This window comes from Sturnus vulgaris, chromosome 6 (genome assembly GCF_052056855.1).
Source record: "Sturnus vulgaris isolate bStuVul1 chromosome 6, bStuVul1.hap1, whole genome shotgun sequence".
Lineage (NCBI taxonomy): Eukaryota > Metazoa > Chordata > Aves > Passeriformes > Sturnidae > Sturnus > Sturnus vulgaris.
In genome coordinates this window covers 42,084,962-42,205,745 of record NC_142248.1, presented here as the reverse complement: position 1 = coordinate 42,205,745, position 120,784 = coordinate 42,084,962, and the positions used below count along the sequence as shown (strand labels likewise).

Genomic DNA, 120,784 nt, shown 5'->3' with positions numbered 1-120,784 from the left:
ACAAAGGGTCTCCAGCCCTACTGAACTGCAGCACAGGAGCCAAAGGGACCATCTCATAAAAAAAAAAAAAAATTCCCTGAGCAAAGTTGGCAGCTGTCAGTATCCCTGTGTGAAACAACTTTACAGCTCCGTGCTGGGCTTGAGCCACGAGGCTTTTTTCTCTTGTTGATATTTTTTCCCCCTTTAATACTTTTAAAAGATTTTTTTTTTTTTTTTTAGTGGGACACCAAGTTCTTGTCACATTAAGACGAACTCAGGATAGCAAAGTTGCTGGAGGCAGGATGCCAGAACATCACTTGCACACTGGGAACACCACCTAAATTGCCTGTCTTGTTAAAATATAATGGAAAATTTGTAAATACACCTTCAAAGTACTGCACTGTAGGAAAAGATGCTTCTAGCTCTCTGCTTCTGGTTTCTTTTTTTATGTGTATGCCAGTTCATCCTGCATAAATCTACGTGCTGGTGTGGTTTAGATACCCATAAATATACAGATTATATATATGCACATGCAGATACACAGTTTAAAGGTGAACATACAACATCAATGGGATCAGAATTTCTGCAGCTGCAAATTTTCCTTTGAGTCTTCTAATTTGCTCGCTCTTTCTAGTTCTTTCAAATCCAATTTTGCTTATTCATTTAATTAAATGTTGGGTTTTATCTCAGCACAAATAACAGGAATGGATTTGGGACAATTAAAGGAATTATTCCAGCTATAAAATACAGACCATGTACAGCCCTGAGCAATGTGGTAAACACACCTGTTGCCATAACAGTGAGTATTTATACAATATCTGTCTGAAAATATTAATGAGACAGAGAACAGGTAAAGCAATATTGCTTTTATTCAGTGCAACTCAACCTGAACTCTGTGTGAAGATGGATTTTTGTAAGTAATTATAGGGCATTTTTAAGACCAAACTAAAGTACTTAACCCTTAATATTAAAAGCCTCAAATTTGGAGATGATGTTTCCATCCTATTATTTTCAGAGTAATTCTGCCTCATAAAATGACCACAAAACTGCTTCACTGAACTCAACAATAATATATCTTACTCATCTAAGTCATCTACAGAAGCACTTTCCCTCTAATTCTCCATCCAGCAAATTCAGCACTTCTAGACAGAGTTTAGCAAACTTTTGTATCCAAAATTTTTCATCTGATGCTGACAGATTAGTTCTGATTAAATTTCTCTTCCCTGACATGTTTGAACTGAAACCAATGGAAAACCAAAAAGTTTCTCAAAAAGTTGAAATTATTCACCTCCAGGTTTTATAAAACTAAAAACTAAAAACTAAAAACTAAAAACATAGCAAAACACTTTTCCTCCAGTCATTTGATTTTAAATATTAGAAACCTGAACGATGGAAGAAAATCATATTTTGACATAAAAAGAGAGTCTTAACAGCTTAAAAAAAAAGTGGAACATTCATTATCTTCACACATACCCTCCGTTTCTATTGCAATGGAATATCTTCCACAAAACCAAGCCATGAGTTCCTAGCACACTGCTAGCAATAAGGGATAATCCAACCCCTTTTTGCCCAATTTATTAGCACCAGATTTCCATTTTATCAGCACATTTGTGCACAGGGCTGGTGTGAAGCCTGCTCCCCATTCCCACACTTGGGCAGAGCTCAGGGCTGGACCTCAGCCCCTCTCCCCTTTTGCTGGAATAATGCTGGTTTCGTCTAAAAAATTTCACACCGATGTTTTCAGACTTTCAAGGTGAATTAGCTTCACTGTACTTTGATTATTCACTTTGGGAACCTGTCCTTCACGGCAGTATTGATTTAGCTGTGGCAGATGCTGAGCTGTCACCGAGCCTGACAGCTTCTTCAGAGCCTCCTCTGTGGTTGTCTTGTCAAACACTCAGTAGCCAAGTGAAACCTAGCTGTGAAAACAAGCACGTTTCCCACTTTTATACTCTATCAAACCACATGCCCTGCTCCCTGCTGCATCCTTCTGGGAGGAGGAGAGGAGCTGGCCTCTCATTTTGGCACTCAGCATTATCAATTAACCCTTTGTGCATCCAAAGCACATCCACCCCCCTGCCTGGCACGACGGGACCGTGCCCATCACTGGTCTGGCAGTCACTCAGAGCTGCCACAAAAACACTTCTTACCAGGGCAGAAGGGTCTTTGGGGAAGGTGAATGTGCTTAGGAAAGGGTTGCATTCCCTAAACAATGCTGATTTGAGTTCCAGCATATCTGGGTAGTTTTTACAGGACTTCAGAGAACACCTGCAGTCCTATGAAGACACTTTGTGTTCACCTCTGCAAAGTGACACAAACCACCCCTGTGAAGGGCGAAATGGCAAGGCAACACCTCAGAAATGTTTATTGCATTGTTCAGCAGAGGATCACAAAGCCAGGTAGAAATATATATATTTTAATTATTGTTTATTTATTTATTTATATATTTATTTTTAAATGTATATGTAGGACTGGACATCAGCACTCCAAAGGCTATAAAAAGATCTGTTTTCAGGTGAAACAAGTTGTCCATATACTGTACCATTCACATTACCTCCACTTCTCTCCTCCAGTCCCACAGCTCTGCACCATCCCCTTTTCCATAATACCAAAAATTAAAAAAAAATCCTGGAAATATTGCTAGCCATCAATGTTGTCCTGGCAGAAGGCGTTTGAGAATATTCAAAAGAACAACAAAAGATTGCATGCACCAACAAACTAAGATCCACACCCCCCCCCCCCCAAAAAAAAAAAAAAGTAGCCTGGCTTTTCATTTTGGCCTCAGTGCATGTATTGCTGAACTCTCCATGACTATGTGAGACTGGAAAAGTATCTTTATTTCCTGGCAGCAGCTCCTGGAGCTCTTCTCCTCCCTGTCCAACTCCTTCTGATCAGCACTTGTTTCTATCTGATTACCTCTCTGTTTTCTTGCTCACTATTCCAGGAAGGAGATGCTGGAATTAGATTTGCTGCATTTCCATTCCTACATTAACACTAATTTCACTGAAGTCAATGAAATTACACTGATGTCTGGAGAGTGTCTGAGGAGAATAATTGAGTGTATTTTATCACTTTCCTTCCACTTTTTTAGTGACTGTTTCATTGCATTTTTAAATGTCCCATTTCACTAAAATGCACTTATTCTGCTCTTGGATGCTGCAGTGAAGTTGCTCTGTGGGACCACGGAGTTCTTGCTGCAAAGCTCCAGGCAGTGCCTGGAAGATGCCTGGGATGGGAACGCAGAGATAAATGTGTACAGTGATAAATGTGACATGCAGCACCACACTAATTGCTCACCCAGCAAAAATCCATCCCCTGACTGCAGCTCCCTCCAGATATTCATGAGAAGAGCTCAAGAAAGTGGGTGCAGAGTGCACTCCTGCCCTGGGCCACTCCTTTCAGATTTCCACAAACCCAGACAGCCCAGGGACTGCTTTCACACCATGTATTAGCCACCAACCATCTCCACCCAGAATATCTAATACCACTCCACAAATCCATTTCTGTGTTTTTTCCTCACCAAAACATTATTTTTTTCATGCTATTCTGCAAGCCTGGCTGCCCCAGCCTTTACACTGACCACCCCCAGCCACCCTTTCTAGAAAGTGAGTAATTTCTCCTCTCCATCTCCTTCACACCACTCTTGTTTTTTTAAACCATCGCCCACTGTGTTTTTCCAGTCGTCATCCCATGCCTCATTCCTGTCACCTTTCAGACACCCTTTTTAATCTTACAGCATCTTGCTGCAGAGCAGTGCAGCGTGGTGCAACAACATTAATTTCAATTGCCTGCCCAGGAATCCTATTTGCCTTTTGTTGACTGGTGCTGAATATTGCAGCGATATTTTCAAGGAACTCTCAGCAGTACGAGTCAGGTGTCATTCCTCAGTGGTAACTGCTAATTTAGAAAACATTACTGTGTAGGTATGGTTACCTATTCATTTGTATGCACTGACGCTGAATTTCATCAGTCCTTTTTACAACTATTTCTGTGGTAGGATTGCTGGATCAAACCAGAAACCCTAATTTCAGAATTCAGATTTGCAGCACAAGCTTCTCCTAAGTTGTCTCCAAAGATGCATTTAGATACAGCTATGAGTTAAAAATAAAAGTCTGTGCAAAATTTAATTGTTTTAAATTTTTTTTTAGGTTTATCCCAGTATCACAGCTTAGGTCACAATAATTGGAAGATTTTATCATATTTCTACTACAAGCAGACTATTTCCCAGAGCAGGACAAAGCTGTTCTTGGATGTTACCCAAGAGTGACTAAGCCAACTCTGAAAGTCCAGTGAAAATAAACAAGAGATTTGACAGAATAAAAATATCAAGATTTGACCCAACAGTTACAACAGTTATGGGATGGGATATCTTTCAAACATTAACTCTTTAGCAGCAGGAGAAAACATGAATTTCTAAAAGACATGTTCAACCCTCCAGTCTGGTAGCCCCTGTGTGCCATTAACACCAATATCTTGTTTTTATTCACACACCAGTCAGATCAGCCACAAATGCAAGAGGTAAATTTAAGTGGCCTTGTTGCCTTTGATATATCTGATCACATGTTAAGAGCTGAGGGAATGACTGCAGGCTCTCTCCCCCCACTTATTTTGCCATTCTCAGTTGTTTCTCAGCTGTTGCAAGGCACTCATAGTTGGTCACGTGTGCCAAAAATGTCCTTTTTTAGGGACAGTGACATCTGAAATGACACACAGGATAGGCATTGCACATGGAATGGGGAGTTTGACAGTATATTCACATTTTTTGCATGCTACTAAACGCCTGCAAGTATCACTCACTTCGAGTTGTCCCACCACCAGCTAATTCTGTGAGTAAGAAACTGCTGCAAGCCCTGCAGGATGGAGTCTTCAAACCCCAGGAAAATTATATTCAACAACCCATCTATTAGCACATCTCTTCAGGCCTTCCAGCCTGCTGCTCCCCAAGCCTCTGCAGTATGGTACATTAATTTTATACTGAACTATTAATTGCAGTTGACTTTGCAAAGCTCTTTTCTTTACATTTTTTATTCAGTTTCACAAACCCAATCCCAAAGGAGTTCATCTTATTCCCCACAGTTGTTTGATCAAATTGCAAATATTTCCTTTAATCTTTTCAGGCATTCAGATTTATTAACTATGGAGCAGAGCCTCTTCATCTCCTCTACTGATGGTCTGGGAGAAACAATCTTTCACGTATTTCTCATTTTATGCAAGTGCTTATTCCTGCAAGTACATATTAGTGAGCATAACATTAAAACACATTTACCTAACCTAAATAAAAACACTTTGAACCAAATTTGCAAGCTAGCCTGCTTTAGTTCTTAATGATATTAATCTGAAGTCATTTTTCCCAGAGGTTGTGGTCCATAATTCACTGAGGTCAATAAAAAGCAGCTGCTGATGTTAGCGAGTTTTAGGGTTGGCAATAAACAAGTATGAGTGTATTTTCCTTTGAGAAGCTGTATGAGAAATTTCCCAAAGGCAAGAGAAAAGGCCTTTGGGACACAATTTTAATTTTCTTCATTCCTATTCATAGTTAGAATTAGGAATAATAATAATAATCATCATCACTTCACAGTCACTTCACATTTCTCATTAATACCTACATTTTACAAAGAAAGGTAAATTATTCAATTTTGTTCCATACTTAAACATTTATGATTAAGCTCCACACTTAATCATTTATGTCAAGTGTCCCTGTTCTATTTTTTATTAGGAAATTCAGAATGAAATATTTTATAAAATTGAGATGTGCATTCATGGTTTTAAAAATTACTATTCCCCACTTTGTTATTTTGCTGCTTTTATTCTACAAAATAGTATAAACTTCAGCAAAAAAGTAAAAAGTAACCCCTTAACTTTAGTCTTCGTATGAATTTGTAACTGTAAAAGACCCTCTAAAGTGAAAGTAGAAGCCAAATGTCTTATTTTTAATATGTTCTACTTTTCTACCATCCAAGTGAAGCTTTTAAAATATAAAATAAGGTTTCCTCCCATTTTGAAAACTTTTCCAGCAGAAAACAAAGGGAAGGATTTTTCTTGTTTTGTTGTAGTCTGAAAAAGAAATCTGAAAAGCAGAATAAGAGAATGAGCAACAGAGAACTTTTCAGTTCTCCTGAAAACAGGGACATATTAGTTCAGATGTAAAAAAAAAAACCTTGTGTATATCAATTCTTTTCCTTGAAATATGTAATTTAGAATAAGAATAAATTTTCAACAGAATTAAGGATTTTCCCAAACTTTTCATTTTATCTGAGTAAGTTTCTATTACAAGTTTTTTCCCCTATCTCATTAACTCCCTTAATTTCTTCCTCCTTTCCACATCTCCCTTCAGCCCCTGCTGAAGTCTTCCAGAACAGATATAGCTTATTTTTTATTTTATTTAGTACCTTAGCTGCCTCACACCTGACATGATCCTAAGCTGGTTTTCTTCATTTTACTCAATGTTGTTCATAATTATTTAACCTAATTGATAGGATGCCTCCTCTGGGTAGAGCCAGTTGCCATGACACTGTAAGAAATTACTCCATATTTCTCCATTCCTGGGTCTTCCTGAAGAATTTATGCAGAACATCTTGCCTTCACCAGCTCCCTACCTTCACACACATCCATAAAAAATAATTAATGAGCTAATCCTTGCAAGCAGATTTCACTGGAATAATAGGGCTAAAATTTGGGGTGGTTTTTTGTTAAGCCTTCTTCTGCTGGTACTGACCAAGACTGCACAGCTTTATGCAATCACAGAATTGTTTTGGTTGGAGAAGACCTTTAAGATCAGCAAGTCCAGCTCTTCACCCAGCACTGCCAAGGCCACCATTAAATCATGTCCTCAAGTCCCATGTTCACACATATTTAAAATCCTGCAGGGACTCCACCACTGCCCTGGTGCCACTGCTGGACAATCCATTCCATGAAGAAATTGTTTCCAATACTCACTCTAAACCTCTCCTGGAGCAACATGACACCATTTCCTTTTCTCCCATCACTTTTGACCCAGGAGCAGAGCACGACCCCCACCTGGCTGCATCCTCCTGTCAGGGACTTGGGGACAGTGATGAGATCTCCCCTTGAACCTCCTTTTCTCCAGGCTGAGCCCCCCAGCTCCCTCAGCTGCTCCTCATCTGACTCCTTCTCCAGAGCCTTCCCCAGCTCTGTTCCCTTCTCTGCACACACTCCAGCCCCTCCAGGTCCATCTGTGTCCTGGACACAGGGTTTGAGGTGTGGCCTCACCTGTGCCCAGCACAGGGGGCAACCCCTGCCCTGCTCCTGCTGGCCACACTATTGCTGGTACGAGCCAGGATGTGAGGGCACAATAGGCTGTGCTTGATGTGACAAGCCAAGGGCACCCAGAGGAAGGAAACAAGCAGTGAGGTGGCACAGAGGTGGCACAGGCACAGCACCATCAGCATGAGGCAGCTCACGAGGATAGGGTTTAGGAGCCAAGCTGGGTCACAGCTGAGTGCTCTTGCAAAGCCCCCCACCATTGACACCAATAAAAGACATGGAGGAAAAAACAGTGCACGGGTGCCTAAGAAGGTGTAACCTCACCCTACAGGTTCAGGCAACCTTCCTGTAATCCCAGCAGTGGGATTTGAGACTGCATTTCAGAACAGACACGAATGGCTGAGATGCTTTTCAGGGCTCAGCAGCTCTTGAGGATCTTTACAGCTACAGAAGAAAGGGCCACCTTGAGAGGAGTTCCTGCAAAGAGCAGGGGCACAGCGAGGAGCTCCAGATTAATTTGACATCCTGCTTAGAAGAGTGGTCCTTGGTACAAGTTCCTCTCAACTTTGGCAACCCCAACCTCTCCTGCCTGGCCCCTAGATCACTCCAAACTTTAATCCCAATTTTCTCACAACCTCCTCTACCTCCTGACCCAGACCTTTCCAACCAGGATATTCATTTAAAAACATGAAATGAAGCCAAAGTATGTTAAGTACACACCAAGCAGCATTCACAGCTTGATCTCTACAATCATTTGATTGTGTCTTGATCTCATAGAATCATAAAAAATCCATTTTAGCCTGGCTTTGGACAGTGATTACACTCCTGATATTACAACCCTCTGGGCAATTATGAACAGTTTAGAGGACCACAGTTTGTACCTAAGGCAGTCTGAAATGCACAACATGGACATAGTGCATTTGTCCTTGTGAATGTTTCTAGCAAAACAGAATATTAACTATATTCATTATTTTTACTTACACACACCACTAGAGCTGTGATTCTGCTCTCCAAAACTATGCACTCAATACTGCAGAAATTATACAGATTGGGAATAGCCAAGCTTTTCATGGTAAGAAAAAATCCATTTGTTTTCATTTATACATTATTGAGAAACTTGCTGAGCAAAACTTGATTTTATTGTTGTTGATGAGGATTCATTCACAAGGCTAGGATAAAAAGCTAACGAAAACTTTAGGAAAAAGTAAAATAACAAGGCTGTATCTGAAGTTCTTGATGTTGTCTCCTTTTCACACTTCAGAGGCATAAGGCTATTATGAAATTTCATTTTCTTAATTATTATTTGGGGCAGATTCACACCAGATTCAAGAACTTATTTAAGATTATTAAATAAGATTTATTCAGCGAATATATTTATTTTCATTAGTGAAAGCCATTTCCAAGTGCTGCAACCAAAGTAACAGCAAATTAAAATTCTCAAAAGCTACAATTTACTGATTATAATTACTAAGAGCTTGTCCATCTCCCATCTCATTTACACAAAATGAATTTACAGTCCATTTCCAGGTTCCTCCCCTACAAGCAGTCAGCCAACAGCAAGTATTTCAAAGAACATAGGAATAGAGGGCCTGTGTGGAAGGTGAGAAATTATCCTTTTGACCCTGCACAGGGCCCACAGATAATTTAAGCAAACCTGTGCCTACCCCATAAATCTCCTGCCACACGCAGACACAGAGTCATTAATTGCTCCATAATTTGACAAGTAAAAGAAATTAATTATCACCAAGAGTCAGTGTGCAGCACACATGGCAAAGCATGTCCCCTCATGGTCTCCTAATTAACAGGTATCATCTATATTTGCCCTAGTCATTTCCCCCCAAAAAATGTAGAGATTGATACGGCTCAGATTTCCTTCTTCCCAGGAAGCTTTGATTTTGAGTCCAAAGGGAGAAGAAAGAATAATTTTTAGATTTAAAAACTGTGGGCAGATGGGGGTGGGTTATGGTGATAGGAATTAAAATTAAATCGGTTTTGCACTATTTTATATTCCACTAGGTAACATGAGACAATAAAAAACTCAAAGCTAATGATGCTGAATGACAAAATTGATAGGTCAGTTTGTCCCATATGGAATTTATCAGCCCCTAATGGAATGAAGGGGACACAGAGTGCTAACAAGTTTTTTAAAGATGTTTTGGCAAAATCAGTTAAATGCCTCCTTCTTTGACAAATTAGCTTCTTCCATTGAAATAATATCCTCCCTCAAAGATTTTAACTGGCTTTGCTAATCTCCCAATTTGTTTCCTAGGAAGGGATTTCTGGAATGCTCCAATGACATTTGCATTCAGGGCATTCAGACTCATAAGGGCCATGTTGAAAACCTTTGCATTGAAACTCAGGAGGCCAGTTATCACTGTGGCACAGTCCAGTAATAAATTACTATGAGCAATTTGAAAGCACTTCTTCATCCGGTATCTTGATTTTTCTTAATTACTGGAAGAGGAAAACTCTTCTCTTTTTGATCTCATGATCCTTACACAGGTTGAGATGACATTGGGAAAGGCTACTGAACACATTTACCATGACTGATCCCCACACGATATTTTTCACTTTCCTTCAGAGACAAATAAAAAATAGAACTTCTCAGTACCAACTTCTAAAAATACACAGCACAGTCTTTCAGAAGCGAGTCTATTTCTCACTATGTTTCACCTACTTTATTTCAAATAGAAACTGAATCATTAAAACTCCTCTTTGTTGAAATCATGACAGGGGCAGCACACCTGTCCACAGAAAAGCAGTGGCTTTGTCCTCTGCATGGATCTAAAAGATGACTTAATACTGTAGTGTCACTGATGAACTGGAGGCTCTGGAGGCTGTTCACCAGCTCTTTGTATCCAGCAGCTGGTCAGAGAAAAGAACATTACCCAGCACTTTCTCTTCCTGACTAAAAATAATTTTTAACAGGTTCTAAATTTATGGGCTTTACATTTAAATGACAAAAAGACAAGAAGAATCTGTATTAGGTGTAATATCTTCTTTTAGAGAAGAGTGACAATAGATGTTCAGGGGGAAAAAAGTTATATAAAACTGGAATCAGAAGAATCAAACTCCAGTGATTGCAGCAGTCCTTCCCCATGAGCTGACAGAACTCTGTTTCAACAATCCCTTGCTGTGAAGGGAAAGGAAGGGAATGGAAAAGAGTAGAAGATGAGGAAGGAGGACTGAGGTTAGACTGAAAATATATAATAATTTTTCCTGTTGCTGATAGCAATGGTTTTAGAATCTTTTTACCTTCATTGCTGAACTTTTCGTGATCCATTCAAAATCAATACAGAAAAGCTGCTGCCTATTTTGAGAACCCAAAAAGTGTCTGTATCCTGATGCTTTGACATTTATCTGCATTGTTGGAGGTGCTGAATTAACACCACTCTGACAACAAACCTCCAGAGTGACTCCTTTGCCCCAGGCAACTCCAGAGACGTATCTGGGAGTTGTGTATTGATTTTAGCACCAGCAGAACTAAAGAGGAGACGAAAGGGAAAAGGCAAAAGAATTTAGGTAGTGCTTTGCTTTGCTAGCCAAGCACTATTTTTGACTGGGAAAAGAAATGACAAACTGGGTGATCAAAGATTTTAGGAAGTCAGCTGCACTGGGATGGCAAACGCAGGTGCAATCTTCTCCTCTCTGCCTGTATCCCCAACAACCACCTGACCGTGGTTATTTTAAGCTGCCTGTTTTCAGCTTTTCTTCCCAAGAAATGTACTATAGCTGCTGCTTTTCCCACAAATAGCAGTAAACATGCCGTGAAAGGCATTTGACAAATAAAAGCCTATTACTTATGCAAAAAGTGTACCTTTTTAAAGACAAAAAATAATCTTCATTTTCTCCCCTCTTTGTAAGGAGTATAAAATGGCTATAGTGTTTTCAGATGTTTTTTCCATTGCTTGTTAATGTACTCAACTGTTTTTGCAAAAGTTGAAAAATAAAGCCTTCAAAAGTAGGAAGCATTTGCACCAAAATATCATCTTGATAATTTGATTTTTTTTTTTCAAGGAGCAGGCTTTTTTTCAAGTCTTTTAAAATACCAATTTTGGAAGAAGAATTCAATTTTTAAATTTACTTTTTCTACTAATGCAATTATGTAATTGTATTAAATGCTCTTAGTCACAGAATTGTTTTTAAAAAGAAGCCGGGGCAGGGTACTGCAGGTAAAACTGGTCTGTACACAGAGCTGTGCTGTGATGCCAGGGTATTTCAGCATAAACATTCAGGACACAGAATTTCAGTTGGATGAGTGCCTTGCAGAGTGAAAACTGAATCATTGTTAGGGTCTTTGGACAGCGTGGAACAGACCCAGAGAAAAAAAACAGAAGCAGAAAACAAGCTTTAAGAAAATTCTGATGCCTGCATCATTGTGTTGCAATAAGGGCTAACCCTGAAATTACTCAGAATCATCAGCTGCTTTTCTTTTTAATCTAAATATTCCCCAGTCACCTTCATTGCTGGTTTTCTGCAGAGACTGAGAGGGACAGGGAGGGACCAGGCAGAAGCACCTGCAATCAGTGGAGGTTGCTGGAAAATCAGGATGTGGGAAAGAGTTCACAGGAGTGGCCAGGCTTGGCCACAGATGAGTGAGCTCACCTGGGAGAGAACACCTGGGGAAGAATTGCAGGAACCCAGGGCAGGGTGCAGGAAGAGGGATAAATCAGAAAGACGGCCTGGAACCTCCAGAGGGTGAATGATGAGGGACTGAAATCCCTCAGAGCACGGATGGTTCCTCAGGGAGATTTTCCTAAGGAAAGACATGACCAGCTGGACACAGGGGAGGGCAGTGACTCTGCCATGGGGAATCACCCCTGGCTCCTTTCAAAGAGCAACTTCTGCCTCCAGCTGCCTTTGTGGAGCTGGGATTCAGGTGGGCAGAGGCTCCTGGAAGCCACCCTGCCTTACAACCTTCTGTTCATGGGAATCCCAACATTGAAATACGCACCCAACAAGAAATTTCAACAAGAAATCCACACTCAGCCTTGGCAAACTCATTTGGCCATTTCCAGTGTTCTGCCCCATGTTCCCATACAGGAAGCAGGGAAGAGGCACCTTTCCCTGGGCAGAATTTATAAGGTTTGTAGCTTCAGACAGTGCTTTGAAGATCTGTCATGGTGGGGCAACCTCTGGTGCTCATCCTGCAAAACAAATCCTTGGAGAAGATCCTATGGATCCAGTTCAGCTGTTCACATTTACTCACCCTTGAAAGAGGGTATTTATTTTTGTTTTCAGATAACACTCCAAAGCTAGTTTCCTTTCACTAACACATCTCTATTAAATTTCTCTGCTAATTAAAGAAGCCAAGGACATAGCTAAGGAATTGAAAAGTGATCTAATGGAATTTCTACTCTGAGGTGGCTTGAATGTCATCATTTCCTTCTCCAACATAGCAAAATCTTGACAATGACCTTAAAGACAAAGAGTGAGAAAAAATGCTGCTGGCTTTTTTGGGGGAAATATCATTATGGATATTAACACCTTCTGTGGTAACAGTAACACAGGCATTAAATATAGCAGCCTTAGTGACTGAAATGCCTATAAAGCATCTGCCACAAGATAAAGCATAAAGAAAACTCTGGGGTGAGAACCACCCTGGAAAACTGCAATTAAAAGATCTCCAGCATAATTAAGCAATGGCTTCCATCAGATTATAAACACAGCCCATTTCAATTATTCTTCATACTTAAGAAATTATCTAATCTACTTTAACATCAGGTTCTGCAGCATTTGTGGTTTTGTCATAATATCAAAGTTTCTTCTTACAGTAACATTCCTATAAAATAGGGATACAGTCTTTGCACTGTCTATCACATCATCTTAGGGAAGAGGTTAAATGATGCCTCAGCTTTACCCAGTGAACAAGGACATGGTTAAAGAGCCAAGCTGTCTAACATCAGGTCTCTTGTCTTTCACACCACTGCTGCTTCCACATTTAACAAATGAAACACAACTAAGACCAACACTAAAATGTAGGGCACACTGACATCCTTGTTTTTGGGGAGATTTTCCAAGGGTATCATCAGCAGTTTCAGTGAATCATCTTTGAAAGTCAATGTACTGTCAGGTATTTAATGTTTAAATTTCTGAGGCTGTTGAGTGGATACAGATCTGGCATTTAATTTTTGAAAAAGAGGAAGGAAACAAAAAAAGGAGAGGTGGAAGAAAATAAGACAAAATCTTCTCTTTCATTAAAAACAATGGTGATGATAACTTGCAATGATGAATTTTACTCCAAGTCAGGCAAGTTAGCTTCTAAGAAACAGTCATTGGGATGAAAAGGAAGGAGAGGATGTTGAGGAACAAATTTGACAATGCATTTCCTCCTCTTTTTTGTTTGATACCCTTGATGAACATCTTGTCAGCAGTTTTAATATGGAGCTCTAGAGATGATCAAAAACTGGGATTAGCAAACAGAGAAGTTGTAAAGCAATAATCTCTGGGTTTTCCAGCAAAGTGAGAGTAAAAATAAACCAGCATTTGAAAAATGTCTTCCTGCTGTCTGTAGGAGTAATTGCTTAGCAGTAGTTATCATCAAACCCCAAATTTACTCAGATTAACCTTTTCCCCCTATATCTTCTACAGAAGGTGGAACACAAACCAGATCATCACAGGGCCCAGAAAACAAATTACTGCAATGCTGAGCTCAAGGCTATCCTGACAACCAGCTCTGGGCCACATCTGCAAACAGCACATCCCTGCAAAGCTGCTGGTGTGGGTGCTGGGAGCCAGAACCATTCCCAGCCTCCTGCCCTCACTCTGCCCTTGGAAAATCAGCTCTGAATATCAACTGCACAGGGTGTCACAGAACCTCCAAGCCTCACTGTGCTTGCCAGCCACTGCACTCACCACAGACAAACACAGAGCAACTTCTGAATCAACATTCCAAATGCCATGATTGTTTCCACAGAGTGACAGACAGAAGGAAACAAAACAAAGAAAGGGATTGAGCACTCAAAGTGACAAAATGTAAACAGCAGATGGTTTTACATAACTGGCAAAGAGGGAAAAGTAAAGGGAAAAACCAAACCCTCATTAAAGGGGTTAAAATATTGTAGATTGAAGTCCCATTTTAAAAATTGATGCATACTGGGAAGCTGAATAGCTCGAAAGGAGAGAAGTTGTAGGATGCACAGGCTTTCATCTCTCTATCCTCAATCTCTGCTCAGTGCTGGCCAGTAAATCCATATTCCTGGCCAGGTTCAAATACAGGCAAAGTACACAGACTGAGCCTCAACATCTAACTCATCTGCAAATCTTCCTAACTCAAATCCTCCCAGAGGACACTGCTGCAGTAATATGATAATCACATTTACAAGACTCATCATAGCAGTAGTTTAATGTTCATCTATGCCAACAATACCCCTGGTAAGGTAACTTGCCACTGCTTGCCTACATTTTCTACTCTAAATGTTTCACAATAACTTCTGGGATCAGAAATAGCTGGTTGTCCCTTGGAACATATTTGGGTATGTGCATAAAAGCATTTTCTAATTCTCTTCCCACCATGTCAGCCTTTAATCAGAAACAAGATAAGGAGGCACTGTACTAGATTCAAAGATGTGCTTACACAAAACTCCTCTCAACCTGGAGCCCTGGAGAAGAATTAAAACCACAGGGTCAAGAAATAAAATTTCTGATGGAATTAGGATCACAAGGTAAAGGAATAAAGTTCTCAAGGAGGAGGAGAAAGTACCTTGAAATTGTCCTCCTGTATGCTCCAAGCAGAAGCTGCTGTACCTCTCTTTTCCTTTTCCCCACTGCATTGTTTCTTCAAGCCAATAAAAGAACTGACAGACTAAAAGCTCAGAACATTTCAATCTGGCTATGTTGGTTGTTTTAACTCTGGAACTTTTAGAATTGAAATGCACTTATTTTATTATAAATAAAATAATGCACTGTCCTGTCCATGAAGGCATTTCCACTGCAAACAAGCCCCTTGCACAGAAAAACCATCCCAGTTTCACCCTAGACTTTAACACAAACCCAGGTCACAACTGACACGCCAAAGTCTGGCCCCTTCTTCCCCCATGAGGTCTGGATGAGGAAAACCACACTTCTCTTTTTCCCCTTGGACCATCTCTGCCTGTAGTTTTGCTCATCCTTTGCTGAGGTGAAATTTCAGGAATCTGCATAAAACACACAGAAATGAGTTCTGCCAATGCAACCACTGGAAGGAAGAGGCAAACTGAATACTCCTCCTCTGAGAATTTAACCCAGCTATTTGGTACTTGTATTTCCTTAAAAGTGGGAGTCCTTTGCTTCTGAAATAAGTTTGCTGCACTCTCTACTAAGTGTTTGATTAATGGACAGCTCTGTAGGTACTGACTACAAAAAGGTGTGAGTCTGTCCCTGTGTGCAAAAAGTGTGCATCAGATTTTCCAGTGAAAAATGGGCAAGATTAAAGCCAAAGCAAACAGAATGACTGCTACGAAATGGGCCCAAAGTGCCTTTTTAACAGATGTTTAAAATGTCTCCAATATTCTGTACTTAAAGACTTTGACAACATAATTCTGTGAAAAGAGCTTATTTATCCTGCATGAAGAACACAGAGCACTCACCTCCCAAAGGAAAGAAAATACTCACGGCTGTTGCTGTGATAAGTGTTTCAGACAACAGCAGAATCTCTCTCCTCTACCAGCACAAAGGAGCAAGCCTCACATCCCAGTTCATTTACATAGTTAGGGTTGGAAAAGAGGAAGAAAAATTCCTGACCATAATTAATTTTAACCTTTTCCAATTTCATCATGAGTCATGTTCAAAAATATTTTCATTAACTAATCCATACAATACTGAGCTACATACTTAGCCTAATTAGATTACAGAAATGGCTTTAAATCAGGAAGGTTTAATTAGCAGCAATTATTTCCCATGCTATTTCCACTACATGATGGGATCACATGGATTATTTCATAAAGAAGCAAAAAAAAAGTATTTTTCTTGCAATTCCATATTCTACTATGATGCACAACACAGGCTTCATTCTCTGCCTATACAATACTATATACTATAGTATATAGGTACTCACTTTTACATCTCAACATCAGAAATACACCGTGAATAAAGCCAGAGAGAAGAGGAGAGGAGAGGAGAGGAGAGGAGAGGAGAGGAGAGGAGAGGAGAGGAGAGGAGAGGAGAGGAGAGGAGAGGAGAGGAGAGGAGAGGAGAGGAGAGGAGAGGAGAGAAGAGAAGAGGAGAGAAGAGAAGAGAAGAGAAGAGAAGAGAAGAGAAGAGAAGAGAAGAGAAGAGAAGAGAAGAGAAGAGAAGAGAAGAGAAGAGAAGAGAAGAGAAGAGAAGAGAAGAGAAGAGAAGAGAAGAGAAGAGAAGAGAAGAGAAGAGAAGAGAAGAGAAGAGAAGAGAAGAGAAGAGAAGAGAAGAGGATTAAGGATTGATGATTGAGGATTTCCTTGTTTTATAGAAAGGATGCCCTGTAAATCAGCCTCCAAGATAACACACTACATGCTCTACGTTGTCACAAAAAGTGAGCTGAAATTATTATCATGTTCCATAGCTGAGCCCATGGATCCTGTAGGTCTCCCCTCATAGGGGGAAATCAGGATTTTGCCCTGGGACAACACAGGTGGCCTGATCCCAGTTACAGGCAAACACAACTCCATAGCTGCATGCCTAGTTGTGCAACAACAGCAATTTAGTGGGGAAAGATTAGGAAAAAAATTAATTACCATCTTCACAGAAACCATTTCAAGAAAAACAGCATATAAGGATAGAAACTCAGAGGATAATAACAGAATAATTGACAAAACATCTCAATCTGACCTACGAGACACCCAGACTGCTTAAATGGAATTGAGTAATGTCCATTGATTAGTACTGGCTTCTGAAATGAACTAACAGTATCAAATCCTAAGAAATGGATTTGTCAAAAATTAAATTTGTCCTCATTTTGTGATACTCTCAACCAAATCTTCTGAGTAGGATATTAATTTTCTTGATATTTTTCTTTAGGTGTCTTGAATGTGGAACGACTGTGAAATGAAGGAAAGAGGATATTGCAAATATAAAGTTGATTGCCAAATTTCATTTGGGGCAGGAAATGGAAGTAAGGCAAGACTATGTTTCACAAAATCATATTCAGCATTGGGGGTTTTTTAAATTAAAAAGTAAGAAAGTTAAACTATCATCTGCAGTCTGAACACTGCATTCCCCAGCTGAGACAGTTTCACCTCCCACTCTAAACTTCCTTCCTTTCGTCAGACTAATTTGTTTTGGTCTGATATTTTTCAATGTCAAGGTGAATGTTCCCAGGAAATTTGAGGGAAAATTATTTTGGCTGGTTTTCATCTGTTGTAGCACTACATAAAATACAGACTTTTTCATTAATTTTTGGAAGTATGGCTAAGAGTAAGAGCAGCTATTGGCACACACCTCAAATTCAATGCAATTATTGATCACATTAGGAGAAAATGCACATTAAAACTTTGAAAATATCCTTCTAATATGAACAGCATTCTAAAACAACACTTGTTCATCTATAGAAGAACTGGATTTATTATGTGATTTTTAAAGCTTAATCCAAAATGTTTGAGACATAAACAGGTTGAAAGAACAAAAAAACCAAGAATATCTAACGCAGAAAGTGCAAGGCAATATAAAAACCAAAACCAGTGAGACTGTGAATTGGTTTCCTATTCTTTATAAAACTAAAAAAAAAGTGTCTATTATCAATTTATTCTTAAGACTTAGCACTCCAAGACCTCATGCTGAGAGGTCAGGGGCCTCTGAGTGGTAGCTTGATGGCTTATTTTAACCTTGCTATTATCTCACATTTCCTTTTCGTGACTAATATTTCTGTGTTGTTTTGGAGAGCAAAAGGAGAGTGAGGAGCAGATCCTAAACCAGTTTGAAATGTTCCATGTTGGTTGCAACAGGAAAGGCTTACAGAGAACAGGAACATGATGTTAAAGCCAAGATCTCTCTGACAGTGAACGGGACATAAAACTCCCCAAAGCTGTGTCAGTGTTTTCAATATTTGCATATTATCCTATACAACTCCCATTTCCAGTGTCTGTTAGGGGACTTTTGCACATTTATAGCATATAGATATCAGTTGTGGCTTTGCAATGTCAGCCAGGTATTTATTGCCATTCTACTAAATAATATTGGCTCTGCCTTAAACACGTTACTCTATCCATTTAAAAGATCAGGATGTATCAGATCATTGCCTTTATGCCTACATATGTTCATCACATTTGTCTGAGAAGCATGAGACAGGGACTAATTTCAGCACAAATCTGTACTGTTCCCATGTACCCTGGCTATATTAATCCTGAAACTATTTACCATGGAACACACTGCTCCTGGTAGAAAGAATTGCCTCCAGCCTTACTTGTTAGCTCCATCCACTGAAGCAAAACAATGTGTGTATTTTATTATTTTTTAAATTAGGATGAACCACAAAGTTCATCTTCATCTGATTTATTCCCACAAACGCTACAGCCCAGGCCCACGTGAACTCTTGGCTATCATGGAATATCCTGACTGCAGACAATTAAACCAGCCAGAGCAGTGCACAGCATCCTACACTCACCTCAGCTTTTAAGCTGTAGATTGGCAAAAATCAAATGTCTCCTGCAGTCTTTGAATTTAACCCAAGGTCTGAACCAGTTATGTGGAGCCAGCTACAGAAGTTGAGATTAATTCAGTGCAGTCAGACTTAACTTTTTGTTTTCTTCTTTTGATTCCTGGAATATTGTAATTTGTTTTTCTTTGTTCCCTGTTCTCGGAATATGGTGTGGTAGGCACTTTACAGAAACATGTGGAGTTCCTGCCCCCAACCATTTAACATTTAAACCAACAAATCAGGCATGGGTTTGGAGAAAAATAAAACACAACAATATTTATCAAAGTTCATGGTTCTACCAAACGTCAGATGTGGAAACGAAACCAAAAAGTTTCACTTTCCCAGATGAAAGCCTCAACCTTTAGACATCTCTACCCAAAAGCTCCTGCTTCTATATTAAACTCTGCCAATTAAAAGCAGCCACAGCTGAGTCCTTCTCCTTTTCAGGTACACATGAGAACACATCAGTAAAAAACCTCCATGTGCTGCCATCACACCTGACCATGCTTTGCTGCTGCAATTATAGCCTGACAATAAACTTATGAGAAAGTCTGATTAATTCTGACATTCCCATTGTAGTAACACAAAAACCATTGAAGATATCATGCCACTGCAGAGGTGTCAGTGTCATATTGACACAGTGATCTGCCTTTATCCACAGCAGAAATTTGGTTAGAAACAATAGAGCAGCACACAAAGGAAGAAAGGGATAAATGCCTTTTGTAGAGATAAAGAACAGAGGACTCTGCTCCCTTTGAATTTATAATATTTCAGCAAACATCCTTTTTGTTGCCTTCTCAGCTGGCTGAAAATGGATTAGAAGGTGAGGATGCATAACTTCTCTATGGCCCATTATTTCTTATTATCATCCAGATGGAGCATGGCTATTACAGCACCACTAAAAACCCTAATGAACTGCAGTGTTGTAGATTAGTAATTCTTCAACAGCATGTTGGTGTATCAATAACAGACTGTAAAAACAACAACAACCTGACTAATTAGGCTGGATCAAATCTGCTCAGCTCGGCTTCCTGTCCCTCCTGTTCTGGGTGTTCATGTGAGTGTTCAGCACTGGTGCAGCTTCCATTAAACTCCTTTCAGAGATTATAATCACCCCGTGTAATATTGCAAACATTTAGAAAAATTTGTTTAAATGCTTATAAGAAGCATTTAAACAAGAGCACACCCATGTTTAAACCATATGAATAATTTTTTTGCTATTTTTTCTGTAATGTAGGGGAGTTTAAATCTCAGTTGTTCCTAAAACAGGAAGAAGTGGGAGGGCCCCAACATTTATCATTAAGTCCTCTGTTTAGCAAAGCACTTAGGATTTAATTCATTAATACTGTCTGCTATTCCTGGGCTTGTTTGGGTTTTTAGCAGGGTAAACAGAAACTTGTTCTAAGCTTGTGCTTTCATTTGCTTTGCTCCCTCAGCAGTTTGTGGAAGATAAAAAAGAGCTGCAGTGCTGGGCCCCACTCAGAAGATTGGGAAAAATTATTTTCTTCAAAAACGTCCAAAGCAGCCTGTGGGATCTACAAAGTAAAATTGTAACCCTGCTCCAAAGCTCATCAGCACACACACAAATAGGATGCATCTGTTGTAACCCTTGAAAAATACTAAGGAAGTTCAGCCAATGAAGATTTATTATTTTGAAATGATGTTTCAGATAAACCTCTCCAATTCTGTCATTTTACATCTAACAGCCAGTGCCACCCCTTGACTTCCCAGAGGAGGCAGAAAGTGAAAGCTGTGATGGGGCTCAGCACAGCATCCCTGCCAGGGAATCACACACTCCCAGCCTGGCAGCTCCCTGGGCAGGGCTCTGATAAAATCCCTCCTGCACGGGGCAAGGGAGGGCTGTGGCTGTGCCACAGGTACCGTGGGGATCTCACACACCTGCCTTCCCCTTCTCCTTCATTCATCTTCGGACAAGATTTGATCACAGGATCCTTCTTGCATGACCAATCTTCACCCACACTTAATTATTTCAGACTCATAGCCATTAAATAGTTTCCAATACTGCACTAATGCTAGCAGCTTTATTCCAGACTTCTTTCTTACCTTATTAACCAGTCTTTTCTTTTTTTTTTTCCCCTTCCAAGTGCTAATGTAGAAAGATTGTGTTTGATTAACTAGAAAGTTACATTTCCTTTAGGTATGGTGGATTATCAATTTCAGCAGGAAATGCTTGCATTAATGAAGCTCAGTAGTAACTTTCCTTATGCCTCAAGCTCCTCAAAAATGAGGGAGTGGAAGCAGGCATCAGATTTTATGCTCTGAGATGTTCCTGGTAGAGGAGGAAGAAAGGCAAATGAAGCTTGTCCTTTCACCATATACATGATGGTTTGTTCCCATGTTTTTACCAATCAGGTGTCATTCAAATATATAATGTAAAAAAAAAAATTAATTTCCATACATGGAACCTCATTGAAATAGATGCTGAGGTTTTTACAATACACCTACATGGATTTTAGGCATGAGCCCTCATAACCTTCGAATGGGACTTACCCTCCTAATTCCATCTTGCCTGCATTTGGAAGATCCACCAATAAATTTGAAATGTCAGAAGTGTTTCCTTCATCATGGTTTGTGGCCAGAGAACACTTACAGGTAAATCTTCATTAAGCAACAATGAGGTCAGTGGGGCTATTCCAGTGCTAAAAAACACACCACAAGTTTAAAATTCCCAGTTCAGGAAGCATTGAGGGACTGGATAAAATGAATTTAAAAAATAGACAGGAATTAATCACACCTCGTTCTGCCCTCCTAGCCTTTAATTTAACATCATTTGATCACATATGAGGTAAGAGAGATGAGATCTAAGGGATGCAACACCCATTCCAAGGGTGACAATGTTTGCCTGTGTGACACTGACGCTGAGTTCAGCTTGTTCAGCCTTGCCAATACAATGCAAGAATCACAGTTTTTCTGTAGCTGCCACCATTACTGTTGCAATGTACGTGCAAAACCACAAATTTTGTAGGGCCATGGATATGACTGCTCCTCCCAGTGTTTCAACTTCAGGAAAAATCCAATTTAAGGGGCTTTTGCCTCAGAACTGACCATCTTCCACTGAGGAAAAGCTGACACAACTCTTCCAACGTGATGCCATTCCTAGAGATCTGGGCTTTTCCTGCAGAGGAACACAGCCTCCACTCCATCTCCCATTGTCACATCACCATGCAGAAATCAGCAGCAGATATTTATAAACCCCTTTCCATCAACTTCATCCTATTTCAGTTCTGATTACACTTCACAATGGAGCTTTGAAATGTACTTTAATTTTCATGAGACACTTTAGAAGAAATTAAATATTCTGCTCTATTAGAAAATCCTTCATGTTGTTATGCAACAAAAATACAAACAAAGTAAGGTAAAGGCTTACTCATCTTTCAACTTTTAAAAGATACTTTTTTCTATCTGCTGGTCTTCTTCCTTTTACCTGCTTGCTTAGCTTCTCCTGGAAAAAGAGATAAATGGCTGAAACTAAGAAAATTGCTCCCAGATTTCCCTGTTCTCTTATTTTTTTTTCAGTCGTTAAGGAAAATTTTACTTCCATCCTTCTACTATTCTTCCAGTATGTTATACCAAAAGATACAGCATTTAAAAAAAAAAAAAAAAAAAAAAAAAAAAACAACAAAAAAAAAAAAAAAAACAAATAACAAACTTTAAAGAAATAAGGACAAGGTTAAAAAAAAAGAGGAGAACCTTTAGCTCGGAACTATAGCTCGGTTACAAAAATTTGTAAAGCCAAAAAAAGTCAGAACTCCTGTACTGAAATTATTCACGGGATGTTTAGGGATGGTCAACCACCTAGAGAAAGTGAGCTTTGCTAGCTTGGCCTTGCTAAGACACAGCAGGGATCTGTAGCTGTACCTTACTGTCCCTCCAGCATCAGCAAGGGAGTGCAATCCCGAGGGAGGATCTCCCAAATCTAGGCTGGCTCTGCCCATGACCTGCAAAGTTTTACCCAAGCTGAAAAATTTTGGTGGACTGGTGTTGGAAATGCCTGTTTCCAGCATCAGTCTTTTTTTCCCTCCTAAGTGACCTGACTTCCCTCCAGGAAATGCAGAAGGTCAGTATTTTTTCCCCTTTCAAGCACACTCTTTCCATGGTAGAAGTCAATCTTTGTGTTCCCCTTAAGCTTCCATCAGCTTAAGCCAAAGTCAGTTCTTCCAACTGTTCCCTTGAGATCCTGCCTTGTAACACATTTTTATGATCTCCTTCCCTCCAGCTGGTCTACAGCTTCCTTAAAGTGCTGTATCTAAAAAAGAAAGGAAAAAGGTGACTACCCAGTGCTAGTCCCAGCAGAATAAATACCTTTTCAGCTTGTTTGTAGCACTGCTCCTGATACTGTCCAGAGCAAAATTTACAGGTTTTACTGCACTGCTGTGTTGTTACATTCAGTCTGCAGTCACCTTTCCCTTTCCTCCTCCAATATCCTCCAAAATCCTCTCCAGCCTCACAGCAGCAGATCCAGTTATTCCATGGACTGTGCTTATGCATTTGATTTGCCTTCTTTGCACGTGGTGCACAGCAATTCCCTCTCTTGACATTCACCTTGCTGGTATGGGGACGCCTTCCCAATTTATTGGGATCATTATGGATTCTGATGCTGTCATCTCAGCTGCTAGCAACCCTTCCCAGAACCCTCCCAAAGTGCTCTCTCTGTTCTGTCACTCATCTCTGCTAATGAAAGTGTTGAACAGAATCACAGGCAGGGCAAAAATCTCGCTGGCAATTCCCTCCAAGTTTGACAGCGAAGCCCTTGATTATATTTTGAGAGAGATTGTTCAATCAGTTATCACCAACTTTGTTATGACTGTGTTGAGATCATCTTTCACTCTTTGGCTGTGAGGCCACTAAGTAAAAAACTGTCAGAAGACTTCTAAAAAGTTCAGATATATTGTATACACTCAATTCCTTTTATTTTCTAGGCAGTTATTTTGTCAAAGAGAGAAATCAGATTAATTTGCCATGAACTCATCTTGACAAACCCACGCTGGCTGCTGGCCAGTGGAAGAAAACTAATCTTAATCATTCATGACCAAAATATTCCTACTGAAACGCAACTGGATTTGACTCAGCACTCACAGGGATGCACAGCAGGTACTCAGGGGAGAGATGCCAGTTTGGAAGCTCTCTTGTCCTTCCTCCAAAATGGAAGGGAAAGGGGTAAAGCTCCTCTTTAAGGAGGAACCTCCAGTCATACTCCCACACAGAGCATGCTTCCACCAGCTGGGAAAATTTCTCCCAGTTCTCCCAAAGTTCTTGCAGAAAAAGCCACAGGAAAGATGAAGGAGGATGAGAGACTCACAGGCTGAGTCCTCAGTGCTCTCAGAATGTTCAAGAGGAACATGACATTGTACTACCTCAGACTACAGAAAAGAAGCAATGACAAACCAAGAACTGGTATCTGTCATCTTTCATCCCATTACCTGATATCTCCACTGAACGTGTTACAGCACCACAGGCAGTACTGTGATAATGAAACCTCCCAGAGAACGGGGCTTTTCATGTATTTTACAAAAACAACACAAAACCCCCAGCTCCGTCAGCATCTCTGGATGTGCGAAAATGTCACACACGGGTTTTCAGTTCTGAAAGTCAACCTAACAAAATTTAAGCACGGAAATCTCTTGCTGGACATGAAAAATGGTATTTTAAGGCCTGATTCAGTGGTATGATTCAAATTTTCTACAACAGTACACTTGTTAATACAACTTGTCTCCTCGCTGAACTGCCCATCTTAACTTCCACTCCAGTTGATAAAACACAGCAGTTATCTGCAAGCAAAACTGGGCCAATATCAGTGAGATTTAATAAAAAACACCTGTTTTTCCCACTGAAAGCATCTCCACTGATATCAGGCAGGAGTTACCTGTTAACTGGCCTGACTTACTCGGGTAACTCTCCCCTTTACATGCCAAACACACAGAGGTATTACCTCCTGGATACACAAAATTAACAGATTCAGATCATTCCCTTGGCTCTCTGAAATTTCAGAACAGGCAAACACAAAGGATCTCCTGAGCCCCTTCCATTGAAGTGGTGTGATACCTTGGGGGTTATCTTTTATCTCAGATTTGTTTATCCCACTAGCACAATATGCTATAAAACTGATCTGTGTTGTGTTCTTAGCCAGTCCGATATATTTGCTGATCTAGCTGGGCTAATTAGAACTTTCTGCTTCCTCAAAGATACAGTTGTTGTGAGTAATCCAGGGCTAGATGATAATCCCTCTGGGACCATCTCAGGTGATTGCCTGCACTCTGTGTGTGAGCATAAATGTTCATTTTCAACATTTATGTATCATTTATTCAGTAACAATTTTCAGTTGCTTTAAATAATATAGCTCAACAGCATGAAATAATGTTTCCTTCTTCATTGTTACCTCTCCCACTCACTGTCCTATCTCTCTTGATACCATAATTTCCTTTAAACACATCAAGCCAATGACAATAAAAGTAAACCTTATATAAACACATGCTAGCTATAACCTTGACAAAAAAAATCCCATAAAGCTTCCCAAGGAGGCTGTTTTACAGTTTTAAAGCTCCTTATATAAAGACACATGTTTTTGCTATAAACTAGAACCTGAATATCTAAAAATCTCCTGCTCTGACAGAATTACAGCAGAACAAGGCACATATGGCCCCAATCTGGTGGATACCAGCAGGTGCTGGAGCATGTCCTGAGAAGGGAAATGGAGCTGGGCAAGGGTCTGGGGCACAAATCTGAGGAGGAGCAGCTGAGGGAGCTGGGGGTGTTTCACCTGGAGAAAAGAAGGCTGGGAGGGATCTCACTGCTCTCCACAGCTCCCTGAAAGGAGAGTGTAGCCAGAGAATGGTAGTATCTTCTCCCAGGTAGCAAGTGACAGGACAAAGGGAAACAGCCTCAAAGTGCACCAGGGAAGGTTTAGATGTGATATTAGGAACAATTTCTTCATAGAAAGGGTGTCAAGCACCAGAACAGGCTGCCCAGGGCAGTGGTGGAGTCACCATCCCTAGAGATATTTAAAAGATGTGTAGATGTGGTACCTGAGGCCATGGTTTGGTGGTGGGCTTGGCAGTGCTGGGGTAATGGTTTGGCTCAATGATGTTACAAGTCTTTTCCAACTTAAACGATGATTTTACGATCTCACTCTTACACTCAGCTTCCATTAAAAAGTGGATGATGCTACATCCCTGAGATGTAATTTGGTTTTTTTACTGTAGGCTACTCAGATGTGATTACACTCCTAAGGCTTTTCCATGCAGCTGCTCAGAGAATATTGAGATTGCCAAGTTTGACTGCTGCACTGACACCAATAACTGGCTCAAAATACTTCATGTGCCCCAGCTGTGAGACATAAGTAAGATTAGTAACAACTAAGAGACACCACAGAAAGATCCTGATATCCTTTCTTTGTAGAGCTAATAGCACTTGGGTTACGGTTCAGCAATCTAAAAGTGTCAAAATGCTTTTTCTATGGCACTCAAGAGGGGAAATTTTCACTTGCAAGGCAACTTCTTGTAACTTTCTGTGTCACTTTCCTCTTTTTGCACTAATGGGTAAATGTGAATAAATAGATTTACTCTCTCCTGATTTGGATGTTGAAGAACTTACCACCTTTCTCCTTGCTTGATTATATCTGTTTGTAGCAGAAGAGGTTGCAGAGTGAAATTGTGGATGTCCCATTCCTGGAAGTGTTCAAGGCCAAGGGGTGGGACCCTGAGCAACCTGGTAGAAGGTGTCCTTGCCCATGACAGGGGTTTGCAACCAAATGATCTTTAAGGTCCCTTCCAACCCAAATCATTTTATCATTTTGTGATTCTAAGAAACAATTAAGAGCTTGCTAGCAGGGCCATATGGTTGTTTGAAGAGACATCCCCCTTACTGGCCCCCATTTTAAGAAACTTTAAGAGCAGCACAAAAACTGGCACCAGTCCTCTACTGCTGAAGAGATCAAACAAACCCTTCTGCAGCTCCCTGATGCAGAGCCACATCTCTCCCACACCCCAGACCTCTGCAGGAAAAGAAACTGCCCTTGCACAGAACTGACTCTTGTAGGACACCCTTAGGGGCAGAGCTGGATTTCAACCACAGCTAAACACTCGAGCCTATGAATTCCTACAGATGGAAAACCTTCTCATATTAGTATCTGTTGCTAGGAAAAATACTATTTAATCTACGTTACTGGCAGTGATTTTTGCTGGAAGGTGCTATCTCACACACATACACTTTCCTCAGGATCAAAAATGAAATCCTATGGGCTCTTGGGATGGTTTGTCTGGGAGCCTGCCAGACAAGCTCTTTCCTACAACCATACACTGCTGTGTCAGAGCGTGGGCTCAGCCACTGCCTAACAAATTTGCTAGATAAACTTCCATGATTCATCCAAACAGCATTCAAGTGGCTAACTCCCCTATATTGGCAGGGAACTGACGAATGCTGCTGGAACAATGAAAGAAGCCACTTAAATAATGAATTAGTTTTAACAGATCAATGGAGGCTTGACTGACAGCCCCTGGCACCCCACTCACAACTCCCAAGGAGCTGAGCAGCAGCAAGGGGGGTGCCATGAGCAGTCAGCAGCCTCTCAGCTTTGTTTGCCAAATTTAGGGCCAGAGGTGGCTCAGATGAGACCATCTCACCTGTTTGAAAAAATAAAAGAGCAGGTCCTATTCTCTCTGTTTAATAAAATTAGAAGGAAGGCAGGACATCTATGTGTTTAGTATAGACAACTAAGACATCAATGATACTGATATTTATGTGTCCAGCAGACACCTTCTGGTGAAATATGTCCCAGCCCATGGCAGGGAGGTTGGTACTGGATGATCTTTAACCAACCCAAAACATTCTGTGATTCTGTGATATCAAGAGGAGCCCACCCACACTCTCCATCATCTCTCCTCTGAACAATAATAACTTGGGGTCAAAGTGACAGCAATTACATCTGTCTCCTTTTCAAAGCTGAAAATCCTGAACCTGGGTATTTTAAGAGGAAAAGAAGTTAGCATTTTGAGCCATCAAACTAGAAACTCTTGGAAGAAGGAGTCCAGAAATTACTCCCATTTTCCAGAGAAGCTATCCTGTACAATCACTACAACAAATTCTTCTGCTCACATGCAAAACCAATGTGAATTGCCAGGCCTGTTTTCACCATAATTTAAAACTAGTCACTGAAAAATACCATCTCTCCCACAATCATCTCCCCATAAAACTGGAGTAAATAGAAGCCAAAGTAATTATGTATATAGATAAAAGTATTTCCCTAAAGGAAGAACAACAAAGCACCCTCTGCTCAGCAGTTCTGGGGACCAATGAATAACTAAGAGATTCTTCTGAGCTTTTCACAGCCTGAGAAACAGTGAATTATTCAATGTTCATTGACAAGCCTGCCTTCAGTATCTCGTTCTGACCTTCCCTTGCTGCCCAGATCATCGGAGCATTTCAGTGACCAGTGGAATATACTGGATTTCTCCAATTGCCTGGATGTACATGTCAGCTCCACTCAGCTGGACAAATAAACTGCTGTAATTGCTGTATTTATGGGGCCAGACTGATGCTGCAATCTGCTCTGTGCCACACAGAGCCACTTCACTGTTGCACATGGACAGGGCAAACCCATAACTCCAGGTTATATCAGAAGCATGAAATGTGTCAGAGACCCTCTGAGCCCCAGGCTGGGTGTTGTGCTTTAACCCAGCAGGCTGCTAAAACTCCCCCAGCCAGCTGCTCCCTCCCTCTCCCCCACTGGAATAGGGAAAAGAATCAGAAAAAAAGGCAAAGCCTCGTGGGTTGAGATAAGCGCAGCTTCACAGGACAGAAAAGAAAGCGGAAAAAATAATGATATTGGTAAAAGAATACAAAAAAGAGTGATACACAATGCTATTGCTCACTACCTGCTGACCAGTCACCCCCAGCCCCCCCAGTTTTATCGAGGGGCTGAAAAGTCCTTGACTTCACGTGAGCACTGCTCAGCAACAGTTAAAACCTCCGTGTTTTATCAACATTCCAAATCCAACACACGGCACTGTACCAGCTACTGGGAAGAAAATTAACTCTATCCCTGCCTGAACAAGGACTTTGGGGAGCTGGCTGCTGTTCTAACAGTGAAAGTTCAGGAAGAAAGAAAGCATATGACTGTGCTCTTGTTGTTTAAACATTCACACTTGTTCCTTCAAAAAACCCATCTCTCCTGAATTCTTCAAGCTCTTTCACCCAACCACACTGCCACCTTCCCCAAAATGTTTCTTCCCTTTTATTTTCTGCTCACTAAAGGCCTGGCTGTGCTGAGTTGCAAGATAGTGAGACTGATGTGTGAACCAAAACTTTCTTTCTGTTCTCTTTCTTGATACATTTCTTTATTTTATTTTTATTTTTATTTTTTTGTGAAAGACACAAACCCCGTCAGTTTTACATCTGCACCTTTGGCTGTGCTGCAGGAGCCTTAGAGCTGCTTGTGGACAGAAGTGGAGCAACATGCAGCAGCACAGGCTGAGGTTTTGTTTGGAGGCTCTGAGCTGACAGAAGATAATGGGAGGTTTGCAACAAAGGTCCTTCCTGAATTATAAACGATTCCTGGTGGATCTGACAGACCTACCTATTTGTTCTGCCCTGCACAGAGAGGGGATGAAATGACCTAGATCAACACAAAAGGCGCTACAAAAATCAGATTTTCAATGCATATTCAGCAACTCTAGGCAGCAAACGCACAATAGGTATTTAAACAATAACCCTTGTAAAAACCTTGCTCCCTTGTCATAGGATGCTTTGTGTGCTATTTTTAGCTTTTCAAGTGTCAAGAAGCAACACAAAAAAATATTGCTGAACAGCACTGGACACCCAGATAAAACAAGTGAAGCAAAAAGAAATCTGAAGCAAGCTCCAGGAGATGAGGTTGAGTTATTCAAAGCTCTCTTTCCTGCAAGACAGGTGATGTATTTCAGCTTAAATATCCCACTCGATCTGTCCTCGGTGAACAAGCAAGTGACAAGCTGCCAATCCAAGTGAAAAGCTCCCCATCCATCAGGGCTTCCCCGCCCCTGCCCCACACCAAGCAATGCTTCATCAGCACCTACAGAATCTGAATCTGCCTATTTTTAACAAGAACACCATCCTGCAATCCTGCCCACCAGAAGGATTTGCAAATCTCTCCAAATACTCCTCCCAGGTTCTGATAACTTTGCCAGCATGAATAGGAAACTTGGGGCTTTCAGAACAAGCCACATCTCGCTGACAAAGCAGGGAAGATTTCCTTTCCTATCTGCAGTTTGCATGAGTAGGCAGCTGGGATTGTGATGAATTACTATTTCTGATTCCAGTACTAAGTTTAAAACATTTATTTGGCATAGTCTGTTAAAAAAACCAAAACACTGCCAATATCAGTTATTGGTATTAGCAAACTTCTTCAGGAGAAGTACCAAAGGTATTTCACAGCCTCTCTCTGCTTATAACAGGAGCGTGTTTGTGGACCAGACATATTTATTGACTGAACTGTAATTGAATTTTACTGAATGTTTATCTCAAAACACTATTTCAAAAGAGAAACTAAAACATCTTGGTTTGAAAATCACTCACTTCTTAGTTACACCTTTTCATGAGGCCAAATCCTTCTCCTGAGCTCTGAATTCCTGGGAAATTGTATTTTCCATCAACTATTTGTTGTGCCTTCCCGTTTCATTTTGGAGCTCAGAGTGCCAGGCTTTCAGCAGCCAGCTCTGCAAAGCATGTCTCTGCAATCCTGCAGGTCTGATTTTTCTGCACAAATATTGTAAATATTAAGCCCATGACCAGTGCCTGTTCCAAAGCTGTTTTATTTTCAAACTAGTGGGAAAAGATCAACTAAGGTTAGGATTTCAGTCAGGAGCACTCATCACACTGATGTGCATGGATTAGAAATCAAATCTGCACTGATGCAGTTGCAAAAGCTTCGCTATTTGATGATACTTGAGCATTTTTACTTGTAAATTTTGCTTGTAAATAAACCAAAAAGGTTTCTCCTGTCTGCAGCCTTCCTGCCTGCCACAGTGCTCTTCACCCCACTCACACGAGAAGGCACATTTATTTTGGTGATATTATTTTGATGCAATAAGCAACTCAGTAGTCCTTTTATCATACTTCCTAAATTTTAGATTCTCCTTTTGACTTTATCTAAAAGCCTTTAATCCTACATATAGTTTCCCAGCTGCTAAGCTCACAGTTGTCACTTATAAATTTGATGTGAACATTTAGTAATTTTGTAGGTAACACTGATGGAAATTATTTGCCAGTGCCACATACACAGGCTGTTGTCAGTGTCAACTTTGATCCTGCTACTTGTATTCCCCATCTTCAAGATGAGTTTCAGAGATGAAAAAGCAAGGAAACAACCCACCTAGAGCAGACACAAAGCAAGTTACAATCTCCCCTTCCTTTTCACCTGCTGAGGCCATGCATGTATTTTGTTGTTGTTATCGTTATAAATAGTAGTAGTGGCATTCATTATGTTTTTATGGTTCTCATCACACTCTAAGTCATTTACCACTTAGTTTTTTTCTGTCAAATCCCCCTCAACAGAAGTTCTCACAAAAAAAAAAATCCCAAAACAAAACAAGGGAAGCAAATATTAAAATGTATAAAAAATGTTCTATATCCACTTTTTTCTGCAAATCCCCATGTTCTGTAAATACCACAAATCAGTGTAACAAATAGCATATCAGCTCCTATGGGCTTTTGATGACCTATCTGCAATAGCTCACTAATGCTCTGGCTTGGGGATTTGCTTTTTATGGACTTGGAAATGTTTTAACACATCAACCCATCATGCAGAAATTTCATTGCACCACGCTGCAAGAGTCCTAAAATTGCAACCTCTCTTTTAAAATGCATTTTAAAATCTCCAAATAAATGTCTTTAATCTTCTAAAGCTCTAGAAAGACTGTGGCAAGAAAACTTCCTTTTTTATAGTTCAGTATTTCTCAGAGATGAGCTCGAAGTGTTAGCTGAGATAATTACCAGAGAGATTATGCAGATCTTATTATCAAAAGGTTTTGTTTGCTCTCTTGTTACATAATTGCTTAGTGTTTGCATGGTACTCAGAAAATAGGAAGCACTAGAGAAATACCAAGAGTTATTGATTTAACATAAAAATAATTCTCCCAAATGATATTAACATTTTAAGTTGTCTCCCCTATATTTTGAAGATTTCTGTTATCTGTAGAGGCCCTCAGTGATGTAACCTTGGCAGCACATGAAATGAGAGTTGTGCCTTTCCACTCCTGATTTTGGACTATTTCAGCAGAGCTGTGAAAGAGCAGGAAGAAAAAAAAAAAAAAAAAGGTGCAATATATTGTCTCATAATTTCCTTCACTTCTAGCTTTGCTGGTGACAAAGGCCACCACAGTCAGAAGAAAAAAAATCAGGATTTATCTCTCAAAGCAGTGCCATAAAGTAAACAATCAATTTATGGAATCACTAAATGTTTCAAGAATTGGATAAAACCACCTCAAACGATTCCAGGCTTGTGTAAACTTATAAGCAAAACTCAGACTACCTGAATTCAAATACATTTTGTAACTTTTAACCAAATCCTAGCAAAGACCTTACAAACATGATAAAAGCCACTTCTAAAGTGTAAAGATGAGGCCCCAAGTATAAACCTGCCATTGGGCACACTTACGTACCCAGACCACTTAGTCTTGCAAGCACTTTAAAAGGTACAGAAAGTGCATAATTTCAATGCCTGTTTTCAAGAATTCCAAGTTCATTTCATGAATATTTACAGCTACTGCAGTTTTGGGCTTTTTTAGGATGCCAAGAAAGCTTAAAACAAGCGCACTCTACAAGCATGGCCACAGAACTTCCCTTAAAGCCAAGAAAACTGGATTTTACTTACAGCCAACCATCATCATGGCCACTGAAAAAATCTTCTCCCCGTCAGTGGTGGGTGCTATGTTCCCAAATCCTATGGTTGTAAGGCTTGTCATGGTAAAGTAGAGAGAGGATATGTACAAGGAGTCTTTGCTGGGCCCTCCTTCCCACTGGCCCGAGCCCGTGGTGTTGTAGCGATATGGGGTCCCGATGCTCAGGGCCAGCTGGTAGAGCCAGCTGTCTGTTTTGATGGTGTTGGTCAGCTCATCTATCACTTCATAGTCCCCAATGCTGTACCAGATGCAGGCCAGCCAGTGGGCCACCAGCCCAAACACACACACCAGCAGCACCAGCACGGCAGCACCATATTCCAGGTAATGGTCCAGCTTCCTGGCCACCCGACCCAGCCGTAGAAGGCGAACCACTTTTAGGGAGCTGAAGAGGCTACTGATTCCCTGGAAAGGAATAAAAATCATTATTTGATCTGAAATATCCTGCTGGTTAGCACAGAAGGCTGAACAGTAATTCCTGCATCTGCATAAAATCTTTCTATGTAGTTTTTCAGGCCTCAGATAACAGAATACAAGATCAAACCCTCCTCCCCGTCCAGTGCTTTTGTCCCCATCATGCTAAATTGAGTTTGGCACTCACTGGGTGGATAAATTATTTTGTTCAAACTCAAGTCTTTCAAAGCAACAGAAGGGTTCTGTAGAGCCCAAAGTGGAAACAGCAAGTTTATTACAAAAAGGAGTGGTTTAATGCTTTGCCAGTTTGAAGTAAATTGGCGACTCTGCTTTGACCTCAAGAAGATCAAAGGAGGTGGAAGAGGAGTCACAGGTGGAACTACACCAACCCTGTGGAGTCCTCCTGAAGTTTCCCAGAGAGGAGCATTCTGTTAAATCCAAGCAGAAGATTGTTATTCTGGCCAAAAAGGGGGCACACCTACTCCAACAACCCTCAACATGAAGAGATGCTCGAGAGAAACATCAGAACATAATCCCAGTGGGAAACTCAGAGAAATCTGCCTATTGTTACACTCATCCACCAAACAGGAGCTGAGTAACTTCCTCTAGTACAACACTCTCCACCTCTTATTATCCTACAAACATAACTCTGAGTATTTGGTTCTTTACAAGAAGTCTCACTGACTGAACATGGAATTAAACAACTGTGAGCACATCACCTTCCTGAGCAAGGGAAATACAGACCACAGGGCACATGACTTTGCACACAGGGTTAATTTCCTTTCCAATCAACAGACATTGCAGCCATTTTCCTAAAGCAAGTGTTGGTGCAGTGTTGTTTTTTTTCCTGCCATGCAAGATAGATAACATACAAATAAATGGAAATACAAATATTTAGGGAATAAGAGCACAAGGACCATCAGAAAGTTAATAGAAACATCTGAGAGGCGATAAGAAATGTGTATGTCCTTCTCAATGCACAAATGGTTTGGGAATTTAGAAAGAGAACAAAAATATGCTCTTGATCTACTGCAATCCCATGATATACCTAACTTGTGCATTACATTAATTAGTGGCTCAAAATAGAAGGTTTGTAAAGGAAGGTTTCTAATATAAAACATTCAGAAGCTGAAGACATTTAATTTGAAGTAGAAATTAAGACATAGAAAGCAATGAGGCAAACATTCCTAGTTACTGTGCCAAGATTAAATTGCCCTTTTCTATGCATCATTATCAAATCAGTCTAGTCAAAACACTGGATAATTATATTATCAAACAGTAAAAGACTGGAGTTTCTGGAGTTTTCCATACCAGAAAAACATTTGTCTTTTGCACCTCTGTTTCTTCTTCTTTTGCACCTCCTTTCCCTTTTCCCAACATTTGAAGGGTAACATGCATCTGATATTTCTAGATGTAATCTGTTTGGCACAGTTGTTGTATGCTTTTCAAATCCTGTTGGAATGTGTTTCAGATCCCCAAATCCTTAATAAATTGAAGCTCTATATTTGCATTCAAGCTCTCATGATGACTAATACCACAGAGGGAAGTGGAATTTTCCCATTTTGATTTCTGCATTTTGCATTTACACAAGACAGAGATCTAGTTTATCATCCTTATTTCCATCTAAATGTATATCTACTTATTTGCTTTAGGATATATGGCTGGGAGACACTCTGAGCAGCCAATTTTTCCTATAAACTGGGAAGCCCCTTCCAATATTCCTGATGCAATGGACTGTGGCCAATGGACTGCTGAATGAGGGTCCCACCCCATAGAAAAAATACCTACATTTTAAAAAAAAGAGAACATCAGAGTAGTTTATAGTTATTCTCAGTATATTTCACTGAGTTAACCTTGTTTTGAAAACTTACAACTTTCAAAAGAGGGAGAAAGCAGCAGGGTGTTTTTCTTGTAGGACCAAATCCTGTCACATTGGTCAAACAGAGATGCATTATTTCTGTTTTAATTAAAGAGTCACCATTCATTAGCAGGATTAATGCTAGGGATGGAGTTAGAAACCTGGAATTCAAACTTGGGGGACCCTTTTTTATACCCAGTAGTTTAAGTTTGTCCCAGTGGCACAGCTTACACTGCACTTTTTACTACACAAACAACCCTTGAACAGGAGTTTACAGTGTGACCTCAATCCCCCCATCCACACTTCATCTTCTCTAAGTTTCATGGATAATTTAGCAGTTGTACAAATAATACAAAAATACAGCATTTATTTCAAAGTCTGGGAGAAAGTTTGTGCTGTTAGTTTGGTTTTTTTTCCCTAAGCACAGGTAACAATCACATCTCTTATGTATAAAAGAAAGAGAAATATTTCATTTTAGCTGACATTGAAATGTATTAATTCCAAAGAATAATTCTTTTAAGTAAGTTTCACTGTAAATCTTAAAGACTATTCAATCTGACCCCTTACTTAAGGCCAAAAAATTAACAGATATATTGAACATTCACATTTCATGTCTAATCTTCCAAAATAGAAAGACAATACTGGAAGCTTCAAAAGCCTCTTCCATAAAGCACTATATAGGAGAGAGCAAATAAACAAATGCTAAATGAATATGTGATATATTGCATATGGAGTATATAAGATAGATAGATAGATAGATAGATAGATAGATAGATAGATAGATAGATAGCATATAGAGTCTATCTCATACATATGTATGCATCAATCACATATGCACTAACTACTGGTTGGGTCAAGCTGGTACCTTCATACTTATAAAATTGCCAACAATTAATGCATAATTTTTAATATGCAAAGCTCTGCCTCAGAGTCAGCAACAATGTCTTTGGTAGAAGTTCTATGAAAGACTAACTGCCTTGAATTACATTTGGGCAATTAAGAAATTCAGTTTTCTAAACTCAATTGATTGCAGGCTGCCTTTAATTTCATTTTTCTTGTAACTGTATTTATGCTCAGTAATGAATGCTTTGGAAACTCTTCTACTCCAGGATGAGCATCTGCTCTGACAGAAGTAACTTCAGCACTTAAGGAACAGAGAGGTGATTAGAAATTGTGAATGGGGCGTGTAATCCAGTTTGGCACTGGCACTGTGTAAATAAAGCACATGTTGGATACTGGAGATCCAACCTTCTGGGAGGAGCATTTGTGACTCCATTGCCATTTCAGCTGGGCCAACTGTCTGTAACAGCTGCTGGGCTGTGTTCTCTAAGTGAGCAGGAGAATATCTCCTTATGCTATCAGCCATCCAGTCCAGCCCCTTGGGGTTTTGGCTAATGTATTTTATCACGTCCTAATCAGATGAACACACTCAGCGTGCTCATCATCAATCATCTCAGCTGCAGGAATCCTTCCACTGAAAAACCACCTACTCCAAAATTGCATTTTGGGTGCCAAGTTTGGAACCAAATTCCCATCTGACACACATCATCAATTTAACTAGCACAAATGTGTGTCACAGGAGTCCTTCCCAGGGACTTCTAAGGCCATTGGATCAGGAGAGGACAAGAGCTCTGAACCAGCCATTTTTTACCACCATTTCAATTTAGGAGACAGCTGAAGCTTTATAAAGGATGTAAACGCTGTCAAACCTATCCAGAAAGATATTTTTGAGGGATGGATGCTTAACTTTGGAATTAAATTAGACATTCATGATTAAACAAATCCCAAGTTGCCTGACAAAGCACCTTGCAAAGTCTGTGTTCTCAAATTCTCTTGACACACTAAGAAGGGAAATTAAATGTGATAGTGGAGGCACTACTGATAACAGCACTCAGACTTACACGTAGAGGGACCAATCATTCCTTTTAAAACTACCTGACTCCTGCCATTTCAGACCCTCGATGTTACCCTACTGCCAAACTGGCATCTTCCAGAATGAGAAAGTTGTCTGAGCTGTGTGTCTGCATCCAGCTGAACTTTTCCAGCCACAGGACTGAGACAGATGTTTCCCAAAATTGCCATGCACGCCGTGGGAACAGATCTCTGCACCTCCAGCAAGAACAGGGAGCAAAGTTCTCCTGCACTCAATGAATCCCTGATAAGCCAGGCAATAGGAAGGATGAAGCTGATAAAGTTGTGTTATACAGGGATCAAGAGCCAAACATGCAAGAGGATGAAGGGAACATTGTCACCCAAGGGAAATGAAGGTTAACAAGGGCAGGAAATCATCTGAGTCCACAATGACTCTACCTAAAACCTCCTAAACCAGGGAAGAGAGAGTGGAGTCTGTTCTACACTAAAGGAGCAGCAGAATAGCAGAGCTGCATGTTTGTAAAATCTGAAAAAGAATAGCTGGTTACTTCCTAATCTAATTAATCTTTTCTGAAGTTGGAAATTATTGCATAAATGTTTTTTTAAAAAGTGAAATAAAAACAAAAACAGCCATTAGTTTCAACCATCTAAATGTACAAAATTCTGCTTAAACCTCGAAATTAAATCCCAGTATGCTGAAATGGTAAATCATGCATATCTTTTTCTTTTTACTAGGGAACAATGTGTTTTTAACTCTAGGCACTTTTTCAATTAGATTTCACTCCATGATTTTTTATTTATTTGTTGTTAGCTGTGGGTACACACGCAACAACAGCAAACAGCAACAACAAAAATAAACTATATAAGCATTTTAAATGTGTTCTAAAACTGAAATACTCATGGCTTTGAAAATGGGGATGGGTACTGCATCCTTCAATAGAAAACACTGTCTCAGAAAAGGTCAGAGGAAAAAAACAATGAAAAACTTTTCACTCAGTTTTAATGTTCAGCACCACACTGTGGTTTTGAAGAATTTATGGGGTGGCCAAGAACCAGAGCTATGAAATGTTGGTAGGGCATGCTGCCACTGCAGTCAAAGGGCGATTGCACCATATACAGATGCTAAACTAAATTTAAACTAGTACCTTTCTGCTGGACACAAGCAATTACAGCAAAACTGCCATGAAAGTGATCAAATCCTTGGAGGAGTTTGCAGCCAAGGCTCAGCTCTGTGCAAGAGCAAAATGGTTTTGTGTTCTACAGCATGGACTGAGCTCCAGGCACCCTCCTGGATCCCACAGCAAGCTGATGGCCAAACCCCCTGTCCCTGTGAGCAGCCCTCCTTCCTCCCTGGAGATGAGGAGTGGGGCATGTCAGGGGAGTTATTCACCCCATCCATCTCCAGCAGCCAGGGAGGGGATGAATCTCCTCCCTCCCCTCCCCTGAGCACCCAGGAGCTGAGGGCTATGGCTTACACAGCTGCTGGGAGGAGAAATCAAACCCATCCCCAGAAACCCAGAGAGCTGGATCTGCACAGCAACCCAGTCTGTACTGTGTTAATAGAGAAACAGACACTACTGCCTCCCAATGTGAGACTGATCCTGCTCCAGATGAGCTTGGGGAATAAAAGCTATTAATAACAGGAGGCTGAGATGCAACAGAATGCCTATTTCTTCATTCAACAGCCAATTACTTCACATAATGTGATGCTACACTACCTTCAGCTCTTGCAGGGTTTTTCAGAAGTCCCCATTGGCTTGAAGAAGGAACTGAATCAGTTCATAAAAAAGTGAACAATCACAAAGTAAACTGGACTGGGGCTCTTGCTCTCAAAAGAGCAAGAGCTGGTAAATTATAAATATTGAACTAAAGATAGTAATAAGTGAAGACAGGTGGACTATGAGAGGTAGGAGAGTCAGACACCTGGAGGCAGAGGACACCTGGAATGTCCTCATGCCAAAAGGAATAAAAAGTTCTAACTCAAAGAAGGGGAAAAACCTGTAAAGCTGGGCATCAGTGATAAATGAGTAATCACTCAGAGGAAGAAAACAGAAACAGAGAACTGATAATATACAAGAAATAAAAAACTGATCAACAGAAATGCCTTAAAGAGGAAGTAGAGATAAAGTAAGAATTGCCAAATGCCAGGTTCAACTTTTCCTTGCAAAGAATACTAGAACAAATACTCAAAGATCCTTCACATTCAAAATTGGGGAAAAAAAAAAAAGAACAACTAAAGTGATTGAGCTGCAATGAAGTAAAAATAATCCATGCGTGGGCTAAAAATCTAATTAATCCTGAGCATTAGTTTCCAAAAATGATGTTGATGTTTCCCATAAAATCTAATGCATCAAGAAGGAAATAAACAGATAGATTACCTGAACAAATGTTAAGGGAAAGAGTAATTAGAAACTTTGAGATAAATCAAAATGCAATCAGTGGAGCAGTAGGTTAAAGATTAGGCTAGCTGGGATCTAGCCAAGGTTTCCTGATAGTTTTCTCTGATAACACAGCCCATTTTCTAAACAAAACAAATGCAGTATTTTAGTATCATAAGAGGTGAAATTATTGTGAAACACAGGGAAAACAGGGACCACTACTGGGACACCAGGGTAACTGAAGAACTTGTGGACAGGATGGGAAAATGGAGATCATAAAAAAGAACTCTAGGAGGGGTTACAAGTGGTGACTTTCAGTGATTTTGCTGGTTTCTTAGTGACATAAACAGAAATAGTATATGGTCACAGAATCTGGTAATGGCACCTTTGGAACACTGTCAGGTATAGAGAATAACAGTTTAGGAATAAAGGAAAATGTGATAAAGCCTGACAATGCTGAGTCCCAAGGCATCCATTACAGTGCAAATTAACAAAAATCTCTACAACTACAGAGATCTTTAACTGAAGATTACTGATAAAAAGAAATATTTGGGTATATGGGTTAATCCCACACACCCATCCCACATGACTCAGAGCAATCAGTGAGCTGCACTCACAGCAGAGGTTAATCCAGCTCCAGGACAGATCAGCTGAGTGTTTCCACCAGCAACAGCAAAAGCCAAACCCCAGCTGCAAAATGAAGATGCATTCTCCACCTGGAGTAATCTGTAAAGCTCTGCCCTAAAGAGATATATTTGAACTTCACTTCCTACAGAGGGAAGCAGTTGGATCAGCCACAAAAACGTTCATAAAATTTCATAAATGAGGTGTCTAGACAGGATCAGTTTGGTTAAACTAAGGAAAGGAAAATAGGCGTGTTTATGCAGGGGAGGGATGACTCTCTAAGCATATCGAGGAGATAAACATGAGGGAGGGAAAAGAAATATTTAACCAAGGAGGTTGGCACGGGGAGGAATGCACAGACTGCAAATTAAGAGAGATTTATTAAGACATCATGAGGAAAGGTGGATTTTGATCAGTTTAGAGGATGGGGGATACAATAAACCTGCTCACCAAAGCTGATGACTCACAGACTCAAAAGTACCCTGTGAGTTTTATACCTATTTTTTTCTGCTCTTGCTTTTATCCTTTGAAAAATCCAAGGGAGTTGGATACAGTTTCAAAGGGGGGTTCACTCCAGCCTAAACTAGACCACAGAGGAGTTTGCATCTGAGCTAGTCACACTGGTGTCACTACATTCAAGGGTGAGAAATAGAAGTTTTAGGGCAGAATGACTCCTCAGACCTACTCTGGAGGTGCATCTTAGAACATGGGGACCCATGCCCCAAATGTGCCTGTACCTCCTCGTGGACAATGCCTGGCCCCATGTTTGATCAGGTGAATGCCATGCTTAGCACATTTTGAAATACAGTCGAAATACTTTACTTAAAGACGTGAGGGCAAAATTTTCCTTACCTTTCACCAGAAGTAATTACAAAAACAAAACCAAAAACCACCCAAATCGATCACGTAGCTGATTCTGTGTAGTTTAGTATTGAAGCATTGAAAGAGGCAGGATTTTTGTAAACCCTGGGCAATCTCCACCAAACAGTTGTCCCACAATGGCACACAGTGTAAGAGAAAACAAAGTGCCTACAGATTTGGGCAATGGCTGAAATGGTGAGCCCTGCCAACATGAGCAGGTGAGCCTGCAGGCACACAACCAAAAAGTCCTGTTCTGTGCAGTGCAGGGGAGTATCCTGGAGGAGGTAAAGGCTCTTTGAAATGCAACCAGCAAATCATTCCTAAAAGAAATTTTCGAGCTTAGCTCCTTAAATAGAGCTTAGCTCTAAAATCCCTGGTTAGCTCCTTAATGCTGCTTTACTGGAGTTAACGTTAAAATAAATCTTCCAACATGTATCAGAAATCTTTATTTCTCAGTAAACAATTAATATAATAAAGTTGCATAGTTACAAATCAAAATGAGCGGATGACAAAAATAAAACAGCAACATTTCTGATTTATCACCACTTTAAGAGCAGAATTTAGAGTTGTATTCAACTATGTAGATACACATAGGAGTAAAGGGCTTTGCTTCTTCTGCACCAGCTATCTAGATCCCAGGTGCAGATACTTCATTAATACTTGACCCTGCACCACTGGAAGCAATGGGAGTAGTGACCTCAGTGAGCAAAAGTTTTACAGCAAAATGTAAGCAAGAAGGTTTATTCATGTATTTTCTCTAAGTATCCCTAAATTTATTGCTTGGGATTTATCTTCTGTTTTGTTTTTTTTAATCGGGGGATGGATAAACTTTCCTTTTTTCCTCTAACACAAATATCAATAAGCTGAAACATTATAAATAAACTTCCAGTGAACTGTTTATGGCACAACTATACAGTGCAGCACGTTTCAAACAGCAAATAACTGAGATTATAAAGAGAAGGGTGATTTCAAAATATTTTCTCTAGATGCAAAGATAAGGGGGATGTGACATCTTGCACTATTTATTTGTTAGTGCATCAGCGTGCCCAAAAAAAGTGAAAAAAGTATCATGAAATATGATAATTTTCACTCACATAGGGAAGGTGGGTGGAAGACAAAATGGAAATTTGTCCCATTTTGCTTCCCGATTTGCTACTCCCATCAGCATCACTTCAGTGAGCATCTGATCAGATTATTTCATTTCCTCATCTCCTTTGTAAGCCTTCCCTTCCTTTGTGAGCAAAAGGGATCACACAGGACTCCAAGCTTCCCTTGAAAGTGCTCCACAAACAATTTCCTCTGCTGGACTCTATCAGCTTATACAGCTCTGACTGAAGATTTGATTTAAATGGCTTTTTAGATGTACCCAACATCTGCTTCCCAGTAATATATACAAAAAGAAAAGAAAAAAGGAAAGCAATGAAAAGAGAAAAAAAAAACGAAAAGAAAAAAGAAAAAAGAAAAGAAAAGAAAAGAAAAGAAAAGAAAAGAAAAGAAAAGAAAAGAAAAGAAAAGAAAAGAAAAGAAAAGAAAAGAAAAGAAAAGAAAAGAAAAGAAAAGAAAAGAAAAGAAAAAGAAAAGAAAGGAAAAGACCACTGGGACATCTAATTACAGTTCAGGATGCCATAACCCACACCAGACAGGTGTGTGAGGCTCTCAGGTCACCCAGCACCCCCTGCACTGGCTCTGGCTCAGCTCCTTCCTTTCATGAGTTGTCCCTCACGTCATGGAGACCTTCAGGTGTCTCCACAGGGAAACCTGCAGATATATCCCAGACCTTGTACAGCATTATAAAGTAGCTGGTTAATTAATTAAGGAAAAAATGAAAAGCTGATTAATTAAACAGTGGCAGAACTTAATAAAACCTTAGAATAAGTGCCAAAGAGAAGAGGTGCAATTCTGCACGTCAGTGCAATGGGGTGATAGAGGTGAATAAGTGAAAGGGGTGAAAATGGTTGAAAATCTACAAAATACATGCCTGCAGTGGATACATTTATAACTTAATACCATACCCATGTCACTGCATTATTCTATTGTGGGTTTTCACACACTACAACAGAATGACAGCATTCTTCATATTTAATTGTCTTCTGAGTGTATAACAAGGGGGGAAATGCCAGGTCCCAGGGCTGGTGCTTCTGTTGTTACTTGCTAGGAACGTGCATCATACTTTAACACTTGGTTGCAGCCAGGATTTAGTTCTGGCAATTATTTCCTCCATTTTTCTGGATTTAAAAAAGGTAGCTAACCATAGACTGTACTTCAGAGCCAAAGTCACACCCTTAAAACACACCAATTTATCTTCACCTTGCATACTCCATTCAGCCTGGTGCCCAAAAGCCCTCCTTCAAATACCTCCCACAAAGGGAATGTTTGCAGTAAAGCACTGCAGGTGTGAACATGGCTACTCCAGTTTAATCAGCTTTTATTTGCTTTCAATTTACAGACATTGCAATTTTAGTTTCTGACAAAGAAGTTTCTGACAGTGCTGAGATACGTCAATAATAGTAATTAAAAGAAAATTACAATTGCAAAGAGTCCATGCTTTAATACGCCCTGCATAGATCACTAAATTTTAAAGGCCACTGGGTCATGTAGTCCTACATTATTAAACAACAAGCACAGAACTTTGGTTTAGGTCATTTAAATTTCTCTGCTTTCACTTCCAGCCACTGGCTTGCAAAAATCAATTTCTGCAGAAAGGATGATGTTTGTTCAACTCATCTGAAAAACATCTGGATACCACCCTGACTTCATGTCCCTTTCTTCAGAGCATGTGACATATCATTTCAGGACCACGTTTCTGGCAGAGAGGAGATCCAATTTCTAGGTTTTATGTCATGACAAACTCAGAAATTCATGAATCTCACTTAAAATTCCAGGAAAAAATCATATTTTTTCCAAATAATAAGAAGCTTTTTCAGCTGAATTTAACCCTTAATTTGTGGAAGCATTTTCCATTTGGTCAAAAGCTTGTCCATCCATCTAGTTCGGGGAATATTTACTCAAAATACTTCTTTTCAGATGCTCAGATGCATGTGAAGACAAGAGTCCAACATCCTGGGGTCCTGGGATGCCAATCGATGTGTTTGGTCCCAAAGGGAGCTTTTAGCATGGTTTGTCCATGCCTGATCAGCATCCTTGGGCACCTGCAAATTTGCTGACAATCTCATCACAATATGAGTCTGATAATTCTGACTTGTATGGAAAAAATGGTTACAAACAACTTTTTGGTAGCCCAGACTGAGAGAGGTCTTTATCTCTTTAGTATTTCTTATTTATCTCTTTAATAGGTAGAACACAAATAAAGGCTAAGTCTCAAGGTAACATAATTCTCCACCTTCTAAAGCAGGGAGTCATGATCTTATAAATTTATATACTGCTGCATACAGCAGTGCCAGAGTTGTTACATACAGCTCATTACTCAGGGAAAAGAAAATGGGAAGCACTACATGTAACATGCAACTCCAAGACAAAAATCCAATTTCCAGTTGCTACACACATCACATCCTAATACCTACAGGGAGGGACTTCATGGGACCAAAATCTTTGGATCCAAACACCAAAATTCCCAATAATCCGAAGTTTTGTGTCTTTTTTTTTTTTTGGTCTTTTTTTTTTAATAATGTTAAAGAAGAGATAGGCAGACACTTTTAGACTAAATCTGAAGTTTCCGAGAACTCTTGTACTTAAAAAAAAAAAAAAAATCAGCCAAGTTTCAGAGGCTCTGAGCACACACTCTGTTCTGTTTTGCTTCTTGAAAACTGCCTGGATCTCCCAGGATGAACTGTGCTGTCCCTTGTCACACTTCTGTATAGAAAAAGTTTTCTGTATGGGTTTGGTTTAGCCAGAACGTGCAGGATATGCTGTGCAATTAGAAAAGATGTCATTCATTTTTTCTGATTTTCTGGGACTATCATGCTAGCAAGTTTCTTAAATCAAATATCCCACAAAGGATTCCACTTTTCTCTCCATTAGCTCATTTTTCTCCAGCCTATTTTACCTTGTTTTCCTACCCTTTTAATTCCACTTAGCCACTCAATTCCTCATCCATCACATCAGCTTAGATCACTCTGTGCTGTGCAAGGTGTGTCTCATTTTGTCACTTTTCCCCTCCCTCTCACACATCCCAATCCCCCTGAGCAGACTCCAACAGCCTGGCTCTGCAACTCCAGAAAACCTACACCTCGAATTCTGCCTCAAAGCATCTTAATCCCCCCCAGTTCTCAATTTATGTCTCATGATCCTCTCCATCAAATCCTTCTACCAAGGCTCCACGTGTACTCAACAACTGGATAACTTTGATTTGCAGTCATGTTTGCCTCGGGTGGGAACTCCAGCTTTCCCCTAATGTTGTCTGTGAGGGAAATGAAACCATTCCTACTCTGGTCACGACTGGCTGCATTTGAAGAACTACAGCCACTGGTAAGAAAACAAAGATTTCCTTTCTTCAGTCTTTTTGTTTTTAATATTTAAATTTATGTCCCTAATATTGGCATTATAAATAGCACTCTAGTGATTAAGGCATCTTAATTCACTTCCAGCACCTGTATCACACAGAAGTCTAGGCATCCAACAAAGAGACAAAATCCCAAACCTCCTTGGCCACATCCTTCTTCATGAGTGAGAGATCTTCCCACTGGGAGGAAAAGAAACCCCCTCCAGTGGTATTCCCCTTTCTCACCTAGCTCCTTAACAACTAGCAAAAAAGCATTTGGTGCTTTTTGTGGGACGACAAGGGTCAGATGTGGGAAAAATATGGGAAATTTGGAAAGTCAGCTTTCACTCAGCTGGCTTTTAGGGCTGCTCACTCTGATTTGGGTCCATCCCTCGACACCATACCAAGAACTCAGAGCACCAGGACCTGCACCCAAGGTCTTTACTGCTAAACTCGTTTTTTGCAACTTCATCTGAAATGCCACAATCATCCGCTTTAACACTTTTATCCAACACCCAGAGCCAAGACAGAGAGCTAAACCCTAGCAGAATCAAGAGCTGAAAGAGCTCTTCTCTCTCCTACTTGCCTTAAGAAGGAAACACTCAGTTTCTAACAAGAAACACTGCTTTTAATCAGAGTATCTCTCCCAAATTAAGATTATGGATTTACTTATTCTTTCCCTATGAACTATGTTTGAACACCCTGCTGCTGGGGGGAGAAAAAGTTAAAGCCCAGACAAGAAGCACCAGTTGAAATAAATGTTAAAAACCAAATGAAGATAAAGAACATTAATAACTGCAACCACCCAGAATACATCGAGCAGTTTGAAAGACTTAAGTATCACAAATGAAGACATAGCACAAAAAAATAAAAAGATCTCCCCTGAAGGACAGAAAAAAGAGAAAATGTAGACTCAGGGAGCAAAGGCTGACTGTTTACATACCTGTTTTCAAAATCACTTCAATTCTTTTCAGACACTAGGGAAAGCTGGAGTTGGAGGGGATGGAAATCAAGTAATTATAAACCAGTACCTGCTGCAGGCTCCAGAGCCATAACACAGCACTTCATGACAAGGGAATCTTACTGTTGGCTCCTTTATTAAAAAGGAGTTAATGTTTCATTTGTTTGAAAGTACATGACAGCAGCTCTAGGATCACTGGAGTTCATGGTACCTTGCTACTATTACATTTTGATTAAAGTTTGTCACTTTAGGTGTGTCTCAATTATAATGTGCTGTGTCAAAATTCTCTTCCCTGTCACAAATATTGCAGATGGTTTATTTCCCGTGTATATGTTAGAGAAAGAGGTTAACCTCATCCTTTAAATCTGTCCTGCCTGGGCATGGACATTTTCTGTTTGTTTTACATATTAGAGCACAAAAAGCTGGAGATAAAGCTGTATTTCTTATAAAAATCAGGTTCCTCTGAGTCTGAAACTGGTTATCTTAAAAAGATGTATTCCATCTACAGCCTTGCTAATATCACCTTCTTACACAGCCTCACTGTACAAACTGGTTTCAGATGGGCAGCCCTCATAGGATCTTGAATTTAAGCTGCAAGTATTATCACTTCTGCCATATTTGCTATAAATAAAATGGAATAATGTCAAAAGATGCTACTTAACACACAGAGGCAGGGATGGGATTTTAAAGGAGCTCTACAAAATTTGCAGCAAAGCCTGTGTTAAAAAAAAAAGAATGTAGGTTTTATGTAGTGAGGATATATAAGTGCAGAATTGAGAATTAAAAAACAAACAAACAAACAACCCCACTAAATGGTGTTCTAAGAAAAACCTGTTAAAATGCTCAAAAATGAACAGAGGCTTTTCCATCTGTTTATGGTCCTGAAGATAAAAAGCTCTAGAGAAAAATTAAAACAAGTCCTAAAACCGTTACAGTTCCATTTTAATAATGAATTTCTGTACATTGACTCGTGCATGCATTATTTGTTCTAGTTATTGCTTGTTTTCTGGATTAGCTTAGGCCACAAGCTCGACTGCATAAATGTTAACACCCTTAGCAGTTAAAAACCTTTAATTCAGCATCCATCTACAATATTTATGTTTTCTCTCCTCAAACAGTTTCTCAAATTTTAGCTGTAGTTGAAGAATTTTACCAAAACAAATGGAAATTAATCTCCCTTTCAATCAAACATTTAAAACGGTATTTAAAAAAATAAAAAAAGGAAATTACAGCCTGGTTACAATGGTACTCCTAGGGCAGGATTTAAAAAAAAAAAAACTATTCAGAGCCATTCCCTACTTTCATATTAGTGGCAAATTTGTCATCAGCTTCAGCCAGAGCAAATCCAGAACTGTAATCAAGCCCTGCAATGGGTTAGAAGTGCCCAAAAGCTGAGCTGAAAAGGAAGGCTGTGACAGGAGACATCCCAACTGGCCCAGCCCACTTTGACAGGGACTTGCACCAATGCCCTTGGATAACATTCAAGCCATTCTAAAACCCCCATCCCTAAAATAAACACCCACACGTGGTACTGGAACCCTAAGACCCCTCTCCACCAGCACAGGAATTTCTTGCTGGTAAATCCCAGCAGCTCAAGGCTGTATTTGCAAAAGAGCATGAGCTGCCTCACTGGGAGCGAGCTTCTAAATTAATCCTTAGTTAAAACCATGCTTTTGAGAGAGAATACAACCCCTTACCTCATCCACATTCTCAAAGGCATTGATGATGTCATATGGTAAACAGGACAGGAGATCAATCACAAACCACGTCTTCAGGTAGTTCATCCGTATGAGCTTGGGGTCAGAGATCACCTCTCCCCCAGGGCCAACAAAGGTCGTGTGAAAGTTCAAAACAATGTCAACCAGGAAAATAACGTCCACAACGCTGTCCAGCACGAGCCAGGCAATGTTGTTCTGCTTTGTCTTGAAGGACACGTTGTATGGAACCATGATTGCTGTGTAGAAGGTTAGAATTAAGATGACCCAGTCCCAGGTGGTCTTAAAAGCACAATAGTGGAGAATGATGTGGGGTGGAGTCTTTGGAGCTTCTTGCTTGTACTGAGGAAGAATATCAGATCCCAGCTGGAGAACCTGTAAGAGGCAGAGGGGCAAATGTTAATGTTTTCAGTGAATAGGATCCAATGAGGGGTCTTAGAGATTTGTGTGAGGAGCAGCAGAACTGGGACTGTGCTCGTTGGACATTGAAAGGCAGCACAGTTTCTAAATAATCTGATTTATACAGGATATGTGGAGGCAGCTATCACTCAATGAATGGCAGCTGCATGGCATCAGAGAATATTCCTGCAAAAAGGGAGGTCTTTGCAGATGAGGGGAAACCATGCCAACAGCAAGAGAAGAGAGGCTCCAGAAAGAGGTTTTGGGTTCTGCCACACCAGCTCATGCTTTGCAGTTATGAACACAGAATCATAGAATGGTTTAGGTTGGAAGGGACCTTAAAGATGATCTATCTCCAACCCTTCTGCCATGGGCATGAAATCTTCCACTAGATCAGGTTGCTCCAAGCCCTATACAACCTGGCCTGGAACACTTCCAGGGATGGGGCACCCACAGTTTCTCTGGCAACCTGTTCCAGTGCCTCACCACCCTCACAGTAAGGAGTTTCTTCCTAACACGTAATCTAAACATGAACACTCATTCAGATTTGTAATAGTTACAAGACTAATTCTTTGTGCTTGACCTCTTTCTCAAATCACTGCTGAGCCAGAGCAACACCCTATCAAAGAAGAAACAGACCCCAGCCTTGCTGGCCAGCCTCCTAAAATGAGGCATCATGTGCACAACTTCTGCCTAAAACCCTGCCAATATCACACTTCCTTCGTATTTTCTTCAAAAAGTTGTTGCTCCCACAAGCTCAATATCACTAGTGGGTTCTCTTTTATTTCCTGTAATTACTTCTCTTCTTTTTTTCTGTTGTAAAATTGTAGAACTGGAAACACTGCAAAAACCAAGCCAAATTCACTTAAGGCATTCCCAGCTAATCTAATTACCTCTTATCTCAGTCCAACACAAGAAACAAAAGCACAAAGGAACACACACGAGGCAATTTATTGCACTGACAACTGAAAGATCCATTTGGGGATCCATCTGGGGATCTGAAGTCCGTATAGGATAAAATAAATAATTACAGCAACTCTAAAACTCATTTCAGCCCTACGCCTGCCCCATGCTGGGGCTGATGCACCATATTTCCACGGACAGTTGGATTGAAAACAGCAGCCTCAGATGTGTAAAATCCATCAAACACAGGATGGTTCGTCAATGGAGAGGAGTAAATGGCTCTGAATAAACTGTATAACAACTAAGAATATGAACTCAAGCATCACAGATAGGGATTCTCCATTAATTCTTTGCATTCCTGTCTTTAAGATGTTTTTAAGAGAAAGCTGTTTCTAAGATCAGACAGTAAAAGACTGGCTCTGCTGAAAATCTGTTCTCCAGGAATCACCAAGGGACAACAGCAGCCTCCCTCATTCTGTGATGGGGAATTTGGTTTCCCAAGACAATCTGGGCCAATGTCAGGCTGAAGGGATGCTGATCCCACCCTCCCTGAGGTCATATTTAAAAATCATGACCTGTAAGGAAAGTCAGTTGAGCTGACACTACAAAGAACTGACTTGTTACATTAATGAGCCATTTGTTTCCTACAGAGTCGGGGTGAATTGCTCAGATTTATGCAGTGGCCAGAAAAGCACTGAACCCACTAAATGGCAGCACTGAGAGAGCAGCAGAGACCTCCAGGAGCCCATGGCTTTGCCAGCAGCCCCGTGTCACACCAGCTCCAGTGCCACACAAAGCCCTCTGTGGAGTGGTGTGGCCCCAGTGGCATTTGTCAGAGATAACCACAGATGCCAAACCCCTGGTGAGACCTATAAAAACATCAAACTCCAGGTGTCCCTCCCCCAGTGCCCAGGACAGACTCACTATCAGCACTTCCATACTCCTATAACCACTGGAGCACACTGGACTTGCTGGGGGACCCATGGGGTTTTCCCTGGAATTAAAGCAGTGATCAACACAATCATTTTCTCACAGCAGCCTTGTGAAAATTTCTTTCAAAGCAAAAATTTTCGCCTGCACTTGACACACCGTTTTGGCTTTGCCTAGTAATTTGGTTTTATCTCCACATATCTCTTTGGACACATCAGTGTCCAACACTTTGCTGATAAATCAGCACTGGGACTTCTTTCCCTGGTTTCCTCAGGCTTTGTTTGTTCTCTGCCTTGTTCGCTGGGGCAGGAGCTGGAAACATCCTCACTAGGGCTGGAAAAATCCTCACTAGAGCTGGAAAAATAAGCTACTTAGGGCTCAAGCAGAATGCCATTAACATATGCTTGATAGTTCCCTGTGCCTCTGGTGGTGGAGTGCTTGGAAGCTCCCACGATACTGGAAAAGCATAATTATTATTCTTAACATAATCTCATGCTGAGTTTGACATGGTGAGTGGGTGGCAAGTGGCTGTGGAGACCACTGAACTATAATGATTATTTCTTTCATGCTGTATGGATTTTTAATTTTAAATCACCAAAGAATACACAATATCTTGTTAGTCAGCTGCATTTACCACAAACTGCCTGAATTATTCCTGTGTACAGGTAATAAAAATGACTGATAACTGTTAAGTCTGATAAGGTGAGCAGCACATCCTGCAAGGGATGAGCTGTGAAGATAATGCTCCTCCTCAGATACAGAAATATGGAAAATAGGGCCTGTACAGGGATGGAGAACCTCCCCTCAGTCTGCCTTCCTCACTGCACTTTGCCTACAAAGCACTTTCCAGCCATAAACTACTTGTAAAAGAGGAGATTGCACACTCTGCAGGGAACAATTCCCGAGTACAACCTCATCCCACATATTCCTGAGCACACCTACTCCCTTACCTGAGGTTTTGCTGCTGCCTGATCTAAATCTCCCTTGCTGTGACCTAATGGCATTTCTTTTTCCTCTAGCTATCATGGTCCTGGTGAACAATTTCCTCCCCCATTCTATGCAGCTGCTTTGGACTCTTTTGAATATTGTTACCCTTTCTCCAGTCTTCTCCAGGCTAAACCAAGAATGGATATAACTGGATTTACAGGACGTCATGAAACCTCATGAATTTGAAAAGCATGAGGTGTCAGTAATCCAGCATTTATCCAAACTACTGGTATGGGATCACTGAAGGGAAAACACCACACTGCCAACACCTGAAAACTGTGGGCTTCCATTCTGATAATTTGAGGTTTTTATTATCAAAGTTCACTAAAACAAGAAAGGTAATGAAAAAAAACAAAACAAAATAATAATTAAAAAAAAAATTAAAGCTGTTATTAGTTTTACAGGATAAGCTCATAAGCTCTCTGGCACAAGGGCTGTCTTTTTCACTAGCTCATGTATTTGACCCTGTATTTTTGACCCATTTATTTTTCATTACTAGTGGACATGAAGATGAAAGCAGTACCTCTATTTCATAAGTTAACCTGAAGGTATTCACTTGTTGCATCACTTGCACTGTTAAGAAATATTTGCCACCTGCCAAAGAGTTTGTTTCATCACTGCTGAAGATAAAAGTGATGAGGGAAATATTGCAGGGATGGCTTTGCAAGAAAGTCCAGATCAGGGTATATATGCAGTCCATGGGGACCCAGACAGGGAGGCTTCCAAAGGGGTTTCTCAAACAATCCCATTTTCCTGGGAAAGGAACTCAAGGGCATCAATCCTGGTTCCATGTCACTGTGAGACAGCAGAGAAGCACACTGCGCACCCCAGGTTAAGAAACATCCAGGAAGATGAGGACGGTATGCACAGAAATGGGGTCATTTAAATAACAGTGACCTACAGAAAGTGCTTTCATGACCTGCCCTAAAAACATGGGCTTGCCACGTGCTGCTCCTTTAGGACGAGCAGAGGCGAGGCTGAAAAAACCAGAGCAGGGAAATATTTCCCTCTAAGAATATCCTTTACCAATGGGAATTAGGGTGGGTTTCCTTCCCCCCACTGCCCTAGGAAGGGAACAGGATGGTTTCCACCCCACTTTACCTCGGCCAAACGGGAATGCTTGTGCACCACCTCAGCCTTGTTCATGGGCGTCAGCTGCTGCAGCACGCTCCGGCTGTTGGTCAGCGCCCGCGTCAGCCGCGCAAACTTGGTCCAACCTGCAGGAAAAGGAGGGGAAAAGTGTCAGAAATGGCTTCAGAACTAACTACTGAGGCCTCAGCCAGTGCTGGTGAATCTCCTCCCTGCTCGATGATATTCAGCCTCAGAGCTGAATGGTTTCTCTAAATCGCCGCACAGAGCAGCTGCAGGCTCCGGGCTTAAGGACTGTGCAAAAGAGGAAAAATATTTCTCCTTCAAAGTAACACAGGTAAATGTGAAAGGAATCAAAACACTCTTTCTTCTGCCTTCTGGAGACATTGTGTTAGGGGGATGACATCCTGTTTTCAGCCTTCTGGGGACATACTCTGCTGCTGAAATCTAATTCTAAGCCACTGAAGTTCTTGCAAAGGCTTCCCAAGTCTGCAAATCCTGCTGAAGGAAAATCCTTCCCAGCTACAGAAAGGCTCCTGCTGATTCAGGACTGCTGGAGAATCCCCAGAAGTCTGATCCTTAGCTGTTTACTGGGTTTTGCCCCAACTAAAGTTCAGGGACAAAAATAAACTGGAAAAAATTTTTAAAAAGACAGCACCAGCAGCAATGCCTCAAATTAAAAAAAAAAAATCATTTAGCATTTAAAGTCAGATTAAGAACTTGATTTTAAATGCATTAAGAAATACATTTAGCTATTATACTAATGATAAACAACTGCTTTAATTGCAGCCTGGGACTCATACTCTGAGCTGCCTCTGAGGAATATTTTCCTGCAGCACCCTGCAAGGAGCAGTTTGTCACTGACAGCAGCACCAACCCAGGAACATGTCAGCAAGTTATTCCTGCTGGAAAAACACCCCAGTGTTTGTCATGGTGTAGATGCATCAGTGGATGGGGTAGATGGGTGCAGCAAAGAAAACACCAGGATTTTCAGCAGTGTAGCACCTCAGTATTGAGCAGGAAATGTGAAAATCCAAGAACCTTTAAGAAGGAAATGTATTCCCAAGGACACAGAAGGAGATACTGAACATTCAGTTTAGCCAGGCATAATGTCATATTTTTACCAGAGAGTTGTGGATAAAATATCAAACAAGTTACAGACAGGAAAGGGATTCAGGAGAAGGTTTAAATTTTATATAATTTGAATACTGAGAAGGTGAAAATTAGGGAAAATATTCATATCTGAGAAAGGAAACATAGCATTTCTATGTTAGAATCATCACAGAATGGTTTGGGTTGGAAGGGACCTTAAAGATCATCTCATTCCAACCTCTTGCCATGGACAGGGGCACCTTCCACTATCCCAGGTTGCTCAGAGCCCCATCCAACCTGGCCTTGGACACTCCCAGGGATGAGGCAGTCACAGCTCCTCTGGGCACCCTCTTCCAATGCTAGGCTTATTTTCAAATGTCTTTTGCTGATAGGAGTCAGGGTCTTGGAATGTTAAGGGAAGCCTTGAGAGAGACAAAATAACGAGCAGGGAACAGAAAAGACAATAAAACTTCAAGAAAATAATTATTTACAAACTTGGCTTTGCCATTTACCACATAGATATCTCATTCACACAAATGTAAATCCATTGTTCATCATTTAACAATCAGAACAGCTTAAAATATCATGACAGGCCACCAGCACTGCACAAACATTTGTGTCTGGCTATTTATACATGACCTCAAAAATGCACATAAAAAATTCACTGGGAAAAGGTAAAAAATAGAAGCATTTTATTAACTTTTCAAATGTAAACTTTAAATGTGAGCTTTGGATACATCTCATGCTTCTGGAACTTACAGGGATATTCAATTAGGAATATGCACTTTCTCTATTAAACAAGGTCAAGGAAGACTACAGCGACCTGTGAGCTATTAATTTCTAGAAAAAAATCCTTGTGCTTTTCCTAATTATAAATTATAATTATAAAACTACAGGAAAGGAGACAGCTTTGAGACAGAAGTCAGAACCGTTCTTTATTTTTCTAAACCAGCAATTTCAAAGACCAAGTGAGCCTGGTAACAGCACTGTGACAGCTCTGCCCCAGCATTTCTAGTAATTGCTGGAGGCCACATTGCACCCAGGTGATTTATTTTGGGTCACTGCAAACACACAACAAGGACCAGGGGGAAAGAGCAGCTCTCCTCCAGGAAGGTGTTTACCCACTTGCAGACCTGGGCAGGTCCTCACACTCTGTACCCAGTCATTGTCTCTTCCCCTGGAAAAATATTTCCCTGTGATCCATAAGGACAAATATGGGCCCGTCCCCACTCTTTATTCTGTCACCCTGCCCCACAGCTGATATGAGAGCAATGGAAAAGTGCTCAGCAAAAACAAAACTACCAGACACAAACTGCTGGGTGCAGCCCCCACGGCTCCACATCTCAGTGCTGTCAGCTATTCCAGCTCCTGACAGGCACATGAGGATGGCCAGCAGGGAGAAGTGAAAAGCCCTGGACCTCAGCACATGCTGGGAAGTGGTTTGGCAGAAAATGGTTTGGGGATCCCCAGAACTGAACATGTCCATGGTGGAAATCCTTGGCTGAAGGAGACACAGAACTGCCAGCAGGTCCAGGAGGGTGATCCCTGCCATCTCCTCCTCACTGCTGAGGCCAGTTCCTGCAGTGCTGTGTCCACTTAGAGGAGGATTTGGAGGAGAGTCAGAGGCTGGCAATGACAGGAGATGGTTTCATGTGCTCTCTAGAAATCCTTTGTCACAGTCTTTGCAGGTGGAGAGATCCCACTCATAAAAAATACAGGGTTTATTTTAAAATGCCTTTCTTATAAAAGCAGAACTGGTAAGAAATCCCTTGTCACTGTTTTAGGTAAGGAAAGCATCTCTCCTGCACTAACCACAAATGCAGAATTCTTAGGGAAGCTAGGGAAGATGGATCAGTAAGCTGCATGCCAGACAACAGCAACCCTTTTGCTGTAAAAATAAAAAGAAAGGAAAAACTATTTTTTTTCAAATCCTACTTTACCACCATGTGAGATCATCAATGTCATATGAAATAAAGAAGCCACACATTTTAGCATTCAAGGTTCCTACTCTGCTCATCTGTTCTGACCTCTTCTTTTCACAGACAAACCATTTCATCCTTTCTCCACCAAGACCAAAGCTTTGCTTTGCACCAAAGCAGAACTTCTGCAAAACCCTTCCAGCCTCGTTTAGAGACTTCACATTTTCACGTTTCTTTCAGCCCTGTGAAGCCCATGATTCTGGGCATTGGAAGCACAGAATACACTAAGATAACTTTTTTCTCCAATTCAGCACCAAGTCCAGCAATATTTTACCTGCTCCAACCTATCCTTCTGCAAAAGTGTGAAAAAAGTACCAGGTTCTTTTGTTTCCTATTTACAACCCAAGAGAGTTAAAAACACAGCAACAGCAAGATGCTGGGTTATGAGTGGGAAGGTGAAAATGTATACAGGCTGCCTCGTGTCTGAAATAATCTGCACAGGGTACATTTCTCTCTTTCTTGACCTTGTTGTAGACTAGACAAGTTCAGAATTATATTTAAAACCAATGTGTATGCTTAAATAGACCACGGAAAATTTGCATAGCTGCCTACTGCTGTCAATATTTCCTCAAACAATTCTCTCCTTTCTTTTCCTCTATAGACAGACACTTGAAAAGAATGGTAATTTTATCCTGAGTATTAGTGACCGCCTGTCCTCACAGATATTTTCAGTCTAGAAGGAGTAAAGGAGATGCACAAATAGCAGGTGCAAGAGGGAAAAAACCAAAAATGTACTCATGAGAAAATGCAACACTTTTGATGCTCTCTTCAGCTCAGCTGGATTGCATCTTTCTTCCACAGTACTGCCTGAAAAATAGCACCCTGAACTTGTACCAGTGTGCACTCAGAGTCTTGGGGGAAAAAGCATCATCAGATCACACAGCAGATCAGGCCAGCAGCTGCTTCTCCTTACAAGCAGTTAAACTGATGTGAAACACCTCCAATGGAAAATTCTGGAATAGCATATAAATAAAATTACTGTTTCCCCTGGTTCTCTTTAATTACTTTCTTATCCACCGACAAAATAAGAAGCATTTGTTCCCCTGCTTTGAAAAAGATCCTCACGATCTGCATTCATTCTCAGGATCTAAAACAATGATCTCTTAAGCAGGAACCTAGCAAAATATTTCCCTGTTTCTATCCATTATTCAAAGTAAAATTCCTGCATTCTCAGTAAACTGGAGGTTTAACAGTTACCAGAACAGGACATGAAGAAGGCAAGCATGCTGATAGACGTGGGCTAAACAAGTCTCTGCCTTGGCCCAACTGTAATGCTGCCCTTCCAATCATGCAACTTCATTTTTCCCCCATGCCTTTCAGACACAATTAAATATTTTACCCCCACTATTCTCCGTGTCTCTTGCCCTAAACAGGACTGCCAATTTAACAGCCCTCTGAGTGTGGGTCTAACTGAGACAGGGGTGACTTTGTGATGTCCTTCACACAACAGCTAAGCCAGAGGTTTCTCTGAAAAGAAATAGAAAACAGGAATACCAAACTAATTTTTAAAAGGTATTTTTTTCTCTATATTATATACTTTTTCTACATATTCTATATATTATTTCTATATTTTCCTTAGATGCTGTGACACTGGTTGAAGCTGCTGATGTTGTGACAGAATGCCTGGGGCAGTGCAGGAGCACAGGCAGGAGGTGGGCAATAGTCAGGTGAGGCAGACAGAGCACCCAAACACCTCCTCAGAGGAGGAAAAGCTTTCCAGAAGGGTCTGAGGAGCTCATTTAGCCACTCAGTGGTGTCTGAATGTATAGATTCATACACCACTACAGAAACTACTTGGTGCCTGAGGGAGAAATGGTATTTCAAGGTTAGAACTCGATCCTTTTGTCCCTCCACCAGCAAAAGCCCGAAGTATCCCACTCACTGCAGCACATGCCTTTCCATCAGCTACTCCTCCAACAAGAGCAGCATTATGGCCACACGTCTCTCTCCCTGGAATCCCAATCCCATCACTGTTTCCCACTGGACAGCTGGGATGGGCACAGCTCTGTGGCAGCTGCTCTCCACAGACCTCCCCTCCACTGCCACACTCACTGCTCTGTCTGTGTGCAAAATCCTTTCCAGACTCCCTTAGGGACTCCACATTTTCTCCTTTCTGGCAGCTGCACCCCTGCAGTGCCACAGGGACCTCTCTGCCCTGCTGGTCACCAACACCACCCTGCAGGTGGATCCAGCACACCAACACCCCCAGGCATCTCCAGCTCTGCTCCTCATCTCTGCTGCCTTCCCTGGGCAAGGAGAAACCCCAGCCAGGTCCAAGATGTTGTTGCAGTGTATGGCAGGGTATAAAAAGGACCAGAGTAAAATCTGTCCAAAGAAACTGCAGCAAGGGAGGCTTCCCCAAGCAGAAGTGATGCTGGAATGGATCAGGCAGAATCATTGAATCGTTTAGGCTGGAAAAGACATCTAAGACTCTCTCCTAAAGGTTATGTGGAGACAAAACCTTGGAATCAGAACGATTTCCAAGCTCACAAAGCTCACAAAACAGAAAATATTTTCAAATATAACTAAATGCAAGTGATAAAACCTTCAGAGCTCTCACCATAATTTAATTAGGAGTTGAAAATTTGCAGTCTCTCTGACTGGGTTTGTGTACAGTTCCAAATGCAGATCTAACCACCCAGATAGCAGCCACACTGAAAAAAATATTTTTAATTCATAACTATATTATGTTATTTTAAAGCTAAATTCATCCATCAGAGTTCATGAAGAGTTTAAAATCTCAACGTGAAATGTTAATGTCCTTTATGGTGCACTTGCTCTGAAAAACCTAGACATGACTCGTTCCCCCAATAAAGCATTAGTGTAGCTCTACTGGGTTGCAATTAACCTTTTTGTCAGGGTTTGTCTGGTCTTAAATAATGCTGACTTTTAAACAGTATAAAAGGGAACTATCCCCTACCTTAGACTGCAGGGAATACACTTGGGTTGAGAATTATATTTTGTGTGAAAAAAACAATTGCAGTGAGCAAATCCAGTGTTGATTCCTGCCAGCAGGAGCACAGGGAACAGATCCCAAACACGGAAAGATTGTTCTGATCTCATTGTGAAGCATGAAACAGTTAACATGCAGAATGCTTAAATAATATATAATTTATGACTTTTACCCACAAGAGCAAAGAGCTAGCTCTGCTCAGAGTTATGAAATGTGGAATTCAATTGGCAGCACGGATCATCCTTTGGCATAAATAGTTAGCATGTATAAATCCCAACTATTTCTAGACTTTCCAGCAGTAAAATCATGACAATGGCTGGCTGTTTGCTCTTTACTGCAGGCAAAGTATGTCTGAAAGAGTTCACTGTCTCTGAAAAACTTAATAATCCTGGTATTGAGTTTTTAGAGAGAGAAAGGAATAAACAGGAGTCCTGAATAAACAGATTAATAGTCAAACAATGTTCAATCATTCCCATGGTGCAGTAAAAATATTTCTCGACTTAAGACTCTATTAAAATGAAATTCAAAATATTGGGATACATTTCTAGAATTGAAACTTCGTGTGTTCCATTGTCTGATCACGCACTGAACTCCTGGGATAATTTTTACATCCAGCCTCCCTTCTTGCTCAGTGTTACCAGTTACCAGCCACCCACTGCAACTGCTGGGGAGCTCAGTATGCATGAAGAACTAATGGGTGATCTTGGGCATATAATTTTACCTCTGAGCTTCAGTTTCTCCTCCTTAAAATGAAGATAATGCTAATTACCTATTTTGCAAGCCATTTTGAGATCTACTGATAAGAAGAGCTGAGATTTATGTAACTCTAGACTACACTAGGCATACATTTTTAAATTACAATTTATTTTTAAATATATATTTTTAATTTTCAAAACAGGTGTAAATTTTGGGAAGATGAAAGGGGAAAAAAAGAAAATACTAATTACTGTAAGTGTCAGCTGTTTTTCAGGAGTTGGTCAGATAGCAAAGTGCTCATTCCATCACATCACCTCATCCTGTCCTGCATTTGAATCACCCCAGAGACACAGAGTGGCCAAAGCCTCTTGCACAGCAATCTTCACCAAACTGACCCTTGTGTGACACTCTCAACGAGATATTGAGACCACACAGTTCAGTAAATTACAGGTTAAATGGGTGAAGAACTTGTTAATTGGTAAATATCAAACAAGGGGCAGTGGAAAATAGTAAAAATTTTTTACTGGGAGCCTTCTGGACACCAGTGGCCAGGCATCCTATTCAGTGTTTGTCTCCAGGGTGTGAAAGTCCTTCTAAAGTGACTAATGCAGTGTCAAATGACAGGAGGATTAGAGGAATGGTAAACAGCACTGAGGACAGTCAAACAGGATGAGGTGCTTGATAACTGGGCACATTCCATTAAAACATGTTTTAAATGGAAAACAGTCATCCAGAGAATGAAAATTGTAACTCCAGCATGGGAGGGAGAAATGTCCCAAGCAAAGAACAGTTCTTGAAAAGGATCCAGAGGTCCTGGTAGATGAGCAATTCAGCATGAAATTGGCTTTGGCAAAAAGTCACCTGCTCCTTGGATACATAACAGTAAGAACTGGGCTTGGAGGCTGAGCAATGGGCAATAATGAGGAATTAGCTGGAAACCCACCCGGCCACAATAATTGCTGCAGAAACTCGCTGGGGAGCTGGGAGGCTGAAATCCAGGCCACCACAGCTCCATCCCTACTGCTGCCTATGAGCTGGATTAAAGGGCAGCTAAAACATCCTTGTATCTGCCATCACCAGACCTCCAAATTCAGTCTAGACAGAGGTTTAAGGAGCTGAACTCATTTACTTTATCAAATGAAGGCGCAGTGATGAGCTGATTATATGTGTAAATGCCTTAGTGGGACTTTCTTAATACAGTGGAAAAAAAGACATAAGAAGATGCCACTGCAAGAAGCTGAAGCCTGGCTAATTTGACACTTCTTTAATGCCAAAAGCTTAATGGAGAAGCACAAAAAATATTAAGTAATGTAGTGGATGCTCAGCCTCTTCTAAATCAATAGTGGATGCCTCCCTGGAGGGGCTGATTGAGTTACACACAAGTTCATGGGTTCAGCAGAGGAGCAACTTAGTGAAGTGGAATGCCCTGTGTTACACTGATCAGACTTTTAAACTCCACTACACTTAAACTTATTATTTTAGATTTGGCTAATGATGAGTGCTCAGTTTTCTACATACAAAGTGTATCCATCTACAAACAGCTGCTGCTTCAAAGACCTGCTTCCAGTTTAATTCAATCTCTCACAGGGTTAGATTTGATTTCAATGGGATTTCATTTTCATTGCACATTAAACTTCCAGAAATTTGCAGACAGTTACTGTGCATTGATGAGTTGCTGATAGAGCACACAAAGAGATCCAAAGACTGTATCAGATTCAGAAAAAAAAAGTATTTCATTTCTGTGAAAGAAACTTAACAACCCTGGATATGGAAATTCCCTCTTCATCACGGTGGGTCTCCAGAGCAGTAAAGCAAAAAAGGATACAGAGGGGGAAGGGAGAGTGAAAATAAGGCCTGGGAGCATCACTCCTGAAAGTGAGGAAACAACTCTCTCTGTGACTGTGCTGTGTCTGCAGAAAGTGCCAGCAGCACTGTCACTGAAGACATAACAGGGACAAATAACAGGGATGCTTGTCCTGCAGGAACAGGAAAAAAGCAACCCTGGAAGGTCTTCCAGGTTACTGGCAAGCTGTGCTATCCCATATGGATGGTTTAAAACACTACATAAAATAATATTTTATCTAAATATTATCTAACTACCTAAATACTAAAAGAGACCATCTCTCAGCATCACTGCACTGAGTTGTCTGCTCTTGGCACTGAAAACCCACCTGATGTCCTGGCAAATGCGATTTTTGTCATCCCCCCCTGCCAAGTCTTTTCTCCCAGCCCAGGAGTCCCTGAGTGCTGCACTCTAGACCCAGGGGAGAATGGAGAAATGGATGTGATCTCTGTGCTGCCTGGAAGGGAGTAAAACTGCAGATCACAGCAGAAGGAAGCAGCACGAGAACAAGTGCATCTCTATTGTGACCCTTGTTATTACAGCCACAGAAAAGTGCAATAAAAATATGTTAAGGATATCCAAATTGTAACCTATTAAATTACTGTGATGGATTACTGTCAAGGTGATGTACTCAACAGGGTACACTGTGCTTCAGCTAAAGGTAGAAACATCATTTTCATGCTCTAATCCCTCCACCCACTTCTTCTATTATCACCAGGATTGATACCCCCTCAAGGAAAAAAAGGTTCCCATGTGCAACTAGTTATATATGCTTAATAACTTGCCCATATTAAAGATAAAAAAGGATCAGAATTATAGGCTTAGCAAGGATTAGCAAGCCATAAGCATGTATTTCTGCAACTACTACACTTTTTATAGCCCTGTCACACTCTGAGATAGAGTTGTATCATTATATAGAGTTATATAACCATAAAGAGTTATATCACTGGAAGCATTACAGCGTTGTCCCAGACAGACTTGATTATCAGAGTCTGGCTCTATCAAGTGGGGAAAGAAAAAAAAAGCAACTTCAGTATCCTGCTGTGCCATTTCCTGATCCCATCTGGTAACAGCACACTGTCCTGAGTTGTAGGGGGCTCATTAACACAACTTTGCATCCTGATTCAACAGCACATCATTATTCTCTAGAATTTCCCCACCACTACAGATGTGAGAAGCCTGATATTTCAGTTTATAGAGACTCCAGATAACCAGTGAGAATCGTAGCCAAAAATAAAATTCTAAGTTTACATAGAGGCCATGTTTTTCCTTCATTGATGATAACAAAGGGAATAAAACCATTGCATGACTAGGTGAAACTCCACTATTAACCAAAAACGCTCACCTTTTTTTTTTTTTTTTTTCTATTCTTAAACCTTCTGTTCAATAGAATCTACAGCACTGCTGGCTTCAAATGGTGTTAACATTTTAAGTGGCCCCATTCACCCTTCTAATAGTTAGGGCCCAGAAAAATGGCTTCATTTTTTCCCTAACAAATAAACAGAAGATTATTACCACTGTGTGTCTTTGGAGGAATTGAAAGTCTTCAGATGTTTTTAAAAGGCCATTGGGTAAAGACAGAATAAAAGCTCAGCAAGCTGATAAAAGCATCCAACTGTGACCCGACAATGATACAAACATAAAAAAAAACATTCTTTGGGTTTTATTCGCTTAAAGAAAATACAAAATAGGATCTTTCATATGCTTGTAATGGCCTTCCACCTCTGCTGTGCATGGCCTCGAGCCAGGACACCTGGGGACCTGGCCCTCTGTCACCACAGGTGGGACCTGCTGCTTGCCACTGAATCCAGATCAGACAAATATTCCTGTTAGCAAAGAGGAGCAGGAGAAGGAAAGGACAGATCAGACAAACACAACACAGCTCCTTAACCAGAAAATAAGGCACTGGCCCAGTGGCCACCAAGTGAAGCCATTGCCTCCTGCTTCTCCACGAATTCTCACATCTCTTCTTCTTCCACACTGCCCCACCCACAGCTCATCAGCCACTGGCTCAGGACTGAGGCACTATAAATCAAAAACCAAACCAATGGAGGGTGTTCTCTCTATCCTCCAGACCTCCACAGCTGCCTTCACCCAGGAGGGAACACATCAAACAGGAGGCTGATCCTTCCTTCCATCATCGTTTTTGCTGCTTCTGCTGGAATTGCTGGGGGGTTTTGACATTTTTGACTGGTTAGAGACTTTTTGAAGTAATTTTCCATTTACAAGGAATGGCTTTACAGCACTTTTTGGTCACTGTTCCATTGCCATACATCATAGGTCTCCCATGCATCACCCAGAAATAATAGATTGGAGCACAAGTAACAAGAAAACAAGTCAGTCCAATCTTTAGTGTCTACTGCCTGTACCCTCTCAGAAAACAAGGGTTTTGATCTCTGTCACTGTATTTTATGAGAGGAAGGTGGCTTTTAAATATCCCTTTTCTCCTGTCTTGCCTAGAGTCCAGTAAGTTTCAACAGCTTTCTGGTCTGCAGCAAATTCACAGCCTCCTGGGTGAGCCCAGGAAAAATTTTCATTACTTTTACTCCCTCTGTCAAGCAAAGCTCCCTCCTCCTCCCTTCCTCCTCCTCCTCCTCCTCCTTTCAGCATTAACAGAGCCAGTGGTGAGCACACAGGTAAGCAGAGATGCACACCATCTGTCACAGCATCCCAGACCTCTCTGATTCCCTCTGCTCACACGGGGCTGGTCCCTGTGAAATCAACTGCATGGTTTTGCACTGAAAAAACTTTGGTTTTAAAACCACATCAGGAAAATAAAACATCCCACCTCACCCTGTCAGTGTGCTCTGTAGTGAGACAACTGTTTCATTCGTCTGTCCTGCTTTCACAAACCCGATAAGCTGCTCGACACTTTTGGGCAGATCTGCATCCTCAGCATCACTCCCTGTCCCCAAAACCTGCTGTTCCCTGGCAAGGTCTCCATGAGATGCCAACCCCACTGCCAGCAGATCTGGCCAATCCAACCAGGTATTTCCAGGAGTGGGGACACACAGACACTCTGCAGTGCCATGATTTAAATACCTCACAGGGGCGTGATATACTGAAGCTTCACAACAAAGCAGCACACCTTCGAACAGTGCAGAACGTTTTGGTATGGAGAGATTATTGCATAATGGCATCAATATTTTATTCCTGCTGAATTTTTCATCTCAAATTTACTGCTCCCATAAGTAACACACAGTAACTCATCTGCACCATAGTTACTTATGTATTATGTATTGCATGGTCCTGGCAGAATTTCTTAAAGAATATCCTTCTTTTAAAAAGGAAAAAAAAATTAGCTCTTTCAATGGCAAATCCCAGCACTCAACAGAAGTATTTTATTGAAACCCTCTTCCACAAGACTTTAAAAAATCCCCACTAAATTTTAACATATATGTTTACCAATCTCATAATTCAAAAAGAAAGTGGCCTGGCAGCTTCTAAGCACATTGTAATGTTATCTGCAGGGACAATGAATTATGTATCTCTCATAGCACCATGTCTGACACAAAAAATCTATGATCCCAGTGCCATGGGATCCCAGAGACCCACAGAGCTGAGACACACAGGGTAGTGCAACAGTGCTGTTTTCCCACCCCTGTAATAAAGTGCTGCAAATATTGGAATGTTTTCCTTATATCAAGGATGCAAAAGACAAGCTTTAATTTATACAAAAGCAGAAGAAAAATCAGGTCAGTGGTTTGTAATGATGAGGTTTGTTGGAGGCACAGATCAATGCTCTTCAATGCTCTAATCAAAGCACCCTGAGCAGATTCTTAAAGCTCCAATTCTATGCTTTAAAGGCACTTGGGAAATGTGGCTGCACCGCCTCTGCCATGTTCTGTTTGAGTTTGGGGGCTTTTAGAGTATGACTTTGACAGAATTAAGGGCTCTTTAGACATAGAGCCAAACCTCTTTGGCTGCTGAGGGCAATATTTCATGATGTCCATCATTAATACCTGGCATTTTAACTAATGGTGCCCTTCATTGCACAGCAGCAGCACACAAGTCACGCATTTCACTGCTGTTGCTCTTTCCCACAGGAGCATACATTCCTGTTCTGGATGTCCCATGAGTTCTGCTCCTCCTCAGCCACAAGATGGGGAAGGGAAGATCTCAGCCCCTGGAACACATCCCTGCCTCCCCAGGGAAGGTAGCAGAGTTTGAATCTCCCAGGCTGAGAATCCAAAGGACACAACATTCATCATTTCTGCATTTGAGAGCCACCTGCACTATGATTTCTCTGTCCTGATGCAGCCCAACACTTCTCAGTGCAACTCAGTCCTGTGGGAAGTGGGGCAGAGCTGGGAAAAAGGGGGGATTTGGGAGCTGGTTCCATGTGAGATACATCTTGGTTCCCCCAGAAAGCATCAAGCAGGAAACCTTACCAGAGGATTCTTGCAAAGACTGCCTTTTTCCCTGCTGAGCTCACACCATGTATTACATACACTGCAGCAAGGAGCCAGTCCCACGCCTTCAGATACCTATAAAGTCCTTTTAATTAACTGACATTTACCCTAAAAAACTCAGATTATTTCCAGGCAGAAGAATTCCACATTATGGAGCTGAAAGCGAAATAAAGAACATTCGCAGGTTGCTAGCTAAATTGTAGAGGCAATAAAGTTTATGATGGCTGAGAAGGTATTCCTATATCAGGATCTTATAATTTTATGGATAATACTCTCTAGACAAAAAAAAAAAATGTCGTATTTAGTGTTAGCTCAGAGGGGAGCCTTTCATTTTAAGTCTGCCTTTATAAACTGACTTTTCCGTTATCCAAACACTTGTAATGAGAGCTATCTAGATATTAAGAAATTACTTCAAATGCTGTTTGCATTCAAATGACAGCAACTTCATCCCAAAGAAGATGGCTTAGAGCACACCAGCTCCAAGTGAGATATCAAGCCTTCTTCAAGCGTGAAGGGAAAAATATAGTAAAGAATTAATCATCAGGAGGCAACTTCCAAGAGACGTGGATAATGTGTCCTTTCTGCAGCACTGTTTCACCCAAAGCAATACACATGTAAACCTGACACAAGACACGTGTTTTGCAACTAAAGCAGAGGATGATGCTGCCACATCCTCTGTACCTTTCCCCACCAATTTCTCCTGCAAGGCTGCAGGCCTGGCCATGAGCTGCTCTGTGACAAGAGCATTCCAACAAAATCCTGCCCTGCAGCTGGTAAGTAACAAGCACAATGCCCACTGCCATGCAGTCATCACTCCTGAGCTGCAATAAATGACTCAGGCTGTTTCTTTCATCACCTCCAGGAGGGAGAAAGGGAAGAAATATCAGCATCTCATCACAAGGAGCTGGAATTATTTTTTCCTGAAAAGATGACACCTGTCCCATAACAGAAAGATATCCCAAAACAGCACAGCATTCAAACGACTCAAAACTGTGCAATTTTTAGAAAGTGCCAGCTGTAGTGATGAAGAAGTGAATTACAAATAAAAGGGAAGGCTTGTGACTCTAGAAAAATCATTGGTAGGGAATTTCCACTCACTGCGATTTATCCTTTTTTTAAAAATAATTTAGGAGGGTGGCATTGAAACTCTGACAGGTCACAAAACAAGTTCAAGACACAGATCACAGACATGACACATCCCTGTGACAGGTCTGAGCTCAAACATTTACCTCTATCCTTCACAAAAAATAATAATGTATTTCATGTTTACCTTTTGTTGAATCATCTTCGATCGGTTGTTTGAATAAAGTGATATCCTTAAAAGTGCACAAGAACAAAACCACTTTTTCGTGCTCATTTCTTATAGGTGCAATTTGCATGTAGAACCAAACCGGGGTTCCTGGAGCAGAGAAAAAAGTGACATTGGAATGTGGTGTAGCACAAACTACCCCCAACCCATAACATTTACACATTATTAAAATACACATATAGTTTAGGTGTATATCTCAATATTTTTGCATCTTCCAGAGTTTTTAATTCTACTTCCTCCAAGGAAAACAATACATTCCCATTTTTACAGCTGCATTAATCTAACTAGATGATAAACAGAGACAGGAGGCTATACAAAAATTAATTCTGAAATAAAAAACATTGTTCTTCGCCTCTTTCTCTTGTTTTTTCCCAACATGTCACACAAACTTAGATCTGAAAGGTAGAAAAGGAAGAAAAAAACAATGTGGATGGCATCGTTGATTCCCTCTTTACATCACATGGAGCTATCAAATCCTAAAATGATGGACTATATGTGAAGTGCTCCAAATTCTATATGACTACATTATTTATGAGGACTTGAGTTGGACCCTCAATGTCCTATCAGGACAAATCAGGTTTGATTTCTTTTTTGTGTTTCTGGTCACACCTCCACCTCCTCACTGCCCTGCCCAGTGCAGCACTCTCCCAGCACAGTTAACTCTACTTAACTTCTGAAATCAAACCAAGTGTGTTTCAAATCCTACCACCCATCAGATAAACAGCCAAAACCAGCTCTTGTTTTTGGAGTGGTCAGCTTGGCTTTTGGTAAATCCCCCCTGTGTGCAGAGGTGCTCAGGAGCTGAAGTTGGTCTTCCAGGCTGACACACACGTGGCAGTTCCCTACACACATGCAGGTGTGCTCCACAAGGGGTGAAATCCTAGAACACTGGAGCAATTTTCTTAGAAACACCCTGTTCCCCTGCAGGGCTGAGAATGTCAGATGTTCTCCATCCACCAAAGCTCTGTGTCCCTCCCTCCCAAACACCTACACACGCTGCACCAGAAATGCCTTCGCAGCCAGCTAATTCCCTCTGGGATTTGATGTGCTTTCAGCCAGTTGACAGAATGGCTTTTCTCCTGAGCTGCCTGAGAGCTGACACATTGGCACAAGCCTCTTGCCCACTGTTATCCCACACGGGCACTGCTGGCCCCCCCAAATCTCCTCTGATGCACCAGCTCTGGGAGCTGTGCCAGGAACTGCAGCTCAGATCCCAGAGGGCAGAGAAAACCATTTGGGCTTGGACTACTGTGGGGAAGGTTAAAACCCACAAGGGTTTATTGAAATTTATCCGAGATTAAACCAGTAATTCACTACCAGTAAACTGGAGAAGTGGGAGAGATGTGGGACTGCTTTTTGTGATAATTCCAAAGCCATTATGCTGATTACTTGATTATCTTAATTCCCAGTTGCTAACCCAAGACAAAAGACTTTCTATAACTACTAAAACAGAGTGCTGCAGCTTTCTGGAGAAGTAACTTGCACTTATACGTGGGAATCCCTTGGTACACTTTGAGATGAAAGCAAGTAGGCAAAACACCCTGTGCAAGGGTGCTGACAATAATCTGAGGGTACTGCTGTAGAAGCAGCAAAATGAGGAAAAGCTGGTAAAGAGATTCCCTGAGTATTACCATATAGATATACACATAGAGAGACATGCAATACATATATAAATATATATATGTATATGCAGGCATGCTTAATGTGGTTGGTGAATAGTTGTGTGGGCAGAGGTAAGGACTATATAATAAGAGAATGCAGCAAAGCAGAAGAAAGTTGTAGCAGGCTTTCAAGTCTTGAAACTGGAACCTGCAAGCTGGGTTAGAACAGCAAGGGGAGTGTGAAGGCAGCAGTCAAACAGATGCTGCCAGAGAACATCAGCCCTTAAAGATCATCTCTAACACAGCAGAGAAGGATGGGAAAACAACAAGAAAACCTCAAAATGTCCCTCTGCCAGAAGTAAAATGGGTAAAGAAAGAAAAAAACAAACAACCCACATTGTGCCACATTATCAAAAACACCCAGCACACCTGGACCTACAGTTTGAAAATGTGGGTGGGAGGGTGCTCTGAAGGCACTGCAAGCCTCATGTAGGTGATAAACACAAGCCCTTCCACAGGGTAACCACCTACACTGTGCAGAAATACATTCATACCAAGAGATAACTAATCTTTATTTCCTTCTCTGCTCCAGTTTTCAGCCTGGAGGATAAGCAGGCAGTGTCTTGAAGGACCATCTTCCACAAGGCTCAGAGAATGACAAACCCTGAGCACAGCAGCTGCTGAGCTGGAGCCAAAGGTGAGCCTGTTAGCACCAGTGAGAGGTTGAGGTTCTGGGTTTTGGGTGATGGAGAATAAAGCTGACAACAGATGTTACAGATGGGAAGTGACTCAAGCCCAGAGAGGAATACTGAGTAATTTTCCATAAAGTCCTTCTGTAATTCTGCATAATTTATGGAAAGTGTACGCTCAGAGACTTGGGCAAAGGTGAAGATTTTATTAAGGCAACTGCAGCTCAATAAATCTCTGCAGCATCATCAAGCTCCAGCAGACAATCCACAACCCAAAGCAAAAAGCATCTGCCTTGTTACAGGAAAGTCACCAAGAGAGGACTTTTCTGTTTTTATACATAAATAAAATAGAAAGGAATTTAATTCAGTCTCCTTCTAGAGCAAGAGCTGCTCCAGCATTTACTAAGAGAAGCCAGGGTTGGGGAGAGCACAGGGTCTCTAGGATCCACTTTGGAAATCACATGGACACAGGGAGTGGCAGTGCTGGGCACCACCATCAGCAAAGATAAACATGAGACTGTCCCAGGAAATTCCCCTGATGTCAGGGGGCATCCAGGTGACCTGCACAGGAAACGGGAAGAGAAGCAGAAAATCTGTGGAACAGGCACATCTGTATGCTTAGGAACCAAAACGAGGTCATTGGGAGGGCTCCCCTGGGCACCTGCAGGAACAGCTGGACTTCAGAGCTGCTCTGCCTTCTCTCTTTAATTAGCATGCTGGCTAAAATGCCCTGATGCAGGCAGAACTGGAGAACTCTACAGGCATTTCCTGCTATTTTAGTGCCCACACAGGAAGATTTAGTCTAAAAAGGGAAAACAGAGGCAAAGCATAAGGAGAGGTGACCAGGATGCTCCCTTCAATGTCATGGAAGGTTTAGGTGAGTCTGCAGTGAAATGGGGCAGTCAGGCACAGGGAGCCCTTTCCTGAGGCACAACATTCCCTTCCCTCAGCCCCAGCATGCAGGGAAAAGCTCTGGTAATCCCAAACCAGCATCAAAGCCCAGCCAGGGGAAGCATGCCTCAGATTCTGGGCTCCAGGCAGGTGACCCAGGGGGAAAGATCCCCATCCCCACAGCACCTGCACCCTGTACAGGGCACTGAGAGCCAAACTGAGGAGAACATCTCCACAGGATTGGTCTTGGACTGCCCTTGGCCACCAAACCAGGCAACTGGACTAATTCTGTGCAGAGTAGAGGAACCAGCTTTTCTGGAGCACGTTTAACCTGGGTTTTGGCTTTCCATCTTGGGCAGATGGTCTGTGCTAGTGAAGGAGACCATTCATTTCCACTGACAACAACAGGAATTGCAACCAGCAGCTCAGCAGGACTGTCCACCATGCACCAGCCCAGCCTGAGGCCACACACCAGCATGGATTGTGCTCAGAATGTGCTCTAAGGTCGACAAGCCAGGACTGCCCAGGACAGAAGATGTGACTGGAGTGGCTCGTGGTTAAGACAAAATGAAGAAAATCTCTGTTTCTGGCAACATCCTGCAAACCCAATGCCACCAAGAAGGAGGAGCACAGGCCCTGGATGTCATTAAGCAGTGGAAATCCCTGGTTTTCTAACTAATCCCTGGGCTATGTGCCAGGCTCAGTGCAGTCCCCAGAGCTCGTGTGTTGGTTCACACACCACGGAGGCACCGCCAGGAGCAGCAGGAGAACCCAGCAGGGCCTGGGTTCTCACTTGTGGAGACATGGGGGAGTTCCCTGAGGGATGTGGGGGATCCTCATTCAGCATTTCTTTTCACTTAACCCAGTCAGTTTCCCTTCAGGGAAACAATCCTCAAAACTAAATATATTTTTGAAAGAAGGAGTCAGACTAGAGACAGCAGGGAACAACTACTATTCTTGGCAATCTGAATGCTTGGACTGAAAAGAGAGCTCTCTTCCTGAGCTGTGGTAACCAAAATACCTGTTTCTTCTCCAAATCTTGCCCCAAATTTACCCATATGTCAAAATGAAAATTTCTTTCAGTCTATTACATGCTTTAAATATGCTTTACAACTCCCAGCACCACATACAAATATATACATACTGTTTTTCTTGTAGAGGAGAATTTCAAAGCAGTTTGACTCATAGTTGTCAAAAGTCTGTCTGACTTTTTCAATGGTCTTCTTGTCTGTCAGTTCACCATACATAAAACTGAAAAAAAAAAGATCTGTTTTTTTTCTAGACAAGCAACAGCATTGTTACAGTTGCATTAAATAGCAAAAGCATTGAAGATGCTATGAACTGTCATTTACCAAGGTTTAATTATGATTTACACTCCATTTAAATATTAAGAGAGTCACAAGGACACCTACAATACTGACTAACCATGACCACCTTCTTACTGTAAATGACTGCAAATAAATCCAACATAATGCTTCATTAAGTGCTTTACTGAGCATATCTTTAAGGATATATGGTTAGAAAAAGAACTGACAGCTTATGAAACCATTATCACTACAGCTGCAGGCCACGGCAGTATTGCTGTCAAAACAGAGAAAACTGAACAAAACCTCTAAAATCTCCCAAATTTTGTTCAATCCTCATGAAAATCCTTCAGTAGGAGGGATGTAAGCTACTATGGGTAAAGGCTGTGGGCTGAACCGATGGCTGCAAATCTAATCTTGTCAAGATGCATCTGGGAAAATAAGATAATTGGAATTCTTCTACTAAATACCAATACAAATAGAGGCAGGATTTAAACAGTGAGAAGCAGTGACTACAATGTGTAGCTATGTCTGCACTACTACCAAACAACCAAATTCATCCTTGTTTTCCTTACTGTAGACTGCATTTCTTTAATAGCTCAGTGGAAAATACTAAAAAGCTTTTGGAGACTCATCCCTGTCCAGGCTGAGAATATAAAAATGTAATTTTAACTCTGCTATTTCTTGCCACTTAACCATCTCATCTTTGCATTCTTTTCCAGGTCAGACCTCCAGCTGGTGTAAGCAAACCCAACCCCCTGACCTTACTTTTGACAGCCTTTGTAAGGAAACAGCCAGGCTTTTATTGTCATTCTCCCCTGGATTAAAAATAAGTGAAGGTTGCTCTGTGAAAATTCCCAACTACAGAACTGAAAGAAAATGGAACATCAGATAAAAGCTTTCAGACACTTGGATGAATATACTTTTAATTGATCAGACTTTTTTCCCCCCATTCTCTTCGTTCACAAACAGCCTGAGCCTCAGCTGAAACCTACAACAGACAACCCTGAGAATGTGGAAAGGAAAAGCTATCAGTGCCTCTGTGGTTTCAGTGCAGCTTCTCTTATTGATCAACAGACCTCCAAAGGTTCAATAAACATTTCTTTTATGTCTACTGCTCTGAAAGAAACAATAAAACAACATAGTGCTTAGAGGCTTGCCAAGCATTAGGGTACTCATTGAAGGCCAGCCCATGAATCTTTTCATCCCACAGCCAGCCCAGGGAGGCAGTGGAGCTGCTCCCACAGCAAGGTGCTGCCTGCTCTGGTGATGGCAGCATCAGAGGGGCTGCACTGCAGGTCACTGACACTGCCTCCTCACTGGTAACACAGGCACAGACAGTGATTAGAGTGGGTATTGGGAAAAACATCCCTGAAAGGGTGGTCAGGCACTGGAACAGGCTGCCCAGGAAGGCTGTGGTGATGCCTGGAAAGGCTGGCCTGGAGTAGAGACTAGACAGAGCAAAAGGAATAAAATAGGAATTTATTGAAAGGATTCACCTTGGGCAGTGCAAGAGCCTGGCTGGGGCTACACCCAAACCAAATCCCACATGCATCCTGGTCACGAGTTTTTACACTTTTATAAGTTTTGTTTCATCTTGGGGTCAATTGTCCAACCACAGCCCCAGGCTATGGAGTCTCAGCCCCTGCCTTGCCCCCTTTCCCTCACTGTTGTTTCTGATTTTTGGGTACTGGGTGTCCTTGATTCTCCAGCTGGGCAGGGATTGTTTTGTCACTACCCTGTGAAGAGACCAACACCTAATAGGAAGTTTCAGAGTTACACACTAAGCAGCAGAGATTCTGAAAAATATAAAAGCTAAAACCCAAGGCATCAGTGGAATCACCACCCCTGGAAATGTTCAGAAAACACGAGCATGTGGCACTTGGGAACATGGCATCGTGGTGGAGGTGGCAGTGCTGGGGGAGTGGATGGTCTCAAGGATCTCAGAGGTCTTTCCCAACCCAAATGATTCTGTGATTTTATAAATGGCATGGCAAAACTGTCACCTTTGGGACAGCAAAGGAGATGCCACCAGTAGCTGAAGGCAGGAAATGGTTTTACCCAGGCATGGAGCTTCATTAATGTGCTGAGTATCATTAACATGCACAGATGTCTCGAGGACAGACCTGCCTTTCTCTCCCCATTTCACCTGATAACCTTTTATACATTTATACATGAGATGACAACAAAAAGTTTGATTTTAATTTTTTTTTTACTGTGTCTTTTTTAATGCTCTGATGCATCTCTTTTTTGTTTTCTTGAGACTTAAAACGTTTCTCATAGTCCTGAAGGAAAAAACAGCAAGAATTTGTTGAAGTGCTTGATTTTACATGACTTATAATGCAGAAAGTTGTTAAAATGACAAAGCCTACTTGATGATGAGAGGTGGACGATACCAGTTAGTGCTGCAGAATATCAATCAACTTTATGTTTTAAATTACAGGCAGCTTATTGTTGCAGTAAACCTGTAATGCTCAATTCTCATATTATATTCACACATAAAGAAACATTTTAAAGGCTTCTGGAACAATAAAAACATTTTTCAGAAGGCAGTTTTTAACAGCACCAATGGAACCTCAGAGCCTTTCACTGCACAAGTTATGTAAGATTTTTGCTTATCACAAGTTTAATTCAATTTAGTCTGTCCTATTTTGTACACATGGAGGGACTCCTACTTCTTTAGTCAATCACTGTCTTTTTCTGCCTCTTTTTTTTCTTTTCCTTTTTTTCTTTTTTTTTTTTTTGTTATTTAGTGCTTGTCAAATGCCTTGAGTGCAAACTATACAAGACATAAATATCAAAACCACTCTGTAACTGAGAATCCTGCTACGTAGAAAACACACTTATCAAAGAGAAGCAAGACTTGCTGAAATACACAGAGAGAGGCACAAGCTTAGATATTTTCTCCACCCCTAAAACAGACCAGCTGTCATTTAGGATGCCTGGGCTCCCACCGTCCTCTTAAAGCATCTCCTGGCACAGAAAAGCCCCATCTGAAATTTCACACTGTGCTCCTCTGTCCTTTGCCAGGATGCAGAGCAGCAGCATCAGAGCAGGTCTGGGTTTGCAGGGCAGTAACAGATGTTTGAGAGGAATTATCCAGGGCAGAGGAAGAGTGAGGCACAGAAGGCATCCAACCCTACACCAAATTTACAGCTCTCTTCATCCTAAAGCGTTCAGGCACCAATTACAAGAGACAAACATCTGCCCAGGAGGAACAGCAAGTACAGATACACATCAATAGCTTCAAAACTCTGCAAGGTGAAGAGCTGACACCATTTCTGAGGTGCAGCTTTGTGGGTCCCATGGGCATCCTCAGTGGGGCTTCTTTGCACAGCTTTGGCACTGCAAGGACACATAAAAATCAGGCCACAGAGCTGCCATCTCAGCACCAAATCTAACACTGAAGCATCAGCTGAACACCAGTGTATGGCAGCATCACCTCCCAGAAACTGTCACTGTAGATCACAGAATCACAGAATGGTTTGGGTTGAAAGGGACCTCAAAGATCCAAATCCCCAGCCATGGGCAGGGACACCTTCCACCAGACCAGGTTGCTCCAAGCTCTGTCCAGCCTGGCCTTGAACACTTCCAGATATCCCATCCTCTGTCCCTAAATCCTGGAATTGGTCACTCCCTGAAGGCAGAAAGGGAAAACCTACCCAAACTTGTATCTCTGCCCTCCCTTCTTGCCTCTGGCCCTCATTTGCTTTGCTCACACACACATTCACACACATCAGGGAGCCAGTCCTTCCCCAAAAGCATCTCTTCCTAAAGGATGCAGCACACACGGCTCAAATGCACATCCAGCCACAAATCACAGCTGCTCGCTCCTGAAAGACCACCAATAAAAATAAAAAAAGCCATAAAGCTGCAATGCTTAGAGTAAATATATCAGCAGCCTAATCACTTTCTTGGGAATAAAGATGCACTTTGTACATTACTGGGCTCTGTGTATGCTTAATAACAGGGGCCAGAGTGGGCTACAGAAGAGCCCATTGCCTCCTGGCATGGCAACAGCTGAGCTCAGAACAATCCAGCAAAAGTGCCTTTGAACTATATTACCTAAACCCCCACTCTCTTTACTGGATCATTAGCTGGAGTTTATTTTCACCAGGATAAATGTCAAGGTGCTTTACCATGGTGTGTATAAGTTGCCAGTCTCATTTAAAGACTGTTTTAAGACTTCAACATCCACAAAACAATGCCTTTCTCACCTCAATCCTTTCTCCCAAAACCTCCCCAGCAGATTAAAAGTTCTCAAGTGCACCAAGTGGCAGCAAAAAGGCAACGGGCATACCTGCAAGTGCTACTCTTCTGCATGACGTCAGCTCGGTGGTATCCAGAGAGTTTACAAAATCCGTCATTACTATAAACTACGGGCCAGTCCACAATCTGGGCGTTTCCCAACAAAAAACTGGATTCTGAAAGGACAAGGAGCAGAAGAGAGGTTGTCAGTGGCAAAGTACAGTCAAGTCCTCCTTGTGTCACACAGCAGATGCAGAGTTATTTGTGACAGTAACTTCTGTGTTGACATTCCAGAGGGAAATCCAAATGGACATCTGAAAAGAATTAGTGATAAAACAGGATAATTGGTAATGCAAGTAGCTTCCTACACTACAAAACACTGATATAAGCCCAATGCTCTAACAATTTAGAAAGCATTCATTTATTCACAACATCTGGGCAAGATAGCATGTTTTGGTTTTATATTATATATATATCTTAAAAGCAACATTAAATTAACGAGCAAACTGAGTTTTAAATGCTGAATTGTATGAGTGCCCAAAGCTGATAAAGACTCTTTTGCTTGGAGAAGTAATTTTTTCTTCCTGGCAGGTCTGAGTCTGTTTTGCAGAACACAGCCAGTGTCCCTGGGATGAGGGAGAGAGTGCCAGGTGACGCTGGGGAAAGCAGATGTTTTAAAATTGTAGTCTATGGTAATCTTCAGTGTTTTCTTTATTTTTCCTGTTAGTTTTCAATTTCATCTTGACTACAGCTATGGAACTATATGGTCCCATTCACTGGAGCTAAAAAGCTATTAAAATGTACTATTAACAGTCATTGCTGCATAAAAATTATAGGAAATGTTCCTTTCAGTAGTTCTTGTGGGGAAAAAAAAGAGGATATTTTTACAAATTTTCCTCATAATAGCCAAAGAATGGTTATGACAACAACAGACATTTACTCAGGTGTGCATACTGTTTTTAACATAAAAGTAACACTGAGTTTGCATGAGCTACACATGCCCTACTCAGACTGTTTATAACTGTGACTGGATCGGATATTGTGCAAATATTATTCTATTGAATATGGAACATGTACTAAAAAAATAGTATTTCTATCTTTTTTTCTTTATAAGCATGAATTTTGCAAAAAATAATCTAGAGATTATTGGATTTTCTACAGAAAAGCAGATTTCAAAATATTTAAAAGCCAACCAATGGGAGAAATAGAGGTTTAGATTTTGTGTAATCTAACACTTTTACGCTCAAGGCATTTACTCGGATCCATCACAAATATTCTTTAAGCCTAAATGTCAACTTTAAAAAATTGCTTTCCTACCCACAGGAAGATGCCCTTGCTACAAACAGCAGGAGACATGGAGTAAAGCCTGAGCATTACATAAGATATCCCTGGATTCCACCAGCCCCTTCCTGCTGGGACTCTCAGGGGACATCCTAAACCGCTGGGGACCAAAGGGTTTTCTGGAGCTCATCCCACTGTACTGGCATTCCCCCCACACCTGCATCTCCACTGATGCCTAAAGATGTTTTAACTTTTTATATATTTTCATATATTTGTAGCCATGTAGATTTTTAATACACAGTTGTATACTTTTTAGTACTTTTCCTGCCCTTTCTCATAATAAGCTCTTTTCTAACACATTCTTGAAATTCTGTTTAATCTTAAGGAGAGAATTTCTGATAAGGACATTTTGTTTTTCACCAGAACTTAACAGATAAAACAAGAAAATAGGGCAAAGAAGCCCCGGGACCAATTCCAAGGGGCTGACCCAAGAGTGGGTTACTGGGGTAGCTGATTTCCTACTGGATGTACTAGCTAGATAAACTAATTAATTAACCTGATAAAAATTGTGAAAACCCTTTTTTCACGTGTGCACGGAGCTGTATTTGTGCACCTGAAAGCTTTCATTATAGAGTTGGTTTTTATCTTTTCACCTTAACACTGTTGCAAGATTTTTTCCTTTTGTCATTAGGTAGCACCTCCAGTTTGGAAAAGAGGAGACACCCCAAACCCCCCAAACCTGGGCTCTCCCCATGCCTCCCCATCACCACCACACCCCAGAAGCTGGAGATGCTGGGAGCATCAGCAATTCTGAATTTCCCGTCTCACAGGGAAACAACCCAAGGTTGCCCATTAAATTTGGGAAGATTGTCTTTATAGAATCATCTCTGGCTCAAATTCTGCTCACACATCTCGACACAAAGGGCACAGCCTGGTGATGATGCACTCAGGGATGCTCTGCACATCCCTGAGCTCCCCAGAGCACCTCAGTCCAAAGGCAGATAACCCTCCTGCCCTCCTGGAAAGCCTCTCCATCCACAGACATGAGCTCCATTGTGCATTCCCACCACGTCACTGTTTCAGGACACACAGCACACAGCAGGAGATACGTGGTGCAGCCAGATAAACAGCAGTTAATGGTTGTCTTCTATGGATTTTATACTTCTTTGCACCTGAGGGTCTCAAAATATTTGATAAGGCATTCACCAAACTGATCAAATCCACGAGAAACTTGGGAGGGGACAAAATGTAAGGCCAAGCTATTGACAAATTGTTGTGGGTTTGTTTTTCTTCTAAAATTTGAGGCAAAAAAGCCACTAGAAACATCTTGGTAGATATTAGCATTTTTAATTTTTAATGTTAGATCAGATCCATATTAGTATTAGAAGCTTGATCAGATATTAGAAGGTGTTTTCTTTTGCCCCCTTGAATTTTCCTTTACTTAATTGACTTCTTTTTTTTTACTCTTGTCTCCTAAGCAAGCAAAGCTCATTCATCCATGCTCAGCACAGGAATATGAATCATAGAATCTTTTAGGTTGGAAAAGACCTCCAAGACGATTGAGCCCAACTGCAAACCCAGCACTACCAGGTCCCCTACCAATATCTGTGTGTGTTTGTGTGTCCAATTCCAGCCAAAGGAAAACCTTGAATCAATGTTTGCCTCTTGTTAGACAACAATAAATCCAACTGCAGGCACAAAGCCACAGCAATCCATGTTTCATTAATGCTGCTGCTCACTGAACAACTTGACAAAATTGAAGGAAGAACAGGTCAGTGTCTGACCCTTTGGTTTTATTATGTACCCAAATCTCAATATTCACAGAACTCTCTGTATTTGGCCTACCTGATATTTTATCAGGACTCATTATTTTCTTCAACCAAGACACAATTAATTCGTCCCTATTTCTACAGTTACAAATCATAACTCCAGGCAGATTTAATTCTACATGAGCCAGTCCATACTCAGCTGTAAAAATCCAAACTGTGTACAGGAAACTTTGAGAGAACCTGTCTGGTTTTGACCATAATTTTATAAAATCATGTTATCACCACTAACTACTCATTGAAAGTCCATTTCTGCAGTTGGCTACAATGAGGATCCATCCACAGCCAGTTCATGGCTAAATCCATCTGCATACCTGGCTTTCATATTCCTACAGTTCAGATTCATGATTTCATGGCTAAGAAAGGTTGTCACAGTTGTTTCTTTGATTATGATTTCCATCAGTCTATGCAAATTCCACTCTGTCCAATTTCCAGCTGGCTGCCTGAACCAGGGTGACAGACAAGGACTGGAAAAAAACTCATTTTATCTCCATCTCCAGTTGCTACAGGGCAGCAAAGAATGGAGGTGTTCAGACTCCCTTCATGGGAGAGGTAACTTCTCCTTCCCTGCTCAAGTCTTCAACAGACAAAAGGGATGTTTTGTGCCTTCTTCAGAAGAAAAAGAAAAGGAGCCAACCAAAGGTCTGGGAATGGCAGGGTGATGGGCATGGCAAGGACACCAGCACTGGGATCTCCACAGCCATATTCCTGTCACATCCAATAAACAAGAACTATATTCTGCAAGTGAGTCTTTTGAAAGAATATGTTCTGTTGGGGGTATTCTCAATAACAAGTGTTTCTTAAGAGAGTTCAGCTACTAACAGCCATACCAACATCACTGAATCCAGCCACTACACCCATACCAGAACACAGGAATTCACTTTAATTGGAAAAGAAAAAGAAAGATCACACCAGGGATTGCCAAGGATAGCTAAAGTTATGACTGGCATAAATACAGCTGATGTCAGCTGTGAGGTGCTGTGAAGTAATACTTGTGCAATATCCATGCTGTGGCCAAGAAAGGAAAATCTCTTTAAGCAAAGCTCCCAATCTCACAAGTATTTTTCTACAGAAGCTGGGGACTTCCCCAGTGGTCAGTGAGACACTGGTCACTGCTGAAAGCAGGACAGTAACCCTGGCAGACTCCGGTGTGATCCAGCACATGGTGAAACTCCAGGAACCTGGGATCCAGCTGACCATGGTGCAGTATCTCATACTCTGAAAACACTTCCATGCAGCTAATTTCAAAACTCACACGATGATTATCCCAAAATCTCTGGTGATGAGCACATCACAATCCTTCTCGGATTTCTCTGATGCACTGAAAGTGCATGTCCACGTCCCATTTCCTTACAGATAAAAAGTCAATTTTTATGATTTCTAATCTTGTCTTGATGTCATTGCCTCCACTAGCCATCCTCTCCACCCACTGCCCTTTCTGATGCACCGTAGGGAGCCCAAATCAGAACTCTGTAGGTTGTGCATGCTCCTTGACCTGACACCTCTCAACACCAGTAAGGAAAGCAGGGTCTGCCAGCAGACTCGTCTGTCTCAGAGTTGCCAGATTCATCTCAGGAAGGCAGCAGGCTTTTTATTAGCTAACATAACTCTCATAACATATTTACAAGGTTTAATGCTGATGGCAAGGAAAGAGGGTATTAGAGGCATACAGTCAGCAAAACTTCAGGTTGGAAAACACCAAATTGAGGAAAACAATTTTTTAAAAGGCTCTGCATTCACTGTTGCCACGATTCTATTTTGTAAAAAGGCTCTTTTGTATAAAGGCAGCCTATGCTGTAGAGCAGCAAGCCTTTAATCTTACTCTATCTTGCAGTAGCTAGCACTCAACACAGTGCTGAGCCTTGTGTTTGTTATTAAAACGAAATAAAAAGACCTCAGTGTGCGAGCAATTTTTTAACTAACAAAATGCCTAAAGCGGTGTAAAATTCATGTTATGTAATGACAGGAGAGCAAGAACAGCTAAATCATTCCAGGAGATATGCTTAACCAAGTGAGAAACGTTGTCTCTAATCATTTTTTTCTCAAGAATGCTTGGGTACCACTTGCAACAAAAATTGTTTAAATCACTGTGTTTGAGAATTCCCTCTCTTCCCAAGAAACTGACAGCTGACCTTTTTTAGAAAGGTCACCACTGAAAAGATGCTCTAAAGAAAGTAAAGTAGTAGCAGAACACAAACAACAATAATGATTATAATAACAAAAAGAAGCACCGTTTCCATCTAGGAACAAATTCCGGACTCAATCAACTTTACACAGAGCTGTCCTTCTGAACAACCACTGCACAGCAAAGGCAGCTCAGACCTCGTGGGGGCAGGGAAATATCTGGAATTTGCCCTTTTTTTGCAAATATGAAAGCCCCAAACCACTTCATCTGCTGTCAGTTGATTCTCCTCAAAACTGCACAGGGTCAGCATATTGCTGCAGACTTGTTTAGAGCACCTTGGAAAACTGGTGGTGCTCCTCTGTGGGTGTACTCGAGAGGGGTGTACTAAAAAAGTTCTCCTTTTTAATTTTCTTAGCTTTCCTGAGCCAGTCTTGGCCCTGCCAATACCCAGTGTTACAGCCTGTGTGACTCCAGCCACGTGCTCAAGATGTGCTGTGTCCCCATGGAATACAGAGGAAGATCCTAAGCCCTCTTGGAGGACACAGCCCTCTGAAATCTGCCTCAACAGGCACCAGAATCCCTCCAGCTCTGAGGCTGGCTGCAGACAAACCTCTGTTCTTAAAGCAGCAACCTCCACCAGCACTTTGTACTCCTGTCTGTAAAACCACAGTGCTGTTTTCTAACAAAGCTGTAATTTCCCCAGTGTCTTTAAAGCATGCAAAACATCAGTGTCATCCAATTTACCCAGTACATTAAGCGTTGCTTGCCTGAAAAAAATAAACTCTCAAAGGACTGACTCTTTACGTCACCTTTCTGTGCCAGTGCTGTCTTTATTTAATACTCATATTTTGAAGATGCAGCGAGGGCTAAACCCAGAGCAAGGTGTCATCACACTAACTATGCTGAAATTATCCACTTCCTGCCCCAAAAACTGCTTCTCAAATAAAACAGAAGACAAATAATCCAGCACTGGCTGAAATATTAAATCCACGTGTAAGTCACTCAGCTGGGAGCACAGCAGCTTTCAGCAACTTAGCAAGCAAGCTCAGGAAGAAAAATTAGGGTCTGCCTGAAATTTATCACCTCAAAACTTAGAAAATTAACTGCAATCATCTGGAATGTGGAAGCCCACAAACAGCCCTTGCCTTTACTGTGGCACATCACTGACCCCAGGAAGAGCTCTGAGGCAATAAGGACATGAGAGCATCTCTATGAATTACCTGAAAAATGACATTTCATACAATTCTGATCGCAGTTTCTCCCTCACACATCCATTTATCCTAGAATTAAACTAACCCTCACCTATCCCAGTTACCATCGAAATGCCACTGCTGAATCTGCTCTCTATTAAAATTATGCAAAACACAACATAGATGTACTGAGACTAAATTTAAACTGGAGCATGCTGTAGCTCTCACTCAAGGCACACAGGCACCCTCAGGGAGAGCCAGAATCCAGACTTCCAGCTTCATACAAATGAGAGTTCTGCCTTCCCATTCCCAGAGGAGAAAACTGTGGTAACAGGAGCTCTTCAGACACGGAGCTCCTCTCGCACACACTGAGCCCGCAGCGAGTTCTGGCTGCAGTTCCACACAGCCTGGCTGCTTCTCAAAAAAACCTGTTTGGGCAGAAAATGGGCTGCATCCCCTGTGCTCTCCTCTCTGTGCCAGTGGCTGAAGCAAAGCTTTCCACAGGACTCATCCCAGAACCCGTGCTGGGTGTGGAGTCAGGCTCTGGCCACTTGGGATACCCAGGGCTTAGCAGTTACAATAGCCAGCCCCCTGAGTGTGCTGATTAAACAAGTATTGTCCTTTCTTTTTATCTGAAAAGCAGATTATTGGAGTACCAACTCCAAAATCTTCTATTATTTAATGTTATCAAATCAGAAAATCCTATTTCCTTCAGCTATCCAAGAGAATAACTTAAAATCCCACTTCACCACCAGACAGCACCATGTAAAACAGGCTAATTAAATGTATTTCCACTTCCTGGCATTATTCTTTGGCTGTATACTCCTTCCAACTGCAATATGTAAACCTAAATGTTTCTTAAAAAAAAAAAAAAATCAATTTAATTTTTTTTTCTTCTCCCAGGTTTCAACATTAACCTGGGAATGCAGCAGCTCTTGCAGTGACCTCTTGTGGCAAGTGCTCAGCAGCACTCAAATTTCCTGCAAAAGGAGAGGATGGATACCTCTCCCACCATCCCACCAACCACAGGACAAAAGATAAAAAAGAAAAAAAATAAGAAGAAAATTAAATATAATAATAAAACGAGGAATTAAATGAGGAAGGAAGGAAGGAAGGAAGGAAGGAAGGAAGGAAGGAAGGAAGGAAGGAAGGAAGGAAGGAAGGAAGGAAGGAAGGAAGGAAGGAAGGAAGGAAGGAAGGAAGGAAGGAAGGAAGGAAGGAAGGAAGGAAGGAAAAGCAAAGTCACAGTTAGAAATAAAACCACAAAGCAGCTAATCATATCTCAAGGAAATCCAGCTTTTCCTTTTGCTAACAATATGGCATTCTTTAAGTTTCTAAATTAATTAAATGGCTTAATTAAAGAGCTTCCATAACTGTTTTTTAAAGTAAAAATAAACATTTTAGACCATGCAGAACTCCCCCAATTTCAGCAGCAGAGACGCTTAATCTGTCTGTGCTCAGCAAGCCCACTAGAAAAGCAAGGAAAACAGGATGTCTGCAGTTGCAAAGCCCTCACATATGTCATCTAGTAATGCTTGTCAGTGTAAAAATCCACTTTGCACTGATTTGCGTGTCAGCAAGCACCCTGCAGGAACTGCAGGAGGATCCCTGTGCCTTCGAATGCCAAAGAAAGCCCTGAAGACATGAGCACCTTGGTGATCCCTTCAATAACTTCTGAGCTCAATTGGAGGATGGAAACTTTCAACCCATGTCTGCTTCTATGCAGGGATTTAGGGAACTGCTGAGCTCAGCATTTTTCTCAGAGGATCCCAAGTGACAGACATCCACTAAACTCGAAGTACTTTGCTTTAAAGAACTTTCTCTGTGCAGCATGTGTAGTTTAATTGGTGCCAGATGAAGATGCATCTTGTTTTAATATAGGGGAGAGAAACACAAGTGTATCATGTCCCACATCCCTGCCTGGAAAACAGGAACCCTACATGAGCTAATAAGAACAGAAAAGACAAGAAACACTTATTTTATCTGTAATACCAGTGGAATAAAAATTTAAAAGGTGTCTTACTGCTAGAGATGTGACACTTGTTTCCTCCCCCTTTCCAGGGAACCTGCCTTTACAAAAATCACCTGTGAACAGACTGATCCTTTCCCCATCAGTCACAGGGACCCAGCAGGGCATGAAGGTCTGTGGGAAGGAACTGCTTTTTAGGAACATGGCATAAAGCTGAAAAAGGCCAGTAATTAAATGCTAGATTCATTAAAACTCACGCTGAAATTCCCATATAAGCCTTACAGAGCTAAGATTTCATCCCAGTGTCAAAATGCATTTGTGAAAGACCCACTTTCATTAAGAAGCTTTTAAGAGTTATTGCAACAGAAACAATACCCAATAATGATGATTCTTATCATAAAGATAAGATTATATACATTTTTTCACTAAATTCATCCCCCTTCCAAACTGTTAGCAGTCTTTATTGTGGATTGCTGCCAGGTCCCAGAGTCACCCTTTCCACAAATTCATGCTCTACCATTAAAAGCAAATTATGCCATTAACATACACTTGATTTTTCTGTTGGTAGAATTTGTGAAGGCAAGACAGACTTGCATGGCTCAACTCGCTGGATGACTCTGCCCATGGGACAGGTCCATAAATCCCAGTCCTGATCCAGACACTTGCCCAATTCTGTACCCTCTGCACTTCCACAATGCTGAGCACAGGTCAGTATCAGTAGGAGCTCTAAATGCACTGAAGAAGTGAACAATAATATCAGTAATAACAGGCACAGCCTGCTGAGAACATCTTGGGAGAGAACATTGCCCTTAGGATGGTCCTTATTAAACATCCCAAATACTAATGGCAGTAAAAGGCAGACACCTTAATGTGATTTAACCAGTGCTCTCACAAAACACCTTTCAGCTCAGCAAAACACCTGGTGCTCTTGAGATCTAGGGCACAGCCAAGGCTGAAGCGAGATCGTATCAATCTTTGTGAGCCTCAGATAAGCCTCAATGTATTTTCACTGTGCTTTAGAAGGAGAAAAATAAAAAAAAAACATTGCAGAGAGTGCACTGAGGTTACCCTGAAGACAGGTCTGCTTGTCCCTTTTACCAACCACAGCAGCCCTAAGGACAGACCCTGCTGCTCCCCGTGGGCTTTGACTCTCCTTAAGCGGAGCTCAGCTGTGGTGAGGGCAAAGACCCTGCAAAGCAGAGGCTGCCATGCACCACCCCATGCTTTGGGAAGCACCTGCAACCTGTGATGCTGCCCAGACACCGAAGCTCAACACTGACCTAAAGCACTTCACAAGCTCCAAGGCATGAAGTCATCTCCAAAAGAGATTTCCCCAGGCAAGGTGACACCCGTGGGACCTCTCCGTGGCTTTGGCAGCTGCTCCATCCTTCCCAAACACGCTGGCATGGAGAGGGGCATCCAGCAGGGCAGCCCAGCTCTCCCACTCTCCAACACAGAGGGCAAAGAGCCATGGTCACCCCGTTTCATGGCCACCCAGGTGACAGCCACCCCTCTCCTTTCTGCTCGGCTCCTTGGTGCTTTGCTCATGGCTGCACACTGTGAGCGCTTCTCCCACAATTTTAACCTGATGAGCAGCCAAAAAGCTGAGGCAAAAAGGAAGGGTTCTCAACATTCCTAAAGAGAAAGTGCCTAAAGAATGTTGAAAATTCGATATATGATTGCTTTTAACACCAAGATAGACACCACACCAAGCCTGCACACCATGTTCCCGCTACACATGCTCCCAGTCCTGACTTTCCACATTTTAAAATTATTACAATTTTGTCTACAAATTTTGTTATTAGGATCCATCTCTGGTAACTCTGAGTAATTTGTCTCCATCAACACTTCATTTTGAAGCCATTGCTTCTATTTCACCTGAAGAAGAGACTATCTGCTGAAATACCTGCCTGATTTTTTCCAGCAGTACCTGTAGCCTAATAGAAGTTATTACCCGTATCTACAAACCTTCTCTTGGTTGTTAAAAAAAGACTTATGATCAAGAAGTGCAATGTGATTGCATAAACGTGACAAATCTCAAAGGAGAATGTTCCTGAACCAGGAACGGTGACAGAAAGGCTTTTGGGGGGAATGCTGAAGATGTACTTTAAAAAGCAATTATCAGTCTTTCCTCCATCCCATTCCTCAAACTATCAATGAAAAATCCCTTGGAACTTGGTGAATCCAAGTCAAGAAACAAACCCAGCAGAAAGCCAGCAGACCAAATCCTTGTCTTCTACCAAGCACTGGCAGGAGATACTTGAACCAGATTTGCTCCACTGTATACTATTAAGTTTGGATTAAACAGTACTGAATCCAATGAAAATTACTATTTCTATAAAGGAAAAATAAGGCTATGTCCTGGATGACACAAATAAGAACTAAATCATATTTCAGCTCACAACACTGACAACTTACATGAGTTAAATACAAATTCCCAATCTACTTTCCTCTTTGTGTCCAACAGGGAAGATTTACCTCTCTAGCTAGCACCATGCTTAGACATCATCAGTGGCACAGAAAAAGCAGAATGAGTGACCAGATCAGCATGATTTATGCTCCTAAATTAGACCAGGTTAAAAACTGGAGGGGATACATGCTTTTAAAGTATAATTTTCAAAAGCCTTCTGAGCTTTTCCAGTTTTTGATATCTCAAAGCTTTACTGAGCTTTCACCAGGGAGGATGTGTGATTTAATTAGAGCATGATACAAAACCATGGCATCCCCAAATCATGCTCCCAGCCCTGCCACCGACATGCTGTATGACCCAGGGAAATCAGTTGTGGTGCCCCAAGCCCCCATTTACGCCACAATTTGATGAACAGGTTGAGAAAGCCTCTGTGTGTCCTCTTCCACAAGGAGCCATGAAGTGTAATTAAATTCCACCCAACACTTTGAAATTGTCAGAGGCAAAGTGCTATATAAATGCCTATTAATTAAGCCTGCATTTAATATCCTGGGAAATAAATACACTGTTGAGGGAAACCAGCTCTTGGAGATCGTGCAGCTACAGGGTTTGACAAGGAGTCAGCTGCCGACCATAGAACTGACAGAGGCAACATGAGAGGGAGGAAGCCCCCCAAAAACGGCTCAATACAAAGCTGGCCTTTTAACACACAACATTTTAAAACAAATTCCAACTCCTCGTCCCACTCCTGCTCATGAGAAAAATCCATGAATCACCAATTCACTACCTGCTGTCAAAATCCACTCCAAGCCAGCACACCAGACCACACTGGTGTGACTGTGAGGTACATCCAGCACTGTGCAATATGGAAAGGTGGAAAGGAACATTTCTCAGCACAATTTTACAGCCCATTGGTGTCTTGATTAATACTAAATGTAGTAACTCTTCTCAATCTGAGAATTCTCTGCTCACCTTTCCCACTCCTGTCCCCAGGTGTGCGCTGGCACAGCAGTGCTTCCCCATAGCAGCATCACCTTAAACTTGGGCTGACCAAGGAGTTATCTTTTAGCAAACCCAAAGCCAAGCTCTCCTACATTTGTGCAAACACTGTGTCTCAGTAGTTATGTGCCAGTGCAAAAACGACATTAAAAAATGAATGTAACTAGCAGAGGACTTCCCTAAAGCAGCATCTACATCAGCACACCCAAAGAGACAGAGGGCTGCAAGCACATCGTAACTTTAATGGAGCTGTGTACAGTGCTCTTGATTAGTGCTTTGCACTAGAAAGGGAGAAATTAATTCCAGCAGCAAGGAATGACTGGGTGCCACACAGTCCTGAACTAGCCCTGTAAATATTCACCTAACAGAGGAGCCGTAAATGACCAACTGCAGACAGTTCTTCACCTATTTGCTCAGCCACAGGATTACCATCATCCAAACCACAGTCACTCCCTCACCGCTTTCCCGGCACCTTCGCCACAGACTTTAAAGTGTCACAGAATTGCAAAAAACTTTGAACCCCCCGAGTCCTAATTGTTACAAAACTAAAGAACAAGAAAAAGGTGGGGGGGGGAAGCAAAAAAAAAAAAAAAAAGACCCGATGAGTGGAGGGGATGATGATTTATTGTCTCATAGAAGAGAAAAAGGTTCAAATTGGCAGTAGCGATCGCGATGTGAGAAGTGCGGGGAGACGGGGTAAGGACCGCGAGGTGATGCTCCGGAGGGGATGCGCGGATCCCGTTCCTTGAAGGCACCGCTCTGGCACCGACCCACCAGCGCGGCAACGCCGGGGCGAGAAGCCGGAGGCACGGAGGGATGGATGGATGGATGGACGGGCAGACGGAGGCATGCGTGACAGGGGACATCTCTCACCGCTGGAGCGCCGGACGATGTTCTCCAGGAAGGTGTTCTGCGGTGCCACCAGCCCTCTCTTGCCCCCCGGCATCCTGCAGCGCCGGGCTCGGGGGCCGGGGGTGCGCGGCGGCAGCGGCGGCGGCGGCGGCGGCGGGGGGGGGCCGGCGGCGGCGGCGGCGGCGGCGGCAGCGCCCGGTGCCCGTGAGTCGCGCAGGGGCGGCCGCGGCCGCTCATGGTAGAGGCGCCCCCGCGGCGGCTGCAGCGCGGTCTGGGGCCGCGCCGCGCTCCGCGCTCCCAGCGCCGCGCCCGCCCCCCCTGCGCCTGCGCGCCCGCCCCGCCGGGCCGGGGGATGCCAGGGCACGGGGGGGACGGGGGGAGGCGGGAGGGGATGGGGAGGATACGGGGGGATACGGCGTGGAGTCTGCCAGCATCCCCCCCGCCCCGCCGAGCATCCCCCTCATCCCTCCGAGCATTCCCCGCATCCCTCCGAGAATCCCCTGCGCCCCTCCGAGCATCCCCCCTGCCCCTCCGAACATCCCCCCCGCCCCTCCGAGCATCCCCCGTATCCTTCCGAGCATCCCCCCTGCCCCTCCGAGCATCCCGAGCATCCCCCGCGCCCCTCCGAGCATCCCCCCCTTCTCTGCTTCCCCGCGAAGTTCTGCCCTGAGCGAAACTCACGCAACCCCCTCCAACCCTCCTGGTTTTGCATCTGTACATTGTTTTGTTTGTGGTTGTTCTTTGGGGGTTTGGGGTTTGTTTGTTTCTTCCCCAGCTGTTGGGTTTGAAGGAAAACACTCGGGAACGCTTGTGTGGCACACTGGAAGGCGGCCGCGCTTCGCCCGCAAAGATAAACGCAAAGTGCAACGCAACGTGTTAAATGCCACTATCCCTGCCTGAAGCCATCAAGATATTTATTGGAGGATTCCCCCCTCTCTCCGTGCGAGGCAACAGGAGGCGGATTTGGGGTGGAAACCTCTTTTCTCCTCCTATTCAGGGACCAGGCTCGGCTGCGCCGGAGCCCCAGAGGAGCAGGTGAGTCAATGCCGTGAGATGCCACACCCGAGTTTCTGGGTAAGCTTTGCCCATTCCTGCCCCAGCTGCCGTCTTTCCTCCAGCCGTTTCTTGACTAGGATAGTATTTTTTAAAGCTATGGATAGTAAAATCCTGGAAGGAATTTCTCCACCTACTGCTTCTGCCGATTTTGCATGCTGCTGCAGACAGGAGAGGATCGTAGAAGGAACTAAGGCATGGAAAATCAGTGTTTGTCCAGAGCAGGAGCATGCTCTGCAGAGCACATCCCCGTGTGCCGCACACTCCTGCCCTGGTTGGCACAAGCAGCAGTGCTTCTCCCAGGGGACATCATTCCACTGTGGAAAAATCAATTTATTTATTTATTCATCCTGCTTGAAGCACCTGCTTCTTCCTGTGCTTGAGTCTTGGTCCAGCAAGTCACGCTGAGGTCACCTGCACCCCATGGCTTAAAGTTTAAAATCTCTGCCACACCAGGAGCTGTTGCTGGAACAGTTCTTTCCTGAGTGCCAGTACTGCTGTCCCTGGAAAACGTCTGGTTTTCCTTTCATTTAAATAAATGCAGATCGAAGCAGCTCAATTACAATCGGTTTGGGCATGCTGACAGAAAACAAGTTTGAGGTGTGAACCACACCCGATTTGTCAAACATTCATTGTTTTCCCCCCAGGTCTGGCATCTTCAGGGTTTTCCTTAGAGTGATGTGGTTTAAAATATGCTCCGGCTGAGCGCTGTCCCGAGGTACAGCGAAATTTTGCTCCCGGTAATTGGAGGGTGGAGGGCAACACCTTTGTGCTCAAGTGAGCTGTATCTCACCTAAACCACCAGCGCACAGGCAAATACTGTGAGACTGATCTGTCTGGCCAGTGCTGCCAGGACCTCTGCTCCCCAGTTCCCTCTCTCCTAACCAATCTGAATTTTTCTACTTATTTCCCAACCTCATTTTGAAACCAAGACTTGCTACTTGCCCTCCCACTCCCCTTTTCATCAAAAGCCTTCTTGTTCACTCTTTCCACTAAACTTTTCTGTTCTGATGTGGCAGCCATGCCCAACAGTCACTCCATCCTCCCTGCTCCACCTCCTCAACTTCGGATCCCTCTTCTGTAACTTCTTTTGCTTTATTTCCAGTGGCACTAATTAAACAATAGGTTATGGAGAGGGACAAGCTCCAAAAACCTATCTTTTAATGTCACAGACGTCAGATAGAAATGGCAAGACGTGGTGGGATGTTTCTATACCAAGGCTGCAAAAAACTCCAGAGGACACTTCTTTCTTTTCCTGGAATGTTGGAAGAGGCTAAAGATAACCTTGAAAAGAAGAGTCTGACAAAGAAAGCAAACTGGGAACTGCAAGAAACTCTTGTCTTCTTTTAGGAATCTTCGAACTATGCTTGGAAACAGCATCGAGCCACCACGCAGGAAACTGTCAGAAGGGTTTGAGGTCAGTGTAAGTAGGAAAAAGACAACTAGGCAGCTTCTTTCCACATCAAAAATACCCCAGTCTCAACCAGCTGTTCTTAAGTGTGACAGAAAACCCACTGTGATTTAAAATGCACGGGGCTTTTTTTTCCCCAGAATAGGTAAGTCAAAATAGTTTCAATTTTAAGGAATTAATTAATTGTTAAAACATTAAAAAGAAAAAGAAGTCTAAGCTAAATGTAACAACATTCCTGATGGATGATCAGAGCACTCCTAGTTCTTCTTTCTTCCTGGCTTGCAAGCTTTATTTCTTTAAGGGAAGAAACTAGTTTTCCTTTCCTAAAAGGAAAAAGGCAAAAAGGGAATGAGCACATCACTGTGCCGGAGTAAAAGTAATCACGAGTCCTTCATCTTCTGCTTCACAATTTCTTCACTTCTGAAGTTTGAAGCATCTGCTCAGGGTGATTTACCCCTTTTCTGGTATTTCTACAAAAGGCACAATACCCCAAATCCACCCAGCAGTGGGCAAGCACTGAGCTCCCACAGCAAGTGGAGACAGCACACGCTATGAAGTTCAGCTGCGTGTGGTGAAGAGCTGACCCTTGGAATCCAAACCTACAGGAGAGGGTTATTTTACTTCAGGGACTATTAAACATTTCAGAACTGGTTCTTATTCACAGCACAGAGCTTTAAATGTGTCTTCTGTGAATTTATGAATTGAAGAATCATCGCTCCCAGGGCTCCTAGAAGAGAAGGGAGACACAGAGCAGCATAAACAGGTCAGGCACTGATCCAATCCAATAGCCTGAGTCATTGGAACATCCGAGCTGCTGAACAGATGCACATTTCCTTTGCTCTCAGTGCTGTGTGTAACAAGGTGAGTCAGGTTCCCTGGGACCACCCTGGGGACCCGGTGAGACTCACCTGCGTAGGTCTAAAAATATTGTGAGCAGAACTGAGTCATGGAATACCCTTGGCAAGGCTCAGAGCTGTTTTCTACCCCAGGTGCACACAGAAGGCTTTCCATTCTAAAAACCATCATCAAGATGACCATGGGCTTGTGTTATGAACAATGTGATTCGTACATATGAACTCCAAATCAGCAATATTTGACTTCCAATGACCTACAGGTATTACTGTAACAGCAGCTCAAGTGGGAAACAGATGCCAGAGAGAGACATTTGAAGGATGTTAAATGGTGGAAAAGCAGGTAGATTATTCTGCTTAAAGGCCAAAGAATTTGCACGAAAGAATGTGACAGAAGAGACATTTCTGCTAAGAGGCATGAGACCCCTAATAAATCTTTCTCATGAGTAAAGTACATCTGTTGTCAGATACTGGAGTGGGACAACAGGGGAGCTCATACTGCAACTTTTTCTCCTCAGCAAGGAGGACTATAAAGTCCGGGGTTCTTTTACTGGGTCCAAAAACCCAAGAACTCTGTGGGTGGTTGTCAGAAATCTTCAGGAAGAAAAGCAGCATCTCTGAGCCCACCATCCTGCTCACCATGAAGGTGGAATCTGAGGCTGAAAGTTGCTGAGGGGATGGTATCACTTCTGCATTTCTGCACTGCCTTCAGAAAGCCTTCAGAAAGGAGACAATACCTCTGCTCATAGCAGCACCTGATAATTCCAGGAAAAAAAATACTTAGATGACAAAAAATAGAGAGGAGAAGAAAATAAATTGCTGTTTCTTTCCTAAAAATAAAAAATTGCAGTTTCTTTCCTTCCTTCTTTTGGGGGGTTTTGCTTCTTACTTACCCCATTACAAATTTGAAGAAGTACTTTGGCAGACAGGAAATCAATAAAAACTTGACAAAAGTCACTGCTTTTGGTATAAAATTGATGGAAAGTATTGATGAAACCTCAGACCTAAAGTACTCGCTGGATTCTAATTTGGCACCGATGAGAATTCTTTATTCTCTGTTGTGTTGGGCAAGTTAAGTCTGGACAAGTAGACCTGGAAGTTATGAATCTCCTGTCCCTCAGTCCCTTTGGCAGTACAAAGCGAAGGAATGGGAGGCAGCAGCATTCAGCTGAGTCAAGCACACAGGAATTAGGAAGAATTAAGGCTCCCTATGTATCCTGCACCTGGGATGCACTGAGGATGGCTCAGTGCATGGATAATGGCTAAGCCTTTCCCTTTTACACTTCTCATTCAACATGGCCCTGTGCCACATTCCTGGGACCCCAGCCAACCTCTGCTCAAGTATGGCATGATTAATTTTTTTCTGCTTGGTGCTCACCACTAATCTGCTGGTGCTTTGTAGGCACCATTCAATATCTTCTGCATTTTACCCCGTCATACTGGGATCAGACAGGAAACTGGGGCACAGGGAGATTAAGGTCAAAATGGTCAGGGAAATCACAGTGCCCATCTTGAGACACTCAGGATCTTTTAGCAGAGGAGTCCCAGTTCAGCAGGAGTTTATGCACTCAGTGTCTGGAGGCTTTGGTTACAGCTGTGAGAGCAAAGCACTTCTCCAGATCACAACCTCTGCATTCCCCATGAGCTTATGGAAAATACAGGAAGAATGGGCAGTGGGAGACCCTAGGTTTGAATGACTTGCAGAGCTTCATGGAAGATCCCTGTTTGACAGGAGATTGAACAGTAACAGCTCTTGCTTGCCTTTAACATGACACTTTTTATAGCCCTTGCCTGATTATTTCATGGCTTTCATTTTCTCTAATGGGCACACCAAAGATATTACAGGCCAAAGTTGCACACAAGTCAGAAGAAGTCACTGGGGGAGGTTTATACACAGACATGCCTGAAATATTGTGGGGAATGTAACTGAAGACTGTTGCAATGCACGGACATAAGGTCAAAAGCAACCCAGGCATTATATGGGCATTACCTCTCTCTGGAATGGCTAGAAACCCAATTTTTCTTTTCCACAGTCTTTTCTTAAGCCAGAATCAGACACTTGGGAAAAGAGCCTTTAAAACATTATCATTTTATTAATGTTGTTTTTCATATTCCTTCACCTGCAAGGTCTGTGCTTCAGTTATCATGAGTCCAGCTGTGCAGTCACAGGGAGCCATTAAAGCTTCTGAAACGACCTAAAATAACACCTTGAACTGAACAGCATCAAAACTTTCAAAGTCCATTATCACAGCATCAGGCAGGTGCTGCAAGGTCCAAACCAAGACTCGTGTGTACCTTCTCCCTGGAAGAAGGGAAATCCCTCATTTTCAAGGGTACAGAGCTCATAATTCTAGCCCTGGAAGAAAGTCCTGACACATGCTGCAGCATGTTTGTGGGTAGGGAAGCATACAGTGATAAGAGTGAAAGTTTTCATATGTTCAAGACCTTTCAGGAGAGAAGAGGTGGAAATCTCAAACTCCTACTTGGAAAGAAGATTCCTCTGATTTAATGTAAAACCCCAGTATGGCCAGCACCACAGGATGGCAGCTTGCAGATGCCCAGGAAGCAATGTTTGGGACAAGGGAAAATCAGAGTCAGAGTCAGATGTGAAAAGTAAATGGTTGGTGCTCAGTAGTCACAAGGGTAATGTGGAATCAGGGGAGGAAATGTTCTTCCATCATAAGGACAGCAATTATCAGCACCCAGGTTAATCACTGGGGGCTCTAATGAGTCCATGGCAACTTCCTCTCCCAGGGTTTCATCCGAGAAATAAGTTGATAGCAACCAATAATTTATTGGCAGGCTTTACAGAGATAAATCACTGTATTAATTACAGAGGGCCAAGAAAAATGGGGTCATGCCCTTTTATTCTTGCTGTTGTTGGGGGGGGGGGTGTTTTTGTTGGGTTTTTTTTAAAGGGGAAAATATTTTTACCCTGAACAGGTAGTACCTGAAATAACAATCATGTGAAGAGGGGAAGACAGTGCTTCAACATCATACTCTTCAGCTTATCTTTGCCAATAGCTGAATCATCACAGGAAAGATTCAGAATTGGAAACCATCCACTGGTTTATCTTAGAAGAAGCATTTTGCATTTCAAGTAGTGTCCATCTAAGAACACATCACAGAAGCACATTCTGCTTCTCTTGGTCTTTTCGAGTAATCCTGGATTCATACCCCAAAATATTCCTTGCAGGAATGCTCTGAGGAAATCCATGACAGAGGCCAGGACTGCACAGACTCACAGGTCGTTCCTGGGTACAGTTTGCAATACACTTAAAAAATCCTGCTCTTGACTCTAGGGTTCCATATTTTGGGGAGTGGTTGGACTATTTGAAAGAGCAATAAATCCTTGGATCACAGGGGCAGGAAACTCGGGAATAAATGCTATCCTAGTAACAGAAAGGGATATTTTTTCAGGCAGGGATAGATAATAGTCTGCATTGTCTGATAGAAGCCCCAAGCAGCATGACATCCCCCCCTTGCACCCCAAAGGTCACAATCCCAGCACAGGGAAACTGGGGGAGTGTGAAAGGAACAGCAGCAAATAACCCCCATTCTTCTGAGCCATGGCCACACATGGGAGATGAGAGGAGAGCAAGCACCCTGCTGGAGAATGGAGCCATTTTCTGCATCAGAGCTGCTTTTCAGGCTTCCTGCAGACTCCAAGGCGTGGATTGCTTCATAGGCTGTGGTCTGACTGGGTTTCCAGGCTTTCTGGGGGATTCCAAAGTGAAGACATTTTCTTTGCTGTAGAAGAGCAAGATGAGAGTCCCTGGTCCTATGACTCAAGGATCTGGGGCTCTAGTTCTGATCATGGCTCATTTTTTGTGGTTTTATTTGGATGATGAATTTTTTTGTCCTTCCACAGGTGCTAGCACACACATGTGGGAAGCAGACAGGAAAATGCACTGGCAGGAAGGGGGACAGACCAGTCAGTCATCACAAGTGCCTGTGGCAAAGTGAGACACTTCATTTTCCTCCCCAGAGGTGGTCCAGGTTATTCCCACATCTGACACCTCTCTGGACCCTTCTCCATGTGAGAATTGTGCCAGTTTGGGAGCCTCTTCTGAAATCAGCAGGAGCTAAAAAATAACCTTCCCCAGAACTAAAAGTTCACCACATTTTATGTTACAGGGATACCTCTGAGAGCCTGGGGATTGTGCTTCAAGTACACTAGAAAATCCCAAGACTTTCTGGCAGCTGAAGGGTGGACATAAGGGGGTGATATTAAATTGTCCTGGAAGTTATGTACCTAAAAACCCAAACACCATAAAAAGGTGTTAAACACAACATTTGCTTTTAACACAGGCAATCTAAGTTAAGTGTTGGGGGGAATATGTTATAATCAGAGTGATGCAGTTAAGAACAAGTTGTTGGGGATTTTTTCCAATTTCAAACTTATTTATATACACTTGTTTATAAAAATTATCTTTGAGAAGGAAATTATTTGCATCAGAGCTTACCTCAACTGCAATTTTATCTTTTTTTTTTTTTTTTAGAAATTGTCATTAGAGCTTAGCATGGGGCTAATTTTGAGTTTAAGCATGCTTATTAGAACTTGTGTTACTGGAAAGCCAGAAAGTTTAGCGGTCCAAGTTTAGGATGAGTGGTGGCTGGCTGGCTGCTTTTTCTTTTTTAGATGAATTCTGTGTGAGTTTTCATATTGATTTTCACGGGAGCAGAAAGAAGCCCTTAAATTGGTATGTTTATAATAGTGACTCTTCAGAGAAGTTAAAAAAGACTTAGCATGGAATTACCTCTTTTTAGTGCAGTTAATCTCAACCTATCACCTCTCTGGCAATGTTTTCTCACATTAAGTTTTATTAGGATTTGCTGCTGGCTCTGCAGAAAAGCACAAGGTAGAGGCAGAATCTGCTGACACACAGACCTTTCATAACAAGTCACACAGCTGCTACTCCAGCACTTCTTTGGAAAGCAGCAGCATCTTCTGTGACTAATTGATTAGCATGGAAAAGGTGTCTCTAATTTGCTGTTCTGTTGGATACACAGAGTAACACCACTCTTCACTAACAAAAACTGGCCCAGCAGATGAGATCCTGTTTCAAATGCTGTTCAGCTGGAGTTAAGTACTGAGGTGCACTAAATTCTGCTCTGTGAGAAGGAAGGATGTTCCAGGATATTGACCAAGCAACTTTTTTTAAAAAAAGAAAAAAAAAAAAAATCTTTCTAGGTGATCTGGTTCCCTCCCTTGTGTTTACCAAAGTACCAGGTAAACAGTGTGAGTTAAAACACATTTTTCTGTTTATAGTGGGTGACCAGCCTGAAGCCTGCAGACCTTGTACTGCCTGCAGCACATTTGGAATGGGGATAAAGTCTTAGGATGAGGTGTCCCTCAGAGTCAAGCCACTGAATAATTGGATCCAACCCTCCCTCCAAACAACTTCTTGCTGGATAAAAATGAACCAAACTTGTCTTGCCTTTTTTTGTTGTTGTGGGTTTTTTTGTTTTTTGGGGTTTTTTTTAATGACGGGGGTTTAAAGAAGGAAGGAGTTAACTGTGTGACACTGATCCATTAGAATTTCTCTTCTCTGACAGTGGGGGAACAAGAGTACCCCAGGCAAAAACTCTGCAACTGCTGGAGGTTGATAATTTCTTTATTTCAAAATCCTAATTTTTACTTTACATTGGAAGAAGTTATTAGGTGGTGTAAAACCCATTTTAACATAAGGCAGGTAATTAAATCAACTTATTGAAACATAGAGCATCTGTACATTTGGGACAATAATTTGTTTTGATATTGCTTTATGAAAGCAGGTCACAGCTATAGTGCCTATTTGACATCTAATTCTTTAATCTATTTCCGTGTTTCCAAATACAGCTCAAGTTAACTACAGATTGTAGAAATCAATTCACCTAAAACAGTTTTCCAGCTGCTGAGGTGTAACAGGAGTGCAGAGCAGGCTACAGTTCCCCACTTCATGTGTGAAGAGAAAAACGTTGCAGTCAATGCTGTGAATACAAAACAAATATAAAAGGAATGTGTAAATGAATAGTGCCATGTACAGGAGTATGAGTGGTTGTAGCCATAATAATTATCTCTGTAATAAATATTATTTTCATTTCCAAATACCACAATTTGTGCTTGCACTGTAACTCCTCACTGAAGTCCTTTGAATTCAGTAATCAAATAATTTAGACCAAGGGTTTCTCCAAACTTAAGGGCAGCAGTTTGTGCACTGCCAAATCTCATTTCCATCAGAAAGATATCGTTGCAGCCTTATATTCATTTCTGGTTAGAAAACTGGGAATTATCAATACAAACAAATTTGTACCAGAAACACTTATACTTTTCAAGTGCTTTTTTGAGCTGCAAATCATGCAAAAATCATCTGATTGTTAATTACATCTATCTCCCTTATCTTTGTCTCAGAATAGATACAGGCTAGACCTGAAGAAAAGCAGACTTTTACAGTTACTAAATCTTCTGGAAATAAAACAAAAAAAAATAACAGAATCCTGCATCTTTTATAGGGTACAAGATTCACATCCTGCTGTTTTCAATCAAACTACTCAGATTTTTCTCTGCTAGGAATAGAAATACACATTTAATAAGCATAAACCTAATGCCCCCTGTTGGTTATATACAGCTTAAACCCTCGCCTGTGCACACAGGGACTCCTCATCTACTGCTGACTAAAGCATCCTACAGAACATTTAAGGTTTTACATGGGCACACGGATTATGCTCCAGATTCACCTGAATTAATTTCTCTCCTCCCTCACAGGCACAGAGCCACATCCTGATATATTTCTGTACCTATAGCCAGCCTATATCATCTGCCATATCCTGTCCTCAATCACTGCATATGGAAATTGAAGAATAATGGAATCACAGAACCATTAGGGTCAAAAAATACCTCTAAGATCACTGAGCCCAGCTATTTACCCAGCACTGCCAAGCTCACCACAAAACCATGTCCCCAAGTGCCACATTTACACATCCTTCAAATCCCTCCAGGGATGGTGACTCCACCACTGTCCTGGGCAGCCTGTGCCAGTGCTTGACACTCCTTCAGCAGCAAAACTATTCCTAATATCCAATCTAAACCTCTCCTGGCACAGCTTGAGGCCATTTCCACTTGTCCTACACTTGTTACCTGGGAGAAGAGCCCAACTCCCACCTGCTCAGCCTCCTTCCAGGGAGTTGTGGAGAACAGCAAGGTCCCCCTGAGTCTGCTGTTCTCCTGACTAAATAACCAGCAGTCACACAGCCTGGGGCTTCTGTGTTACCTGTTAGAAAAAGGCAAAATGCTAATTGGGGGTCAGGTGTTTAAAGCAAAAATTACTTGGGGGTTCTTAGCTTTTCCACAACACATTTCACTGGTTTCTGAGGAGATATCCAAGCTGAAAACTAACAGTATTTCCAGCTGGGTGTGTATTCTGTAGTCAATTTAACCTAAATTTGGAATTGCCCTTCCTTGAAAAAAGTCTCAGGAATTATTAAAAAAAAAAAAAAAAAAAAAAGTTAAGTGAAGGGTTTTTTACCAAAATTCCTTTGGCCAACAGCACTTTTTCTGTTGAGTTAATGTTGAGCACAGTGGTTCACCTGGCTCTGCACAGCAGAAGATGCTGAGAGACTCCTGCTACCTGTGGTCTCAGGAGCAGTAAGAGCCAATATCTTCAGAGGCAGGAATCGCTCCTGTCAGTGACAGGAGGCTGCTTGTACTCCTCTGTACCTCTGCCTTTCAGAAAAACCTCTGCCAGCCACAGCTGAACACTCCCTGTCCCTCCCACCTGTCTGGACCAATCCTCCAGAGCTGTCTGAGCACCTTGTCCCTCAGAAAGGCACCACTCAGTGTGGAATCACAGAACCATTTCAGCTTAAAGGAAAAGACCTTTAAGGTTATGGAAGCAACAAATAGCTCAGACCTTTGCAGCAGAGCAAAATGCAAAGGTCATCCTCTTGTCTTCACCGGGAAACAGCATCAGAATTGGAGGCACACAGCAGGAATTGCCATCCTCTCACATTTTACTGCAAATGCCACCATTAAGGTCGTTACATTTGTGAGGATTCCTGTGCCACCCCTCTTGTCTGAGCCTGTGATGCAACAGCCTGCAGGGTTGCTCAGAGACAGGAAGGGCAGGGCTGGTGTCTGCAATAGCAGCCTCCTCCTAGGGTGTCCACCACACACATGGAGAAACTACTCAGAGCTGAAGTGGCTGTCAGTGTTACAGAATCACAGAATGGTTTGGGCTGGAAGGGACCTTAAAGATCATCAGTTCCAACCCCCTGCCATGGGCAGGGACACCTTCCACCAGACCAGGTTGCTCAGAGCCCCATCCAGCCTGGCCTTGAACATTTCCAGGGATGGGGCAGCCACAGCTTCTCTGAACATCCTGTACCAGGGCCTCACCACTCTCACAGTCCAGAAATTCCTCCTAATATCTTATCTAAGCCAGCCCTCTCTCAGTTTGAAACCATTACCTCTTAAATCCCACTTCATTCCCTTACCTCAGCTCCTGGAGTAGCTGCCTCTCCTTATAGAGCAGCCTAATTTCTGTCTTCAGCATAAAAGCATGCCAGTGATACCAAGGTTAGGAGCAAGACGGACAAACTGAACTCTCTGTGGAAAGGCAGAACATTCAAAGGCAGGGGAACACGAGGAGATATTTTATGAGTGCTGGCCAAATGAGCCTCATCTCCCTCAGCCACACCAGGCACAGCCAAACCAGCATTGCTCCTTTGTCTTGCTAAAATCACTGCAGAGCTATTGCTTCCTGCCTGCCTCCACCCTCCACACCTGGCTGGGCACAGCTTTTCTCAATCCCCTCTCCTCACTCTGCCATTCTGTAAGTGTCACCATTCACTGCAGGGGTGCTCAAATCCCCAGGGATCCAGACTGGGAGCCCAGGAGCCCCCCAGGTGCCACCCAGCCCCTTGGTGCCCTGCAGGGTAACAAGTGCCACTGGCAAAACCAGGCTTATTTGTGCAATTTTTATTATTTGCCCCAGGAGAAGGGTGGGTTGGTGCTAATTCAACCACCTGGGTCTCATCTTACTGAGATCAGGAGGCAGCTGGTGCAGGGTTTGATATTGCACCCTGGGAGCCAAGATGTGGGGTGCCACCCCTCCAGTCACCTCATTTGCCTCTGGATATGGCCAAGCCCAAAGTCTCCCAGTTCCCCATCTCTGGCACAGCTGAGATAAGCCAGAACTGTATTTTATAAAATATCCAGGTTCCTTAATTGCAGCAGCACATGGAGGAAGCATGGCTGAAATTACAGTATAAAACATGGGCAATGGAGAACCAAGCTGTAAGCATTTCTTTGAATCAAAGCCTGCAATAATTTTCCAATATCCAGTTGCTCCTTCAACAAAAGCAAATGTAATTTCCTCTCTGCCCTTAATTTGAAAATATTCTACATTAGATGATTTTTTGGATATTCATTAATGAAATATAAACCCTCTCAGTAGTTAGGCAACAAAATTCCTTTGCTGCTTTTGTCATAAAATATCTTTACTGAGCCACTCTTGAACCAGCATTATTTGGATAGAATTAAAATGTTATTTCAGGTCCTCTGATAGAGGTTTGGGGATATTTTTGCTCTTCCTGGCACTCCCCCCTTCCTGTCTTTTTTTTAAATAAATTCAAGACATCTCATCAGTGATAGGAGAGAGGGGAGACACTGCCAAGAGTATCTGGATTTATGCGTTAAAGAGTTTTTTGCAATGCAGTCTGACTTTATTCCATGCTGGGGAACCTGATGCTTATCCTCATATATAGTTCTTTGTGACCTCCAAGGCCATGAAGATAAGAAGAGCAAAGCTTTTAAAATAATGCAGTGTCATATCTCTGAAAGATTCCTTTAAATCTGCCTTTGAGGCTGAAGGGGGGGAAGGAGAATCCAGCTGAACAAAACCTTGAAAAACACATGTGATACACTACAAATCTGTGTAACCACTCAAAGAAACTGGAAGAAAAGTGGGAAAGAAACACCTGCAAAACAGTGCTGAAAATGGCATGTGATGCAAGAAAATGATAAAGAAGCTTGCAGCCTTTAAGGACATCAAGTGAAATGCAAAATGCTCAAAGTTGGTTTGGCTCTCTCCCTGCTTGATTTGAATTTCAAGCTCTGATGTACAAAAAGCTTTGTCTCCACACAAGGTTTTGAAGTCCTGCAGGACTGCCTGCCTGGATGCTTTTGCTTTGAAGCTGTCTAAAGCTTCCCTTGTCATCACTGTTTCACATTAAAATATATATTCTCCATTGCAGGACTTAGCAAATAGATTTTCAGCTGTTCCATCCACTTCCTCCCCCTTGCTCCATCCGATTGTTTTCTTCAGGCTCCAAGTATATGCAGATTTAATGGCGAGGTCTTTAAAATATAATGCTTTCCTCAGAGAAAACAATAAGTTAAAAGCCATTTGTTGTCTCATGCTGTCAGATTTTTCCCAACAAAACCAGAAAACATAATACAATCAGAATTATCTATGCTGTGAAGCAAAACTGCCTGCCTCTTCTCAACCATTCTTTTGTCCTGGTAACATCAATTCCTGACACTAAAGTGTTTCCAAGATTTCAGCCTCCTCCCAGGTGATGCCCAAGCCCAGTCCCATGAGCTGAGGAGAAGATTGGATTCACTTGATGGCTCAGATCACAGCTCTGCAGATTCCCTGTGCCCTGCATTTCAGGCTCAGTGCTGGCTCCTCTGCCCAGCTCCAGTGGCTCCCACATCCTCCCAGCTCACACTGAGGATCTGTGCCTTTCCCTCCTTTTGCAGCCTTTTCTTTCTCCCTCCATTTCACGCTTCTACTCACCACTCTCCATTTTCCTCCTTTTCATGACCCTGATCTCCTGCCTCTTAAACTCCTCTCCTTGCACTTTCCTCCTCCACCTGCCTCTTCCAATGGTGGAACAGATTCAGAGCAAATAAACACAATGGATTCAGGGAAAGAACTGCTATGAAGTGAACCACCAAACTTGCCCAAGGATATGATGTTTGTATTTTCAGGGAAAATACATTCCCCTCTTTCATGATCCACATAATGAGTTATAGTGATCAGGATCTGAAGATGATCTTTACCCGTCACCAATTTTAAGAAGGTTTCAGGCAGAGCATTATGTATTTTAGAAATGTGAATATACTGTGGTGATCTGTGAGCTGGCATGAGCAGGCAGAGGAACAAGGAGCTGCATCAGTAAGGAACACCCTTAAAAGAGATTAAAGCAATTTGATCTGCAGCATGAGCAAGTCTGTCTCCAGTTAATCTGTTGTCTTTGCCTAGGAGGCTGAAATACATCTATTAATTGGACATTAAATAACACAATTCAGCTTTTAATAAATAAGATTTACTAATCCTATATTGTGCAGTCTGAACAGAGACTCAGTGTAGAAAATATTGCCTGAAATTCTTTTCATTCAAATCTTCGATGTTTTTTTCTTACTCCATCTACAAGTTTATTTCTCAAATCCTGCAGCTTCATGTTGCCCTTATGTTCTGAATCCTGTTTCAGCCCCATAAATCACAGAATCGTTTGGGTTGGAAGGGATCTTAAAGATCATCTCATTCCAACCTCCTGCCATGGGCAGGGACACCTTCAACTAGACCAGGCTGTTCAAAACCCCATCCAACCTGGCCTTGAACAGTCCCAGGGATGGGGCAGCCACAGCTTCTCTGGGAAAGCTCTGCCAGTGCCTCACCACCCTCACAGGGAAGAATTTCACATAAAATCTAAATCTATCTCCCCTCATCTTAAAGCCATTCGCCCTTGTCCCTCTCCCCAGGTGATGTAATCCCTCTCCATCCCTCTGTGCCCTGCATACAGGAGCTGTCTCACACACCTCCCCCAGAGCATCACCCTGCTTTCCCTTCCATGCTGCAAACCCCACTCCTCTCCCCAGCACTCCTGTATAGCCTGGGGTCCCTCTGGAAGTGAAACAACCCAACCCTCACAGCGTTCACATCTATCCAGCAGCTCTTGGTGCAAATCATTTGAGCAGCTCTGGTTTATGTCCTTGGGAGGTTTCTTAAACTGCTGCCCAGCTCTGATTAATTTGTCAGGCCCCTGGTCTTTGTGTATCACTCCCTATTCCTTTGTTAACACAGCTTCCACAATGTTCGTGGCTTTTCACAGCTCCTTGGCATTGTGGAGACATTTTCCCCACGTTCACAGGGATACCTAAAGCTGTTCTTGTCCAGTAACTCAGACCCTGTGTGCAAGGGTGACTCTGGTCTACCCTGATTTTCAATTTCTCCCAGTTTTCTTAGCTAAGAGCATCTCAACTGGCAGATTTTGAGATGAATCTGGAGCAAAAGTAAATTTTGCTGGAAATTCACCAAGCTCCAAGGCACATGATGTCTTCCACATTCCTGCAGGACATCTCATATTTCTTCATGTTTTCCAGGCTCTGAGAGACCTGCATGTCAAACACAGCATGAGATTCTGCCTGGGCCATCAGAGGCAGAAGCTGAGTCCTGCTTCCTTCTGGGCAGATTTCTATAAAAGAATGCAGAAGACCTTAATAAATAATAGAAAAATTGGTGAATTTTCTTGGAGACTGCTGGTGAAAAATAGGCATAGCCTTATGTTACATCCTTCTGGGATTCCTCAAGCAGCTGTCTGGTTCAAATTAACTGAGGACATTTGTTAAGGCAACATGTCCTCTTAATTTGTAGTTTCCTTTTTTGAAAGGTGTTTTGATTAAATGGTTTTTCACTTATCAAACTTGAAGTCTTGAGTATAAAATCTAAGGGAGGGGGGAAAAGCCAAAAGGGAATGATGTATAGGTTTATTTTTGACAGCTGGGATATTTTCCAGGCAGGCTAGCACAAGACAGGGTGCAAATACACCCCTCCAGGTGTGACCAGAGCTAATCCAAGTGACATCAGGTGTGGCAAGAGGCACTCAGCACAGCTAAACCAGATTATTTATGCATCTACAGAGAGTCCTTTTCTTCCCTAACACAGAACTCAGCAATTCTTTGACCAAATCAAACCCTTTGAAGAACTCTCACTTTGTCCTGACAGTGGCTGTACCCAGGGTCTGGAGAAGTCACAAATGAAGGTCACAACATCTTGGGGCCCCACTGATTATTTCTAGCATAAAGTTCTCCAAGATTTCTACAATCAGATGACCCCATGTAATTGCTGCTTTGGCCTGAACCACTTATTGAAACTTTCCACTGGACTGCTGCTACCACGTGTTTCCTTCACACCTCCCTGCTCCAAACACTGAGGATGCCAAAATGACTGGGACTGAGGAGAAGAATATGAGGTTGTTTCTGATTCCCTGGCAGCAGTGAAAAATGATAATTTGGGCAATCTTATTTAATCAGGTATATGAAACTAACCCAATGCTTTTTCCTGCCTTTGAGAGCAGCTCACACGAAGAATTTCATCAAGAGAAAGTCGAGCCACAAATGAGCTCATATGACCAGAGCAAACCACAAATAGTTTACTGCTCTGATTGTTGTTTAATCAAGTTTGTATTAAGCTTTTAAGGGATTTCCATGAGGTTTTGTCACATGTCTTTTTCATTTTTAGTGGTTACTTTCAAAATGTGAGTTTCCAGAGTTATCTGGAGTACACTTAACTGCAGCACCTTTCTGTTTCAATACACTCTATTTTTTTTTTTGTTTCATATGCAAACTTTGCAATGTAGATTACCATATCAACAAGCTGGTTTATTTTCTGCTGTGATATGCAGCCAAAATAGCTCCAAAAATCAGGTGTGTTGCTGCTGAGAAACATTTTCAAAGCAACAAAATTTTTGTGGTTTCGTGACACAGAATAAAAACATGAGGACAAAGACCTGAGGTGCTGCAGATAAAAGACCCATTGTCCTTTTCCTAGCACTGACTGAGAACAGGTGTATGGGAAGGAGTACAAGCACCTGGCAGTCGTGTGAAGGTACAGTCCATGGTTACTCTCCAAAATGGATATTTTGCACTCTAGGAATTTCCTAAGCCAGAAGTGTTTCCTTTGCATTTAACATTGACAGGGAGTTTCTTCCTCCAAAAGTTCATCTAGCTGCTCTTTGTACACTGAGACAAATATCTGAACCAAAAGTTCTGGGGTTTTTTTGTTTGTCTGTAATAGGGAGTCTGAGGGCAGCAGCTGCCATCACGACTGATTCTGAGAAAAAAAAAAAAAATCCCATACAACCTCACAAAGGTTTATTATTCAACAAGGCTAAGTGCAACATCCTGCACATGGGTCAGGGCAATCTGAGGGCAGGTTTAGATTAGGAATAAATTCTTGATTGTGAGGGTGGTGAGGCCTTGGCACAGGGTGCCCAGAGAAGCTGTGGCTGCCCCATCCCTGGGAATGTCCAAGGCCAGGCTGGACAGGGCTTGGAGCACCCTGGGATAGTGGAAGGTGTCCCAGCCCATGGCAGGAGATGGAATAAGATGATCTTTAAGGTCCCTTCCAACCCAAACCATTCTGTGATTCTTTATTCATGGACTTGGCTTTCAGGAAAGCAAAATCAAAATGAACAGATCTCAACAACAAGCATTTCTCCAAGAGCTAACTTTCACATGTATAAATGACAAGTTGTGCATGGCAAGACAATTTTTTTGTAGCTCCTACTGGTAATTTCCAATAAACATCCTTGAGCCTACTGGGAAAAAAAATAATTTAAAAACCCCACCCCAACTGAAAATTGTAATTGCAGAAGTATTTGCTTTTTTTAGTTTCAACAACAACAAAAGCACCCTATTTCAATCATCACCACCAAGTTCTGTTTCAGAGGACAAAAATATCCCATAGAAATGAAGGTTGTCAGAGATAATGTCATTTCATGGGTTTTGATCTTTATTCACTCTTTGCAAAACACATTTTCCCAAAAGGAATTAATTTAGTGTAGTTCCCTAAAAGCCAGGTAACCCCCAACTCCTGGCTCCTCCTGGGACAGCCACTTGAGCACTGAAATGCAGTGAAAGAGCCAAGGACAGCCGAGCATCTGCCTTTGCTGGGGCCTTCATTTCTTACATCACAAATGCTGCTCAGCCCAAACAAAGCTGATTTATGCCTGAAAACCCCTCTTTCTAATTGCCTTCCCCTGCCAGAAACCAACTGACCAAGAAATCTGCATGGGGTATGTTTTCTCTTGGTGTGTACTTAACCACAGTAGCATATTTCTATGGGAACATCACTGTGTTTTATAGATGTGCTGGTGCTGCCACGAGCTTTGCTCATTATTGCTTCCAAAAGCTTCTGGTCAGAACCAGGCACAGCTTTTCCTCTCTGAGCACTCCCATCTGGACACAGACATGGTGTGGGGCACATCCTTTGCAGCCTGTGCAGTGTTTGCTTGTGCAAATCGAGGCTTCTGAAGGGATATACAACTGGTTTCCCCCTTTTCCAGCTGTGCAACTCCAGGCCTTTGCACAGATGCATCCTTTACATCTTCTTTCAAATGAATTGGCAAACCTTGAAGGAAAAAGATGCTTTTGGCATCTCTGAATCATAAATAAATACATCTCTGATAGGCATGCAGCTTTCTGGTGACTTTAAAGATCGTTGTGGTTTCTTCTTTGATCACACAGTCAGTGCAGACACAAGCTTGAGGTAAGAGTTTTCATATCAACTCCACACAAGGAAAGAGGCCACCCAGAAGGGCCAGACGAGCCTTGGACCCTGGCTTTGAAGAAAAGGCGCCTTTTAAATTTTATATTATTATATTGTATCACTATATTATGTTGTACTTTGTGTTATGTTACATAATGTTATACAGTAATACAGGAAGATTTATAGACTCAAATTTTACCCTCAGCTCCCTGAAATCTCTGTTTGTTAAAGGATGGAGCAGGTGCCTAACATTTCAATTAGACTGTTTTTTCTTCCTATATTAATAAATCTGCATTCTTATTCAATGTTTTCTTTAAACTCTCTATTGAGTTAGTGGAGCTGTCATTGTTTAAAAGATATCAGGTTATTGGTTCTGCTTGTGAAGACATACTGAAGGATTAATTGGTTTCATTATGCAATAAACTGTCTGTTCCCATCTAACTGCTGCTACCTTTGCTCCTACAGGACCTGTGCCCCTCAGTTTTGACAAGCAGGAATTGCCACCAGGCTTCCATTGTCCTAATACGCACTTTTTTTTTTCTTTTTTTTTTATTTTTCGTCTTTTGCTAGGGTTCATCCATACAGTCTCTTGGAAAACTTTTGATCACCTAGGGGGGTGTTGTTCACTCAGAAGTCCTTCTCTTGGCATGTCTGTGGGCAGCAACCTTCCCACTGCAGCCTTTGATCCACACCAGGAGGTGCCAGAACAACATCTGGCACTTTGCAGGTTCAGTGGATAACACTCGACCTCAGTTTCCCCAGGGCTCTGGGGAATTTTCAGGCAATTTCCTGCCGTTCTCCAAAATTGTCTTTTTGGTAGTTTTATTTTCTGTGGAATGTTTCCACCACAAACCCTCACCTAAGCACTCAAATTAGGGAGTAAGTTACACCCTTAATGTTAATGTACATAATCCAGCTGCTCACCACTGCAACTGAAGATTTTACCTATACAGAGATAATTCTATTTCAGGGTATTTGAAAACTGCCAAGGGAAAAAAATAAGCAAGCATATATCACAGGATGTGAGGAAAAAAAATCACACATTTCATCCAAACTGCCTGTTGGGCAGGGTATTGCACCTCATCATCTTCCTAAGGTAATTTTTTTTTAAGTTTTCCTACACAACCACAATGGAGCTGTCAGTGCAGTTTTACACAGATCCCCAGTGGGTGTAAGACACTGTGATCTCCAAAAACTCTGTTTGTGTTCCTGGAGGATTTGGCCTAAGGTGTTAAAATATTTACTGCAGAGAGATTCATAGATCTATTATAATTACATTTTATCTACTGATCCAACCCCTGACTGTTCCTAGTGCCTTAATTACTAAACTTGGATTTCTTCCAGAAGGGATAAACAACAGTAGACAGATGGGGAACAAAGAAAAAAAAAAAAAAGGATAATTTAACATTTCCCTGGAGAAACAACAGAGACGAAAACATTTAACAATAACCAAAATTAAGACTAGATTAAGATGTTCAGTAGTCATTGTTCATGAACAAAATCAGACACACTAGAAAGGGGCATAAGCCATGTTACAGCTTCATGTACCCAGCTGGTCCCTGGTGCCCACCAAAGTTCCTCTTGCCCATCAAATAACTTTTTACTGGACTTTTGGCACTCCTTACGTGGATTATTCAAAGGTACAACACACCACTGAGAATTTTTTCTTGTTATTCCACACGAGGTTTTACTTTCTGATCACCACAACTTTGGCTTTAAAAGGTTTTGTGACCTGCTGGCTGCAGTTCTGTGACACCACAGGAGTTGACCAGTTTCCTTGCAATAATTCGTTCTGTTTTTCTGCTGGGGACAGAAATTAAACTAGAGGTAGCACACAGGTAAACTCATATTAACCATCACAACTTCCCAATGCTGCAGAGGGCCATGACAAGCTTTCCTATGAACTGAAGTCAGGAGGGCAAAAAAGCATGCAGGAATTTTACAAGGCAGAGTTCCCACTGAGCCCTTCTTTCAGTAAAGGGTGTCTGGCACGAGCAAGAGCTCCAGGAATCTGTTCCAAGTCCTTTCCTGGATGTGTATCACACACACACACACATGCTGCTGGCTGTTGGAGAAGAGTTTTCCATAAAGATCTCACATGCACAGGCTCAAAAAAACCCCACCTGAACAAAACACTGCTCTGCCCACACTTTCCTACCCAAAGAGAAGCCAAGAGTACAATGTAAACACACACAGAGCTGGTTTATTTGCAAGGTGCTCAGAGGAGGGAAGGACGTGCCAAGCTTGCACACACTGTGTTGGCTGCTTCAAGATGTGATCTGGGATATCTTCTAGCTGGTGGCTCTCAGTTTGCTGCCAAAGGCCTGCAGAGTCATTTTTAAGGGGTCACAAAGAAAGAGAATGAGACTAACATCAGAGCATTTAAATGCTCTTTTACAGAAAATAATAGAGGTGCCTGTCTATGAAAAGTGCTGAAAAAAACTTGCTCTTGAAAAACAATGTGGGAGTGTTCCCTGTCCCCATATCAAACCCCAGCTTCCAAATCCCAGACTTGGTAGAAGAAGGAAGGGAGATGAGGGTGTGCTGCTCTGCAATCTCATCTCTCCTGCTCCCATCTCCCAGGGGGATGAACTATCCAAACTCACCTGGAAGCAAATTCAGCCGAGTCCTACCAAGCCCTCAAGCACAGCCAAGAACACCACGTGCCTGTGGAAGACAGGGACTGAGAGGGACAAATCCCACTGTGCTGTCCTAGGTGGACAGGCAGGGTCAGGAGTTCAGTTCATGGTAGGAGCTGGTGGTTGGAAGAGTTGCCAAATCACAGGCAGGGCAGAGAGTTCACTTCTTTAATTCAGTGTGAAGGAATGAACCAAATCTGGACCCCATCCCTGCACAGCACCCAAACTTGCCTATTCCTGACTTAATTTGGATGCTCATTTTGCTATTCCTGCTGCACAGTACAAAACCATAAATCACATTTCCTGGAAGAGGAAAATGCATACCTTGCTCATCATACACGACAAGACAGACAATTTAAATACAGATGTTCTGAAGATGATGCATCTGAGGCATTTCTTCAGAAAATCAGACTTTGCTCTAAAACCATCTGGAACTTGAAAATGAGGACAGATTTCCCAGTTACATCATTAGAGTTTCAAAAATGTCCATTACATCAGATACAAACTAATTTACCTGCATTATTAGTCTTCATTAGTTGCATTACTAATTCTCTCAGGAGACTCAGCTGTGAACAGCAATCACTATGAGCAATAACAAGTGCAAATAACATCAACAATTATCTTTTTACCTGTTTTTGACATTTATAGAGTTTGTGCCAAACTCATCCCAAGAGCAACACAAAAATGACACCCTGGGTCAGTTCAGTCCCCTCCCCTCAAATCTTCAGTCAATACCCATTTATTAGATGAGAGTATTTCTTAGAAATACTCATTATTTCTAAGAAGAAAGATTTCCTATTTCCCCTAACTAAGCACATTCTGCCTCAGACACCAGACATTAAACATTACTTAATATTTAAATATATCCTAGAATTTAGTTTTAATTTTCTTCTCCATCCAACAGTCTCTCTTAGTCTTTGCAGCACCATCAGCTCTCTCCAAGGGAGCAGAAATGAAGCAAAACCTTAATCCTAGCAAACATCTTGCTGCCTGCCTTCAGGAGGTATCTAATGAATTTCCATTCCCTGGCAAAGGAGAAGGCTTCAGCTTTCATGTGTTTTGTAGGTTACTGTGGAGCTTTGCATTTCTTTGTCTCCCCAAAGCCAAAGAGAAATATTCCCTGTTCTCCTCAGCAGATTGTCACTGCTATGTCCTCTGTACCTTCAGAGCCAGCTTCAGAGGGCCAGCAGCTTGCCAGCCTGACTGCTCAAACATCACTTAACTGGGTTTGATTTTAAAATATAACTCCATGAGATAGGGAAAGCCAGCCAATTAACCAGGAGAAAAATAAATGTGTACCTTTTCCTCATGTCTCTTTCATTGACTTAGGATGTGGGCCCAGATTCTCTACCCTTTTGAAGAGGTTACATATATTCCAGCTTTCTCAACACCCTGTTTCACAAAGTGTAATTTCCTCAGTCTCTGATCTTTCTGGGTGGTTGGTGTCAATTCATCATCTTCAAGTAACACTCCATGGTTGATTTCTGCTATTTATTTATTTAATGTTTTGTATTAACAGGGACAGATGCTCTCCTGAGTTGCTTTAGAAGTGTTGCACCACTAAGTCAGTGAGATTATTACCAAAATAGAGGAGTGTTTGCACCAAGGGCTGTTCAACACTTCCAGGGTATTCCTAAATACCCAGTCAAGCCAGTGCCACTGGGGTAATGTTGTTGTCACTGCCCACTTTCACCTCACTTTTATTTAGATATATTCTTAGGATGCAAACTGTTGTTTCCTTAGGGCCATTTTGTCAGCCACAAAAAAAAAAAAAAAGAAAAAAGTGATTATGATTGTCTTGTGAGATGTGTTCCCAGCTATGGTTTGTTAAAAGTTAAATCTTGCTGTGACCACAGTCCTTCCTAACCACAGGGTCCCACAGGTTCTGCATTACCAGGGAGCACCAGGACATGAGAACTGAAGCCAGTAGCCCTGACCTACTGAAAGCAAAGGATTAATTTTCCTAAGCAACCCTTGGGTCACTTCCCCAAGAACCAAGGTGAGTGTACTTTGCATCTGATCTCAACCATTTATTGCACACCACTGTACAGGTTTTTCTGAAGGACTTTATACTCCTAGTGACCCTACAGTCAAACCTTCCACGTTTTAAGTACTCTTCTAGGGACAGAAGATATATACCTACATAAGTGAGTTGCAATCTGTCCTGTGAGCTTCCCATTAAATTGTCCCCAATACACTGTGAATTTGGCTGCAGTTCCTGTTCATTATGTCTGCAGACATTTGACTGAGAGCTCTCTGTAATGGAAATATTTGGCAACTGGGCTTTGTGACTATTTTTTCTGCTGACTTAATTTCTTCTGACCAAATACTGAAGGAATGAAGAAGAGATCTGTTTTAAATAATGAGGATATTTGACTTGGGAACATGATGTAGCTGCTTTAGTATTAAGAAAAAAATAATCACTTTAAAATAATTTTGTCTGTCACATGGGAAAGCACTGCAAGAAGGCACTGGGAAAAGAGAGCTACTTGCCATCAGCAAAGGTTACTGAAAACTGGTGGTGTGAAGGAAAGAACACAATGGTAGAACTCAAAGAGGGACCTGATTTGGCAACCTTGATCATGAGCCAGTGTGTGCCCAGGTGGCCAAGGAGGCCAGTGGCCCCTGGCCTGGACCAGCAATAGCGTGGCCAGCAGGAGCAGGGAAGTGATCCCCTGTACTGGGCATGGGCGAGGCCTCACCTCAATTCCTGGGTTCATTTTTGGGCTAAAATATTCCCTCACCTGCAGGAATTCAGTCATCCCCTTGCTTCCTTCAGTGTTGGCTTTAAGGCTGTGCACAGGACTCACATTTCATAGCAAGGGGCTAAGGTTGAGGCACAGTCCTACACTGTAAAGAGAAAACCCCAGGAACCACTGCAGTACCATCATAACTCCTCAATGTTGAACAAAAAAATATTTCATGTGGTGGTACACATCAAGAGTGTTTGAAACTGAAACTCATTATGACAAAATGATGGGATTTCCCCAAATTTTCATTTTCTAAGCTCTGAGGAACAGAAATTAGAAACACAGACACAAGATAGCAATGGTACACTTGGATTTAAGCTTTTGGATTTAAGCACTTGGATTTAAGACAGGCAAAGGGAAAATTATGAAGTTATTAATGATAAAAGTGTCTTCTGAATTCTCTGTACTTCTGCCTTGTGTTATATTCTGAACAATAAAAAGGATGCAGTTGTCAGCAGCAAGAAGATAATAGTTTTCATAAGGGATGTTTGTGTCTAGCACAGCTTATTAAGGAAGTTTATATAAGCATCATGTCCCAGTACCTAATCCACCAAAATAGGTCAATCAAGCATTGCCAGAGAAAAAGAAACTTTTTTTAAAAATAAATTGTTTGGGAACTTAATTCAGTTTTTATTAAAATACAGGGTTCTTTCATTTTTTTCAACACCAAGGATTAATGTGAATATGGCAGAAGCTACATGTCTGACTTTGGCCTGTCAGTGCTTTCAGTCCATTCTGGAAAAGGCAAGTTCACCTTTTCCACACTGGGAGATGGACAGCCGTGCTCTCCTGCCAAAATATCAAAATACTAGCAGCTAAATATCCAAATATTTGGATTCTGGTGATGCTCCAGCATGTGCAGTTCTTGTCTGGCAGATGCTTTTCTCCCTGCAGCCCATCCTGACTGAGCCACCACAGCTGCCACCCACCCTCTGCAAAGGTGGGATGCTGCTGCTGGCACAGCCTTTCCCTGCTGCCTTGTTATCTCCCTGAACATTCAGGCCCTACCACTGCTGCTGTTCCTGTTTAATTCTCGGGATGACTCAGAATACTTGCTACAATGCAATATTAGTTTGCTGTTACTTTGCATAAGATATTTTGTGTTGCACACCAGGAGAATAAAACAGAGCACCTCTCGCTTTTAAAGATGGAAAATGAGGGTCTGGGGAACCAAAAAACCATCAGTGTGGAAAAAGAATAGCGCAAATTATTAAACAATCTGTTTATAAACACCAGGAGAACTATAAAGTGATTTTAAAAAGCTAGAGTGACTGTCAGGAACACGTTGTACCCAACCCAAAATCATTTTCTTCTTTGACAGAATAAGAGGGAAAGCAGGAGGTGGTAGATGTTGGATATCTTGATTCCAGTGATGAGAAATGAGGGAAGTGTGGTTTCCAGGAGCTTGCAAAAAGGTGTCCCAACAATCTGTCCTCAGATTGAGAGCACGCCTTGCCACTGGGCTCCCGAAGTGGTCTGTCCTGCTCAATATTTCCATTCATCAGGTTAATGACCTAAAGTAAAGCTTCAGAACCATGCAGGTGGCCTCAGCTGAGAGGGTCCTACCCACCAAGGAGGGCAGGGCATGCCCAGAGACAAATCAGAACCGGGTGTGACCAGCAGGGCCAGGAGACAGGATGCTGGCAGGAAGGGGTTTACAGAGCTGTGCCAGAGCAGCCCTGCATCATCAGCCACAAACCCCCACAAACACACCCCTCGGGTGTGCCAGGTGGAAATTAGGGTTAGCTGCCAACCTAACCTAATTTGAAATTTGTCAGTTAATCTGCCTTTCTCTGCCTTGACAGCTTCTCTGGCACCCTCTGTAAGGGAAACATCTACTGAAACTAAAAATATAAAAACCCTGAGATATCTAACATTGGCTGTCAGTAATATCTTATTTAAGCAAGACAATGTGTCCACAGCCGTGTCCCATGCTGTTATATATTTCTGAACAGTTAGCAATAAATATCCGACTGTATGTTTAGAGAAAGTGATGGCAGCTGGGAACACTGACAAGCGAGCTCCATTTCCCTGTTATTTACTGTTCAGCAGAGGTATTGATAAGAGAGCTAGAGGGAGGATGCACATTTCTCTCCATCTGCTGTATTATACCACTGTAAGACACAGCATGAAGGTCTCTGTAGAGTCAAGTGGAGAAAATAATAACTAGGCTTTAGATGAGAAGGAATTTAACTTGTACTTCTTCCATCCCAAACTGATCCCACTGTACCTTTCAGAAATGTGGTGTCACATGTGGAAACCTTCTGCCAGACCTTTTTTCTCCTCCTCACCTGAGCCACAGGATAATTTGATCCCTTCCCATGGGCTTTCAGATTCTCTTCCTGGCTTAGGTATTTATTAAAGACAAAGTCAGTCTGACACCTGAGACAAGTGGGGGGAAGTCTGAGAGGAGATGTCTGTCTTCTCTCCAGGGAAGCTTGTCCCAATTTGCTAGAGCTGAGAGCAGTTCAAATCTCAGTTAAAAGACTTTATGAGTGTGCAGGAGGGGAAAGCTCATCAGCAAGCAGTGAATTGGGTATCCCAGGGTGAGATGGTGGAGCAGCACCCAGAACAAGCAACCTCTGAGTCCTTCCTCCACCCAGGGTCTGCATCCAGAGGTAAGGGACAAAGAGCTCAGTGCAGCCTCAAGTTCCAGGGATTTTCTACAAAATTCTTCTGGGAAGTTTGTCCAGACCCTTGCCTGGCCCTCCTCACACGTGGGACAGGACAGGGGCTCCCTGGGACTTTTCTAGCTGGAGGGAAGGGCACTGGAGCTGCCCTGGAAATGATAAACCTCTGTCAGCGCTTTTGGCATAGCTGCAGTCTTTAATTACAGTTTTCAACTTTCATTTTCGAAGTTTTATTCACAGCAAGAAAAAATATCATTACCCTCATTTCACAGCTACAGATTAACAAAATTGCAGTGAAGTTCTGGGAAACACAGCAGGAGATCATCTAGCTCTGAGGCAGGGAGACATCTCTGGGTAACCCAGAGTCAGCACAAACTACCACTGGGGCTCATCTCTGTGATGTCTTGTGACCTGCTCTAAAAGAGGGGTAGCATAAAAAAAGCACTGCTTTCCCCAAAAGGACCACTTTTGAGTAGTTTCAGGGAAGGTAGTGGAATGTCGTGTCTACTATAACCATGTTTTTGCCTCATCTGTATTTTCCTCACACCTTAGGGCAATGGAACAGGAAGAATTCAAACTTTGCTTTCACTGCTTACTCTCTTAACTTCCTTATTCGTATTTAGGCAAGTCAGTATCAGCTTTGCTTAACATCCATATTCATTTTAATTTCACATTCCTCTCCCCTCACCCAATGCCTCGCTATTTGCAGAAAGAATTAACCACAGCCAGGCCAAACGCACTGTTGAGCAATGAAGATGTTTCTGTGCCTGTCACATTTCAAACTTGCTCTCACTCACCACAAAGCCCACGGAAGGAGGATTACAGCAGAAGCAAAAATCAGCAGCCACAGCCCAACCATTGGTTCACAGTCATTTCCTACCATCAGTTCAGTTTCTCACCCCTGCCATATTTTAAGAGTGTATTGGGGAAAAAAGGGAATCCTCCAGGGATCCTCCTCTCTGCTTTCATCTGAGCTAGATAACCTACAGCAAAGGGAGCGACCATCTCCTCCCTGATTTTCCCGTTTTGTGGAAAAATCAGAGAACGGATCTGCTGCTGAGCACTCTAGTCGAGGCTGCTGTTCTGTTCAAAGGCTCTTAGTGACCACTAGGTGGGGAGAGAAACTTATTGTCCTTAAATCCCACGGAAAATACGGGATCAGCACGGTGTGCCCTCGCTCCAAACCCTCGGTGTTTAACCTGACCTTTTCCCTCCCCTCCCAATGAACACGAACTCGATGTGATTAGAAGGAAAAAAAAAAATCTCAGTGTGATCTGCAGGTTTCATTTATGATCTGTAGATTTTCTGGACTCTGTTGCAATCCCTGAGATAAAGGATCTTAAATTTGTTGATGGTGCAGGAGTAAGTTTAATATTATGTACAGGAAATGTTGGGCCAAAGTCATTTTTAGGGGTGAGTTCCTTACTGACAGATTCATTTGGCAGAAGGATTTGGACTGTTGTGTATCTCTTTGGTTATTAAATACAAGGTACTTTTAAAAATACCTGGCTTTGCAACTTGTGAGTCCTAGGAGAGAATGATCAGATTCAGAGAGTTTAAGAAAGATGACTGAAGACGTTATCTCTCCAGTTATGCCAATATTCCCTCTTTCCAAAGATCCAGTCATCTAAGTTCTCATTAGATAAGTACTTACAGGGGTGCCTGGTGCCTGTGGAGGGGTAGATCTCCCTAAGGAATCATCAATCCTTCTCTGCTGGCACCCAGAAACCCCAAATCAGCAACTTTTATCAGCTGCATTCAACTGGCTGGCATGAATCTGAGCCTGTGTGCCTAAATGCTGCCTTGCAGAGCACCATGGACCCTCGAGTGTCAGCTCTAGACAGAAATGCAGCCTTGCCCATTTTCCCCTGAAGACAGACACAACTGAGGAAGGTGCTCAGCACTGCCATGGCCAGTCCCTGCTCACACACACCTGGCTTCTTTAAACCTAGGCTGGGTCTGCACTGGGAACGTGGCTGCAGCACAAGCACGTCCTCAGAAACCCGACCTCCTGGTATTTGCTTTAGAGACACAACCAGAAGCTCTTCCTCTCACTCGCAGCCTGAGCTGAGAACTACAACAGCGCCCACAAACAACTGTGGTTGCTATAAAAATTGTCTCTTAGTCACCTTTCAGTAGCAAATACCTTGAAAGCATTTGGCTTCAGTAGCTGTCAGTTTCTCACTTCATGCCTGGTAGTAAACAACATTATCCTTCAAACAAGATGTGAAGGTTGCCATGGAGCTCCCAAATCTTTCTGGTCCAAGAGAAGTTAATGCTTCAACTACAGCATTTTGATGAGGACATTCTGTGTGGTCTTTTTCCTCCACATTCCCTGATAGAGGAATCATTACCTATGACCAAATAAGAGAAGCACTTGGCAGCTGCTGCACTCATCTACCAAGTTCAGTGTAATGTACTTCCAAGAGGAACATCTGGCTCTGTAATTTTGTTCCTTGGCAATGCAGCTGTTGTCTGCATGGCTGGCTACCCCTCTCTGCTGGCAGCTGTGAAACTGCAGTGGGGTATGCTTTGGACACAGACTGCTGCTTTATGATGTCTGGATGTTCTTTGTCCTTTCCTCCTCCCCAAAACTGCCTGCACCTAGGAATGATTTTGTTTTGCAAATGAATGCAAGGTGCAGCCCCTCAAATTTCACCTCACTGCAGATGGAAGCAGCTAGGGAAAAACAACAGCATGGGCCTATTTACCTACTCAGCAGAATGAGCAGCGGGTGTTAGTGAATTTAGCACCCCACCTGCAGCTTACAGGCACACATCACCACATATGCTGCCCCCGTACAAGGTAAGAGAAGAAAGAACTCCTGTCTCAATCACAGGCCATTTTATGGAAGCTTTGCTGAGATCCTAAGTGAATCTGAGACAGAAAATAATGAGTTTTTCAAGGGAATTTAAATGTTAGATTTATCTGTTTAACAATAATAAAAATTTAGAATGTAAAGGTCTCAGGCCACCACCATTAAACCTGCAGAGGGGGAATGCAGCATTAATAGCTACAGTGCTGCTTAAACACAGAGGAAATGGCAGGAACCTGAGTGGGGGGAGGTTTAGGGAAAAGTTTTTCTCCCAGAGGGTGCTTGGGCACTGGAAGAGCTCCCCAGGGCAGTGGTCACACCACCAAACCTGGCAGAGCTCAAGAAGTGTTTGCACAAGGCTCTCAGGCACAGGGTGGGATTCTTGGGGTGTCCTGTGCAGGGCCAGGAGTTGGACTCCAAGATCCTGATGGGACTCTTTCAACTCAGCATATTCTGTGATCCTCCCATTCTACACTGACAGCTGACTGTCACCCAACCGTTCAGTGCATTCAAATCTTTTCAGAAGCAATTCAGATTTTACAAAAGACTCACAGGATAAACATCCCAGAGCAATGGCTGACACTAAGAGAATTAAGGATTTTCATTTTTGCTGGAAGAGAAACTCTAAAGCAGAAGAACCAAGGTGTGGATTAAGAAAAGGTGAAAATGGCAGTAATGCAATGGATACCTTTAAAGTCACCTTTGTGTTGGGAGAAATGAGCATTGCAAGGGAGATGTGAAACACACTGGTTAATATTCTATAATCACAGAATCATTAAGGTTGGAAAAGACCTCTGAGATCACTGAATCCAACTGGTGGTAACCCAGCAGCTCCCTGAACCATGTCCTGAGCCACCAGAGAACACTGAACGATGTTTTTGTGTTTAACACCACACCCTTCCTCGCTGAAGGGGGTGTCTGCAAGATGGGCAGCAACAGGAGAAAAGACAGAATAGACTGTAAATTACTGAAGAATGATTTATCAATAAGGGGAAGTCAGAGTCCTTGATTGTAGCAACCAGATCATGACTGGAATTTGGGGTGAAGTCTGGATATTCCATAAAAATGAAGAAGTGTGTTCCAACAGAGCACTTCAAGTCAGTCAAGGAAAGGATGAAAGGAAATACTCCTGTCCAGGTAGAGCATACAGTGGGTGAACACTGCCATCAAATTTCATTAGGATAAAGGACCCTGAGACAAAACACCACATCAAACCAAAAGTTTGAGTCCACTGGGAAAAAACAAACAAAACAAAACTTGCACATACTGTGGCCATTTTCACAGTGTCTGGCCCAAAAAAACCAGGCAATCTGAGGTGTCCAAGAATTACTATGCAACAGTGTGCTCCCACCACCAGGGCAGAGCAGGAGCAAAGTGATCACAAGAGCACTGAGAACAGTTTTTTGTAGAAACAACAGAAAAACCCACCTCAGAAAATGAAAAAATTCTCCATCAGCTAACGAATGAAACAACAAAACCTTTATTTTGAATTAGTTCAGAGCTGACAAGGCAGTGTCCTCTCAGGAACAATGACATTAAGGGTGTTAAAAGTCCCCTACCTGCCTGCTCCACAGAGAGTTTGGATAGACCACAATAACAGAGCTCAGTAGCTCAAGGTGACACAAACCCTGTTTTTAAACTGTAATGTTCTCACTTTAGTGCTCCATGGTTTTCCCATCAAACAGTTGGAGCAGTTCCTCAGGATCCAAACCACAGTTGGCCTCTGATGCTTGGAATAACCTTTAGAGCAGATAAACCCCCCATTTTCTGTCAGGTACAGCTGAGTGTTTGTTACAGCTCCCTGGTGAGTTGCTATGAAAACCAGTGTCAAATTAATAAAAGCCTTAGGAAAAAATGTCACAGGGTCAGCCACTGCTCCATATTTGGGGCTGTTAATTACAGAGAGGCAGGAGAGGCTGGGATTTCACCTGCTGGCACTCTGCTCACCAATACTCGTAAAACAGAAAATGCCTTCACGGCTGGACACGGAGGTCAGCTGGGGGAAGAGAGAGAGAAGGAGAAGCAAATAGCTTGTTAGGGTTTGAAAGCTCAAGTTCTCCCCCTGCATCTTAACAGCAAAGCTGTGTGTATCCACAGTGGGAAACAGCAGCTGTGAGCAGCTGCCTGTTGTGAGAAGGAACCTCGTGGTTGTGGGAAATTGCTTGCCCCACCAGATCTGTCCTGCTCACATGTAAATGTGGTTTCTACACTCTGGTAGGAAGAAAAGGTGGGATGCACCTGAGAAGATCTGATATTTATGCTGTCATATCTTTTTGGATTCCAAGCCCATTTTGAAGCCACTCTTCTGAAATCCCAAAATTTGCCAACTTGTTGGTTCCCAGGCTGATTTGTGCTGGCTGGGAACCAAGGGACTTGCCAGCCAAAGAAATGGAGTCACAGGAAGTGTCCAGACTTGGATTTATTTTGCCTCTTGGGGCAGAATGGCAGCAGCTGGTAGGAGCTGTGTGGTGCAGCAAGTTCAAGCACAAATTCCAGCCTAGTCAGGGGGATGGTCTCAACAGGGAGAGGCAACAACAGGAGGATGAAAGAGTTGAACTAAGGAAAGGCCCCTGTGTCAATTGGTGTTCATTGCTGATGTCTTCACAGTCTTTGATACAGCTGGGTAGGGAGAAGGAATGTACTTCCCTAAAGGACATTGCCAGGCAAACATCCCTGCTGTAACAGAGAAACAGAGGAGCCCTGGCCTGAGAATTGTCTGCTCTGCTTGAGTGACACCTGGAGGACCATCCACACAGAAATCATAGAATGCTTTGGGTTGGAAGGGACCTCAAAACCATCCAATTCCAACCTCCCTGTGACAGACACCTTCCACTAGACCAGGTTGGTCAAAGCCACATCCAGCCTGGCCTTGGACATTTCCAGGGATGTGGCAGCCCCAGCTTCTCTGGGCATCCTGTGCCAGGGCTTCAGCACCCTCACAGTCAACAACTTCTTCTTAGTATCTAATCCAAATCTACCCTCTTTCAGTTTGAAGCCATTCCTCCTTGTCCTATCACACTCTGCTCATATAAATTGTCCCTCTCCAGCTCTCCTGAAGTCCTTTTTGGTACTGAAAGGTCACAATATGGTCACTCCAGAGCCTTCTTTTCTCCAAACAGCCCCAACTCTCTCAGTCTTTCCTTGCAGCAGAAGAGCTCCATCCCTCTGATCATCTTCATGGCCTCCTCTGGACTCACTCCAACAGCTCTATATCTTTCAATTTTAGCACCTTACACTCAGTCCTTCCCAAGTGCTGCAGAGCAGCAGGAAAATCCCATAAACAGCTACCCTGGCCCCCAGCTTGCACTCAGAACAACCTGCTTTA

General features: G+C 42.1%; 1 protein-coding gene and 1 long non-coding RNA gene across 7 annotated transcripts; one reads left to right on the top strand and one right to left on the bottom strand.

Moving 5' to 3' along the window:
• Positions 1 to 32,646: 32,646 nt before the first annotated feature.
• KCNH5 (potassium voltage-gated channel subfamily H member 5) lies at positions 32,647 to 87,889 on the bottom strand. The gene is made up of 7 exons (XM_088166609.1): positions 87,796 to 87,889; positions 75,178 to 75,301; positions 70,718 to 70,824; positions 66,354 to 66,482; positions 52,121 to 52,236; positions 47,783 to 48,175; positions 32,647 to 33,084 (listed from the first exon to the last, which is right to left on the bottom strand). The coding sequence occupies exons 1-7, from the start codon at positions 87,866 to 87,868 to the stop codon at positions 32,647 to 32,649; spliced, it is 1,380 nt and encodes a 459-aa protein (XP_088022735.1). The 5' UTR covers positions 87,869 to 87,889.
• Positions 87,890 to 88,170: 281 nt separating this feature from the next.
• On the top strand, positions 88,171 to 92,046 carry LOC148223454 (uncharacterized). 6 transcript variants are annotated; one of them, XR_015804276.1, is made up of 3 exons: positions 88,319 to 88,809; positions 89,475 to 89,545; positions 90,000 to 92,046. It is a non-coding gene; the product is annotated as an uncharacterized LOC148223454 (long non-coding RNA). The 6 variants fall into 6 exon arrangements; XR_015804278.1 differs by lacking the exon at positions 89,475 to 89,545 and having other exon boundaries at positions 88,323 to 88,809; positions 89,933 to 90,244; positions 90,718 to 92,046; XR_015804279.1 differs by lacking the exon at positions 89,475 to 89,545 and having other exon boundaries at positions 88,327 to 88,809; positions 90,178 to 90,244; positions 90,718 to 92,046.
• The last annotated feature ends 28,738 nt before the right edge of the window (positions 92,047 to 120,784 follow it).

Excerpts from the sequence above, each read along its gene's own strand:
- KCNH5 (XM_088166609.1), bottom strand. The coding sequence starts at position 87,868 with ATGCCGGGGGGCAAGAGAGGGCTGGTGGCACCGCAGAACACCTTCCTG. Across the intron at positions 66,483-70,717 it reads TCTCCTCTACAAGAAAAACA|GAACCCCGGTTTGGTTCTAC; the intron begins GTATGTATATAT and ends TCTCTGCTCCAG. Across the intron at positions 33,085-47,782 it reads CCTTTGAGAATGTGGATGAG|GGAATCAGTAGCCTCTTCAG; the intron begins GTAAGGGGTTGT and ends ATTCCTTTCCAG.